Source organism: Aythya fuligula, chromosome 13 (assembly GCF_009819795.1).
Source record: "Aythya fuligula isolate bAytFul2 chromosome 13, bAytFul2.pri, whole genome shotgun sequence".
In the NCBI taxonomy this organism is placed as follows: domain Eukaryota; kingdom Metazoa; phylum Chordata; class Aves; order Anseriformes; family Anatidae; genus Aythya; species Aythya fuligula.
In genome coordinates, this window is record NC_045571.1 from 19,322,818 (window position 1) to 19,466,103 (window position 143,286).

Sequence of the window (143,286 nt, forward strand, 5' to 3'; positions counted from 1 at the left end):
ACCTTTCTTCTTTACCTTTTCTTTCTTTTCTTTCTTTTTCTGGCTATTTAAACTCTATTTAGCAACGTGAGAACTTCAGAGGACGAAGAAAACAAGGTCTATGCATCACCCAGTTAATCTGAGCTCCTGCTGCAATTTCCAGACCTGTATTAAGGTGCTGGCGAATTATGCAGAGCAGCTGAATGTCAAACACCTGACTCGTTCTCGAGAGGGCTCCTGGCACTTGGTCTGGTGCCTTGAAACATCCTGAGCAGGCTGCCAGCAGGAAGGGCTGCATCCTCGAGGTAATAGCAGGAAGAACTCTGAAACAGCACTTCACAGAAAGCCTAGTCATGCATATAGGCTATAAATGTATGCAAAAATGAATTTATTCTTAATGTTTCAACCGCATTGATTTGCTGTGATTCAGCTGTTGGTATTCGAAGCACGAAGATGAGTTGTCTTTTTTATTTATTTTTCAGTTATGACAATGCTTGTTACACTGCCAAGGCTCAGGAAACTCTAACGTTGAATGCCAGGTCTTTATGGCAGCAAAACCCAATTTGACATTAAGGAATGTTGTCCATTCACTCAGTGTTTTAGCAACTTATCTCTGAAGTGGGATAGATTTCTGAAGTTTTTTGACAGGACACTTCCTATGGAAAAGTGACTTGTTTCCCTTAGGAATATCTACAGGGGTCAATATTGTGCCTTTTTTTCTTTGGCAAGAGCACATGCCTCACCGTCACGTCTTTATTTCCTGGACAGTGGGAGGAAATGATTGTGATTAGGCTCCTAAAGCCGCCCCACGTCCTGTAACCTTGGCAGGGCTGCGTCCTCTGGGCGTTCATCCCTGTCTTTACGTGCTGAGGCGGTGACACTCTGATAACAGCGGGTGCCATGTACCAATGGCTAAAAGTTTCTATTTACGTTCCCGTTAAGCACAGAAAGGCAATTCCTGGGTATCCACAATGCATTAATTTGTTTCAAGCACCTTTATGTTTGTTGGGGGAGCTCCCGTTTGGTTCGTGCCAGCTGCACAGGAGAGCTTGTGGGCCCTGTCCCCCAACGTTTTGCCTCATGTATGGTGGATGAAATGGAGAATAAGAGAGAAAACGACTTCACAAGCCTAACTCAGGACAGTTATTTTCTTTATTTTCTTTCCTGGAGAAAAGGAGGCTCAGGGGTGACCTTATTGCTCTCTCCAGGTACCTCAAGGGAGGCTGTAGCGAGGTGGGGGTTGGTCTGTTGTCCCATGTGCCTGGTGACAGGACAAGGGGGAATGGGCTAAAGTTGCGCCAGGGCAGTTTTAGGGTGGATGTTAGGAAGAACTTCTTTACCGAAAAGGTTGTTAGACACTGGAACGGGCTGCCCAGGGAAGTGGTGGAGTCACCATCCCTGGAGGTCTTTAAAAGACGTTTAGATGTAGAGCTTAGGGATATGGTTTAGTGGGGATTGTTAGTGTTAGGTAGAGGTTGGACTCGATGATCTTCAGGTCTCTTCCAACCTAGAAACTCTGTGATTCTGTGATTTATTTTCTTTATTTTAAAATCTATATTTATTATTTTATTTTATTTTATTTTCGCCTCGCACCAACAGCCGAGCTCGCAACCCGGCTACCCGCGACCTTTCCGTTCCGGGACATCCCGGAGACCCTCGAGCCGTGCCGGGACCGTGAGGGGAGGAGGAGGAGGAGGAGGAAACCGGGAGAGCAACCGGGGGAGGAAGCGGGGGAGGAACCGCGGCCATGCCCGGTCCTCCCCTGCCCGCTTCTTCCGCCTGGGCGCTCCCCGGCTGCGGGAGGCTCCCGGCAGCGCCCCCGTGCGGCGGGCGGGGCGCCCTGCGGGCCGCTGCGCGCTGCGGGCCGGGGATCGCGGCGGGGCCGGCGGCGCTGCCATGAAGCCGGCGGGGAGCCGCGGCGGGGCGAGCGGCTCGGCCGCGCACCGGGGCTCGGCCGTAGGGGCTCGGCCGCTGTAGGAGGAGCGGCGACACCTCGGGGAGACACCCGCCGCTGCCCCTTCTCTCCCCCCACCCCCGGGCCTCCTCCTCCTCCGTCGGAGGATGGCGGCAGCGGCCGCCCCGACGCAGCTGGAAGCCGGTGGGTAGCGCTGGAGGCTTGGGGGGTGATTGGGGGGGCTCGGTGGCTGCACGGTTGCTTTGTAACCGCGTCCCTTTCTCCCTCCTTGTTCCTCCTTCTCTCAGAGCTCTACTACCTGATCGCCAGGTTCCTGCAGTCCGGGCCCTGCAAGAAATCCGCCCAGGTGAGCGCGGCCGGGCCGGGCGGGGACGGGACGGGACGGGACGGGACGGGGCAGGAGGGCAGCGGGAGGGCCGTGGGGAGGTGGGGAGGGAGGTAGGGGGGGAGAGCCGGGGTGCTGCGGGTGTCCGGCCTCACGCCCTTTGTGTGCCGCTGCCCTGTCCCCGCAGGTGCTGGTGGAGGAGCTGGAGGAGCACCAGGTAAGGGGCAGCCGGGGGCTGAGCTGTCCCGGCACGGCACAGCCCCGGTGCCCAGGATGGGATGGGATGGGATGGGATGGGGTGTGGGGGGCGAAGCACGGCCGGGAGAGCCGGGCTGAGCCTTTTTGGGGAGCTGCCCCGAGCCGTATGGGGGGGCTCGGAGCTGCCCCTCCCCCCCCCAACATCCCCAGGGAGGGGTCTGACCGCCGCCCCCGTCCCTCCCCGCAGCTGATCCCCCGGCGCCTGGACTGGCAGGGCAAGGAGCACCGGCGGAGCTTCGAGGACCTGGTGAGCCCACACCCCATAAACCCCCCCCCATACCCCCAAAAAAACCCAAAACCCTCCGGTACCGGCTCCGTGCCCCCCCCCCCCCCCCCATGTCCTCAGCCCGGGACCCCCCCACGCTGCTCTGCGCCCCACGGGGCCGTGGCTCGGATCGGGGCCAGGACGGGTGTGTGAGGGTGTAATGGGGGGGTAACGGGGGGGTAATGGGGGCACCGGGGGGGTAATGGGGGTGCCCATTGTGGGGCCGGGCGGGGTTATCTGAGGGCACGTACCGGAGCCCTGCCCGGCGAATGGCGCCGCGCCTTACAAGCCGGAGCGGGGCGGGCGGCGATGTAACGAGGCGGCTGATTGGCTGCGGGGCGGCGGAGGAACTGGTTGAGGGAGGGGTGGGGGGGGGTGGAGGTGAGGCCGGGCCGGCGGCGGCGGGGCCGAGCCTGAGGGGGGCCGGGGGAGCCCCTTGGGGGGGGGGGGGGGCGCCGCTTTCAGCCGGGCCCTGAGGGCACTGAGGGACCCGGCACGGCCACAGCCGCCGGTACCAAGCCCGTGGTCGCGGCCTGTGCCGGGCCCTGTGTGGAAAACGTGAGGAAAAAGCCCGGCGGAGCCGTGCCCGGCAGCGGGAGGTGGGAGGTCAGCCTTCGGGCTCGGCTTGGCCTCAGCGGTTGTGGTGCCGCCTGGGTTTGCTCCTCTCGGCCCCTGGGGTGTGGTAGGGAAGCCCTCAGAGCTCCCCTGGTGTGGTGGGGGTCAGTGCTGCGGCCACGCACATCTCGGTAAAATGTCCCAGATGGGAAACGGAGGCGTGAGGGGAGGCTTGGAATTGATGGGGAGCTGCTTCGTGGTGTGCAGCGCTATCAGAGCTTGGTTTTTCTTCTGTCTGAAGCTAATCGACAGCGATCCTTTCTGATGGCCTCTCTTCTAGTTTGGTTTAGCTGTTAACAAGACTTACAGCGAGGAATGGGACCGTTACAGGAATCCTTGCTGGCAGATGCTAGGTGGGGTGAGCTGAGCTGAGCTTCCTTATGGATCCTCAGACCGAACCTTTCACTGACAAGGATGTTGAAGGAAAGGCTTGTCCTCCCTTTCCTTTGGGTTTGATGTGTTTGGTTTTTGGCCCTTTGAATGCATTTGATGGTATATGAATGAACCTAAGCTGCTTGGCTTCAGTGCTAGCCAGGTGGATGGATGTAATGTGTAGGACAAGGCCTGGGCTGTGGAGAATGAATAACTCTGAGCTTCGTTTTAATGATCTCGCTCACCTCGTGAACAAAAAAATGTAATTACTGACGCTAGCGTTTGGGGATGAAGCTTTTTTTTCTACCCATTTCTCCTGTTTGACTGCTTAGAAGCAGGCAAACAAATTCAGTTCCAGTCTTTGCCGAGTGTTGCAACTGCGCTGGGCAGGCGGGCCCGAGATAATTGCATGGGAGTTTACAAACCCAGAGAAGTCAGATTTCTCGTTTGTTTGCCTTATATCCTGCTCCTGCGAATCTGACAGAGAATTTATTATTCTAATTGCTGATGTTTCAACTTTGTTTTCCGTTCTCAGTTCGGCTGTTGAGGCTGGCGTTGGTATTTCTGGGGGAATATGCTGGTAGTCCTGTTGTTGAGGATGTTGGTGCTGCTCTCAGGGCTTTTGGAAATGATAAAGATGTAACAACCAAATCGCCTACCAGGCGGCTTTTGTCTAGGAAATGTTTACTCCCCCATCCCTCAAGCTTTTAGTAAAGAACTGAAATCTCCCTGTTGAGATTTTTTTTTCTTTTTTATTTGAACTTGCTCTCTTACTTTAAATGTCAGGTACTGCAAGCCAGAAAAACACTAAGATACATTAATAAGAGTTGTGTCCAGTGAGCAAAAGCCTGCAGAGAACCTGAGCTGGTTGTGTGTTTGGGTTCCCTTTGTCTTTCTGTTTATTTCCACCTCGGAGTGCTTTTATGTGCAACATGTGGCTGCCTGTCGAGGTAAGCGCCCAGGTGTACTCCAAAGGTCTGCGTGCTCCAAGCACTTTTCACTTTGTTGCTGGCTGCTGGTGGTCGTGGGACACGAAACGAGCTCGTAAAGGGGAGGGTCCTCGCCCTCATTAGGAAGGTCTTAGGTATGTCAGACTTGCACGCAATTAGTACTTCCATTTTAAATTAACCACAGCAGTTTAATGTGTAGCCAGCTGCTGGGCAGACAAGTCGAGCTGAGCTGCCTTAGATTATCACAACAGTCTCCCCTGGACTGCTGGTCGAAATTATCTTTGTTTATTCCCGATAAAAACGACTGACCCTCGTCTGGCTTTCAAGAACTTCTCGCAGGACCGTCTGTTCTGTCCAAGCCCGTTTTGTTCTCCGTGCTGAAGATAGGCCTGGTTTCAGGGCACGCAGAAAATCAGCTGTTGTTGGACAGCGTATCTGAGCGGGGAATTTGCATCCGTGAGAGGCTGGCGTGGAACAGCTTATGGGATTTGGCTTCGAGGTTCTGCCTCGTCCGTCTGCATTGATTTAAAGCGAGCTGTGAGGCCGAGGTGCTGTTATTTATAGATATTGCCAATCCCAGCATTAGCAGCAGAGAGATGTTACAGTTTTGTCACCTCAGGAAAATGTCATCTGGTGGTGTGGTGGCTCCCAGCCACCCTCTCCAGGGAAGCTGAGTGGCTAATGGCTTTTTAAATTTGCGTGTATTTGCATATTGTTGACATCTTGTGCAAGCCCGGTGTCGGAGCTTCCTTTTGCTGAGATTCCATATTTGAGGTCTTGAGTAATTTCCTGCTCACTCAGCTGCCTCGGTCCTCTTGGTCTCCTCTGCTGCTTTTGGGTACGTTTGTCAATTGGTTCCGAACTGATTGGTGTTTTGGCAAACGGGAGAAGTGTCAGATGGTTGTATGAAGGGTAGAGATCTGCTGTGGAATTGCCTGCCCACTGAGGCCCTGGTGTGCAGGAGCTTGTGCAGGTCCGCGTTGCTCTCAGTGTTACTTCCATCAGGTTTTACATCCAAACAGCTTCTGCATCGGGTGCAGTTCCATCAGATGGAATTCCAGCTTGGCAGCAATGTTTCGTGGGGCTTCCTGGTGCCAGCCCCTGGGAACACGGGCATCTTCCTACCAGTAGTAATGGCAAAGAGTTGTCGTTTTGTTTGTTTGTTTCCTGTTTATTGAAATGTTCCCGGGAGGAGAAACTGTCAAGGCTAATACCAGGGGATTTGGTTTGTTGATCCCTGCAACAAACAAGCCTCCTGCCTGTCTCAGCTGGCCAGTGCAGACCCTTTTCTTAGCAGCCTTTGAGATGACGTTGTAGTGGTGCCAACAGCAGGAGCGCAGACAGATTTAGGGCCATGACTTGCCCCCAACCCTGCCGTGACTTTAACCTCACCGTGCCTTATTTGCTGCTGCTTGGCACTGCAGCATCCTATTTGCATTCTGCTTCCACAAGGGCATATCCACTTTACCCGATTCTTGAAAGCCTTTAGATCTGTAAGATCTACGTCCTGTGCAGTTGCTCCCATGGTGCTGTGGCGTTCCTGTGCTCTGACATTTTAACCCATCTCTCCCAAAATAAGGCAACAAAACGTGGTTTTCTTTACAATTTATCCCAGTCTTCGGAACTGGCTCTCACTTAGCCTGCTCAGCTCTTCCAAGTTATTTTAAAAGCTCTTTATTTAACACGTTTTTTGACTTGTATTACTTGTTTGTTTCCCTCTTTTTTTTTCTCATTTTCTATTTTTTTTCTAAACCAGTTTTTAATATTCTGGAGATACTTGCTAATACATACGGGGAGGTGATAATGTCCTTACCGGTATTATATTTTGCCTCATGGGGTTTGGGCTACAAGGTGTGGCTGTAACTGATGTTAAGCTTTGCTTTTTTCTGTCCTTTTAACAAGAGTCTGATCTGGGAAACTTCATTTTTCTCGCTCATACGTTTGCAGCTTTGTGTTTTGGAAAGATTCTTAAGACCTGCTTAGGGCTACCTCATGCAGAGGTGAAGGGGGAATATTTGTTTCAAGTTCTTTTGGGAACCTGCAAACAGAATTGCTGGTTTGGCTCGGGGCTGCAGTTGAAGCATTTTATTTGGAAGTTACTATGGAAAAAAAATCTCCGGGAGAACGGACTTCTCGTGCTGCCTGCCTGTGTAGCTGCTTGGTAGCAACAGCGGTGGGAACCTACAGGTCAGGGGCTGCCTCCTGGGGCTTCTCTGCCCCGTGCAAACACGTGAGTGATGGGGAGAAGAGCCCTACGGCCTTTCTTCTTCAGCCAGGTATGGTCCTGCTGGCGGGTGGCACGTCTGGTGAGCAGGGCTCGTTAATAAGGCCCATGGTCACGTTGATAGGCGCTCGGTCTGGGCGATGTGCGCCCTGTGAGAAGTTGCTCAGAGAAGTTTCCAACGTAGTAAAACCGAGCGCTGAAATCTCGCTGCTTCAGCAGCTCCCTCGTGCTGCTTGAACTCTGGCTCCACGCTGGATTTGCCAACTCTCCTGGTCTGGGCAGCGAGCAGCCAGATGTCTGGGAGCCTGAGCTGCTTAGCGCCTGGGTCGCCCAGACAAATCAGCACCAGGCAGCCGCAGACGACTGCCACATGCTCGGCGAGCCTGGAGCATCCATCTTCGACCTCTGAGCGCTGGCAGGCCTGCAGATGTGGCCGTGCTCGCCGTGATGAACTGCCTGAATGCAGAAATCTCCGTGTGTGAAGTGCCTTCCCGCTTCAGAGTAGGTGCACGGGGCTGGGCAGGGCTGCCTGTTGAACAACTCGTGCTTTTGTGTGAGGAGAGCCGTGCCCCGGCCCCAAGCAGGGTGTTTGCTGCCAAGTTTAGTTCAGCGCCTCTCGCTAGGCACTAAACAGTGGTGATGCTTCAAAACCTGCGTGTTCCTGGGCAAACAGGGAGGTGTTTCCATCCAGCACACCGAGAGAATTCTGTGGGCTTTCTGAAATGGCATATTAGTGGTGGTTTCTTTCTACCCTAAAAACAAAATGCAAGTTTTCACTGCTTCTGGATTGCTTACCATTTTTCTTCTTATCTTGTGAGCTTGAAGAATTGCTAGAACGGGCAGTTGTTGACTGAGAAACACCTTACTGATTATCAGCGACGTGAAGCAGCGTTTTGTACCCTGAAGCTGGCAAATTTCAGATTTTCTCTTCAGGACTGCCTTTGTTTCAGATCCTCCCCTTACATAGCGAAGGGAGGCTAGCACAGGATAACAAAGTTTTTTGTGTGTGTGTGTGTGGTTTTTTTTTTTTTGTCATTAAGATATTTCTAGCATTTGAGCAATGGCTAAGAGGGATGGACAAATACAGAAGTCCAGCGAATCCTTTCATCTCATTTTGCCAACCATTGCATCACGTATGGCCTTTCTTCTCAACTCACCGTTTCACTGCGTGGAAATTCCTGGAATGGGACCGTGTTAGTGCAGCCCTCAGGTTTATTTCTCCTGCAGAGGTACGATTCTTCCCTTTCCAGCAGAGCCTGGGGCTTTGGAGCAGCTCAGCTCCCACGTGGATTGTTATTGACGTGCAGCCCTTTACCAGGCAGCGACCCAGAGGCTCTACGAGTTTCCATTCGGACTGGAGGAGTTCGCTTTGGTTTAGTTAAATGACACCTTGTGTGTGCCATTAGGAAAGGCTTGGCTTTTTTGGTTAAAGTCTTCTCGGTGCTGCTGTGACTGCATCGTAACGCAGCTGACTCACCGCGCTGGGCTCCGTAGCACCACTGCTGCTGCCCAATTGGAGCGAGGGATTTCCCAACGACCTGCAGCAATCGTCTGCCTGATGCCATGGCTCAGCGAGCAGCGTTTTGGCAGCACCCCTGAGCGAAGCAGTTTCCTTTTCCTCCTTCCTGCTGCCTGCTGTTCCCCTGGTGCGCCGGGGGCTGGCGTTCCCCAGGGGATGCAGGTGACCAGGATGGCTGGGCCAGGCTGCGGGTGCTGTGCGGTTCAAAGCAGTGGTCCTCTTCCTTCCTTTCCACCAGCTCTGCCCCGTGTGAATCTGGAAGCTTTCCTGAACCTGGCAGAAATCCTTCTCCTTCTGTCGGGTGAGCGCTCTCTGAGCTGGGGAGCCGGAGCACCTTGCTCTGCACTAGCTGAGTGCCGCAGCCGGTGCTGAGAGAGATTTTTTTGAGGATTTAATCAGGCTGGGGGACACTGCAGCTGGACAGAAGCTGGCCGTGCCGTGCCAGGAGGGAACTGACAGCCTGTCACCAGCACCGGCGTGCGCCTGGATGCATCCAAAGTGGTCCTGTAGGAGAGAGGGGCGCTCATGGCCACGCGTCTGCTTTTTCTGTACAATAAACACAGCTCTGGCCCTGTCAGGTACTATTTAGTATTACCTGGCAGGGGCTTGTGGCTTGGGAAAACAGAAATCAGTGTTAGTATCGTCATGTTCTTTGTAATGCTGCGATAGATACAGCAATTATATAGCTCAAATGAAACTTTTTTATCAGTCTCCACTCACGGCTACTTTTTTTGTTCCTGTTGGTCCTCGTGAAGGAGATGGCCATGGCTCTGTGTCCTGCCTTGAAGGAGCTAAATGGGCTCTGACGCTGAGTTTTTGCTGCCAGCTAGTAAATGTAGCAGAAATCGGGCAGATGCAGGGCGTTCTGGTTAACGAGGCACAGTTTGTTTGCTGTTCGAACAGACTGGCAGGAAAAACTATTGTCTCTCTGGAGAAAGCAGCCTTTGTCTACGGGGGAAAAGGAAGAATGTTTTTCTCAGGATGACAAAGTGGAAGCTGACACGTGTGGGTGTTAGAGGTACCTATTCCTGCCTGCTAAAACTGGGGGCTGGGAGTTGCTGTAAGGATCCCGTTTAGGGTGTTTAGGCTGTGCTACGGGTGCTGCTTACAGTGATGTGACTGGGGCAAGGGCGTCTCAGCTGAGCAAGACGTAAGGCATGTGAAAAGAAGGAGTTAAAGGGCAAAACAGACTTCAGAAAAAGTCCCCAGGCAATCCTTTGTTTGATCAGAGTACTGCCCTGAGAACGCTGAGTTTTGGGGATTTTCTGTTTGGAATTGAAGGTTGTCCTAAATTATGACTGACTGTTACTGCCTTGATTTTCTAGTCTGACTCTTTCAGCACTCTCTGGCACTTTGAAAGACATCTTAGGTATAATTCATTCGGAGGTTTTTTTTCACCACTTTCATGCTAGACTTGATTTCAACAACTAACTTGAATATTCGAGTATGAGCCGGGAGAAAAATACCGGCAGAAGCAAGAATAAAACAAATTTCTGTGTTGTTTAGGTGGCTGTCAATGCACACATCCCTCCGGATTATCTTCTTCGCATCTGCGAGAGGCTGGGACCGCTCTTAGACAAGGAGATCCCCCAGAGTGTCCTAGGTGTGCAGACCTTGCTAGGCGTTGGGCGGCAGTCTCTGTTACGGGCAGCAAAAGGTAAGATTCCCCTTGCACGCGTGGCTGCGTTGGGTTTTGATGAGTAACCCCCTTTTGTTTCAATTCTTACTGCGCGATCTGTGCTTGTTTGCATGCGCCGTGGTTTATCTCATTTGCCTGTCAGCTCCTGCTTTCCTGTTGCAGTCCTGCTAAAACACAGCGGGTGCTGGTCCTGTTGCACATACCTGCTCTGGGCTGGCAACGCCACCCGAAGCAGCTCTCGGCTGTTGCTGCCTGATCTTGCTACTTGCTTCCCCTCCCCACCCTCCCTAGCACCTTGGGCCAAGGATTGTGTAAATGATGAGCTGGATTAGAGATTCGATCCATCTGAAATAGCCGTTTTCTTCGTACGCCCGAGCACGTGTGTGTCTGAAAGAAGCCAGCAGAATTTATGTTTTGCTGGGCTGTTTTTCACGCTGAGAAGTTCCATTATTTGGCTCCCTGGCCATGCATGGGTCCGTCAGGTTGAAGGGTAGGGTAGCATTTGGGGCAGCGTTTAGAGTGTTCTCTGGTGATAATTCCTGCTTGTCCTTGCTTAAAGTTAATTTGACCAAAATCCCCTGTTCCCTTCGTGAATAGAACACCAGGCCAGGCCTTTTGAAAAACCGCTCTGCTTGAGATAATGATCCTGAAAGCAGACTTTTGTGTTAGAACTGAGTGGATCTGAGAGCCATCTGCTACTGAAAGGAGCGGTTCCTCCCGTCCCTCCTCGCTACCTGCCCCTGCCACTTCTCCCCTGTAGGAGCCAGAACTTATCTGATCCTGTGACTGCTGATTCAGAGAGCTAAACTGTTGCAAAATTTATTACTGCTATTGTAGTGAATTAAATTAGCTCCTGGAAGGATCAGAGTGCCGGAGGTGACGAGAGGCAGCAGGAGCAACGTCCTGGGAGCAGGGCAGGGATGGAGAGCAGGACCTTCCAGTCCGAGTCAATTGACACACGTGGATTTTTTTTTACCCCCAGTTCTGCTTCGGTATGAAGCTCCCATTTCCCATTAGCAGTTAGTTATTTTGATCAATTTTAGGAAGTAAGTGGTGCTGTTAAGGTGCATCATTGTAACACTCCGTGGTACGTTTTGGGCTGTAATCGGAAGGTGCTCTCAGGGCTCTCTGAGTCATGTAAACTTGCAGGCATCACAGTCACAGATCTAAATGGTGATGCGCAGAGCCACCAATCTGTGGCACTATCCTTCTGTTTCAGTCCTTACTCGCTGTGGAAGCTCGTTTCTCTCCTTCCAGATGGCCAGAAATGGAAGAAGTCCAGGTCTAATTTCTGAGGCACTCTGAACAGTCTCAGAAAAATCACTATTGTTCTAGAAAGAAGGCTCTCTAAGGCCAGTTGGCAGCAGATAGCTGGAGAGCCTTTAAAGAAAACAGTCTTCATTTTAAAAACAGGGTTTTTGGGGGGTGCTGGGGTGCAGAGAAAACTCTGAAAGTAGGGCATATTGCCACCGACTGCAAAGAAACAGATGTATTGGAAAAAAAAAATCCCTTCTCCCCTTTTCCAGGAGAAAACACATGTATATGCGTGTTTATTCTCAAATGTACAGCTCATAAAGAGAGATCCTGCATGTATTGGGATTCCAGAAGGACTAAAAACACATCAGAGCTCAGCTTCATACCAAGTGCACCTACTTCTTGCATTCTCTTTCCTTCCAGCATATCAGACTCTTACCAAAGTGAAGCAAAACCAAGCTGAAGACACTTTCAGTCATATTGCTTCCTCTCACTGTTAAATTCCTGACAAACTATTTAAAAAGATCAATCTTATTCTTCCAAGAGAATGGTTGAACTTGGAGGCTGGGACGTGACCCAAAAGACGCTGGGAATGGTGCTTGATGCTGTTGATTCTAGGGAAAATTGGGCAGTTGGGCCCAGCTGGGCTGTTCGTTTCACTTACCTGCTGTTAATTTTGCCTGTGCAGACTTCAGACACACGCTATGGAAAGGATCTGCATTTGCAGCTCTCCACAGAGGCCGGCCTCCCGAACTACCTGTAAATTATGGGAAACCACCAAACGTGGGTGAGTCTTGACACGCAAACAAGGTGTTTTTTCCTTCTCTGTAGTTTTATTAATATTCCAACTTAAAGTTACCGTCTGAAACGCGAATAGGGGTTTTCCTTAATGGCTTTTTTGATATGTCACCATGAATTGCTCTAAAAAAGGGTTTTCACAATAGAATAACCCTTTTTTGCACTATTCTGGCTTGATTCTTCTGTAACGTATGCACACATGTTAAAATGTTGTGGTCATGTTCAAAAGCTTTGTGTGTCACCTTCCTCTTTGGAGGGGAAATAAGCTCGAATCTTTATGATATGCCTACATAACATGTGTGTATGCCTACGGGATTGAACAGGCACGGTTACAGGCGTGGAGGCAATCTTATTCGGGAACCTCAGCCAGAACAAAGCGCCTGGCTCCCACAGAACTTTTTTGTCTCAAGAATTCAGTTCAGTTCAGTTGTGACAGAAAACAGACTGCTTGCAACATCCCTCTCCAAAAAGGAAATAATCACCAAACCAACATTTGTACTGCTTCAGCTTCAGTTGTCCACCCCGCTAAAGAACTTGTATAAAACTCAGATGTGTGTTAGGCATTCGGCTTATACATCATCAGAGAGCTCTACTTTGCTTAAACTGGAAAGTATTTTTCTTGCACAGTCTAAACTTTCATTAACCACTTTTATAGCAAAGAAATTTGATTCTTGCAGGCATAAATATAAGTGCTGTCTGTCATGATTTGTTTTCTTCTTAGGGTGTTTTATCTGTGTTTGCCATCTGAGTGTTTGTGCAGATGTATAGGCTTCTCCTGGTGTGTTAGGGGATCCGTTCACGTAGGTTTCTCTTATCTGTTAAATGGAAATCTCTAAAGGGAAGTCTTTCTACTGAACTGCATCCAACTATCACTATTAATTTAACTTAAAAAGCAGAATATTGAAAGTACCTTGTGTAGTTTTCCTTCTGGTTACAATTCTTATTTTATCTCTGGAAATAATTTCTCTTTTTAAGGAGATTTCCATCAGCAGTTCCTCCTTTGGAGACTCAGGGATCAGAATGAGTCTCTGCTTCTGCCACGTCTGTTCCTCTGTGCTTCTGCACTTTCTCCCTGCCTCTCATTACTAAAAATTAACCTTTGTCTGACACGAAAGGGACAATGTAGAGGCTGCTTATGGATGAAATTGATAGCGCAATTTGCATAGGGTCTGTGGTGTTTTGGCAGCAGTGACAGGGTAGAAAAGTTATTATGGATCTTGTGGTCGAAAGAGAAATGGGTATTTGCCTAGACCTGGTTCATATTTAACTATTACATTAGTATTTTTCCTGCACTGTGAAACAATTTGGGTTATGTTGTGGAAATTAAAAAATAAATAACTATTTCCATATATTAGTAAGGTTACTTCTGTGCATACCTCTATTTTTATCCTTTTAGGCTGGTTCTGAAGTTACTGTACAATTAGCAGTTGGGTTGGTGGGTTGCTAATCAGCTGGATTTAGATTTACTGCACAAACTCAATTTCTGTAGAAGTTGTATTTTTGTAAGTACTCCTGCATCAACCCCATCATAAGGGGAGAACCAGACCATGTGTTTTTGGAATATGCTTTGTTATTGATGATCAGCAGTGACGGGCTGGACGTCAGCATTGGCATGCTGTCATGACAAAGGTCTGTGCTGCTTGGCTGGTGGCTGTTTGGTGACTTCACAACCAGAATGTCTTGTTGGTTTTGATGTTTTTCCACGAATTGCTATTAAGAAACACAAAAGTGTTGGTTGGAAATCTTTCTGTCATAGCCTGAAATTCATTTTTGTAAACACTGGTTTCTAGAAGAATACAGTCCTCCTTGGTGTAGCTTTCTGCTGCTGACAGGGCAGCACGGTGAACGCAGCGAGGCTGGCCTTGCAGGCTGTTTCTTTGCAGGTTTTGCTGTAGCGCTGTGTTTGGGACTCGCGTTGTCTCTTCCAGTCAGAAAACGAAAAGATTGGTCACAGAGAAGCTCAGAAATGTGATTATTCCTGGATGATAAACCTGGGTTTGAGTACTGCGTGGGGTTTGTCAGAGGCTTTTTTTGCAAGCTACACAAAGCAGATCAGAAAGAAGGATGGTTGCCCTCTGTAGCTGATTACCAGAAGTATTTTAACCCGTGTATGAGCATGTTCACACGCGTATAGCTGTATGCAGTGAAAGCAGCACCCCCAAAATTCTGGCCCAGAAACTTCGTTGCATGATGGCCGTGCCCAAGAAATTGGGCTGTACGGAGACGGACGTGGGTGGCAGCGACTTCTCAGCGAGCCCTGGCAGCATGAAACGTGGTGGCCGTGTTGTGAGGTTGTGGTGCTTGTTCCAAAAGGCAAAATATAGCGATGTGGAATCGTCACCCTTAATACTGGGGGGGAAATTTCCGAACCTAATGTTTGTACCAATATTCTGGTTTCGATTTTGGCTTGAAAAAATGGAGCGAGTCAAGGGTTTATGGAGAGAGGAGGGATTAAAGCAGCTGCGGTTAGGTGACTTTGTCCACACTGACGTGTTTTCGTTTTTTCTATAGTTGTGACTTAACTTTGAAACTTGTGATGTTTGTTTTCTGTATTTATTTTTTCCATGGCAGTGATGTTGTGGGTTTTGTTTTATCCGCCCTATGCCAGCGTTCCTGTAAGGGTTTTTACATTTGCGTTGTTACCTCTCCTAGCATGGATTGCAATTAAAGAATCACTGATTTATGCTGAATTTGCCTCTCCTACACCTCCTGCGATGCTGCTGCTGTAAGTCAGGGCTTTCCCCAGCCTGTCCCCAGGGTGGGAGCTGGCCATGCTGCTGCAGGGCCAGGTGGCGTACACCAAATGCTGCGGCAGAAAAAGCCAGCTCCTGCCCGAGCCAGCGGGCTGCCTTCCCCTCCAGCCCCTTGCAGGACTTCCCCTGAGAAGCAGGCCTGGAAAAAAATTTGCTTAATTTCTTAAAAACAAGACTTTGAATGTCAAATAACATCCATACAGTTTTGAAAGGTTTTCTTAGTAAGTAGTGAGGGGAAGGGGGTAGACTTGGCAGCTGTTACACCCAGTATGGCCCGAAGTACAGCAGCTAATTAGATAGGTTGCTAAAAGATTTTAAGGCTATTTGGCTAATTCTGTGTGGGATTCAGTAGTATCTTTTTAAATGGTTTTAAGCTTTGAGTACAGTACTGTAATTGTATTAAAAAGGAAACTTTACAGGGCTTTTCATCGTGTACATGCAATTCCCTGTTTAGATATTATGCCCGTTAATCTCCTACCAAAATGGTGAGACCTGGAAGCTGGATTTCTGTATTTTATAGGGTTTTGTTTTTTATTTGGTGGGGAAGGCAGCGTTACTTGCAGTTCCTTTGAAGGCAGTGATGATTCACCCCGTGTAGGAAGGAAAAGCTCTCAGTCGGAGCTTTGTGTGTGCTACACGTTGCTGCTACCCGAAGCGTTTTCACAGGGAGGATCAGATGCATTGAATACTTCCTACTTTTGTTCCAAGGTGCTCTTGCTTTGCTAAAGATGACAGCCCTTACAGCACAACCAGAAGTCTGTATTTCTGCAAAACAGTCAATTGAAGCATTTCATGAACAGTGTTTGTATTTTTTAGTTATCCACTGGGGACTGAGAAATGGGGAAATGGATGCACACAGAAGTGAAGTGGCTTTTACGTGCTCTGAGGCTGAACTGCCTGCAAATCGAGGAATCAACTGGAAAACACGGGTGCTGAGCACCAAGTGAAAGGCTTTGTGAGTTAGGTGCCAGGCTGTTGTTAGACCTTGTTGGAAATCCCATGGAGGAAAACCTAAAATGGGCAGGGGTAAATTTCCAGCAGGATCACCTGGGAGCGTTGTACACACAAGGTGTTGTGATTACTGGGAATACTTTGAAATGCAAGTGTGCCGTTTTGATTCACACGATTTTTTGTGTGATTAAAAATCTTCAAAGCCACGTGAAGTTGTCCAAAGGCAGGTACTCTCTTACTCTGTATTTACATGATTTAAGCCCTGCAAAGCACAGCAGAATTACCAGCTTGCCAAGTGGCTACCTCTCTGCGCTTGCTACCCACTGAGGGGGAAAGAGATGTAATGCTTTTTAAAAGTTAGGTTTTAAGCTGGCATACTTAAGCAATGTATAAAGATAACACATAGGCAGTCCTGAAGGTACCTTTGCACAGCATTTATCACTACGGGATCTCTGGATCCTCCTGCAAGAGATGGGGAAAAAAGTTAAGGATTTCATTTCTGTTCTGCTAGGGGAGGCAGTTTCCATTTAACAGTTCCTGTACAGTATGAGATATAGGCTGAACAGTAGGTAGATAGTAAATTAATTTAGTGCATTTTGCCTCTGTAGTACTGCTGATTATGTATTTTTACATGAAAAACAAATATTGACTGAGGATAAGGTCACAGCGGCAGCCTGATGATTTTTGCAAACCTGTACATCTTCCATGCAACTTTTTTTTTCTAATAGTGACATTTTAGTTACGTTGAGGGGTTAAAAATGGGCCAAATTCCAGAGCATAAAAGTGAGAAACAAAAACACTTCCTGTAAATCTGGATCAATTTGCTTTTCTTCCCTATTTCTCTGTCTGCTTGTGTGTCAATGCTTCAGTCTTACAAGTGTGCAGCAGTGTGTTACCAGTGAATAACCCTTTGAAATTGGGCTTCTTGACGTGGTGATTTTTTCTAACATCTTCCATATTTTATTTATTTTTTTTTTTATGGGCAGGCAATGATATGATGATACAATTAAGAAAATGGGTGAAGTTGTTCACGCTGCTACTAAACCAAAGGCACTGTGCTGTTAAACTAAAGGGTTGAAAGGCGTGAGAGCTTCGTGTGCTTCCTGGGAAGCCCTGCCTAGTGCAATGTGCAGGAGGCAAGATAAGGGGCTTCTTCAGGGAGCCTCCTATCGCAAGTACTCAACAAAACCACCAATGTAGCAGCATGAGATCTTTAAGTACCATTGGGAGGGAAAAAAAAAACTCGTAAAACTTTGAAATCAAAAGTGGAAGTGGTATGAATTAGGATAGGTACAATCAAGCGCCAAAAGCGATCTCAAACTACGCGTCAGATCAAAGATTAGAATCAGGATCTTCCTGTGTTCTGCAGCTACGATGAGCTGCATTCAGTGGTGTGTCCCAGCAGAGTTTTTTATTTACATATTTATTTATTTTATTTACATATTTATTTTCTCCTCTCCTTGTCTAGTGGAAAGACTCATAGTTATCACCAGGGAACCTGCGAACAGTGCTGGTTTTTACCTGATGGTTTTGTTCATTTAGATTTCAGGCTGTTTTTGTAAAGACTCCTAGGTATAGCAATAGGATGGAATTTGCTGTAGTTTTTTCTTGTGCCTGCTACTCTTCAGCTTTTTCCATTGATGCTGCATATTTCTTATTCTTAAATTACGTTGTGATTAAAATGAAATGGTATTGCTGCTGCTGCTAATAATGAGAGGTTTTGTAGGGAGCCTGTAGAAGACCATTGACCCTTACATATGATCTGGGATCCATTACTATGAAAAATATTTTCATTACAAGAAAAAAGAAAAGGCATTTAGAATAACCTTTAATTGTTGTCATCCAAAAATTATAAGGAAATTACATATTACTAATACCAAGTTTTCCAAAGCCACAGGGAATAAGTATTTCTGTTATCTGCTCGTGTTTTGAATGCTTGGAATGACTTCTGGTCATTCAACCACTTTATTTTGATTTAATATTTTTTAATACAGCAGATGTAGTGTGTGTTGTGGTAGGCATTGAAAGCATCCTTCAGGAGTGGGCTCACTTTTTGGAAGACCGTGCATGCTTTTGTGATAAGGTGGCAGAGGTTCAGATTTACAGAAGTTGTTACCAAATGTTATATTAACGTAACACTTGTTTACTTTGAGTTCTGGACAAAATCCATGTCTTAGCTTTCTTTTTGTTTTGTTTTTCCCTTCCAGTAAATATAATTTCTGCCAGGCAATTAACTGGCTGTGGACGCTTCAGCCACTTGTTCCCAACATCCACCTACCAACAGATGAAGATGCACAAGAGGATTTTGGGGCATCTATCATCTGTTTACTGCATAGCCTTTGATCGCAGTGGGAGAAGGATTTTTACAGTAAGTTTAAAAATGTTACTTTTGAGTCCCTCAACAGCCTCTTAATTACTGCTTGAGATGCAGATACAGCCTCCAGAAACTGAAGGGAATCAAAATTTTGTGACGTTATGGGCACACAACGTGTATATTATTTTATCTAATCTTTGGAAATTTTTGTGGCTTTAGGGGTCAGATGATTGCTTGGTCAAAATCTGGGCTACAGACGATGGGCGCCTGCTCTCAACGTTGCGAGGACACTCGGCTGAAATTTCTGACATGGCTGTTAACTACGAAAACACGCTGCTCGCTGCAGGCAGTTGTGATAAAATTGTCAGAGTTTGGTGTCTTCGAACCTGTGCCCCGGTCGCAGTGCTGCAGGGCCATTCAGCTTCCATTACTTCCATACAGGTAAGGAATAGTGTTTTATTTTCATAAACTGTTAAATTAAAATGGTACTAATGAATGTGGATTATGAACCGGGGATAAAACTTCTCTTTTTGTCTGTGTTTGGCAGCGTAGATTTGCCCCAGCTTGCGGGCAAATCAAGATTTGCTCTCAATTGAGAGCATCAGATGAACTAGCTGAGGCAGAGAGAAATCTGTGGTGGCAGTCCTGACGCAGCAACTGAACCAACATTCCAGCATTCCTGGAGAGTATTTGCGTTTCAGAGGAATTACTGTCAGCAAAAAATCCTTATTCCACATTACTTGTTTGCTCATTATTTTAGCCTGTACCTCAAGGGGCTGTGCTCACTGGTGTAGCATCCAGCAGCCACAGCACAGGTGAGGGTTTGTAGATAACCTCCACTTGTGCCCTTGCGGTTTCAGTTGTGCCAGTAAACAACAGTGGAGCTGCAAAAAAATGACTGAACTTCCTGCACCCAGTTCTGTAGAGATGACAGTCAGTAATGGCTGGTAATTGGCAGTTTATTTACTTTAAAAACAAAAAAATAAATTGGCTAGACAGAAACCTCCAACAAAGGAAAATTCCAGGATAAAAATAGACATTCCCTGCAATTTGGCAGGTTATGCACATCAAGGAGGGATTGAGTGAGGACATTTAGCTCAGAATACCTTTCTGCTGGAACTTTGCTGCCTTTGATTCATCATAATCTTCTCCTACACGCCAGTAGTTCTGGGGATCTCATTTCTCCCCCTCTTGCCTGTACTTTTCACTTTTCTCTGATTTTTAACTCTGTTGCAAGTTGCTTACTTTAAGGTGATTTTTTGGAGATATTTTATAATTTGGATTTGTGTTTTATGTATTTACTTAAATTAAAAAAATGTTTACATATACATACATCCCTCACAAGGTTTTTGGAAAACTCTGGTTATTTAGAAAATAGTAATTATTATTTATGGCTTTTTGAGGAAACAATGAGTGATTCCTTTATCAAATACCAGGCAGATAGAGGATTAAACAGGTATTCTCTCATCTTCTTGCCCCATTCAGAGTGTCTAAGCTTGTTTCATGTCTCCAGTTTAAGTTTTGTGTGGTAAAAACAGACTTGCTAGCCAAAAAGTGGGTATTTTCCATTTCCTTGTCATTGTTTTTGTGCAAGTTCAGATTCTGTGGTTGTTCCTAATACAGCTCTCTGTACTCCTGGGGAGAAAGCGAAGGTGCTAATGAAAAAAAATTCTTGTCAATGTCCGTTTGCAAGATTGTAGCATGTAAGGGGAGAATAAAATTATCTGATTGAACTTAAAACTTTATTTTTAGTTCTCTCCAGCAAGAAAAGGCACAACACGATACCTCACTTCTACTGGTGCTGACGGAACAATCTGTTTCTGGCAGTGGCATGCTAACACCATGAAGTTTAAGTAAGCCTGTTCAGATAATTATAATTATTTTAAAAGAAAGACAAGTTTATTCCGAATTTTAGAGCGGAGAGGAATGCTGGGATAATTCAGGGACTGTTTCTTCTCAATGAACAAGTTTCTTGGGGATATGTTCTGCCACAGACTTGCTGCTGGACCACTGTGGTGTGACTGCAGAGCGCTTTCTTGTGTGTGTTGCAGAGCCTGTGGCATTACGATCCGGAGGGGAAGCTATTATTTGGGGTTGTTGTGCGTTGGTAGGCAGTGCTGTGGAAGAACTTAATGCTTTCATGTTTAGGACCAAGTCCTTGCCTAAAATGTACAAGCAAAGTTATTTCCTTGTTTTTAATCCAACGAACACGCATCTATGGATGTCATCAAACCCACACTTAATAGGAAGTAAATGGTATTAAAGGATTGTCAGGTTCTGTTTTAAATAGATTTAAGTTGGTGAGTATCATGATAAATAAATTATTTTTTTTAATTTAGAAAATGATGGTTTTCTTACTAAACAAAGGAAAAATAAGCTGTAGCAAAATTAGGTATGAATTCTGAAATAAAGGGTTTTATGATGGACATGCGGACCTTACCTGTTAAGTTGCAGTGAAGGACTAAAGCAATGAAAAATAAAAATGTTGTCTTGTTGCATGTAGGGATCGCCCTGTAAAATTTGCAGAGAGGTCCAGGCCTGGTGTTCAGATCTCTTGTTCCTCTTTCAGTTCAGGTATGTATGCATTAGTAGGTAGCTGAAAGTATTCTGTGAACTGTAATTCCTTTGGTGGCAGGGCTTCTTTTTACTACTTTTAAATGCAAGTGGTATCAAACCTTTTTTTCAGTTAATCACAGCACTGCCAAATTGTGATTGTTGGAAACTTTCCATGCTGTCTGCCTCAAGCTGCCCTCTCGTTCCTTCCTTCTTTCCTTCCGAGCTAACGTGGCTCAACCACCTCAGAGGCAGACAGCTTTCAGCCTGTAAAGTTCTGCAATGGAAAGTTCTTATAATCTGCCAGACAGGTGGCCTCTGTTCAGAGATTACACTTTAGCCAATCCCAGATTTGGCTGTACGGTAGGAGAATCAGTTCTCCTTAATTAGAGACTTCTTTGGCCTTCAGTACTTCCCAGTATTTCTCTTGGGACACTTTTGTCTTCTGTCTTTTGCTCCGGCTACCCAGGCTGCACATGCTGCTTCGTAGCAGAACAATAGGGCCTGTACCAGGCTGGGAGCACAGCAGTGAGACTGGGTTAGTGAGCAGCTATTCACTAATCTGCTTAGTACTTCGTGCTGAACAATGAAGTATAAAATCATCTACTGAATGATCTGTAAGTGACCAGGTCCCTGTGGTCCATTGTATGTGTTTGGAAATACCAACTTGACTGGCATCCTTTGTTGCAGCACTGAATTCTCAACAACAGTGGTTTGTTGCAAGCAAAATCATGTAATTTCTCATTAATTTTCGTTATCTGAAATCAAGTGCTATTCTAGAGCCCTGTGACCCTTTTCGATGTTCCTTTCTTAAAACCATGGATCCTAAATAGCTGAAACTACTTCAATGCCATAAACTACCTATTACAATATTGCACAAAAAAAAGAATACAAAACAGAATAAAAAGCTCCCGATTCAGCAATAATTTCTCATACACTTCAAATCGATATGTTTACATATTTTGTTTGGTATTGACCAGTGAGGATATTAAATTATTCCCCTTCTGTTTTCCTACGTAGGCTGACTGAGAGCACTGTGGTACTTTCTAAGGGAAAGCAGAATAGTTTGTTGGGGAAATGCTGTAACTAGCATTTGTAAACCTTTGTGATAAAGCTGAAAATGTTGTATGCTTCATTGTTATGTTAAAGTTGATATGGTCTTAGAAAGTACAGATTAAAGCAGAAGTTGTCAAAGTTAACTTCTTTTTTCAGGACATCTGTTTTTATTACACTGAAACTTTCAGTTTAAAACCACAGTATGTGTCTTTGACAATAAAGCAGTAATAAAAATTAGTTGTTACTCGGTTGGCTTTTTTTCTCACAGAAAACATTGTCTTTCTTAGGTGGCATGTTCATTGCAACAGGTAGTACTGACCACGTGATAAGAATTTATTATTTGGGCTCGGAATCTCCAGAGAAAATGGCCGAGTTAGAATCTCACACGGTAAGAGACGAACCAGAAAGCACTTCTTTTCCCCCCTGCTTTACCTTATTTCAGGGACCTAGGTTTTGTATGCCCTATTCAACTTGTATTTTTTTATGTCCCTAGAGTTTGGTTGGCTCTCAACACTGCAGTTTTTTAGTACCTTGAGATTTATACTTATTTTTAAATTCCTCTGAGGCAGGAGATGCGTGCAAAACATTTTATGTGTATTATTCTCTCAGGAAAACCTATATTCTTCCAGGAAACTGAGGGACTCGGTGTTTTCCTGTATTCTGGAAGAAAGTCTACGAGGGAATGGGGGGATTAAAGCAGTTTTCATGCAAGATGTTATTTTTCCAATTACATTGACTCTTGATTATTTAATTATAGTTGTGACGTAAATCTGTGTAACAAAAAAAAAAAAACAAAAAAAAAAACAAACAAAACACACACAAAAATCAATTCTGGTTTTAGAGTGTACAGTCAAACTTTGGGTCATGGCAGTAATTCCATTTAGAAAGTGAAGAAGACTTGAGAGCATTCTTTCTGAGGCAACACAGAAGGATTCTCATTAAAATTGAAAAATATATTAAATATCTTTGTAATGTCCTTTAGCTTCAGAGTTCTGAGTCTTGATGGTTTCTATTAAAACCATTGAATGTCTCAATTTTATTGAAAGCTGATAAAGAAGAGCCACTAACATAGTGTCAAGCCTTTCTTCATTTCTTATTTGTTACTGACAGCAGGTGATAATAGTGTTATTTATTATGTGCGTGGTTAACAATATATCAGAAAGGGCAGCTTATAGCAACACTGATAAGGCTCTCACTGATGAGGAGTTTGGAGCATTTATATTTGAACCTTAATAGCCCAGCTGTCCACTTTAACAATATTTTATGGATTAGGGCTGAGACCTAAACTGATTCACTGAACTTCAGTGGGAGCCATGAGTCTCTGCTAGAGCTTCAAGTCAGGAAATCTAGCAAATGTTTTGCTTGCAAAAAGAACTTATTTTCCATATTCAGCAGTTCAGCTTTGGAATGAACTGAAATTCCTTTAATTTTTGAAAGTCTACTCGGTAGTGCAGACTGCTGTCAGCCTGCCCCTGAAAAAATCCTGAGCTGGACGCTTGGCTATCAGCAGCTGGAAACATCAGTGGGAGTACAGAATAGCAAGTGCGTGTAGCCAACACAAGTATTTAGCAAAATAAAAAGGCAAATCCACGTCTAAAGCTCAGTATTTGTTTCTCAACAGTTAAAAAAAGGTCAAATAAAGCCAAAATTTGCTTTTTATTTTTTGGGCAACGTGTTTTGAAGTGCTTTAATGTTATGTCTAAAAATTGCAAACCTTCTGGGATCATTTATTTGGTTTAGTTCTTTCTCCATCATTTCGAGAGCTGTGCCTACAAGGCTTTGGGAGCTCTGGAAGTATTCTTATCCCTGTTAACAGGGGAGTGTAAAAAAGGTGCAGCGTTCCCAGGCAGAGCTTACCCCGGGTTTTGTGTGGTCCCGTGGCACTGTGCAGGAAGACTGCTCAGGCAAGAACAGAGCTGCTGCAGCTTCCTCCTCCTGAACAGTGTCAGGGAGGCTGAGTCAGAAATCATTTGCATCTCTGAGCTGCTTCTGGAGTGACGTGAATTCGTTGCCTCTCTGAAGTTGTCTGTTCCAACATCTAACACGATATGCCTGCTTGGGGAAATTTTAACTTGAAATGTGACTTTTCTGCTCTTGAATTTGTAAGACCGTATGTTATAGGAGATGTATAAAAGATGTAAATTGCTAAATAGAAGCTCATCATGAACGTCTTTTTGGATGAGTGTTCCATCTTACAGAGCACTTACTGATATTTTTCCCCCCTTGTTTAGGACAAAGTAGTTGCAGTCCAGTTCTGTAACAATGGCGACAGGTGAGTGGCTGTCCTGGCATTTTTCCGTGAGAAGTACGGTATTTAATTGTCAAAATCACTTTTCAGAGAAAACTTGGTGCAACAGGAAGACTGCAAACAGGCTGTGATTAATCTTAGATGAATTATTTAAAACATATTGGAAGATGTGTGCTATATCTACAAACTTAGTCTTGCTGAGTTCTGCTGTAGGAACAAAAGCCCTCTCTGACTGTACTTTTGCTTTGCTTTTTTTTTTTTTTAACTGAGCAAATTGGAAACCATATTTTGCATCTTTTTTTCTGTAAGAGTGTCTTCTTACAGCTAGCCATGTTAAGTAGAGAATAGGTTACTTCTGAAGTACAAATATAAAATAAATAGAGTTGTGAGTGAAAGTTAGAACTGTTGCATATACACAGATCAGTTAGTTTAGGTGAATATAGTAATCCTGCAGTCGTAAAATTTATGGAATGGACCATTCCTGCCTCCAGAGCTTTTGTTTTTTAAAGCTGTGCAAAGTCAGGATGCTCGTGCTGAAAGGTGCCCGTAGGCATGTGTGCGTGTCAAGCTTCTGCAGCACAGCTGTGCTGGAGTGCAGTTTGACAAGCTTTGATTAGTGATCAACATCCTAATGTAAATGTTTTTATGCCAGCTTTTGCTCATTTTCCTTATTTTGCTTGGCAGAAGGCTGAAGGGATGTGTGCGTGCAGGAGCCATCCAAGCAAAACTGTACCTTTGCCAGTGCAACTGCACCTGTACTCAGAGATCCTTGTCATGGAAAATTATATGGGAATGTACTGGTATAATTGTACTAACAGTTCCTTCCAGATGATGTTGAGAACACTAGTCTCAATGAGGGTATTCAGTCATGTAGGCACTGAAAATTATTCTTTTATGCTATCGTGATTCTTTTAATGAAAAAGTTATAACCTCCTTTTTATCTTATTATAAAGAAATAGAAACAAAGTAAACCTGGAAAACTTCTTGCAGGCATTTTAGAACTTTTTCATCATGATGAAAAATTCAGTAAAACTGAAAAGATGGAACAACCATTTATTAAGATAAAATTGTATAGGCTTGCATCGTTTTTACATGCGATTCTACACATGAGTGGAATATATTCATAAAGGTGCTGGCTATCCAGTGAAAGCATATTACTTGAGAAGCTTTTTAAAAAAAATTCTCAACAAAAATGACTTCTAGGCGTCAATGGCCAAAGCATTATGATGTAGTTAAATGCGTCTGCCAGATGTTTGTTTATTTTTTTAACAAGAAGGATTTAAAAAAAAATGAAAATACCTGTGTAATACTTGTGTTCAGCTTCACAGACAGGGCTACCCTCTTTTATTCAACTTGGATGTTTCCCTTCTCTGTCTTCACCCTTAGTGAAAACTTCCATAAGTTAATGTATTATAATTTATGCTAGACTCCTGGCATGTAATTTCTCCTTCTTTGCTGCCACTATGAACTGCTCAAGGGATTTGCTGATGTCATTAAAAAGGGAATGTGCAGCTTGTATGAATTACGACATTGAAGTCATTCCAAGGCCATCTGCTAGCTGTAACCAAATGTAATTAATGTTGTGGGATATAAACTGTTTCGTACTGTACAAAATCTGATACGAAAATTGTAACCTCACTGTCTTTTAATTATATTCCCTAGATCAGAGATGCACAAACAATGTAAAGAATAAGTGTTGAAAAAAATATTAAAGCCATTTCTAGCTTCTGTGCTGACTTGAATGGGTGTGCTCTGGGCTTGCCAAATTTTGTAGCTGCCTTTTTTTTTCTGTGGCAGGAGTTCATGGAGATTTTATGACTAGTTAAACACGCCAGTGTGTGGGAATATATAGAGTAAGAATATATACACTAGTATGCGTTTCCAAGTACGTGTGTGTGTATGTGCAGAGTGAATGACTGTCCTCTGCCAAACCCCTAAATATTCTTGGCACAGGATTTAGCATGCCCTCAGCACACTGCTGCTGAGGATGGACAACTCCATAGGGAAGCTACTGAATAGTGAGGGCGTAAGATCCCAAGACAGACATTTGGGTATTAGACCAGAAGCAGCAGTGGTTTATACTTATTCAGAATTTCATGATTTGTTTTTGTTTGGTTGTTTTATTCCCCCTCTGTAGCTTAAGATTTGTCAGCGGAAGCAGAGATGGAACAGCAAGAATCTGGCATTACCATCAGCAAGAATGGAAGAGTATAGTCCTGGATATGGCTACTAAAATGACAGGGTAAAACTCAAACAATCACACTTCATAACATTGCTTACCCACAAAACAAAAACTTCCATCATATTTAAAGCTATTATCTACATTTTGAGCTAATTTCAGTGCATGTTTTTTGTGTATTGAAATGCCATGGCCCTATCTGTTAAGTTACACAGCTGATTAGCGTAATAATGTTGTTATTAATACATTTGTAATTCCTGACTCTAGTGGTTGGGGAACACTTAGTGTTTTATTTTTTGGTTTCTGCCATTTCTCAGAAGAGTTCTAGTAGTGACTGCCATAATCAGTTTCCTCAGGTCACTAGTGTTCATTTTATGCCAGATGCTGTGCTGTTTTATTTGTTGTGCTACAGAGTAGAGTTAAAATTATAATGAATACTAAAGGTGAACCAGAGAAAAAGGAGCACAATATTTGATATGCATGCAAATATGGACATGTTCAGCAGTTTCTATTCCAGTAAACAAATGCAGTAAAATAAATACATAAATTGGCCATTAAGGCTTATTTTACTCACCTGAGGACAAATGACAGGATGCAGAAGGTTTCTAAGAGATCTGACACAGATTCTTTTTTGTAACAACCTTCCTTTATAAACACATTTTTGGATTTCTTTTTTCATTCCAAGACAGAATTTCTTGTAATACATAAGTACACATCCAGAGTGAGCCTTAACACTGTATTTTTTCCCTAAGCTTTTAGGTAAGAGATGAGATGTGTTGATCTGGTTCTCAGGTTCAATTGGCATTTTGAGTTTTTCTTTTTGAGGTCCTCAGGTGTCATCTGTAAGTGGACTTGTAATTGAGCATGCACAGTAACAGAAAGCAGAGATGGACAAATCCATTAGGCAAAATTCCTCTTTGCAGAATTATTCGTATTTCGTATGGTTATGTTTTTAATAAGCTAACTGGTAAAGTACGATTTGGATTTATTTAGCAAGTTTTTGCTTATTACGGAGTTTACTCCCATTGATGACTGGTAAGAAAAATGTCTCGTAGGAAAAGACTACACTGAACTGAATAGCATGAATGAAAGAGTTGTGGTAGGTGAGGATTATCGATTAAAATGTGTGCTTTTTAAGGAAAGAAAACTGTAAATCTTAGTGGTACTGAGTTTCTCTTTCCGGATTTTACCCCTGCAGAAGCTATCCTTCATTCTCCTGCATTAGCCAGTAGTCACAGCGGTGGCAGCCATGCTCTCCCTAACTTCATTCTGAGTCAGTGCTGTTAAATGTTTCTGTATGTAGTTACTGATTTATTTCTTCTTTAAATTATGAATTTCCTTAGAAACAATGTAGCATCTGGGGAGGACAAGGTGACTAAGCTGAAGGTTACTATGGTGGCTTGGGATAGATATGATGCCACTGTCATCACTGCAGTCAACAATTTCCTTCTCAAAGTGTGGAACTCATCCACAGGGCAGCTTCTTCATAGCTTATCTGTGAGTAAAGTTCAAGTGAATAATCCCAAATTGTTATAAATGAACTCTGAAAATGATTTGAGGCCAAACTGCATCCTCATTCCTCCTGCTAAGCAAAGTTTGAGCCTGAAGTTTGCCATCTGTCTTGCGTTTTTTTGGGAGGAGTATATATCCCGGGGAAAGGAGCTGATGACCAAAACGCTGCTAGACCCTGCTGATTGCTGGCTGACAAGGGAGCCTTTTGGAGGCCACTGCTTCTGCCCAGATTGAAGGGCTGCAGCTGTTCTGGCTGCTGATCTCTACTTCCTCTCCCCTCTCCTCCATCTCCACTGTGTCTGAGGTACTTACCAAGCGGGCAGTGTAATAATGCCAAGCCTCTGACAGAAGTGTCAGCTTAGTACAGACACAGTTCTAGTAAACTGAGCTGGTTTAAATATCCTCACACTTAATGTTAGTGTGTTTGGAGATGTTACCTGGAGAAACATGACTTTCTTTTTCACCCTGCTTTCATTGCAGGGTCACGATGATGAAGTTTTTGTTCTGGAAGCTCATCCGTTCGACCAAAGGATCGTCCTTTCCGCAGGCCACGATGGAAATATTTTTGTTTGGGATATAGACAAAGGAACAAAAATTCGCAATTACTTTAACATGGTAAGAATGGTCAGGGAAGGGTGGTTTTTATTTTCATGTTTGCCTAAAACTGGACTTGAAACAAAAGCAGATTTCATTATATACTTACTATGACCAGTGTTACAGCAGGATTAGGGGAAAAACTACATATTAACAAGAAAACACTGTACTTTTCAGTAAGCAACACCAAAGTATATTCTTTCATGGGATCTCTTACAGAATATTATCCATGTGTATGGTCACATGAATATGATAGTGATTCCCAGGGTAGAACAATGAAAACCAGTAAGCCTGTGTGTTGTAACACAGTGCTGTGGTCTGGGAAATGGTACGGTTGCCTTTGTGCTGCGTTTATCTTAATACGCCCAGCATCAGGTCTGTTGGTTTGATTCCAGTGCTGAGCAAATGCAGCTGTGCAGCTTCAGGGCCTGAGCTAGCTTCCTGGCACTTGTGGCTGCGAAACCTGCTGGTGAGGAGCAAATACGTGTCTGAGTTCTTTCATGCAGGCTTCATGCTGTATCTTCTATTACATAAAAATTAGACTTCTAGGTAGTTGTTTCAGAACACGCATTGAAAGTTGCTCTGAAATTTCAGTGCAATTGAAGAAAGAAAAAAAAATGACTCCATTGGTCAGTGGGCTTTAATAATTAATGGAAAAATATAAGTGAGTCTCGAGTGAAATGATAATTTTCACAGAATTAGGATCTAATATTTTATGGGACACCGGTTAAATGTTCTTAATAGTCATTATAGAGAATACATGATTGTGAAAGGGATGTTCTATGCTTGTACACAGATTGAGGGCCAAGGCCATGGAGCTGTTTTTGATTGCAAGTTCTCACCAGATGGACAGCATTTTGCCTGCACAGACTCTCATGGACATCTGCTACTATTTGGTTTTGGATGCAGTAAATATTATGAAAAGGTGGGTTGAATGAATTTTAAACTCATCCATGTCTTGACCTGATTTTGTCTTAGGAGTAGTTGTGTTACAGTTTATTCCTTCCCCCTGCACCAGACTAAATAGTAATTAAATCATGGAGCAGTTGCTGTTTATCTAAACCAAAAAAATTTAGACAGGAGAGTCTCTAGACAAGGGAGCAAGGCATTAACTTCGATGTATTCACCTCCATTGGCATATTTTACTACTGAATTTTTGCATCAGGCCTTGATAATAAAACACGTTTGCAGTAGGAGTCTGTTCTCTGTCATAACATTTCTTCTGCTGATCTTAAGTGTAGGAGTTGTGGTATGTGGGTGTGGGTATGGGAGCCATTCCAGAATTGCAAGACAGCTGCAAATGGCCATTTATTTATTTACTAAATTGCTTTTCTTGCAGATTCCAGATCAGATGTTCTTCCATACAGACTACCGACCACTGATCCGTGATGCAAATAACTATGTGTTGGATGAACAGACTCAACAGGCTCCACATCTTATGCCTCCCCCATTTCTGGTGGATGTTGATGGAAATCCTCATCCCACGAGATTCCAGCGGCTGGTACCGGGGAGAGAAAATTGCAAGGATGAACAACTTATTCCTCAGCTGGGATATGTAGCTAATGGTATGCTGTCTGAAGTTTATGCATAATACATGGATTGCACAGTATTGAGTACTACTTCACAGGGGTGGTTACTGTAAGAACTTATTTATTTCAGTTGTCTTCTGTAACTGGTGGTTTACAATCAGACGAAGTAGAAGAAGAAATGGGGGGGCTTTATGGCATAAAAGAAGTGTATGCAATTAACTTGAGGCAAGATGAAGAGACTGCAGTATTCTAAAATCTGTGCGCTTCTACATATTTGTATGGCAGCATGCTTAATTGTCCCATTAATCTTGGGGTTCCTATGTACACGAGTAAGGAAGCAGGAAGTTAAGAAAGACCTTGAAAAAACTAACTTTATTTTTTAAACTTTTTTTTTCTTGTAGATAGAAACTTTTCCACAATGCTGATCTCCAGTAGAGATCTTCCGTTGTTACCTACTGAAGCATAATTCCTTTCTGCTGTTTCTAAGTGCTTGCATTTATAGTTAACAATTAGTCTGTAATTTTAGATTTTTATTTTAATATCTCTTTAAAACTTCGCTTCTATTTATTATATGAGAGCAGAAGGATAGCTTGTGATCAGATGGTAGGGCAGACAGTTAAAATTTGCACAAGTTAAAATTTGATCGTTTCTGTAGTATTTATAAATCAGAAATCAATCATTTGGTAAAGTCATGGCTTTGTTCTTGTCAAGGTGATGGTGAAGTAGTTGAACAAGTCATTGGGCAGCAAACTAATGACCAAGATGAGAGTATCCTTGATGGCATGATCAGAGAGCTGCAAAGGGAACAAGATCTAAGACTAATTAATGAAGGAGAAACTCTTCCAAACCCTCCACTCAATAGATCCCACTCTGTTAATGGAGGTAAGCATCCTCTCTTTATCCATCATTTCTTTTAGTGAAGCACAGCAAGGTACTAATGGAAAAATGTTCAAGTTGGTGTGTATTCTGGGAGTGTATCTTTGAGGATGCTTTCTCTCTTGTTCTTATGCATATTTTAACTTGTGTGGAGTGCTTGGATGTTGCTAATGATGTCTGAGGAATTAAAAGTTTAAGGTGCAGCTGATCACCTTACTAACTGGGCTGTGAGTATAATGAGCTCGATTGTGAATGTTTTCTAAAAATACATTTGAAGTTCTCTGTATTGTCTTGATGTTACTTGATCACTACGGAGATGATACGTTCTAACTGAATAATGTCAAGTTAACAGTATATAATTAGAGAATGTCAGTGGAATACAATGTTGTGACAGACTAATGGCTTCCTTGTGCAGCCCAAATGCTAGAGCTAAGCATCAGATCAGTGTTTATACAACAAACATGTCTGCTCTGTCTTAGTGTTTCCTTAGAAAGCCTGAGATTATTCTGTTGGTAAGTGTTCTGCTACTGTGACTTTCTTTTTAATATGCTAAGTGATTAAAAATTTAAAGCAAACTCAGTCAGATAGGAACAGCTGACTGTGAAGCAGCTGCTTGAGTGCAGTTGTAACAGAGCAGATGCTGTGGACTTGTGCTGCAAGTCATCTCGAGCTTTTTAAAAATTTACATTTGCTAATAAATTAGTTTTAAGTTAAATGACCAATTACACCTTTGAATCAGGTTTTCCTGGCAAAACTCATTAGGACTGCTAGACATAGAGTTTAAATTTAAGAAGGAATAAGAAAAATATTAGTGAAAAATGCTGAAAATACACTTGGATTTAAATTGGTGTAGTCGAGAAAGCGGCCTGGCAGCTAGCTTCAGTTCACAAGAGTCTTTTCTGCTTTTTGTGATAGGTTGTTGTGCTGTGCAATTCCTCGACTGTATTGTAAAATAAATAGAAATGCCCCTGTATTTGTGAGAGAGGGAACTTCCAGATATAGTGGTTTAGAAATTAACATAGTTGCATTCCAGAACTTGCACTGATCAGTGACTTTGCCACATGAACTGCTCCGTTTGTCCGAGTTAAGTAGAGTATGTATGGACTGTCTGGCATTTTAATAGCTGAATACTTTTATATAAGTTTGTGCAACCGTGAATTCGTTTTTTTTTTTTTTTCATGTTGCTAACCATATTTAAGCGTGTAGAAATTGTTGATGTGTTCCCAAATGGCAAGATAAATTAAAGGAATAGTAGTAGCAGTGATTCTGATATTACCAGCTTTATCACTTTGTTTTGCTACCTAAAGTTTCAGTCTGTTTTCTCCTGAGTATGTAGCACTGCGTTGTTGTGCCACCCAGTGAAAAGGGCAGGGAAGGAGCAGTGCCTGTGGTACAGTAGATAAACATTACAAATAGAGACCAAGTGGAGGCACAAGAGAAATGTTAAACCTTGCAGCAGCCTGTTATTTTAGGTGACAATCTCCTCTTTTCCTCCACCATAGAATTTAAAATTCAGAGCCTCTAAACAGTTAACAGGACTTTGCTTTGAGTCACTTAAATGCCTTTAAAATTTTTCTCATAGCTTATATTCTCTGCTTGCAAGAGACATCTCAAAGATATTGCAAGCTACAATATTACAGTAGTCTACACATCTCCAATAGTCCAAGGCCAATGTGTAAAACCCTTGAATTGAAGTAAAAGACAAAGCTACTTGACAGAGAATAAGTGTTATTTGTTGCCAAAAGGAAGTTCTTTGTAATCCTTAAGCTTTAAATTCCACTTTTATTGATGAGTCATAGAAGTGAAGAAGAATCTTTGTCTTCCTCAGCTCTTCGAAGTCCAAGCTTGGAGATTGCATCTCCACCGAATGTTGGTCTCCGGAGGAGTGGTCAGATTGAAGGGGTCCGGCAAATGCACCACAACGCTCCCCGGAGTCAAATGGCAACAGAGAGAGATCTCATGGCGTGGAGCAGAAGAGTAGTGGTGAATGAGCTTCCTCCAGGCATCAGCAAGTAAGTGTGATAGGAAAAGAAAATTAAATTGCATAATGTTTAGTGATTCTTCCGTGTTCCTTTTGTGGTTTTAAAAAATGACTTTCCAGAAATAAGTTTGCTTTTTCATTGTTTGTTTGGAAATGCAGGTAGTAAGATTAGAGTGGTAGCTGCTGCTGAAGGATTAAGAATAATAATTCCTTCTCCTCTCAATTATATCTTTCTTCAGTGGTTCAGAAAACACATTTTTAATTTTTGATGTGAGACTTTAAATTCTTCCCTCTTCCCAAAGCTTTATTAAAAATTTGTGTTTTGTTGGTTTGTTTTAATACATTTCAATTGCCTTGGGTTGATGTATGCTCTTAGCAGGACCTGTGGACAGATTTCTTGTGGCAAGGGAACCAGAAGTATTTTCATGTGTATGTTAGTGAGACTGTCAAGTTATATGATGATCTCATGAATAAAATGGATGTTTCCTTTGTGTAATTTAGGGTGCAGGAAGAATGTAGAGCTGCCAAAGGTGAAATCGAAATTGGTTTATACAGTGTTGAAAAGAAGAGAAAGCCATCCCACACCTTACAACGGGTGAGTTAGTTCACCAGGAGAGAGAATCTGGGTGTCAAACAGTTCTGAGCACTCAGCTTAAAAAAAAGAACACAATAATGAAATTCTATCTGTTAAATGATTTAGAAGATCAATAGTGCTAACTGTTACCTTGCTCTGTAACTTGTCTGTTTTTATACTGTAATTTGCAAGTAACTATGGTAAATCTCTATCCATGAGGCTTCAGTTGTTGGAAGGTGCTGGGAAAGGGAAAGAGCAGCAGCATGGGGAATGCTTGGTTTCTTTTGTAGAAATTAGGAGAAAGATTACAGGTGCCACACTTGCAGTGGCTATCTTATCTTATCCAGAGGCTGCAGGTATTTTTCTAAGAAAAATTGTATTTCTTCATAACCTTCCTATTAATAAGGATTTCTTCTTAAAAAAAAAAAAAAAAAAATTGATACTGAACCAAAAAAAAAAAAAAAGCAGAACCATTTGCTTGTTCACTGAAATGAACAACCACAATTCTGTAAAAGATGTCTTTTCAGTTCTAATTCTAGATTTCCTAGGTAGCATTTGTAGATGGGTAACAAAGTACAATTACTTTAATGGGGCATCTTTTAACTCCATAGTTCATTATGGAATAAGTAATCTCTTTCTGTTTGTCCCTCCTGTCCTGTGACAAAAGAATGATTACCAGCCAGGAAGTGGAAGGTCTTTGAGAAGAAACCAACGCAAACGCCAGCACGCCTACCAAACACGCTCCACGATAGAACACAGTCAGCAAGGAGCGAGTCAAAACGCACGTGCACGGGAAGAATCAGACAGCTCCTCAGAGGTCTGACACATCAAGTGATTCTTTAGATAAGTTCCCTGCTCACAAATGTTGTGGTTTGACAACAGATGTGCTGAGAGCACTGTTGCTTTCAGGGCACTGAGTTTCTCCACCTAGGAAGAAACAGTCAAACCACTAAGCTTTTTTGGATGTGTGGTGTTACTGTAGCATGTTGATCTTGGACGGAGAAGGATCCTGTACCTCAATGCCCATACAGTATTCAAAACTGGCTTAAAACAGGTTGTGTATTTTTGGAAATCTGAAACATTTTCAAGTAAATTTAATTGAGTTACATTAAACCACAGAGTATTTTGGCCAGTCACATGTAGTAGAGTTCATATTACACGTATTGTACATATATTGTAGGTCAGATTCAGTACTTTGATTTCATTTGCATCTGTAGGCTGTTGAAAGAGATCGTGTGTTGGTAGTAATCAATGATATTGTCAAGGGAAGAACTTGAAGCATACCAGATTAAATACAACTTGTTCTCATTAAGGAAGCATGCAAATTAAAAAGAGACTGAACTTTGTCATTTTGTAAATGCATGGAACATACAGAATAGCTATAAAGCTTATTTGTATTTAAGGACTGGTTTAACTTTTAACTTTTTTCCTCAAGTGAGGCAAACTATGTAACTTAGTTGCAAATAGAAATGATAGGTGTTAAGCTTTGACCCAAAATGAAACCTTCTGTTTTTAATACAGGAAGATGAGACAGTTGGCACAAGTGATGCCTCTGTGGATGATCCTGTGGCGGCGTGGCAAAGTGAAAGCAGTTCCAGGTAGAGTTAGTAGTCTCTTATTTCTTGTATTAGGTGGTTATATAATTTAAGTAAGACATTTTATATTGTGATACTATGCCAGCAAGTTCAGGAAGAAGTGTTAATGACTGGCCTCATAAACATACCAATCTGTTACACCCTATGACAGATTGAACAAATTGCTTAGTACACTTAAGTAGTTTAAAATGGTAACCAACAAAATTTGAAGTCTTAGGAACAGACAAAAACTTCTATGTATTTGAGCGATTAAGTAATTTTGGAAGCTTTGGTAACAGTACTTAAATACAGTGTGAAAAAGTCATACTTTTTGAAGACTGACTCTTTTTCCAATCCTGCTCGAAGCATTTCTATTTTATTTTCCAAAAGAAGAATAATTTTGAAAGACTATTTTATGAAAATGTCTTTTTTTTCCTAACAACTGCTTGAAAAATTGGTGCCAATTAATCATATCTAATATAAATATTGATAGAAGTTCATACGTACTTTTTGTTCATGTTTTGGTAGGTCTTAAGTTTTCTGTTGTCAATACATATTTGTGTACAAGTTCTACAGTCTCTTATCTTAATGCTATGCTTTTATAAATGCTTTTACCAATTTATAAATTCTTTTACCAAGAATTTGCAATTGATAAAATAACCTGCTGAAATAAAGAACTTACATAGCACTTAGGTAGTCTTTAAATTCACAAGAGAATGAAATTTTGCCATAGTCCTGACATCTGTTTCACATAACCAGAAAAGCAGGTTGAAGGATTGGACCTTTCATTCCATTGTGTGAAAACTGAAGTGCTGTTTTTTTCTTACAACTTTATATTATCTACAGTGATTCATCAAGTGAATATTCAGACTGGACAGCAGATGCTGGAATTAATCTTCAACCTCCAAAGAGACAAACCAGGCAGGCAGCTCGGAAAATCTGTAGTAGTTCTGAAGATGAAAATATGAAGGGAACAAAAGGAGTGGAGCAAAAACGAAGGAAACTTAAGCAGCCTAGAAAAAAGGTTGGCATTTTTCATTTTCGAGGGTCTTTTTGACTTTGTAAGTCATTCCCCCCCACCTTTTTTTGGAAGTTCTTGTGTTTTTCCTAATAAATGTTAAAGAAGACACATAGAATATTTCTATAGAAAGAAACATAATCTCTTTATTTTTGATCTTTTTGATCTTCTGCTATATTGATAACGAACATTTCTTACCACCTGTGATTTAGTTGAGGTTTTTGGAAAGTTTACATTCCAGCATTTGCTTTGCCCTTATATCTAGTTATTTTAGTTTGTGCTGTTTTACCAGTCATTTATATACTCTGCCATAGTAATTGCAGCTTGTGCTCTCAATATAATGTAATATATTTTAGAAACCAAGTGGGCTGCTTTCGATGGAAGGTGAACCCAGTGAAGAATGGCTTGCCCCCCAGTGGATCTTGGATACTATACCCCGCCGCTCACCTTTTGTCCCACAAATGGGAGATGAGGTAATAATGACCGTAGCAATATTTAAACTCCTACCTAGGCTGCTGAGATTTTAAAATTATTATCATTATTATTTATTAGGACAATTAAATCTAACAATGCTTTCAGTGAATCATGCTCAAGATAGGCTGAATTGGGATTTTTTTGGGGTGGTAGGGGGAAGAGGACTATCAGTAAAATAAAATAATAAAATAAACTTATTTTTTATAATATTTTTTTTTTTAAGATCATATACTTTAGGCAAGGCCATGAAGCTTATGTACGGGCAGTAAGGAAAGCAAAAATTTACAGTATTAACATGCAAAAACAACCATGGAACAAAATGGAACTCAGGGTGAGTTAAATGGATACTTCAAAGTGCTGAATGTCTTTGTAGACATAATCTTACAGCATGTTTTTCCAAAATAAGAGTATTCGAGATTGTTTGGGCACGTGTTAGGTTTACAAAGTTCTGTTGTTCTGTTTGAATCACTGAGTCCCATAACGCTGAAAGCACAGTGTTCCCCTATTTTGTGCTGCTTTACTCAGATTTCATATCAAGCATAGAGCAAATGTGTGCTAATATTCATATACATAGATGCCAGTGGTTCTATTAATGAAAACAATTGCTTTACTGGAAAAATACCCAGTTACTAGTGCTAGATATTGAGTGATTCCAGCTGTAGTCTTCAAAGGCATCCCCAGAATGCCTTTCAAAGGAAAAGGAAATGTTATTTCATGTAGGATAGAGATCTTAACACCTGCTCATGCTGACAGGATGTGATTGTACAAGGCTATTATTGAATTTCCACTTTAAAAGGAAGTTTCCTTTTACTGCCCTTGTATGTTGCTATGCAGGGGTGAGAGGCTCTGGGATTACTCAGGCATAACCTTTGGTGCTGTTAGTGTGATGGAAAGCATAAAGTGATGTGTTCCTCAGAATCTTCTTTAAAAGTTAAATAGGTTGTGGGTGTCATGTACACAAACATACCAAGGGAATAAGCATCTTGTACCATTTTCATTTTTCTTTTTAAGGAGATGTTTTTTTTATTGTTAGGTTTTGGTAAAGACAAATTTTATGGGTGAAATTACCTGGTCTGCAAAGTAGAAACAAATATGTTTTTTATTTATAGGTTTGGTACTTTAATGTGGATGTTCCCATTGTTAGTATGTTAAAATAATACTGTTCCATGCTTGTCAATACATAGGAACAAGAATTTGTAAAGACTGTAGGAATCAAATATGAAGTTGGGCCTCCTACACTCTGTTGCTTGAAGCTTGCATTCCTAGATCCGATCACAGGCAAAATGACAGGAGAGTCATTTTCCATAAAGTGAGTAACTGAAATTCTGATGTTCTTCAAGATGTTTTCTTGTGGTTTAGCAGCTTCCCCCTTTTTCTTTTTTTCTCTTTCTAGACATGGTGGTGGTGTTAATTCATCATTATGCCAAGCCTGAAAAGAAAATGCTTGAAATTTTGTGTTTGGAGACTGTCTGTATTGTACATGGGGAACTATGCTTGTGGGTAACAGAAGCAAATTTTTTTTCTGTTTCATGAAGGTACCACGATATGCCAGATGTTATTGACTTCCTTGTGCTGCATCAGTTTTATAATGAAGCCAAAGAAAGGAACTGGCAAATAGGTAATGACTTTTTTTCTGTTTCACATGTTTTGCAACGTTTCTACAACTATTTAATAGGTTAAAATGTGGTGGTTGTGTTTTTTTTTTTTGAGTTTGTGTGGACAGCATATATTTTAGACTTACTAGAGTGGGGAAGAGGTTCTTACAACAAATCCTGACATTTAGTTATACAATTCTGTTTCAAACATTTTTTTTTCTTAATGTAAAAGAATTTTATGATATTCCATTGTTTTAATTCATGCTAAAAATTCTAGAAGATTATAATTTTTATTTTGTAATTAACATAAGGATCTTACATTTATTACTCTCTGATATTCCTTTAATGCTGCTTCAGTCTGACTTTGCAGTCAGACTGTGTATTTGTGATTTGTGATGATATTTGTAAGATGCTGTACGTTGTATTCATAACATGATGTAAAAGCACTGTGCCACACATGTCATCATAGTAAACATTAAAAACTTTTATTTGATGTTTGCTACAAGTCCTATGGCAGAAAAAGTGAAATGAGAAATCTTGCTCAGTGCAATCTTTTTCATTACAGGGGATAGATTTCGCAGTATAATAGATGACGCTTGGTGGTTTGGAACTGTGGAGAGTCAGCAGCCTTTCCAGGCGGAATATCCTGATAGTTCCTTCCAGTGCTACAGTGTTCAGTACGTACTTACATAGCTGCAATATTTCGGGCATGTTGATATACTCTGGGTTTTCTAGGTGTTTACACACAACTCGAAAGTGTACCTCGAGAACAGGGTCCTTTTTTCCATTTAAAAATATAGTAAGGCATTATTTATTTATTTATGACCTTATTCCTAAAAGGCCTTTAGTGTAAACAGCTGTACAGTGAGTGCATAGAAGATAGAAGAGAAAAATAAGGAGTTTGAAACCAGCTAGTGATGTCTTGTTTCTAATAGACATGATCTTTTTGTTTTAAGCCCCTTAGAGGAAAAAAATGTATCATTATAGTCAGCCAAATGAAAAAGTGCTTGAATTTATGTATTTCAATGGATTTTATTTTCATTTTTAAAAGCTGGGACAACAACGAAAGAGAGAGGATGAGCCCATGGGACATGGAGCCAATTCCAGAAGGAAGTAAGTGTGTTTTGAATTCATGTCGATACGTAAATAGTTGTGCATCACTGCTAGTACTTACTGTTGTTGAATTCTTCATATTTAGCTGCTTATCCAGAGGAGGTTGGTGCTGGAGTCCCTGTGACTCCAGATGAGCTGACAGCTCTTCTCTACAAACCCCAGGAAGGAGAATGGGGGGCCCATTCCAGAGATGAAGAATGTGAACGAGTAATTCGGGGGATTGAGCAACTTCTTTCCCTTGGTATGTTTGGAGAGAAAAGGTGGAAGTATTAAGAATATCAGCATGGTGGCACATGACGGAGGGGTAGATAGGGTGGAGTATTGGGCGTTTGAAAATTGCCCAACTAAATAATTGAAAGGAGCCTTTTAAATTTCATATGATGCCCTTTTCAGTTGTGCTTTCCTGCTTCTGGGGCTTCACCTGTTCCTTTCAAGTTGATGGGGATTCTGAGTGGCTTGCATACAAATATAAATGAGTAAAACAGAATTAATCTGCCAAAAAAAACAACTGACAAATTCTTACCAACAAATACCGTGTGACTAGTTTCAGAACGTAGCTGTTTAATAGCACGAATGATTTAAATTCTGTCCTATGCATAGGACACTTCTGTATACTTAGTTATACTCAGTTTATGTTGCTTGTTGTAGTATTCCTGTTTTACATCCATAAACCATGTTACTTTTCAGCAATACAGTTGGCTGCTGACATGGAAGTCTCAGATGTGATACTTACACTTGAAAAAACATTTTTTGTTTAATTAACAGACGGTACAAGAGGTACAATCCTACCCTTTGGGTAATGACGTATCCAGCTGTAGATCTGTATTGCTTTTGCTGAATTCTTAGAAAGGAAACACGGAAACTATTAAAAGTAATTATAACTTTGCTTCTGGTATCATCTGAGGCATCTGAATGATTCTGATCTTTTGTCTTTCAGACATTTCTAATCCCTTTGCTGTTCCAGTGGACCTTAGTGCCTATCCCATGTATTGCACTGTAGTTGCTTATCCAACGGACCTCACCACAATCAGGAGGAGACTTGAAAACAGGTTTTATAGGTCGGTTTGATTTTTATTTGTTTGTAATCTACATTTACTGTAGTCTATTTGAGGAGAAAGCTTGGATGAATAACATGTAATACCACTTAGGCAACATATTTCTTTGGTTAACCAGGAGCATAAGGTGAGATTCTATTTGGCTTTGTACAAAGCAAGTCTTGCAATATAATAATTTCTTTTGTGCACATCATTAGGGTAAAAGCTGGTATATCTGGATCTGGAGGTTCGGTTGTTTGTTTTTTTTGTTTAGCATACAGAGTCTTAGTCCCTGGATGGCATTGTAGGCAGAGTGTGTTTGATTTGTATCTCTGTTGCCTTTGAACCAGATACTTGGGTTGTACTGTAGCTGTTAGACATGGGCTAAATAGTGCTGTAAACTGGAAGTCTCCGTTTTTCCAGTTAACTTGGGGATAAATAATATCTTTTCCTATCCTGCTCTTTCTTCCCTCTGGGCATCACTTTACCTGTAAGGCTTTCTACAAGTGGGAAGAGCCAGCAGTTGTCTTCTGTAGGTTTGTTTTCTCTTCTTTCTATTCATTGCCAATTTGAAGAGGGACTTTTTTCCGCCACAAAGGGGATCTCAACCTGGCACACTGGGATAGTAAGCAGTGTGTGAACAGAAACCACTTGTGTCCTTGGCAACCTGTTCTCCACATACTTGGATTACCTAATTCCTTTTTTTACTTTCAAACTCAGAAGACAAATAATATACACCTTCATCTCCATCCTTTTATGTTTTTTTTTTAGGAGAATCTCTGCACTGATGTGGGAGGTACGCTACATTGAACATAATGCCAGGACTTTCAACGAGCCAGACAGTCCTATAGTCAAAGCAGCCAAAATCGTAACAGATGTCTTACTCCGCTTCATCGGGTAGGCATGGTTTTCTTACTTCACAGATCTGACATCTTGAGTCCCTGAGAAATTTGGTTATGTATTTTGACTTTTGTTACTGCTCTGCAGGGATCAGAGTTGTACGGATATATTAGAAATATATAATAAGGTGAAAGCAGAGGACCTGAGCAGTACTGATGAAGAGGAGGAGGTAAGACCATTAAGTGTGACCATGAGAAGTTGCATTTTTAAATTCAGTACCCGGAAGAAGTTTGAGAAGATTTTTGCTGAGTTTTTATTTTATGGGTAGTTGCTTTATATTTTTGAGATAAGCCTGTTCAGGCCATTTGATCGCTCACCTAGGGCAAAAAGCTCCCTTCAGTAAGTAAAAATGGTTCTTGGAGCTTCCTGTTTTTAATCTTCTCTCAGTACGTGATATTTTGTTGTGTGAGGAAATATTAGTAAGTAGGGAGAATATGAGCTGGAGCTGTTATTCAGGCTGATGAACTAGAAGGACAGGTTCTCCTGTTGTCAGGGAAGAAGCAGACCTGGTTTTCTTACGTAATTCTCTGTCATTTCCCATTAGTTGTACAGTGGAGTGAAGTAACAGGTAAAAAACAGGGTAGATATCACTTCCCTTAACTTCTCTCTCCTTACTCTTAATCCCCTTAAACATAGTTTGTAAAGACTTTGAAGTGTGGTGTAGTTTCTGTTGCAAAGCAGTGATCTCTTATAACCCAAATTGCTTAGGTGTTGGTTTTTTTTTGTTTGTTTTTTTCAGTGTTGCTTTCTAATACGTGAACTACTCTAAGATGTAGTTATGAGGTTTCTTTGCTCCTCCAATCTTCTGACATTTTCCATTATTGCAGTATTGAAATATTAAAGTTAAACCTGATGCTGGTTGAATACCTACATGCTTGTGACTAGTGCTGTTACCTTGGATTAGTATTAAAACTTAAAATCTTGAGTATAATGCTTGGTGTCAAGGAGGAGCACTTAGATGTTCCTGGATACTTTCAAGTGCTGCACACTGACCACCAGATTTAGGATCAAGAGGAAACTTTAGCCCAAGTCAGACTGGCTGAAAACATCGGATATTTTTTTCTGGACTGGTAGGAAGCTTCATTTGGCAGTCACTGTGCTTCTGGTATCTTTTGCTCTCTTTCTGAGATGCATTGTTATTGTAGTTTTTGCATTTTACAGAAGTCTTAAATGCACTGCACAGTACTACAAATGGTTTGAGATGGTTTAAGTGGCAGAGTAGCTGCTGGCTCTGAAATAGGCCTCTCTGGCTTCATGTCTGGATTTTGGCAGCACAGGAATGGCATCGTCATGTTGGGGTCCAGTGTGTTTATCTTCTTTCCTGTTCTTTCTGATGTACTGTGTGAGAAATAAGTTGTTTTCTTTTTTTAATTTCTATTTGTTTCTTTGTTCTGTGTTCTGTTATAAAAGTTATCCTTTGTGTAGCCAAATACAAGAAGATTTGTTTTAAAATAAGAAAATACTGTGAGATTCCTCTGTAAGAGCTCTTAAGCAACCGATTCTCCCCTCAAAATATAATTAGTAGTAGAAAGTTTTGTACAAAGGAGTTGTTTCATTTCTGGATCCAGTTTCTGAAAATAGTATTATCTACACTTAATGTAAGTAAGAGACTACACAAAGTCTGAATAAACTCAGCGAACGTTTAGGAAGAGGTATACAGCTGTGCACCACTGGGAATTAACTGATTCTCAAGGACTGAAAATAAGCCATTAATATTTCTCAGATGTTTCTATGTAATTTCTATGGAAGCAAACTTAGAAAAGAGATGGAGCAGCTTATCTTTTTTCCCCCTGAAGTTCTGTAAACTTGAGTTTGAAACTAGCTTCTGTTTTGCTCGAAATATTCATTTAATTTGAATAGTTTATAATTGTGCTTGCTGTTGTTTTTCGTTTTGTTTGTTTCAGACTGTTTCCATTGCTGTGTGTGTATACAAGCATGCATGTGTAATCATTACCTTTTCCTTTAGGTGGCAGAAGTAGATGTAGATTCAGATGCTCCAGGAACTTCCTCTGGGAAAAGACGAGTGAGTAAATATTTCTAGTTGGTTTAGCTTATGAGACAGAGAGACTGGGCACTGAAACACTCGTTAGGTCTGGCACATCTTAAATTTGTCATAGCCTATAGTCTGCAGTTCCAACCATGTGAATTCAGTTGTGTATATGGGTAAGTGGTGGCAGACTAAGGATGCTGCTGTGCAGGTAAATTTAATTGCTGAAGCATCTTTTTGGTTGATTGATTTGAAAGATATCTAGAACAAATCTAATTTGCCATCAAATCTGGGAGAAAACTGACAAAAATAGCTAGCCTGGATCTGAAATACTGTGTACTTCATGTGGGTTTGAGCAATTATATATTACCAAAAAAAGGCACATTTTTGCAATTTGCATTCTGCATATCATCGTGCCTTCAGCTGTTTTAACCTTATTGCAGTTCTGTTTTTAGTTGTGGAAATCTGCTTCAAGTCAGAACACTAGTAAATTAATATGAACTTAAAGTGAAAAATCTGAATATTCTGATAGATGACAAAATCCATCTGTTTCCTTGCAGGTAAGGCGACGAATAAAAAGACAGCCCATGAAAGCAAGTCCTGATGCTTGGAAAGAGCAATGCAAACAGTTGTTAAACTTGATTTATGAAAGAGAGGACTCTGAGCCATTTAGACAGCCGGTTGATCTGTTCTCCTATCCTGTGAGTACGGCTTCGGTACTCACAATTTTAAAATCTACTGTTCATCCTTTGCTGAAGTTCTGTGCTGGACATGTTTGTAACCTTGGCATTTCTGAGCTGTAAGGGACCATGTTCAGTGCAATGATGTTTTCAGAGAATTATCTACAGTAACTCTCTAATCTCTGTCCTAGGTGGAAATAATTAGTTAAGAGCTGCTGTGGTGGATGATACCATAGATGTTTTCATGATCAGCCTCAGGTGTTGTTATCATCAGTCTTTATTATTTTTGTGCATGCTCTTACAGGATTATCGAGATATTGTTGACACTCCTATGGATTTCAGCACTGTGAAAGAAACCTTGGAAGCAGGAAACTACACTAGTCCGTTGGAATTTTACAAAGATATTCGCTTAATATTCTGCAACTCTAAAGCTTACACTCCTAATAAAAAGTCTCGAGTAAGTCATACATTTTAATTTCTTCTTTATAAAGACCATGGCCCTGCGTATTAAACCAGATGCTTTAGTGGTAACAAAATCACATCTCCAGAAGACACCATCTAGCATAGATAAGAATGTTTAAAAATTTGCCTGTAATTTTTATGTAGAAATAGAAGCATTTATAAACTATTATGAATAAAATACATACCAATTAGGATTAGGTTGCGCTGCCTTTACTTAGAGCATAAATTTCACAGACGTGTTAAATCCTACATGTTGTTATATGTGGCACCTAACGTGGTGATGCAAAGTGTTTTATTCTAGCCACTGTCTATCAGCAGGAAGAGCAGAGTGTGGCGGGGAGAGCTTTTAGTGCAAGTGTAAATGGTGCTAGGTGGGAGGCAATGGGAGATAGCATGACATTTTTCATCTCTTGAGGAGCTGAGGAGCAGTACTCCTTGCTCACCAGCAGAATAATAGCTACTGTGCTCTGTGAAAGCAGGGTGATGGCAGTAAACTTGAAGTAGGGTGGTGCTCTGGGAGAGGGGAGCTCCAGATAAGTGTGAGTGGGTGTGAGAGAAAGCACGAAACTGCTGTTACCAAAGGTGGGTTCAACTATTCTGGTGTTGTATAAAGGACAAAAGGTGGGCTGGGGTAAGCTCTGAAGATAAAGACCAATAACTTTGGCATACTTAACAGAGAGAAAGGTGGTAGAGGATTGCAAGAAGACAGGTGATTTGAGATCAGTGTATGCTTGACATCCAAGTATGCTTGGTAGTGAGTTATTTACTGCTGTGCGCTCCCTGGGAACTTCCCTGTGTATTTATAACTGAACAGCTGATGAGTCAACTCGCAAATTGCTTTAATAGAGTGGCCCGTCAATATCCATTTGCTTAAATACTGCGAAGAGCCTCAGTGGGATGATCTTTGCGGGAGGGCTGGGGCACACAGCTGGGCCTTCTGCCACAGTGGGTTCATCCACTGCCAAATGCCTGTCCGCATCCTGAGGGTTTCTAGCTTTGTTTACCATCTTTGCAACAACATCCCAAATGGAGGCAAGAAGAGCAGGATACCACATATCAAAGCTAAAGAGTCACTGCTGCAATGTAAGGGTCAGGGAACAGGAATTAAGATGTATGCATGGAAAGAAAACCGTTATCGAAGAGGTTTTGTATTCAGAAAGACCCCATGGTGTTTACACAACTTCCGTAAGACTGGATGCAGCAGAAGGGTGTGGATATGAGGAAGGAATTAAAAGCTCTGCTTTATATATACTGAGTTTAAACTACTGGTTTGTCATAAGCATAAAACATCTGAAGTAAAATCTTGAACAGAATAGTCCAAAATACAGAGAGCACTGTAAGTGCATTTGTGAATGAGGGTAGTCGGAGGTGAGGCCCAGGAAGAGGGTGAGGAAATGGCTTAAGGACATCTGGCTTCTTGAAATTGGGAACAAGGACATTTCAGCTGGCGTCTCCATGCAGCTCTGTAGGGATGAGCGTAAGGACTCATCACTAGGGAATTATAGCAAAAAACAAAGATGAGTTGACAGTGAAGTTCATTCATACTTTCCCTTGGTACTTCAATTTAACTTATGGAGTGCCTCCGTGCTATATGGAGATTAACAATGAAAGGTATATTTCAGTAATCAAAATACCAATTTTCTTTTAGCCTTGTAAATATTTTGTACTGTAAATAATTAAATCTTTGTCCAAACACACTTTCTGTCATAAGAATGCACATGCGTTTTGAAAGGAAGTTATCTGTAAAGAGCCCTGCAGTTGAATGTCACCATTAATTTTTCTTTTGCACTGCAAAGATTGTCTCTGCAGCTTTGTGACGGCTTTCTGCTGATCTTCCAGATAGCCAAGCTTTAATAATTCTGGCCACGCTTTCTCATTCCAGATATACAGCATGACACTTCGACTATCTGCCTTATTTGAAAATCATATGAAAAATATCATCTCTGAGTACAAGTCAGCAATGCAATGTCAGAAGAGGAAAAGGCCACGGTACCGAAAACGGCTAAGAAGCAGTAGCAGTTCCCCATCAACTAGCAGAGCATCTAGGTAACGTAATGATAGTCAAATGTGCTATCAGTGTCATTTGAGATATGTCAAGACAGTGGTAGGCAGACCTTTGTGAATAAGCAGTCAGTTAATGGTATTGCTCATTTCCTGACACAGTTGCTCTTTTGGGTGGTAAACTTATGAGCTCAAATCCCATCAAAACTCACTTTGTAGTTTGGGCTTAATTCTGGTAAGTGAAAGGCTGTATAATTACAAGTGTTCCCTCTGGATAAAATGAAAAAGTAAGTTTCTTTTGCCTTTGTTTAGTAATGGTTGAAAACGTGCGGAGTAATGCTTTTCTGAATTCTGTATGATATGTTAGCTGTGTAAACTGAGTAGTTCAGTTTTAAAAGGTGAGGTTAAAAGACCTCACATGCCTTGTTCTTGAAAACTCAAATGCCTTTATCAAACGGAATGGTATTGTCAATGTTTTTAGTGTTACTACTTCAGTACAGGCACTGGGGAAACAGAAATCGTTTGTGTTACAAGTCTGCTGCAAAAAAAAAACAAGGCACTGCAGGGGAAAATGTTTTTGTGTTTGAGTCCTTCGGAACTAATAACTTTATCTTTCTGGGATGCTTTGTATCGTCAGTCCAAAAGGGAAACAGAAGCAAATGAAGATTCAACCTAAAACCAACCAGAATACCTCACTGCCTTTGACTAGGACTAGCTCTTCAGTTTCATCTCACGGTGAGGAGGAATTTTCTAATATTCATCCTTTCTTTTGTAGCAACTTCTTTGTGCAGAGTGATGAAAAAGCTGGTGCATATTTAATGTTCAATTTAAATCCTATAATCGTAAGACACATGCAAAACCTACCCGTTGAACAAGCAAGTAGCAAGATCATGTAAATATGTGTTCTGTAGCTCCTGTTAGCCTGACACGGCCCTCCATCTGTTGATAAGTTATTGGTAAGGTGCAGAAAATATTGAAACTTGGTCTGGCCTTGCTAAGAATTAATATAATTACAAGAATCTGGACTTCCCATACATGGGCTTCTCTCATACAGAAACTACAAATATGTTAAGTTTACTTTGGATTACATCCTGGATGAGCCTGTCTCTTCATGACTGGAGAGGCAGCTGGGTGAAACTAACCTCCTGACTTTCAGGCCACTGACTTAGGTGATACAAAACCTCCCCAAAACGCCTTACATTTCAAACGTGCAACTAGAGAACAAAAGATACTCCGTCAAGTTAGCGGTGTCCCATCTTAAGTTTCAGATACCACAGAGGAACCTTTGGGTTCAGCCACTGGTGAAGAGTTGGAAGGTCAGCCGTCTTCCTCGGGCTCAAATGCACAGAACCGAAGTGGAAATACCATCGATCCAGGGAAAAGTAGACCGATCAGAAGTAAACTGACACCAGTGAAACAAGGTGGGAAAGAAGTATTCTGTTCTTTGGATGACTGCTTTCACTAGAAATGGAAGGTGCTGCTTCTGGCTGATGCTTATGTTTTTCTTGCCAGGGTCTAACGTTATGCTGTAGCCCCAAACCACACTGCAACTGTTTGCCACAGATTCCACAGAAATTCCCTGGCCTTTTGACAACGCATGTTTGTTAGGAAATAAGCACTACTTGCAGTGTGTTACTTTAATGTACATTTTTAGGTTTGAAGTAGATTTTGGAGGTGTTTCTGTCTTGACACGCTTGCTAGGATTTGTCTGACTAAATGTTAGATGTTTGTGTCTGAGCAAATCACTCTGGTCTCCTGGTTTTGAATGGATTTGCATTGGATTATTAGTCAAGAGAGTCAAGCAGTCAGTGCTTCAGGATAAGATGAACAGCGTTTACTTCTGTTTTGATAAATTTTCCTCTTAGGGTACCTGTTTCCCTCCACAGAACGTAAAGGTTGCCTGTGGTGACTAGCTCAGAGTTGGATCATCCCCAGGGCACATCACAAAGGCGTGAGGCGAATCCCACTTTTTGTGGCCCAGTTTGGTTCAGACACGATGATGGTAACGGGATTGTTTTGTGTTTGCTTAGATCACTCTCCTGATGGACCACTTACAAATGGTGATGGCAGAGAACCTCGGACAGGAGTCAAGAGGAAGCTAGTAAGTGCATCAGAAGATGAACATCTGGAGGAGGCAGAGGAAGAGGAAAAGAAGAAAAGAGACTTAAAGGAGAAGTCTGGTTTATCTTCATCAGAAAGTGGGGAATCAGCATCCAGTTCAAGTTCTGAAAGCAGAAGTGGCTCTGATTCAGACTCGGAATCAACATCTAGAACAGATCAGGATTACATTGATGGAGACCATGACTACAGCAAAGTTGTGCAATCCAAAAAACCCAAGAGAAAAATCAAAAGAAAAGTCACCAGTGGGAAGAGGAATTGGCAGGGCAGAGGGACAGGGAGGAGGGGTAGGTGGGGGAGGTGGGGCAGATGGAGTAGAGGGGGAAGAGGTGGAAGAGGTGGACGAGGTTGTGGCAGAGGAAGAGGTGGTGGCAGGGGAGGAAGAAGAGGCCGGGGAGGCAGAGGAGCCTCGCGAGGAGCCACCAGAGCGAAACGTGCCCGAATTACAGATGATGAATTTGAGAATCTGTTTGGAGGACAATTTGGTGAGAACGTCTTTGGAGGCCGATTCAGTAGGCCGCCTCGAATCAAAACAAGGAACGAGGGCAGGAGAACTGTCCTGTATAACGACGATTCTGATAATGACAATTTTGTGCACACCGAGGATCCTTTGAACCTTGGTACTTCCAGGTCAGGCAGGGTGCGGAAAATGACAGAAAAAGCCAGGGTCAGCCATCTCATGGGATGGAATTATTGACAGATGAAAAACTTTGGAACAATTTTAAAAGAACTTCAATGGCCTTCTACTGCAGGGATTTTACCAGAAAATCTACCAAGCAAGTTGTGCGGGGACTCCACTCATGTCTCACAGTGGTGCTTTTCCATTATGTCAGTTTGCGTTTGTTTTCAAACTTCAGATCGCCACACTTCATTGGTCAAAAGAAGCCTTATTCATTAGGCCTTAAATTACAGAAATTCTTCCCCACACACTACGAGTTCATCGCATTAAAGAGGCTTCCAGCTTCTCAATAAGAACATGATATTTTAAATCATGATTATGACTTCTCTCCCTTGTTTTGTTTTTGTATTATAGAAATAGCACCTTCTTACAGAGTTTTTATGTGGTTTCTGCCATAAATCCTTATACACAGTAATAATTATAACTTTTGCACAATACACCAATCCTAAAGGCAGCTATAAAATGTTTACAGTTTCTATATTGTAAGAAGGATCTGGATTATTTTAATCTTCCCAGGCCAAACAGTCATGAATTGTGCTGAACTGAAGTATGTCTATACTACAGTTACGGGGGTCCTGATGTGCTTTCTATCGGTTCTTTATTCGTGTAAAAAGTGACAAAGGGTTGGTGCCTTGTAAATATGTAGCAAACCTTTGATGTGGTGTGTCCTATGTGTGCATTAACTTTATTAAAAAGAGAATACTTGAGAAGTATGAATATCTAGACAAAAGGTGCCAAATGCAAAAGTTACTTGCATCTATTTTCTTTTTGTCCTCTCATATTTTTATAGTATTAATAGAGATTGTGCAGCTAAGGGGTAACTTCAACATTTGAAAGGTTCCTCCTCTTCAAAGCATAACGTGATTTTTAATAGTAGCTTGGCTACCTCTATTTACAACTACTGGAAACTTAAAAGAAAATAGATGCTATTATTCAGTATGTGTTGAAGAAGAGGCAAGCAGGAGGGCAGAGAGATGGAATTGCTCGCTGAGTTGTACAGTAACTATATCTCCATTATATCGACACGATGAAAACAAATCCAAGTAATGATCAGTTTTCAGAAGCATGATGTTTGCAGCAGGTGGTAGTTTGTGCAGGTAGGCCAACTGGCTCCCACATGGTTTTGCTGCGACTTAACTCGGTGCAAATCTGTGGTGGTTTTAATTTGTCCCCTGGAGCTGAGGGGGAAGCTGAACTGAGCTCTGGTGGCTAGCAGTGCTGGTAGCTTTCTGTTCTCGTCCTCCAGACAGACTCTTGTGTCTCAAGCTTCCAGAAGAGAATTCGTGTTGCACTGTACTTGTTATACTGAAAACTGCAAACTTGAAAACAGAACTCATTTGGGTAGGAATAGTACAGTTTGTGACAACGTGAGGGAAGTTGGTAGTGTCTTTCCCCAGCGAAAGGCAGTGGTGTCAGTGAGCAGGACCAGGGGATTTGTCGTGGGGTGAGCTGGAGCTGGGCAGCCTCTTTGCTGAGTAGGGTCTGGTTGAAATATATATGGGACTTCAGTTTTTCTCATGTTGTTGAAAAGAATCTGACAGTTCCAGCTTGGTTAAGAGAGTACGTTGGTTTACAGAGAGAACAAACGGGGAAAAAAAAAAAAAAAAAAAAAAAAGGTTAGAAATTTTTAGTGGAGTTTTTCAAGATTTCGTTTTTAAAAAATTTTTCATCCAGTATCCTTAGGTTCATCTGTGCACGGCTTGGTCAATAATTCTGGAAAACCTCAGGCAGCAAAGAGTGACCCATGTATATTCTCAGATGCAGAAGGAATTTAATTTTTGACTTTCTATATTAAGCACTAGCTATTTTATCTCGCTTTCCAAAAATTCTACTTAGATGCAAAATGACTTGAAAAAAATGCAAAGGTTTAGTTTTGTGATGGAGGAGAGTATATCCTAAATTGCTCAGAGCATTAATATGAGTTTATGGTACAGTAGAAAAATCACACTTTTCTAATAACTGTTTTGAATCAGCCATAATCCATTTCTGGACTTAATTCAGTTGTGTTTTGATGGGAATATAGTGCAGAGGCTCTCCTAGTTCTGTATTGGGCTTTAAAATATAAACACCCGTCCTATCATCTCTCATATATATATAATATATATATATATACATACATATATATTTATAAAAAAAAAAAAAAAGTGTTATTTCTTTGATTGGTCCTCCTACATACGGTAACCAGGAATAGCATGTATGCATCAGCTCATAGTCAGAATCATACCCATTTTAGATCAGTCCTGTTGAGCTAACGTAAACACTATGGTTTCTGTTCTAAAGCCTGAAAAGCTTGAAATGCAAAAGAAATGCTTTTCTTATATTTCTGACTGGCCGAAGATCCACTTCCTTATTTATTTTGTGTAAGGGTCGGGGGGAGGTAAACACGTGGATTCCAGAGAAATCCTTTTATAAGTTGTGTATTTTAGCAACAATTAGAATAATATTAAATATGTTCTCAAATGTATCTTTTCTATGTAATGAAGTACTGTGAAGATAACAGTGAAGCATCACTTTACTGTGGCGTAAGTATTAATCATACGTGTTACATGATTACGAGCTAGACAGCAGGGTGTGCTAGAACAACAGAACTATTGCTTATTGTAAAAGAAAATGTGTATTTTTTTTTTTATTATTTTTTTTTGGTGCATGAGAACCTTTTTATAAGCATGAAACAATAACTTGTTTTTAGCTACGTTCTTCTCGCTTGGTTTGGTATCTGGGTTCTTCCCCTGAGTTGGGCAGTTGGTTTCTCGTGGCCTCGTTCCGTGGCAGAACGGTAACTGTAGGAATTCGGGCGCTTTCTCTCAAACCCCAGATCCTGCTAGGAGCTGCTTATGGTTGCAGAAAGCCTGATCCCAGCCCAGCAGGTGCATCAGGAGCAGTAAGACGATGTAAGCCGGGCACTGGCAGGGTCCCCGACCCCAAAGCCGCGTGCTCGTGCCCTCGCTGAGGCGCCGGCAGGCCGCAGCGCCCCACACGCGCTCAGGGCCGCGGCCTCTCCTGCCCACAGCTCTGCTCTGTCTGTAGCACTCCCATTTCTCCTGGACCAGGGCATCCCTGACCAAGCTCGTTTTGTGGTTCCACTGTGCCATCGCATCGTTTCGTCCCCCACTTGGCCCGCCTTTAGCTTTCTGTCATGCTTTGTTTTCCTGTTCACCCGTTGCGCCCCTCGTCTGCAGCCTCCCATTCCCGCCCCGCAGGTTACCTGTGAGGCTCTGGGTGTTTTCTGACACCTTGATGAACGTTGTTTTAGCCAGACTGTTAGGGTGTAAGGCTTAATTCGTTGCCTGTTGTTTGTCAAGGAGCTGAACTGTCCCGTGACTTGCCACTTTTTGTATGTCTGCCTTACCTTGCTCTTAGCTTCTTGGCCGCCCCTCGCCCCGATGGGGCACTGTGCCCACCATGCTGTGTCTACTGAATTATTGCTCTTTTTTTTTTTTTTTTTCCCTTGCTGTATGAATTTAACGTCAAATCTGTGAAAGTTGTGGGCTTCCTGCCTCCCAGGGTATCTCTGTTGGAAGTGCCCATGGAGCTTCTCTGTTGGTGCTGGGGCTGGGGCTGTGCGGTTTTATCGCTCCTTTTGTCCTTGTTTCCTTCAAGCCGTGGTGTAGGTGTTGTGTGTGTGTGCTCCGCCTTCCCGGTGCCACATTCCTCTTCTCTCTCATCTCTCCTTGTTGCTGGTAGCCCACCCGTGCTCCTCTTGGAAGCTCCCCAGGGCAGCGGTGGCCTCAGGGGCAGCTTCCCCAGGTTCTCCACATCCCCAGCGCTTGGGAAGCTGTCCTCTTTTCCTAGCTTTCCTATCTCATCCCAAGTAGGAACACCTTCTTCGCTTTCAAACTTCCATTCCTTAACTGCAGATCACAAGTTTGGATAAAGAGAGGGCCTGGTGGGCTTGTTTAATGTAGCATCGAAAATCTTGGGTTGCTCCTCCTACTAACAGGAGCTGGCATAGGCGTAAGCAGAGGCCACCCCCATCAACTCCCCCCTGCAGGTGAACGAGCTAAACAGAATCATTAAGAAATAATAACTTCTGGAATGATTTTTGGTTGCCTAAAATAATCTTGTGTCCTTTGCGTACTTTAATTCTCCCTGACCGTGTTCTTAAATGCACACCTCAGGTGCTTCTGCGTGCGGGCTGCCGGGTTCAGAGCACTGAAAAGAGCCGACATTGGGCACGTAGTAAAAATTGTTCTGGAGTAATTTATAAAATATGGAAAAAGAAACTAAAATGTATTGCTTTTGTCAATGTTGGAGGCTCTGCTGACCTCAGAAAGCAAGATAACCTTGGCAGGCATGTAAGATACTGCTCCTGGATGGCTCTGAGCGTCTCTGACAACTTCAAAATCACACAGAACTAACCCGAGAAAATAAGTTTAAATCTCTAATTCCTGATAAGGACCCAAGATTGCTGTTCCGTCTTTAACCTGGGTGGTCAAGGACAGGGAAAACCAAATTGCTGCAGGCGTAGGGATGTCTTGTCAGCCCTGACTGGGGCGTCCTGCTACCGCTGGTCTGTGTCATCCGTTCGGTGTTCTAGAAATGTGTTTGTGCGTTTACATTTCTTGATTTATTTTTTATTTTTTAAATCATCGTGCAAAGTTTTATAAAAAGCTAATTATTTACACGATAGACTGAAGGAGCAGTTAACAATCCAAGGCTAAATCTCTATTTAGTATCGTAGGGAGCTGTCATTGTGTTCTTACAAGTATGTATTATAGAAAATTACTGCGCATGTGCGATAGATAATTTTCAATATTAGTATACCAGAGGTTTACACATTTGAAAAAAAAAAAAAAAAAAAGACAAAAAAAACTCCTTTATGTACAGTAAGTAACAGCCTGCAAAACTTAGTCTGAAAGTTGTCTTTTTTAGTATTAGAAATGCAAAGACCTGTTGGAAGCTTGTACATTTTTACTGTGTCATGTTCAGCCCACAGCAAGCGTACACAACTGTGCTCTGAATCCCTGAAAACGTTCCGGTGGAATTGCTGTCACAGCCTTAACTCTAGTGTTATAAAAATGGTGCTTAAATACATTTACGTGCGTGGATGTGGGTACCTGACCAGGCTTTGTGAGAATTTCAAGTCAAACGAAGCTGCGCTTGCGAGTTAACGCTCCTGGCTAAGAACGGCGGCCACGTGTTAGCCAATTTCCAGCCTGTGGCTGGCCGGCAAGTGGTTCAAGTCGTGGGCAACCAAGAGCAGGTTGGCTTCTTGGTGTGCTTTGGGACCTGGCCGCCCTGCTGGCTGCGGGGTCTGGCGGCCGGGGGGCTCGGGCTTCCTCGCCCCGCTGGGAATCCCAAAGGCGCCGACCCTCTTCTTCAGACGGCCTCCTGAGAGCGGGGGCTGCTCAAATCCACCCCGAGCCCCCGGGCTGGTTTTGTGTTCTCCTCCGTAGCGATACCGACACAGAGCTCTTCATTCCTCCCCGAGTCCTTAGAGCAGACGTCACTTAGAAATAGCACTTGGTGTTGGAGCAGCGACATTCACGTGATTTAGGCTCTACAGTTCATGCTCTGGATGATTTAAAATACTCCAAAAATGCACAAAGCTATTAGAATTATGTACTTTATTGATTTTTTTATTTTTTTTTCAGGTGATATTTATGCCCATATCTTCACATCCGCTATCTCAGGTCCCTTTAAATGAATACTTCAGGGATTTTGATGCCACTCGTTGGCAGACCAAATGTAATATTTATATGCAATGAGCTGTTAGTTTTTGTATTGTACAAATGTAAATTTGTAAAGATTTTTTTCTAGAGTTTTTTTGAAGTCACTTATGTAATCTAGGATGTTTCATTTTCCAGCTGTGGGATTGTCTTAATAAAAAAGATAAACTCTTCCTCTGGTTTTGCATCGCTTACTAAGGGGTTTGGGATTAAAAAGACAAAAAAAAAAAAAAAAAAAAAAAAGAACAATCGGCTTTCAACATGAAAGCACTTGGTGATTTAGCTGGATAATTCTGCACTTACGAACAAGGACACCTGTATAAGTGGATACACTTGGACAATTTCTGGAAAATTGGCTCGCTGAGGCCTTGGGGCTAGGAAAGGGGAAGCTGGGAGGTGACGGGGACACGGCAGAGCTCAAGGGGTGAAGGATGAAGACCCCCAGTGGGGTGGCCGTGGGCTGTCTCTGCTGGGCTTCTGGTGCCAGCAGGGCCTGAGGGGGGCCTGGGCTGCCCATGGAGGAGCCCCCTGGAGCATCTCCCTGTTTTACTCCTGATTTCATCACCTGTTTATACACTTCGAGCTGCAATGCATTAATTCCTGTGCACCATGAGAAAAATCCAATACTCTGTGACACTGGACTGCTCTGTTTTCCCTCTGCTGCTGAAGAGAGAAGGATAGATACTGCCCAACGAGTTTTTAAGCAAATTTCCTTGCTGGTTTCAGCGTGGCTTCTTCCTGCTGGGCATGAATGCCCCATCAGTCGTCGTGCTGTGGTTTTGTGCTCTGCTGCCACAGGGCTGCAGGAAAATACGTAAATCTCTCTTTGTGGTGATGGGAAGATGGATTTTGGGCTCCTCTGAACTTTTATTTTAATTTTATTTAATATTATATTTATTTTATTTTATTTTTTTTCCCCAGAGCCGTTGCTGCGTGCTTGCTGAGCTCCCCAGTGCAATGCAGCCATCGCCTGCTGCAAAGTCCATGCAGGAGCATTTTACTTGACTCTCATTTTCTGCTGCGTCGAACATTTCCCTTCATTTTGTGTGCTGATCTCGGCATGCAAAGCATGCTCATTTTTTTATTTATTATTGTTTTCTTGAAGGAGGTTTAGGTATAAATAAATATTTTCATAATTTGTAAGGACTCCTGTGCTTGGCGGGCAAGGTGTGGGGCTCAGCAGAGCCGGGTCCTTCACCCTTCCCTGCCCTTTTGCTTCCAAATGGGGCTTCAAAAGTTGGATATTTCTGCATTTAAAGCTGGCATGGTGCAAAAGGGACAAGAAGTTAGGGATGAAGGTGACCTGCGGCTGGTCTCCAGCAGCAAGAGCAGCAAATTGAGCGGTGTCCCATGACCTTCCACACCAGGATGGAGTAACTGGGCACCAAAATGACTTTTTTCCTTGCTATTTCACGCTCAGCTCAACCTCAAAGGGGCTACTTTCAACATCATTCGCCCAATCTTTCATGCAGAGCCTGGCAGACGGAATAACCAGGGTGAAGAATAGCAAGAATGGAGGAGCAGGGAAGATAAACAGGCTTGATAGCGCAGCACATAAGCTGCTTGTTTTGTGCTGAAACGGGAACATGCAGGCATTTTTTCCAAAAGAAGCAATTAACACTTTTTAAATAGCTATATTATGCAGTCAAAAAGAAAAAAAAAATTGCTGTGTTTACTGCAGTTGGGAATGTATTAGGTTTATTCACTGTAACAAAATGGATTTTGTTTAAGACGGGAAGAGATAAAAGACTCTCAAACCAAACTTCTGATGAAAGTTCCTGAATGCACGACTCTGAGTGAAGGAGGAAAATAGATTTGTTAGCGTGGACAGCAGCTATTAGTAAGTCTGCTACATAAATGCTCTCTGATTCTTAAAGATATTAGGTATTAGGAGCGTTTTGTGATTTCAGATACAAGAGGCTTCTTGTTTGCACCAAAGTTTCCCCAGTTCTTGTCGCAGCACCTGCAGGGCGGCTGGGATCCCCTCGGTTCTGCTCCTGCCCCGTGTGGGTGCCCCTTACCTCCCCTCTTCTTCTTCCCATCCTCCCTAACTGTGCCCTGCTTTGTTTTCACTTACAATTATTTTTTTTCCCCGATCATCTCTCTCCCAAATTCTTTTCCCCAAAACTACGCCTGTTTTTTCTATTGCTAAAGACAATTCTGCCGCAGATACAAATAAAGATGCAAAAGCACCAAAGTGTCCTACACCTCTTGGTGCAGGTGGCATTGGGTCCACTCCAACCGTGGGCAGAGCACAGAGATCTTCGAGGACAGAGACGTGGGGTGGCAGCTGGAGAAACTCAAGTGCAAGTTTGCCGCAGACGGGGCCTTGAGATGTTTCCTCTGTTTTTGCCCCATTTTCCTCTGTCTTAACCGTGCCTACTTAAAGTTTAAAACATGTAAATCGCGAGCACAGCAGATGTGCATCAATCTCCTGCGCGAGAGAGAGCTGCGGGATTGTTCCCTTTTGTCTCGGAGCTGGTGAAAAAGCGCTGGAGGAAGATGTTGAAATGGGCACCCCGTACGTACACCGCCGCACAAGGAAGCGTGCCCGCTCTCTTGTGCTGCCACATAATAGAGTTAAAAAGAAATAAGTCTGATTTCCATACTGACTCATTGCTCGCACTTTGTTTAGCGACTGTTGAATCCAATTTCGCTTCAGCTGGTTGCGAGGCAGTGACAGGTGCAGAATATCCTCTTTTTGTTCGCACGGCAGATGCAAGCAGGGGAGAGAGCGCTGTGTTTCGAGCCCAGAAAGCACCAATAGAATAACGTCAAATTAAGACTAAAACATTTTCTGATGAATAAAAGCAGAAGCATACATTTCCAGGAAGAAAATATGTCCTACAAGAAACCCAAGTTTTCAAACTTGCAAAATGGGGATTTGTTTCACCACCAGACGTTTATAATTTATTTTAATGTTCTTGGAGCTCGAGTGGCAACAGCTTTGCAAGTGGGGAAGGGGCAGGCTCCCTTTTGGAGCCATTCCTGCTCCTCTACCACCACGGCTGTCCGAGGTTCACTCCCTACTGCATATTCCTTCCCAAACCCACAGTTTCAGCGTGCCCAGCACATGGAGAGAAACCAGGTGTGGACCCAGCACGTTGGCCACAGCCCATGCGTTTCTCACCGTAGCCCGCTCTTCCAGACGCCAGCACCACAAGGTGCCTGGGCAGGAGCTGGTTTTCTCCCTCCAAGAACATTTCTATGTCTTGGGGTGTCCCTGGCCTATATCAGAAAGTTCAATAAATTTGGTTTCTTTCAAGCATTTTCCTCAAAATCTGGTATCTCACATGTAGGCTGTTGCTAAAAGCGGGGAGGGCATTTTTCTTTTTTTTTTTTTTTTTTTTTTTTCTTTAAATGGCTGATTTTCATTTAGGAAAGGCTAAAATAAAGGGAGTGGTTTCACTCGAGTTTGACCACTTCACTGCTTTTCCAGCTGGGGACCTGCAGCGGGGCAGGAGCGGCCGTGTTAGTGGCAAGCTCTGCTCCAGGCTCCGCCGGGACCCCTTCCCATCCAGCACCAGCACCAGCCCTCCGTGGATGCAATCAAGATGAGACTGGGAACGTCCCCTTCCACCCAAAAATCCCCAAGAAAACACAAGAAAACACAATTTCAGCATGTAACAGAGCAGCGAGATGAGGCACCGAAGGCAGCAGCCCATTTTGGTGCACTGATGGAGTGGGGCCTGCCGATCAACCTCACCCCAAACTGGCGTATTTCCACCAGCCTGCCGTGTAATTAAAGCCCTTTATGCATAGTAATGGTTGCGCTAATTAAATGTTGCTGTTTATTATTAAATAATGGAGCTCATTAGCATGTGCTGTGCTGCGGAGATGCTCGCAGCGCAGCGCCGGTGCCTGGCTCGACCCAGCCGAGCTGGGGATGCGCTGATCCCAAACCGGTCCCCGTTTTGTCACGTTTGTGCTGACAGCATCGAAGCATCTGGACTTGTCTGGGCAGAGGTATTTTAAATTGGGAACATTTTAATAGGCTGTGCAGTGAAACATCCATATGCATGCTGCTTGGGGTCACTTTTGATCCCTTTACAGCGTTCCATAGGCACTGGAAAAATCGGATCTCCGGCACATTCCCACGGGGAACATTTTTGCATTTGTACAAAGCTAAATTGATTGCAAGCATGCAGCCAGTACTATGGCAAATTTAAGCTTGTTGTTTTGCTGGTACATCGTATAACAATGTTTTTATGAAAGCTGTGTAGTCGCTACACAGATAATTTTCAAATTTCCTGAGCTAAGCTGAGCGGTGGCGTATTAAAGATTCATATATGTTGAAATATTCACAGTATAAAGTCTTAACACACACACCAGTAATTCAAAACACTCCAGCCTTTGGGTCAAAATACCAGCTGGGAAAATAAAAATAAAAAAAATAAATAAATAAAAAAAAAACAAACACGAGGCAGTGCTGAAACCCGACTTGTTTTTACCACTCTGTTGCCCACAGCCCCGGTGAATCAGAGTCCTGTTTGCTCCTCGTTTCGTGTAATTTATTATCAGCGGGGCCAGCTGGGACCACTGTGGTTAACGGACTGTCAGCATTCCCATTACCGGCGCTTTATAGCTCAGCCATAAAAGTTTACTCAGAACTGCGATCTTCCAGACCCTGTGCTTAGGAAGGCTTCTTCTTTTTCCCCCCAGAACTTTACTTTCAAGCGGTTTCTTTAAATAAAAGCTAATGAAAATAAGAATCTCTAAAGCTAGAGGCTTGTGATGGCTTCTTTATCCCTGGAGGGAGGCAGGGAGCTCTCGGAGGCACCTTCGTTACCTATAGCTGCAAAGCACGTGGACGCTCACCAAAATAGCTTCGTGTTAGTTCAGCAACATATGGTGGAAAACTGCAATTATTTGGAAGCGAGGTCGATCATTTACATTTTCACATAGAGTCTAAAGTGCAGAAATCCACCCCAAGCTGTAGAAGCCTTGCTCCTTACATGACACGAGAGCAGACGTCATCACCACGAGCAGTGTAAAGTCCTGGGGGAGCCGACCTCTTATCAAGCAGCCGGGAATATTTTTAGATCAGTGGAGGACTCAGGACCTTGCACCTTCGCTGGAGGCTTTCTCCTCATTGTGGCTGGTGGTGAAAAGATCCCATTAACACAAAGTTACACTCGGGATTTAATGCGGGCCCGTTCCCTGCTGCCATTATACAGTAGCCATTGTCAATAAATTAAAAAAAAAAAAAGTCTGCTTCCAGTTAATGTGTTTTTCAAAAGACTTGGCAAAAAATGAGTTTTTAAAAGATTTTCTGCACGTTGTGGTTGTGGGTCCTGGTCAAAGCTAAGCCACGCGCTGCGAGCCCTTGGGCTGTGGGTTGTTGATGCACCCAGACCTCACGGGCACCTGTAGGAGCGTAAGCCAGAAACGCCAGTTTGACAGAAAACCAAAGTCAAAACTCCTTCTGCTAATATTAGCACAGCCACCTGGAGCTAGGGAACTGTCAGGAAAAGCTTTGGGAAAGCATTGCTGCAGCACTGCTGAGCTGCTCACTCCTTCGCATCAGTCCTGCTTCACAGCACACAAACAATACCCACGAATGCATTATTTCCACCGCTATTTCCCCAAGGAGCTGGCAAGAAACTTAATTCTTTTTTCTATTTTGGTGCACAGGCAGTTTGTTGCTTCCAGCAGCCGAGCCTGGCTGTGCTGATGCCAGAAGCAAGCTCCGTGCTCAAAGCCCAGCACCCAGTGATGAGCGTCTCCATCACTCACCATTACTGCACAAAGGATTTACAAAGTATTGCTTTGTAGTAACGCATTAAAAACGGGCAATGGGGATGTGAATTGTGAAACGGGGTCCTAATCTGTTTTCTGTCCCCAGGTTTCACACCACTGTGTGCTTCTCTCTGCATCAAGGTCCTTGATGCAAGAATTAGGTCAAAAGCAGGTACTAAGGGGAGCTGAACATTCAGAAGGTGAAATGGCAGCTCCTGGTGGCTTGGGAGAAGCAATGAAGAGGCTGTTAATTGGGGAAATCCCAATTAGAGGATTTTGGAGTCAGCAAACAGATTGCAATTGCAGAGCTGATGCTGCAGTGGACCTCAGGACTAACCCTCATCCCCATGGCAGGCAGGAGGGTGCCCTGCTGGAAAAGCAGCAGCTTGTCCACAAGGGTTAGGGGCAGGGCCAGGTTATTAAATCCAGCACTAGCTGGATTGCCCTCCAGAGGCAGGGAAAAGTGTAGGCAAAATGAAAGACGCAGCTCATGAAGGTGGCTTATAAATAATTACCATTACAAGCTTTAAATAGCCTCGTGTTTCTCAGAAGGACGAGGCTCAGGGGCAGGGCTGGGCCCTTCCCATCAATGCCAGCACAGGCTGGTGGCCCTGTCGCTGCTGACAGCGGAGCAAGAAATTGTAGTTGGTGCCCGTGCTTGGAAAGGCGTGGGGAAACCTCGCGGCAGGCTGGCTGCTCCTGCACACCGGCCTCAATTCCTGCCCAGCCCGGCTGGAATTTCTCATCCCCCATCCCATCCGTCATGGTTTTGTCCCTGCAAACTTAACGGGAGTCAGATTACTTCTGAATCGATCCCCAATTCATTACCCCTGGTGAACACTGTGCAGAGCAGTGATTTTGTATTTTGTTCCCGGTACCCTGCTAATGGAAATCTTTGCCTACAGGCAGTGTATTTTGGCGGTGGTGGTGGATGAGTCTTCTGCTGCCCATAAAACCCAGAGAAACGCAGAGATATTGCCTGTGTTTTCCCATTTTCTTTCTTTTTATAGTTGTCTGCATCCAATCTATCATAACAGATGTCTTCTCCTACTTCCTTCTACATTTTTTAAAGGTCTGACTGGTGAAACACCTTAAAGAAGGCAACAGGAGCATGACTGTAAACTGGCAATTAGTGGGAAGAAACACTCACTTATGATTTTTTAATAATTTCTATGAAACATTAAGAGTCATATTGCTGAAACCCGCTTATTTGTCTTGCACTGAGAGCTCATCAGAAGCACTTATATCGCTAAATTGACCAGCAAGCCACATTTAGAGAAGTAATTTAAAATGGAAAATATCAAGTGACTTACAAAATGCAGATCCTGGGGCAGAGGCTTTTACATCTGTTAGGTCCTGATCTTCCTGCCACTGTTAAAACCAGCAACTTTAAAGGCAGCAAAGCAGAGCCCTGCAGCTTGCAAGCTTACAGCAGGCAGACCCGGTCAGTCAGAAGTGTTTGTGGTATTTTGAAGGACAAAAATAGGATTTGGCCACCACCAGCCCCTGGAAAACCAAGGGTCAAAAGTGGTCCTCAAGGAACACTCCAATTATTTGATGTAGTTTGGCCTTTCAACCTCTCCTGATTCAATTAAGCCTGTGTCAAATCAGGGTATTGCCACCATCTTAAGAGGGTTTTGATTCTTAATTAAAGGTCTTTGAAACACTTGGAAAAAAGATGTCAAAGAGCAAACCACTGATGAAAGGAGATTACTTAAGGATTAGCCAACACATCCATGTTCTGGAAGACCGGCTGAAGCCTGGGACCCCCTGGGAGAGGAGGAGATTTTCAGAGGCAGGTTTGCTGCTGCTGGACATGGGCACTGGAAACCAGCCAGCAGAGCCCTGCTCCTCACCAGGAGCCTCTGCTGGGAGCAGGACGGCAGGGCTTCACCCACCAAGTCACTTCTGTTCCCTCCCCTGTGGCTTCTGCAGTCTGGACGGGACTTCTAACACCCCGTTGGGGCAATACTGTGGTGTTTCCATTCTTTTACAATCCAGTTGTACAAAACATTCAAGATTTATAAATGTATTCTTATAGATGCTCTATTCTCCACTGGAAAGAAAAAAAGAAAAAAAAAAAAAAACAACCCGCAGTTCACAGTTTAATTGCATTTCCATTTTATTATTTCTCTACTGTTTATAGTATAAATAAGGAAGGCTGGGATTTTGGAACAGACTCCTGAAGATCTCAGTTAAAAAAGCTGTTACTTTATAAGCAATGATTGAAAATTCAGGTCCCCAGCAATGTGGTTATTTTGCTTAGCTGCTATAAATACTTTATGAAAATGTCTACCCTGTCAAAGAGAATATGAGTTTGCTGAGTGTTGAACTGAGCTGCAGGAATGCGTGTTAAAGATTCACAAACCAGACCATAGGCTTCATTCAGGAGAGCCTTTTTCCCGTGATTTTTTCAGCTGGTGGTACGCTTCGAGGACACGAGGATGTTTGTATCGTCCTTTGACTAAAAAGCTGATTTAAGGCAGAGCTTAATGGCCTTATTGAAAGAAACACAACTTTCAAAGCTGGCAATTAAGAACTCAGGGTTTTGGCAAAGGCACCACACCCCCACCACTGAAATCGTCCCCGTTTTGTGCTCGCACTGGGGTCTGCCTGGCTTGCAGGGAGCGAGCCCTGGATGTAGCTCCCAACCCGGGATGCAACACGATGGGGGCTGAGCACAACAGAACGCATCCATACTGTAATTACATCCTGAATTGCATTTGTTTATTAAATACTAAGCTATAGCTATCAGATTTTAACTTGCCTAATTTTTTTCCCTAACAAAGCACGATTTATTTGAATGGGTGCAGCAATCAATTACTCGGGGCAGCGTAGCGCGCTGCAGTCATCTGGGCTCTCCTCTGTCTTACTGCACTTATTTCTTTTCTTTCTGTTTTTTTCCAAGGAAATGTAATCTTCCACATGTATTAGCATAATTTCTTGTGAATGTGACTGTGCTAAAGTCATTGACTAATGCAGTTTGCAAACCAGAATATTTTTCAGGGAGATTACTTCCTTCTGGGGAGCTATGCAAATACAGCCTTATTTTTATTCAAATATCTTATGAATTATCAGTGGGGAATTAGTTTGTGATTGTTCCTCAATCATTACACAAGGCACCTGTACACCGACTGCCTATTAGGAGCAGCTATTTATAACACTTAATGAGTCAACTCCACCAAGGTCAGATAATATAAATGGTGCTGCTGGATTCGCACAGGCACCATTCATTAAGGATTAGCAGCTGCTGTCTAGTAGCAGAAAAACATTGAAGTTGCTGCTTTGCCTTCACTAGTTGCTTTTAGATAAACATCCCTTGGAGTTTTGCTTTGTGATATTTTATGTGTTTGTGCAATACAGATACAGGAGATAGCAAGTAGCGGCTGGGATCTGGTAAGGTCAGGCCTCTGGCTTTCAGGGAGCACCGGGGGCTGAACGGTGATGAAGTGTGAGCCCTCAGCCCTCCGGCTCTGCACAGGCTGGCAGCTGGTGGAAACCCAGGGCCAGCTGCTTCAGGTGGGCTCCTCAGCTGGGTTTGGTGGGTTTGCAGCTCCACGGCACAGCAGGACAGAGCCGGGAGGGTCCGCTGCAGAGTCAGGGGTTTTGAGTCCAATGATTATAGCAGCACAAGACCACATCATCTGCTATATGTATTTCTGTGCCACGAGGTCCTTGCTCAGTGTTCAAATTTGTCACCACAGGCGTGAAGCCAAGCACCAGGCGGCCGTACCCCAGCCAGCGTGGGGCCTCGCGCCCTCAGCGGTGACAGGGACACCAAGAGCTAGCCCTGGGCAGCAGGCCTGGAGGAGCTGGGGGCAGCTCCTCGGGGCCCCTGTCAGCCCCAGTGTCACGTCCTCACCACACTGGTGTCCCCAGGACTTCGTACCAAGCACAGAGGAAGCCACCCATGAGCTGGCTTCATTTCCCAGGCCGCCTGCCAGCCTGCGCCCACCGCCTGCCAGCAAGCTTCAGCAGTAGCAGCGCTTTCGGGAGATGCAAATGCTCCCTCTAGAGCACTCCCGGTCCCCATCCCTCATTTCTTTCATAAAAGTTCAGCAGAGCAAAGCCTCAGCTGTGGGGACAGTCTGGGGTCACTGCTGAGCCTGCATTGAGGCGCAGGAGGAGCAGCAGGCCGGGGAGCAGCCCCGCTCTGTGCAGCCACACTCGGGCACCTCACCTTTCGTCTTTTATCTACACATTAAGGAGAACCATGAGTTTTGGATCATTGTGGTTAAGCAAACGATTCTGTTTTAGAAAAGTTTGGCTGTTTTTTCAACATTTCTCTCCTCGTGGGCATGGCAAAGCCCCACGGTAAGCATCAGCCACTCAGCCTGCCTGGCCTCCAAGTAGGGGAGCCCTGACCCCACGATGATGTGATTGCACGGGACAGCAAGAACAAATCCTCCAGCAACCCCTGGAGCTCAATGGGAACCCAGATAATTATCACCCAGCCTCGTCCTGTCTCCGGGGGCAACTGTGAGGAGCGGGGTAATGCATGGCCTGATGTCGGAGCAGAGCCCGGTGAAGCCACCAGAGGAATTCTCCATCAGTGCCATTCCCATCCCCGTCCCCGCTGCTGTCGGTGCCACGCCGTGAATGGGAATGAGCAGGGGAAAGGTTGGCTCTGTGTTGGGACCCAGAGTGCTAATGAATGTTAACAGCTCGTAAAAGAGCCTGTGCTCCTCCATATTAATAATGCATCCAGCGCAGTAAGGAGTGATTGTGCAATAGAAACAATAATTGCAACGTTTAAGGGAAAAGAAGCAGATGAGCTGATGTGAAAGTTCACTTCGTTTGCACAGCATAATTTTGCTTTTTATCACGGTGTGCGAGATGACTAAATGCTGGATGACAGGGGAAACGAGGAGGTCATCTGTCTTTTGCAAGTATTAGTGCTCTGGGTATTTGGATGTTAACATTTCAACGGCCTTTCTTTGAGAGGGGGCACAAGGCAAGTGCCAGAACAAGCGTGCTATTTCCCTGATCTCTACAGATGTTCCCCAAGCCTGGCCCTTCTCCTTTCATTTGCAGAGCGCATCTGCCTGGCTGGATGGGAAATGATTCATCAGGAGCTGAGAGGTGCTGTGCATCAGTCTTATCCACATGGTTGGTTTTTTCTCTAATTCAGACTTTTTTTTTTTTTTTTTTCCAAATTTTAAGAACAGATTGCTTTTTGTTCCCAACAATGGCTGCTGCTGTGACATCTTGCTGGTTGTGGCCACCACCAGGCCCTCAGCCACAGCTCCTGCTCCGCTGCTGTAGGGGCTGGTGGGCATCTGCAGTATGGCAATGCTGAGTGTCACCTTCCTAGGGCAGGCACATCTGGGAGAATCCCAGAGCAGAGCAGGGAGTGTTTTGGCCATAGGAGCCTCCTCCTTGCCCAGCCTAAACCAAGGGATTTCAGCAGCTACTCCAGCACTGGCTGCGTCTTTTTTTTTCTGAGCAAGCAGAAGGCAGAGGTTGCTCCCTGCTCACTTCATAACTCTCAGCTGGGAAATCCCAGGGACAGGGAGCAGAAATAATTGGATAGAAAATGACAAAGCGGCATTATTACATATTATAGACTTTCTGCTGAATCGATACATGTCAGAATGCGTTTTGTAGCCCGGAGCTATCAGCTACAGAAGTTCTCCACAGCGCTCCTCCAAGTTCAGTGCTTTGGTTTTCCTTTGCACAGGCTGAGCCCACACCCATCATTACCTGGGTATTTTCCAAGCAGAAACCTGGGAAAGCACTGCTGCTTATGCACAGGTCTCCTCTCCTCAGTAAATTTCCACCCCGATTAACGAAAGGCTTTACTTAAAATAGCGTTCTTCCTCCCTGCTCCTCTCCCTCCCTGCTCATCTCCGCACCAGTTTTGCATCTAAGCACTTAATTAACCAGGGAAGCAGAGCTAATAGCTACAAGGGGCAGCACAGCCCACAACATGCTCAGCATAGTGGCCTCATCCTGCCCTTTGTCTGAGTGCTGCAGCAGAGCAGGAAAGTGGGCTCCAGTTACTGCTGGGGCAGGACAGCGGGTGCAGGAAGGCTGCTGCCAGCACCCACGAGCTGATAAACAGCTAGAGCAGGCATCGGGATTGTCTCACAACCCTTCAAATATTTCTTCCCTCTTCTCTGTGTGCTTTTCGTGGCACCAGCCCTCACCAAACTTCTGGGGGTGCAGCTTTCCGACGCAGGCCGTGTTTCTCAGCTGGAGCAGAGCAGCTCTGATTCATCGCTCGCAGCCGCCTCCCGGAGAGGGGTCACGCCTCGGCGAACCTCATTACCAGCAGGTAATGAAATGCTGCAGCCCTGTCAGTGCTACAAGAAATAAACTTTCCTCACTGCCAGCTACTGCACCAAACGTTGCCCTGGCTCCTGCAAGCACAGGTTGCTGGGCTGGACCAGGGGGAGGAGTGCTGGGTGGGTGCTGAGCACCCAACACGTGCTGTTCAGTGGGAACAGGTGACAAATGACCTGACTGCTAATTAGAAGCTGCTTATCTTCTGCCAGAAATTGCTACCAGGTGTTCCAGGCTAGCTAAAAGGAGAGGCTGGGGGTGCTGCCCTCCTCTGGAGAGCTGTTGGGGGGTAAAGGCTGTTCCTGTTCCCAAACCAGGGGATGGAGGGAAACCCTGTTTGGGGCTGGGGCACCAAAGCTGCAGGTAAGGCTAAAAGCTGCCTTTCTGCTCTTGTTAGAGGTCAAATTTGTCTGCAGGCTACAAAACCTCTCTCTGCTCTGCATCATCTGAGTGGTCAGCACCCCACAGCCTGGGCAAGGAAGGTTTTATTTGGGGGTGAGCTCAGCCCTAGGGCTCTGTGGTACAGGCAGAGAGCCCCAGGTGTCCTTGCTGGCAAGCCTTTGGCTAACAGAAGTGATGCTGGGGTTTTCCCATCCCCTCTGTTACCTCAGTAATGACAGCCCTGTGAAGGGGAACTTCATGGTGACTGTGCAAACACTGTTCCCAGCACGTGTGTGTTTAATTTTGCAAATAGAAAAGTAAAACTGAGACTACTGGGCAGAGAAGCCAACTAACTCTTTAGAGAAAGCAAACAGGTCTGCTACTTTCTGGGGTGTTCATTTGTTCATCTTATTTCCCCCTCATCACAAGTAACTATTTCTATGGTGACTGTAGATGTCAGCGCACATTATTTACTTGTAATTTCAGATGCCTTTCTGCAAGCAACAAAATAACTTAATTCTTCATTGTTCTCACTTAAAAAAACTAATCTTTTCCTTCTCTTGAGTCTGGAAACCAGAATTTATTTGCTTTTAAAATTCTGTGCATGTGGGTGTTGTTTTTTGTTTTAGTTTTTCAGTGTCTGTACTCAGTGACTGAGTACCCCCAATATTTACTGAATCACAGATGATGAGGTTGGAAAGGCCAACTTCATTTATTTAGCCTAAATCCCCAGGCAATACACACGATGGGCTGCTCTGTTGCCATTTAAATATTTATGGAGTTATTGGCTGCTTGACCCATTTCGGTCTGTATGAAGCACGTCCTATTTGCTCACTGATCAGGGCTTCTTCCATTTGTTGCAATTTAGAGCCAAATCAAGAGCATGTTAAATTCTGTGTTTTATCATGCTATTTTATTGCTGTATGCAAACTTCTAGTTCCAAATTTTTCTCACCATCTGATATGCTGTTATTCTAACAAGTGGTGCCTTTTTTGAGTTTGAACCCATCCTCTGTGCTTTCTTTGCACTGCCTTGCTTTAACAGCCTTATGGGGAAGCCTGTACGGGAAGATGAAAATTGTAATAATCTGAATTTCTTAGCCTTAATTTTAACTTATTTTTATAGCTTGTCTGTTTGGTTTTGTGTTGCTTCTTTGTGTGTTCCTTCTGTCATGTTTTACCCTGGGCTCAGCAGAGGCAGAAATGTTGTGAGTGGGGAGCAGGAGGGGTTGCTGTGGGTAGCCTGGCTTTACATGTAGCTGCTCCTTAATGCCATGAGCTGCAGATGGGATGCTGTGCTGGGTTTGGGGCTTCCAAACCTGCTTCAGCCTCTGCTGTTCTTGGCCTCCTGCCTATGTGTTTTCTGCTGTGTTGAGACCTAATGCCTAGTGAGTTGTCAGGTCATGCTTTCATTAATCCACTAGGAAAAACCGTCCCTGGCTCTGAACATTTGGGTTATTAAAGCCTTTGGTTCTGCTGGCCAGAAATTGGGCAGGAATACAGAAGCTTTTGTGTCCTCATGGGTTTTTGTTTCATTATGCAAAGGGTTGCAAAATGTGCATCCTGGGTGATAGCTGCTGTGCTGAGACTGGACACCTGTGGGCATCACTCTGCCAGCTGGTTTCTAACCTGTGTGTTACCTGCCTGCCTTTTTATGACATGGGGATGTATGAAGCTGTGAAGTTGAGGCACTGATGCAGATATAACATTCCTGACAAATTAGTGGAGCTTCATTAATTTTAGGGGTTAGGTTAGCTTACGTGGAAGAGCTTGATCCCTGCTTCTCTGAGTCTGAAAATAAGAAAATTGGTAAGTGCACACACCTATGTTCATTACACCACCATTAACTAAAAATAACCACTTTGTAACCTTCCTAATTGGACCTTGTCTGCAAAGAAATGGTAACATATACCTGTAATAAAAGTGCATTGCACTGGGCTGCCACTCAGCTGTGGCATGACTAGAGGAAATGGTTATTTTATCTCTGTTGCAGAAAATGTATGGTAGCCTGTGCCTAATGAATACTAATTCAACCTTTAAAGCTCATTTACCAAATACATACAATTAAAGGACAATGAAAGGCATTACTTACAGAGCACATTCAAGCATTACTGAAATATCCCGTTTGTTTATCACAATAATTGTAAAATGAAATACATCAATTGCAGCATATTTATAAATTCAAGAGCTATTTGGGTCTGCATGCATTCTTCCTAATGTGTAATGAAGGTTATAAAAGGAACAAGCATCTTAATGTCAAATACAAGGAAAACTCCCAAACTGCATGAAATTTGAGAAATAAGGCATTGTGAGTCAGTCATTTATTCATGTTCTTTCCCACCAAAGTACACCAGTGATGATGCAAACAGGATGTGGGTGGATTTGTGGATATTTATGAGCAGGTGCTCTTCAGCTGGATTCAATTTCAAAATAATTGACACCTGGGGGCAGAGTCTGGTGGTGGTGGGCATGGGAGAGGCTTCTGCAAAGTCTCTTTGGATTTACGCTGCCTTCAGGACCAAATTTATCTTCTAGCTCTTGGTTTTTAAAAAGGACTTGAGGAAAGGTGCTGCCTGTATTGCACGTGTACCAGCATCACTCTGGCTTGCTTAGGGTGTGTTACATGGAGAACAGCAACAACCAGGCTCTGCCAGTGTGTTTGGGACCCTCAGTCCATCCTTCCCCCAAGGCTTTGTTGTGGGAAGCTGGAGGCATTGCCACCATGCCATCCTGCCAGATGGGGTCGTGTTCCAGACCTCCCTGCCTGCTGCTGGTTTCAGCTGGGCTGGAAAGGGATGGGACCAATGTAGGAACAAGTGTCCTCAACCCCAAGCCTTGCAGTAAGAGACTTCCAGTTTGCAGGGTTGTGAAGCAGGTGGCAGAGGTGGCTGTGCCCATGTCCAAGGGGAGCTGGTCCTGCTCCTGCGGAGTGATAGGGACCGCTGAACATGGTGGGGTAAACATGAGCATCAAAAGACTAAAAAATGCCATTACATCTAAAGTATGTAGCTGAAACCCAAACCCCCAGAAGACTGATTCCTTACTGCCTTCTTTAAAATTACACTATTTGTTTTCTGTTGAAAAACATCCACAAGGCACTTGGATTTATTCTCGGTGCTTTGGGCTCAAATCCACAGCATCTGTCTCCCCACTAGTTTACATATTCTCTGTTAAAGTTTTGCTCCTGTACCAGGCCAGTCCCCAGCTGAGCTGGATATGAAGTTGATCATCTGCTAGCGAAGCAATTCATCTTCCCCAGGCCAGGGGGAACAAGAAAAGCCAATTCCCATGCTTCTGGAAAAGAATTCCTGGTGGCTGTGTGGAGCTCTCCTGGCATAGCCCACCCACCCATCCCTGTGTCTATTTTCCTGTGTTGCCCTGGGCTGCAGAGTGCTGCAGGCATCATGCTGGCTGCCAGCTCCCTTTTCACCTGTGGTCCCTTCTTGCTTTCTGCCCCAGCAACGGAAGGATATAGAGATTAAATCAGTTTTTCATTTCTATGGAAGTGATCCCTGTGCTTCACCATGGAAAGGTGCCACCTGTCTGTGTTGAGGATCAGCCTGTTGAAATGTGTGCATCGCCCCAAAACCTCTGTGTGGTTATGATGCCGTTAGACTTCGTGATGCCCCATCAACAACAAGTTGGCTCCAGGTATGTAGAGCTGAGGAGGAAATAAGAGGCATTATTATGAGCCCAGAAGAACAAAGCCACAACTTCTGCTGTGAGTACACAGCCCTGATCCCTGCCCACTGGGGCAAAGGGCATAGAGTGGAATTAAATGCAGAGGAGGTCGTTATAGCTCTCCTCATTAGAGCCTGCAAGGGCTCCCTGCCTGCAGCTGGAGGTCTCCCATGCCATGGTGAGGCATGGCTTGGAGACAGATCCTCTTCATGGTTTTCACTTTGCTTTTAGTCTGTTTTTCTTTTTCCCATTTAATCACTTGTTTTGCTTCCGTAAGTTTGAGTTGAGAGAGTTGAGAGCCTCCTTTGGAAAGGAAAGGCTGAAGTACTGCGCACAGGAGTGTCGGTGGGAAATGTTTTGGGGCAGGGTGTTTACAAAATCCAACTGAAGTCATGAGCGGTTTCTTGTCCCCCAAACAGGATTTTTTAGCAAATGCATAGCATATTGGGGAAATTATTTAAAAAATAAAATAAAATAATCCCAAGTTTTACCCCAAACTTTCTGTGAAGTGTCTTTCACTGGATTTGTAACAGCTAGGTAAAGAAATACATTCTGCCCATAAATTTAATTTTAATAAAGATGGTCCCCAAAAGAGCTGAGGCAAGCTAAAGGAGGGGAGCTCAGCTTCTTAGCTGGAGGAGGAGAGCCAAGCCTTCTGCGGACATGGAAATGCCCCATGGAGCTGCAGAGCTGTTGGAATAGCAGCTGGGATGAGCTTTGGCTCTGGGTTCCCCGACAAGCGTGCCCCTGGTGATATTGCATGGCCACGGCCAGCCACCAGGCCACCCCATGGTGCTGGAGCACCCTGTGTGTGTCCCCACTGTGGCACGGAGCGGGGTCATCCCCATGGAGATGCCGCCAGCGTTGTCCCGGGAAGGTATATGCCAGTCGTTAAGTGGCACTGACACTAATGACATAATTAGCTGTGTTAAAAGTCATGTCTGGTAGCATCTACTTTGTTTCCAGGGTGACTAAAGCACCATAAATAATGATGTCCAGCGGTGTTTCCATAGAGCCGCTGTCCCCAGCGGGAGCGGGGCGGGGGGGACCTTGTTCGTGGTCAATGGGCAGAAGACGCAAATGTCAAAAGTTTCCACTCTGCCTCCCAAATCAGCAATGCTGAAATAGCCCAATCTTGCCCTGATAAACAGAGTGTGCTGGTAGGTCTTCATCTGTGGAAACCCAACACAGAGGCTGTGGGGAGGAGTGGGAGCAGCACACGCGGTGCAGGCCTGGCCAGGTGCCTGCGGTGGAGCCAGAGCTCGCAGCAGGGCTCTGCGACCAAGTTCAGCTCTGTGGAAGCATGAATTTGGCCCTGGTTCCAGGCTGCAGTCCTTCTTGGCTGGCTTTCTGCAGATATGTGGCACAAAGATGTGCCAAGAGCTTGTCAGCAGCCTTTTCTCTCCTCAAAAACCTCAGTTCCTGCCTCCTGCCCTGCCCAGAGCTGACTGGGAGGAGGGGGAGACTCCTGTGGAAACCATGGGTTTGTCCTAAAAGGGAAGGTCCCTGGCCTGCGGGTTCAGCAGCGCAGGCCCCTGTTCACTGCCAGCAATGTGGATGTGGCTCCCAGCTCCTTGTACCTCTGTGATGTGCTCCCCCCTGGCCTAGTTTCCATTTTAAATTGCAGTTTTGTCTCAGGAGGCTGGGGATCAGCAGTTCTGGTCCCTGATCGTCCTGTTGTGGTGGATTGCTGCATGTTAAAGACAAGCATGGGTTTGGGAAGGAACCTGTCCGCCAGCAAACAGTGCTCGCACCTGCTAATTCTGCTGTATCTTGGAGGAGCTGGCATTTGCAATTTCAATTATTTTTGTTTTCTGCTGAAGCAGAGGGCTCACTTTGGTTCAGCTGCTTCGCTGCCTTCATTAGCATGGTGTCATTGTTTTTCAGCCTGATGGAGTGCTCGCCTCCCCCTTCAAATTAAGTAACACACCAAGCATGTTTGCACAAGGAGGTGAAAGCAATGGGCTGACAGCACCCTGCTGCAGAGGGATGAGATGGGACAGGCCCAGCCTGCAGGGCTGGCACAGGGCTGAGCTGCTCGTGGGGTCATCAGCGCAGGCCCTAATGAACACCCTGAGGGAGGCTCCTAATGGGAGATGGGGAGAAGGCAGGAGGAGCAGAACATACATTTGTGAATGAAATGAAGTCTTGAAATCTTCTGTTTGTGTTAAATCAGAAGCAAAAGCCCATGTGCATAGGGCTGAGCCTGATCCAAACCTCATCAATAGAGAAGGGAGGATTTCTAATGACTTCCACTGACTTAAAAAACCTGGCTTTTACAGTATCTAAGATGCAACCGTGACTGGAAAAAAAAAAAAAATCCAAGCCTGTATTTGTACGTTCCTCTTATTTTCTTGAGTCTTCTTACATATTTTTATGGAGATCTACAACTTAATTGGAGAAAAGTGATTTGAATGCACCATACTGTAAAATTGTAGTCAAGCACTGCTGGCCCAAGCCACACAAAATCCACGTGTGCCCAGCCTACAGCCCTGCGCCTCTGGCAGTGCTTGCAGCTCCCAGAGGCAGCCCGAGCTCTCCATGTGCCCCCAGGGAGCCCTTGGGCTGTGGGGGACTGCCTGCACCCCCTTCTTCATCTGGCAAGCAGGTGCCTGTGCATGGCAGCTTCACACTCCCACTTTAGCTGGAGCTATGTGGCAGAACTGATGCTTTGGGGCGAGCAAATGCCAGGATACTTCGACAGATACTGGGACATGGCATTCCAGGGGATGTGTTTTTATTTTCCTGGTGCCTTTGCACAAAGCCTAAGCACATCATGAAGGAAGTTAGCTGCACAATTATTAAATAAGAGGTAAATAACGAAATAATAATAATTAAAAGCAGCCACCTGATGGGTATTGGTAGTTGCACAGCAGTAAGGAAGCAGTTAAATTCATCACATCCCTCTGGCCCAGCCATGCCTGTGTCTGTGCTTGGTGCCCGTGTGGGCTTGGCAGAACACAGCACGAGCCCCAGGGCAGGCTCCTTCCCTTTGCTGCATGCACCCAGCTGCCAAAGTGACATTTCATTCATCAGCCTTACTCTATAAGACAAGCTGTTACCCTTCGGTTGTTTAACACAAACACATATTGACTAATATGCAGTTATACAAATCCAAATCACTGCAAAAGCCAAAATACACAGAATATTTGCGCTCTGCTGTTTATCTCTAATGGGAGAGATTGGTGATTTTTTTTTAAATTTCCCAAATGTTGAATTGCACTGTGTGTGATGTGGTTCCCTGTGGCACTGTCACTGTACCACTGCTCATTGTTTTAAGCTGTGATGACATCCCAGCACAAACGGGAACCCAGAAGGGTGGACAAAAGCAGGAAAGAAAAGGAAGTGTGGGAAGCAAACCAAGTGAGATGCAGCCAAAAACTAGTTGACTATTTTTAATCTAAAGATATTAAAAGCAAGTTTTAATAAAGGCAAATCGCTTGGTTTTGAAAACCTGAAGAACAAAACCACTTCTAATTTCATCATGTGTTTGTTTCTATTACAATTTGCTGTAGCTCTATTTTATAGTCCAACTTAATGACCTTGTTAACTCCAAGGTGAGCCAAACTTTTACCTAAAACTCGCTTTTCTCACGCATTTTCTGTGGCTTTTATTCTGTGAGCTCTTTTCCTGTGAAGACTCAGAAGAGATGGGAAGCTTTTCCCATTCCGGGTCAGACGGGCACATTGTTGTACACCCTGATGCTCTCCTGTGTGGTGTCACCGAGAGCCACAACAAACATGTTCAGGCTGCTGCGCTGGGTGGGAAAGCATCTGATGATCTTGTTTCCTATAATAAGAGTTGGGAAATTCATTGATTTATTGACATAATAAATTATTTAATGAAAGGGATAATTGAGGGATAATTCAGAGGTTAGCACTAGATTGGCTCTGTTTGCTGCATGCTGTTGAATCCTGCAACAACTCTTCTGATTGAAAACATGACTAAGTGTTGGGGCTGGAACTTGCAGTTTAATCGACTTCTAAGTGTAATGAGTTACTGGTACTTTAATAGGAGAAGTTCACAGCTCTTTGTACCAGCCTGATGGGGTATATAAACTGTTCGAGGCAGGTAATGAATCCAGACCCGTTACTGGAAAATTTCATTAGCTGGGAACTGCCAGGGATAAGCAGGCAGTATAATAAAAAGAGATGTACTTCAACATCGGGTTTTATCTTTTAGGCAAAACTACAAGCTGCAGCTTCAGCCTATTGTCTGGAAAATGTCCAGAGCCAGTACGACACCAGGGGAAGAAGTGATGGGCATCGATGGAAGGGCACTGCAGCAGCACCCGGTGGACCCAGCTGGCTTGGTGGGCTGTGGTACCACTGTGAGCCATGGAGACTCAAGGTGAGAATATTTACAGAGAAACGAAGCAGAGGATAGGGAAAAAGGACTCATAGCAGAGGGCAGTGTTTGCAAGGGACTGGGGCTGCATCTTGGTTGGGGCTCCTATTCTGTGCAGTTCTCACATATCCAGGATACCAGGAAAATATAGTAAAAAATTACATTTACGTGTCTGGAAGCACACACTTGGCCATAAACATATATGCCTGTGATCTGGATCCAGTTCTCTGGAGGATATATATTTTTTATTTTTTAATCCATAGCTGAGCGAGCGGCCTCCAAGTGTATTTATTACGCTGTTGAATTGCTTTCCATGGTAACTAATTGTGATTTCAGAAGCACAGGTTCTGCAATGGCACAAGATGAAATGGAGCTGAATATGGAAGCAGCTGGTAAGAAGAAAATCACTTGCTTATGAAATAGTATTTAATGATGGAGAGTGATGGGGAAAAAACATGGGGGGAGGCAGAGATTAGAAAATAAAGCAGCCCTCCATTTCCTTGGTGTATTACTTTAGATTTTGAACTTTTCTGAGGAACAGAAAATCCCCTCCGTGGGCTGCCTTCCCGTTTCCCCACTTACCTTTTTATTAAGAGACAGACCATTAAAAATCTGGCTGCATAAAAGAAAGCAAATGCTCAGGAAATGAAATTATGATTAAATGTCTATTTCTGGCTGAAAAAATGGGAAGGCAGAGACTTTACAAAAGTTTCTCCATTTTCCTATGAGACAAGAGGGGACAGAGCATGTTTTGAACAATACATATTAAAAAAAAAAAAAAAAAAGTTAACTGAAGCAGCATTTTTTGTTACTGCACAGTCTGTGTTCACACTCGATGGCAGTTTCCCAGCCTGGATAAATACATGTTCAGATTGATGTGAATGTGCATTCAGAGGAGGTAAATTGTATTCTTATGCACATGTAGAGTCAAATAATTTGTCAAGTTAAGTATTCATTTTATTTACCCAGCAGACAGTCATGTTTTTATTACATAAATATATAACTAGGCACTTAAAACGTGAATATTTGACACAAGCCTGTTTGGCAAACTAGTGTAGAAGCATTGAAATGTATCATAGATGTTCACAAGCATCTGATCGTTCCGTAGCCTTAAATGTCTGACAGTGCATCGGTGCTAAATTTGAGTTTGTGGTTTATTGACCCAACAAGCCATAACCGAATCTTTCACACTGCTGCAGTTATGATACTCCAGTTTGGCTGCTAGACATCTCCAGAAAGAAGTCTGCACACTCGAACTGGCATGCAGCCAGAATAACAAATGTATTATAAGCAAACCATACATTAAACAAGAAAGTTATTTTAACGATTGCTTCCCAAATACCCAAAGGCACTAGTCAACACTGTGGACTAATGACCTACAAATCTGTGTGATTAGTACACGTTTTTAGCATTACAATATTTTCTCAACAGCTTCAGATGGCACATTAAGTGAAATACTTCCTTCACCTGTAACAGCGTTGTTCCTGAATACCCTTGCATTTCTTTAGTTTCACAGGCAAACTTATCGAACAAAACCTGATCTGTAAGAATCCTGGTCATTGCGACCTGTCTAACCTCTCTGTGCTGGCCTTTCTCCAGGTAAAAGTCATTGAATACACACCTGTGAAACTCCAGATTCGCACTGAAATCACTCCTCTAACATCAAACTACACAGCTAGGTGGTAAATCAGATCTGTTATTTTCCAGGATCAGTGTAACACAACAGACAACGTAACATCTTGACCGAGGATGATTTTACATTTCTTTTATCCATTGCAAAAACCTTTGTAACATGTGGAGTATAAAGCTCACAGATTGCATTGTAAAGGAACTACCATAAAGTATATGCTTCCAATGGACCTTTTACAATATAACACAAAATTCAAATGACAGTTTTTAGGAAAGCACTTTAAACTTTCACACTTATGTCCTGACAACATTAGATTACTGTAAGCTGTAAACTGTAAGAAGTTTTATGTGATTAAATAAAATCAGCATTACAACTTCCAGGTATTGTAATTATTAAACAGATCATGACAACAAGATATAATGTAAACGTGAAGCTCAGGATACTGGTACTGAGAAAACTCGATAAAATTCTTTGTAGATTTATATTTGCACATATTAAAATAGATAACAACTGAAGAAGAGGTTACAGTATTTCATTTTACATATTGATATCAGTGTTTTGCAAGCAGCAGTCTATACAACATCATTCTCATTTTATTATTATTTTACAGAATCAATACTACTTTAAAAACCATCTCCCCGTCAAATACTGCTGCCAGGTCTCAAGACAATACATGGAAGGAAATATTTAAAAACATCAGTTTTTGATAATTGTCTGTGTATGTGTGGAAATGTGGGATTTTATATATATAAATATATATAAAATCATAAACCCCACTGAACCTTCAAAATGGAACTACCTCAAGGTAAGAAATACAAGACCTTTTTAATACACATAAAGGGTTTATTTATACCTGAGACATTTTTGCATATTGATGTCTTTGTACCTTTACCTGCAGGTACTCACAAAAGTCCTTTACTATTTTCTGGGGTCTCACACAAAACCCACCAGAGCTAGGTGGATTCTCCCCACTAACTCAGTGGAGTTTGGCAGAGCCCTTCCTTATCTAACCTGGATGTATAAACAGAGATGTAAGAGAGTGAAATATATATATTTAAATGAAGAGTTGCTGTACAAGTGGACAGGCTGGTTGATATAAATCCAGAGCTAGTTCATCATTTTCACAATGTCTGGTTCAAAAAGGAATTATAGTCCTTCATGCAGGGTGATTCAAGTTTCTACTTCTTGATTCAAACAAACAAAACCACAACAACTTCTTGAAATATTTCTCCAGGTAATGGACCACTGGGTATACACGGTATGCTGAAAATGCCCCTTTGTGGACGTTTCCTGGTTCTGGAGATCAACCCATTTCTCCACCCAGCGGGCAAGAGAACCAGGAGTGGAGGAGGAGTAAGTTGATGCAGCTACATTACATTAAGGTCACAGGTCAATGCTGATGGACTAAGGTAATCAAGCAAATTTAGGGAGACCAGGAGCCCAGTTTCTCCTGCAAATGAAGGCGTGTGGATGCCTAACTCCTGCAGATTCATCTAAAACTCCCAGCTGTGCACAATCTGGCTTGCAGCTCTTCAGCCCTGCCTGAAACTTGTGCTGAGTGTTGAAGCACAAGCGACAGCAGGGCCATGACCTAAGCAAGGCTCTTAGAGAATCTCACAGTGCTATTTATTTTGGTAAATATCAAACTAAATGTAAAGGTACCTTCTGAAATATAAACAGCTCAACTGAAAAAAATAATCCACTGTGTTTCACTCCATTTTGCTTCTGACAGGGACTTTCCTAGAAGTGCTTACATGCAAGTATCGTGCTATCATATCTGATAACATAGCAATTAGAATTGCCTATTTTAGTAAATACAGTTTAATCAATGGAAAGATTCTAGAGAAAGTGAAATAAAATGTGCTTTTAGATGTGGAATTGGACATACTTGAGACATCAGGAAAAATAATAGTAAAATAATTCATGAAAACATCACAAAATGAATCGGTTTCCAAGTAGATCAGGATACCCTCCTAATATTGCACACGCATTTCTCACACGGTAATCTGCATTATGTTTTTTGCACTGTATTTTACAGAAAAGGTTTAACTTTAGTGATGACGGTCAACACATTTGTCTTTAAACAGCTCTTTGTTCTACTGTACAGGCATAGAATGGGAAAAAGGAAAGCTACATCTCACTGCAAGTAGAACATCATAGACCTTAAGACATTCCAGAGATGTTTGATTTAAAATATTGATATGTAGCATATTTCTGTGTAAAATAAACACTCTTTTCCAAGTAGCAGAAATTTCTAAGACCTGACACTTGTTGTAAACAGATAAAATGTAGTCAATGCTTTCAGAAATGAGGAGGAGGACGTAAACTAAACCAGTAGTGAAGGCTCAGCATGACACAGTGACATGTTAAGCATCAGATGTAAGAAACTCTACTGCTTACATTTCCAGTTGACTGTTCTGATTTTACAGCCGCATCCCTTCTGTCTCCTTTTCCTTTCTATTCCTTGCTGTACCACGTTCAGCATCTAAACCGGAGGCGTTTCAGGGAGAACAACCTCAGATCTGTCTGTTCCAAACCTGCTCAAACCGAAGTCAATGGTGCAAACCTCTCTGACTTCAGAACTGCCAGCGCCTTGTAACCCATCGACGGAGTACCAAGGGCGTACATTTCACTTCTTTTCATAATTCAGGAGCTCTCTAGCATGATAGCAGACAGCATTATCACTGTCATGGAGCAACTGGCACAGGGAGGCACTTATGTGACATTTAAAACTTATCTTTGGTAAACACACACAAATTTGTAACTAATGTTTTACTTCCTGATCATAAGACAAATCTTCATTTGCTACCAGTGTGCGAGTAACGAAGCTTACACAGGACATTGCTAGTATAAAACATTTTTTTCAAATGCCACTGCCAAGGATTTGTTTATTAGTTCATTTAAAAACAACATGGTCCTGGGCTTTTTTTTTTTTTTCTTTTTTTTTTTTCCTGACTCCTTTCATTATGCATTGAAGCATCTCTGATCAATAATAAATTAGCAATAAAAAGCAAGCCCTATGTGCTCAATTTTCACCTTCTTTCTCATTCTATTACCTTGTTGTTCAGGACTACTATAATCAGAATAGTTGTATCTCTTTCATTATCTGTGAGTCAGATCCTGGGGTTCAACACTGCACTACTTCAGCGGCCAAATCTCTCGCTCAGGTCAGCGGAAATTTTGGATTTACAAAAAGGCTGATTCTGCTCTTGGTGGAGATGTTTCCTGCTAACCCCTGCTGATGAGCACTCTGGTGAGGGGAGGGACCTCATGTCTCTGGTGGGAGTCGAGAGTGACCAGACGTGAGCCTACAAGGAGGAGCTCAGTCCACCGAGAGGCAGACCATCAATGCGTATTTCCAAAAGGTGCTGCAAATAAATGTTGTTGGAACTGCGTGGGTATTATTGGTGGATGCTTTAGTTTAATGTGCCCAGAACACTGGCATTTCTAGAATTAGGCATTTCTACTGAGAGGCATCTCAGTAGAAGGCTTAAGTTTTCATTTCCACTATTTAAATTTTGCTTAAGAATTTATTAGAACCCAGACCTTAGTGCATTTTGTCTTATAAAATTAGAATAATTTATATCCTTCTCTTTTCATCCAAAAGAAAAGTACAGCCCAAACACACATGGGGGTATAAATACATCATGAATAACAATAACCATTTTACTCATTTTATGATCTGCTTAAAGGTGTTTGAGACATCGACCAACCAAACAACTTTGGCAACTTGCACAAAAATATGTCCTGAAATCAAAAGTGATGATAGAACTTGGTTTAATGAGGCGTTTATTACGGAGAGAACTGGAAAGAGAGAGGGGTCTAAGTGCTGAGGAGGTTACCGTGTTCCTAAACCATGCCGCTTTGCATTGGTATGTGAAATGGGTATGGCTGGTAGATGATAGGCGGTTGTCCATGAGCAATGTAGTAATTGCTGAAGTTTCTGTCACTGATATATGGAGCAGGCTGATAATAGCATGTTACATTAGCTGCATTTGGGATGATATTTTGTTCTCCCAGCACTTTTAAAGCAAGAATTGTAATCATATTCAGAGTTTGTCTTCGTTCGTGTCCCATGAGACAGACTGTGCTCTCATTTACAACTCCACGCAGAGTCATCAAGTAGTCATACTTGCTTTTTTCTTCCCCAATGAAGTGGTTGCGCAGATATGACTCAATTTTCCTTTGCTGCTCAGCAACATCTGGAAAATCAATGAAGAATCTGGAGCACATGTAACGTTCCAGAGATTTAATTTCAGCCTCATCTGCTGGCTTGAAGTCACGAACCAGGAGATTGCTGTACTTCAGAAGGCCGCCTCCTCTGATCTCCTCAGGGTTCCTCGTGGAGATCAGCTTGTACTTTAAATGGTCCATTGCTTCATTGAAGTCTCCATACATACTCTCTGCAATAACAGTGGGGTGAGAGTCCTCTGCTAGTTTGCAGTCTGTTTCTCTGTAAACATTTAGTATGGAGTCCAGAATGATTTGGAAGGAGTCCACGCTGAACTCGAACTGCCGTCTGAGCGAGTTGACAAACTTTAACTCTACATTCTTGCCGCTGTTGTTTGACAGTGAGATGAGACTCCAGCGGTCGTGGTCGGTAGAGACTTTGACCATTTTCTGCACGTAGGCATCTTTCATGGTCTGGGCAGTGATTTTTTCCTTATTCACACATTTCGGCAAGAAGTCCAATAGGCAATTAAGAACTGCTTCCTTAACAACCTGGAACTCGAGCTCACTTGGAAGTTCCACCCCAAAAATGATATCTAGGTCCTTATAACTAGTTCCATTCTGCTTCACTAGGATGTGGCTAGCTGTTGAACCGTTCAGGCGGATATCTCGAACAGTGATTTGCTTCTCGATGAGCTGTTCTTTCACCACACGAATTATATCCTTGGGTTTTACTTCCAGTGTTGGAAAATTCCCTCTCCCGTGAATAGGTATTACCTCCGCTAAGACTTGATCCAAGATTTTAATCTGATCCCAGGTGAGACTACTGAATCTGTGGTCTAAGTCCTCGGTCATTGTGATATCAGTTGGCTAACTACGGAGAAACAGAAATTAAAAGAAAAATGTTAGAATTTGCTCAAATAAAGATGGCCTGACATTTCACTGTTATGAGAAACATATCTTACTTCCTTGGTGCAGTGATAAAGCAGTTAATTTTACACTGAGACACAATCCGAATTAACTGTCTGACTCAACCACCGCACTTCTCGCAGGCTTTTAATTGAATTTTAATGTAGTCAGGTTTTAATCCTGCTGAGAAACCATTGTGTTATTGTATAATCCGTGACTCAAAGTCAGTGCAGTAAACCATACAGATTTAAAACTACATTTGAAACTACTCAAAGGTTAACAACATGGAATACTTGGTAGTTACAAAGAAACTCCAAACAGATTTCACTGAGCTAAAATCAACAAAAGGAGCAAACTTGATTCTTGTCCTGTCTAGACATCTCCTTTTATTTTCAGTGATTTGCACAATGAAAATACTGAAAGACTAAGTAGCTTTTTGAAAAAGCACAAATAATGCAACCCACTCGTTGTTTACCTAGCCATATGCCTTGAGTGTCCTTTGGTTTCTGTGGGTAATCTGTATGCAAGCATCCTTCAACACCATTCCAGTTTACGAATTGGATATCCAATAACTGTGCAGCTATTTCCACTATATTTCTGAAGCAAAATCTTTTTCTTCTATCCCGTTAACCATCTGACAGCAAGGATCCAGTGCTGCAAGTTTGTGTTTGCAGAATTGCTAAGAGAATCCCTTCCAGTCTGCACTGATACCCTAAAACCTCTCAAGAAAGCATGCAAAGAAGCCCTTGCAGAGACATTGGGATAAAACTCCAGCTCTGGAATGCCTCAGGTTAAAATTTTCTCATCTTCATATCATCTTATTAAGCAAGCAGATAGAGCTTAGTATAGATTATTTACTTACATTTTATAATGAGCAAACAAATGCTGCAAGCCCCAGAATATTGTTTTTTAAATGATTCTAATTGATCATATGGAAACTTTATTTTAATTAAATTTGTGTAATGGGAATTTAAAAGCTTTAAGTTTTTAATTTGATTTATGTATGCTGAGAATACAAACAGAATCATGCAATTATATAATTAGGCGTGATTACAGTGAGGAAGAAGTGCTTTTAACGAACGCCCAAAAAGGAAAATATTGCCGAGCATTAGGTGTCTAACACACACCAAAAGACGCCTGTCCTAATCTTACTGCCTCCTGATGCTGATGTCAGCACTGCAGAATGAAAACTGCTCCGAGGGCTCTTTGAACTTCCCAACTCCATGGGCATCGTTCCCTTCTTCTAGCTAAGCTTCCGCGCTTCTTTTGGGGCAGTTTGCTCAGGTGGTGAATCAAAATGTTTTTGTGCTGAACCGATTATACGATTTTTCAATGCTCTTTCATAAATCACGTGCCAACTCAGGGGTAGATACTGTGATTTCCTGCCACCTCCTCAGTCAGCCTCCGTGCGGGGCTGCTGCGACTCAGTGAGCTCAGCCTGCAGCTGGGTTTGCTGCTCTGCACAACAGGTGAAGCAATAGAAAACTTAGGGAGGCAGCGGGACCTTTCTTCACTGCTCAAAAGAGAAAAAAATCTTCAGCTCACACAGCTATTTGGGGCGTTTATCAGCCATTGATAACTCGTGGTTTTCACGTGTGATCTGAAACGGCTCCATGGTTCACGAGCCACGTGAAAGAAGTGATTTTCAGGTACCTGACAACACTGCAAATGAACTACCGAAGCACGGAGAAACGCTGCAGCTGACAGATGGCTAAAACATATTTTTTTAGCTAAAGCTCAAGAATAACAAAGAAAGTAAAATCACACTGAGTAATAACACAACTGAAAAGGGTACAGTGTTAGTTAGTAGTGACTCTCCGTGTACGTGGTCATATATTTCCTGCCTTCAGATTCCACGTACTGTACTGCAGTAACCTCAAGTCATTTGTGGACTGATAAATGGCTTGGGAACAATCCTGAGCCACATCTCACATACTTCTGGTATTGTTTCAGCTCTAAAGAAAGCTAATGAAGAACATACGTAATTTGAAGCACCTTTCTGGCCTCGTTAGAAAGAACAGAACCAACCATATGGTTGATGTTAAACACATGGCTTAAAAGTTTGCTAAATCAGGACTATTTATTTATTGCTAAATAATAGGAGTTTAATTGCCACTGAATTGTAGGTGTGAAGGTCTTGGATCAAATCCTACAATTCTGGCACAGCTGTGTTGCTCCTGACATTGTTGATGTATTAACTCCATATACACAACACAGAAATATATATATAGATTTGTTTCCATACAAACTTTCCTGCAGGAATTTAAAAATACAGCATTAGAACTGAAAGGGAGAGAAATTGCCATCCACCACAGTATCTATCTACTTTACACGACATGCTTATTCCTTCATTACCATCAGCTATTTCTTATTATGATTGCACGCTTGCTCCTTTATTACCACAAACAATTATTATGGAAAACTTCTATCCATCTTTCATAGCCCTTATGACATGCCAGTGCATTTTTATCATGTTTTTTATAATCAAAAATAGCTGTTGCAGAAAGACACTGTGAATTTCTGAAGCAGTACAACTGTGGGTGAGTGAGGAGGTTGGGAGGAGAGGGTTTTGCATAAACTCTCTTGCTGCCAAGTTTGTCGTCTGTGGTATTGACAAGTCAGGTTATGGTAGACCAGCTCTAATGATCCAGCAAACTGACCGCTGTCAGCACTGCTGCGTAAGCTGTACTGTTTTGTTGTGGGACTTGTCTGATACTGCAGCACTTTGAAAGAGCTTTTCAAGAGTGATGCTGTGACATGAAGTAACAGGCTTTGAGAAGGGAATGTTCAATCCCCTCTTTAGCAGAGGAACCCACCTGAAACACTCCTTAAATGCTGGAAGATGGAATGGAAGATGGAATCCCTAAGTAAGCTTAGAAAGCCATTCAAATCCATTCTTTTTTCTCTCTCTCTCTCTTTTTTTTTTTTTTACACATTATCAATTATTTTCAGTTTCATTGCAATATGCTAAGATTTTAAAATGGAAAGAAAAGGTAATGTCATCAGGTATTTCTTTTGCATTGAAGGGAAAGCAGATAACTTCTGTTCCTTCATTAAGAGTAGCACTTCAAAATTGTATTCCTCTCAAGTGATTTCTGGAGAATCTGGTGATGCCCTGTGAGTTCAAAGCCTTGACATGAATGTCTGAGAAATTTCTTATGACAAATACCAAGAATTCTGTGCTGAAATGATGCCTTCAGTTTTAACAAGTAAGGAAAATGTCCTTGGAAAAAAAAAACAAAAAATAGTATTAAGGCGTCAAGAATATAATTAATTTACAGATAGATGTAGATAAGTGTTTTGTTTTGTTTTGTTTTAAAATTTATCAATTTTCTTTCAGTTTGTAACCCAGTACATAACTCTGCACCTTCTTAGAAGGACTTTCTCTTGTTCTTTTCCTTAATCTTGTTAGGCAACGAGAACAATTTCCAGGCAATTTTATAGTCATTAGGAACCTTGTTTCTTAAGCAGTGGCAAATTTATTTACCGAGGTGTTCAGGCTAATGTCAGGAGTTATTAATGCAAGTAGGCCTCAGTGACAATAAATCAGCAGTAGTCCTGGGGCTATAATTAGTCACAGTGCTGTGCAAAACGGGAGATCACGGGATGAAGGGAAGGCAGTTCCCTGCAAGTGCCCCGTGTATGGACGAGGCTGAAGGCGAAGGAGCTCTGGGTTCATGGGAAAAGGGGCTGAATGGTGGCTTCCTTCTCAGCACCGCGCTGGGATTGCACGCACACATGCTAAAAGCATTTCATACACTTTACATTTGATGTTTTCCTAGCTTAAAGTCCGTACATGGACACATGGAAGGCTGCAGAAACTCTTGTGCTGTGGCAGTGAAAAGAACAAATAGCCTTTGAAATTGTATACTGAAAATTGGTGGTTGTTTTTTTTTTTTTTCCCCTACATTTTATCAGTATTTGGAACTTATTGAAACTCTCTCCTAAAGATTTTTTCACTTTTTTGTTTATGGGATTTAAAATGTTACTATGTGCTGCAATGGCCCCTGAATCCTGCCTGATTTAAGATCTTTGCCAGATAAAGGGATGAGGAAAAATAGTTTTCCGGGTACTTACTTATACTGACTAGAGAAGCACAGAATAAAAAGAATCATACCTAGTCATGTGTTGTGATATATTAATCTTATTATAAGGTTAGAAGAATATGACCCTGATTCAAGTTCCAGTTTGTCCTCAAATTGTCACTGGTGAAGTGGTTGCAATGTGGAAAAATGTTTGGGTGGTGGGAGATCATTAAACACATTTTTGTGAGCGAAACATTGAAATCAGGGTCTCTAACGTTCTTTAGCAGGGTTTGGACTAAACATCTATGAGTTTGGTTTTGCAACAATAAAAGATTTAATTAACCAGTTCTTAACATAATGCCATATACTAGCTTCATCAGAAAAAAAAAAAAAAAAAAAAAAAAGAAAGAAAAAAGAGTGGATCTGGCTTTACAACTGAATCAAGAGAATCTGCCAGGCTAATGACAGCTTTAATGTTCCACGCAGCTTTCATGGAAACAGATACTTACAGTCTAGAGGACAGTCTCATCAAATTTAGCTCATATTTTACCAATAAACCATTTAAGATTCTTTTTTTTTTATATACTCTACAATGTTGCTTCAGCGTATTTTCAAAGGCTTTGCAATGTATTGGCACTGTCAAGCAGAATACATCTGAAATAGTTTTTGTGCAGCTGTGTTAGCTCTGGTCTCTTTCCTTTGCTTTTATCTACTACCCAACTTGTCTATTTTACAACAATTATATGGAATACTTTAACGCTCCAATTGTCTTTACCTTTGTCTGCACCTGAAACCAGTTGCTAGGGGACCTTTTAGAGCTCAAGTAAAGCGTCTTGCAGCTGCTGTAGGAGCCCTGCGTTCTACCATTTGGGGATTTACCCTAGAGCTGCTCCAAGTAGGTATTGCAATTTTCCCCCTAAAGCTCCGTATTGCTTTTGCTACATACACATTAGACGCACCACAGCTGATTTCTGTGTTGTCTTGTTAAAGTTTTATGTTAATTCAAAGATACATTTCTCCCCTAAGCTGGACATTTTCAAGTGTTTTGCATACTCGCTGACTTAAGGACTGCAGCTGGCTTTAGCTCTGAAGGCAAGAATGTTGAATGTGGATTGAGTCCTGGTTATAATTTAAATGCATGTGAGAGAAGCATCTGGGGCACCCTAAATGGGAACATATTTAAACTCGATTGACAATGTTTTTCATGAGTTTTTCCTTCCATTACTGTTAATGCATGCAGTGAAGATACTGTTTATTTATCCTGTTATTGTGAGATAACGCATGATTTGCCATAAGTTTTCAGTACAGTTACCATCTAGTTACCCTGAAATAACAAATAATAACTCAAAGCCATATGCTCTTCTCTGATGAGATAAGGCTGGATGGTGTGCAAAACAGGCTTCAACAGAGAGTGGTTTGCTTGGACCGTGCCACAGAACATCACCTTCAAGGGCAAAACAAGCATGTAGAAGAGAAGCAGACACGTTACGAACTAAAATGTTTCCTACCTTTTCTCCAACCCAACCCAAGGAACAAGGAAAAACAACACAGTTGTGTACCAGCCTGCATCATCTCTTCTCCCAGACTGAATGGATTTGCAGAACAGTATAGCACAAGGGCAGCCATACTCTGCTATAGCACAAAGCTGGGAAAAGGAACTGAGCAGCCTAACTTCTGCTGAAATGTTGCAGGATATTGGCTCAGTAGCATGGCAGTTCTCAGGAGGGACCAAATAAATAAGGAGTTTACTTTGGGCAACTGATACTAATGCATAATCCATGTTACGTTATCCTGGAGATGGGTTTTTTTTTGGATGTTGAAGTTTTCCATCATGACTCACAGTACATTCATTATCAGCTGCACGTGGATCTCACAGGGTAGCATTTTCAAGGCCAGCCATGTTGTGCTTTTTTATCACTTCTCACAACATGAGGGTGCTTCTTACATGGCCTTCAGGTTCAACCTTGTAAATGGCATGGTATGAGGTATGGTCAATCTTCTATTTGTGCTAACCTTGTAATAACTTAAACAAAATTGCTGTGATATGCAATCTTTAGACTACTTTGGGCTCTGGTCATCACTGGGAAGTTACATCTTCAGGTAAATACTATTTGTACTACCGAATGAATGCTGGGGACTAATTCATGAATAATATGTCCAGAGAAAATGCAAAATCCCATGGACTTACCGTGGCAGGACAATTAGCAAGCACGTATCCCAGCAGTTTAATAGGATGAGTCACTGGATCCTTTGGTAAAAATACGAATTGTCATCTTGTCACTGATAAAAACGTGAACCACCCAGGGAAAGCTGCAGGGAAAAAAAAAAGCACAAAAACAATAACATCCTTTTTGAGATAAATGTTAACTACCAGTCACCTGCTGTACATAATAAATCATGCATTATGACTTGGCAGTCCCGCAGTCATAACAAGAGCCTTTTAAGTCAGAAATGATAAGGTAAAAGCAGTGGCAAGGCACAGAAGTGCTCATAAAGACTCTGGGTTTCAGGTCATACTTAATCCTCTGCAAGGATGTTAACAACTTGCTATTTTCTCTAAGGGATTTAAAATAAGAAGTTAATATTATTAATAGACATGCAAATTAGCAAGGACAGAGGGGAATTATACAAAAAATTAGAACTAGTAACAACTCAGCAAAATTGAATATTATAAATTGTGAAATGGTTTCTTATGCCTCCTAAAAATATGTACAGATGACAGGAAGGGCTATTTCTTGGCAGACTAGGTTGGCGGTTCATTTACAGTAAGCCCAGGATTCAGCCTGTTGCTGGAATTTCCATGCACCAAATGGCCCTTTGACAAGCTAAGCAGGAACTGTAAAAAAAAATCAGGCGCTTCTGATTATACAGGCACTACTGAGTATTTCTTCTCTCAGGGATATGCTGGCAGCCTGGCAGTCTTGGTAGGCTTTCCTTCAAAGACCCTCCTTCCAGTGCCCCATCCCACTAAGTCCTGACACCTACAGAAGGCTTTAAAGCATCCCGAGGAGCACCCTGTCTGGTGTATGACTTGATGTAGATGTGAACTTACTCCCTGCTGCAGAGTTGTGCTCCACAATCTCGTCTTTTAGGCCAAAGTATTTATACTACTGAGTAAATACAATTGTGAAAGTATGACTTGAGTGTAAATATAAGCACAATCTGTGGGAAAAGCTGAAATAATAGCCCCGTATGGTATGGACCATCATATTAATTTAATTAAGAATATTATGGTTTTGTTTTTGTTTTTCTGCCATGCTACAGCAGTCATGTCATTGTCACTGAATATGTTTTTGCTGCTGCCAAAAGCCCAATACTTGGTTTCCTCACGCTGTTCTTGCTGTGACAGGACCTCAGCAGCTCTCAGCTGCTTTCCAGCTCACGATGGGCTGCTGATTGAATGAATGGATATTCCCTGACTTGCTCCCCAGATCCGTGTGGTGACGGCTCCCGTTTGTAGCTGGGAACCCGAGGTTTAAGCCAGCAAGGGCTGAGGTTGGGCTGCGAGGGAGAAGGCAGTAATTTCTTCAGTGCAAGGAAAAGCTTCCTGGCTGCTCAGCTAAAAGAGTCCCAGCATGCAGAGTCTGGCCTTCTGGAGGGAGAGTCAGACAAATATATAGGCAGTTACTTTAAAAAAATACATCATTTGGTCTTTTTTAACAATGAACTACTGTTATTTCCTTCTGTGTGAGGGCGGAAGGTTTAATGGATATATGATAACCATTAACGGATATATCATCATGATAGAATAGATTAACACTAGAGTAGAATTAATGGCTTCCCTGGTGATATTTAGGGGAAGGAAAGAGGGACCTTTGTATTTTTTTGTGTGTGAACACCCATTATTATATAATATGTTCATAAAAGCAGCAGCTGAGATTGATGAAGTGCTTTGGCTGTTGGGACTTTATTCTCAATGGCTGCCTTTTATTGACTCAGTCATTACAGGAAGAAGTGTATCAGTTTATTGCTCCCTGCTCGTGGCTTCCAGGATTTTTTCTTCCTGGAGTAAAAATAAAAATAAAAATGACTACGTCAACAATCACATTTTATCTCAAAGATAATATCCTTCTGTTCTTGAATTCCAAATGTGAGTTGTGACGGTGCGCACTGACAAACTCGTTTCAAAGCCTCTTACCCTCGTGGTTGTGTGCACAATGAGCAAGGCACACGATGCCAGCACACGACTGCCCCTGGGCTTCCCCTCAGCACTGCTTGGGAGCCCGGTGCCAGCCGGCCGCTGCCTCTGGGTGCTGTCCTGCCCCCAAACCCCCTGGGTGCCCGCATCCCCCCTGGGTTTCAGCGCCTGTGGGGGTTGCTTGGGCACTCCCAGCTCTCCCCCCTTCCCCATGCAGTGCACGATTGCTCTCCGCAGCTCTCCAGACTAATACCAAAACCTATTTACTCGCTCAAGATACCAGTGACTCAACCTGAAGCTCACTTACCAAAAACTCTATTATTATGACTAAACTGCAGCAAAAGCCGGCAAGTTAAGGAACAAAACAACCCTCCTTTGCCATCTACCAGCCATCTTCACAGTGGTCTCTCCTCTTCAAATGCCAGAGGAGGAAGGATGAGCTGTGCAGGGTGCCACAGGCTGCTTTCTGAAGATGGAGGGCATCTCGAAGTCAAGGCTCTCCCCAGAAACAATCCGGAGGCTTCCTCCCCTCTTCTACACCAAAAGAGACCCAGCGAGGTACAGCAGTGGCAGAGCAGCCCAGGAACCTCCCTGGTGGGATGGTCCCAGTCAGGAAAGCATCAGAGGAACCCACCAGGCTTGTGGTTGTGTCCCTTTGAGGTGGCTCCAACACAACATGCACGAAAGGTTGTATGGATTTCTTCTTTTATTGAACATCCCAAAAAGCGCTGTGCCTTGCTGGAAGGTGTACTTAGTCGATTCAATCAATGAAACACTTTTTTTTTTTTTTTTTTCTGAATCAGTACTGAGCCACTGACGTACGGAGGCTGGATTTTGATAGTACGTACTGTAGTACAACGCACCTGGAGAGGCTTCCTTGGGGTGAGCCAGCGAGCTGAAGGCGATCGGCATCACGTTGCTTAAAGACCTCTCGGTACCACTCCTGCTCTGCTCTGCATATTTCATAAAGTATCTGCTGCTAAGCAGTGACCCTGTCTCACTCCAGAAGCATTTTCATTTTATGGCCGAAGACCTGAACTCCTTGAAGTCTCCGGGCTGATTTGTTAAGCAGCTTAGGATCCCTCAGAATAAAGGCTCTTGGTGACTGCTGTGGTATGTGGTGAGTTTAAGGCGAGCTGGAAGAAACTCCTGTATCCTGGACCGGGTTCTGCTGGCACCCTCCCCTGAATCTGTCTCACATAACTGATAATACGGGGAATCTGGGTCCTATTCCAAGATCACTCTGTCCCCAACTGTTTGGTTTTATTGCTATTTGTGCTTGCAATGGTAATATATAAATATAATTCATGTATTTTTGAATTCATTTCCATACTTGTATTAGAAACTTGTTCTCTGACTACACAGTACAGTAGCGGGATTTCTTTTTAATGCTGTTTTCCCAGGTTTACAAGTTACGTTGTAAAATTGGGGAACATACATGAATTATTTATTAACTTCAAGCACTTGCTGTACAAGAGTTTATTCTTAATGCTGCATCAGTAAGAGCCAACAGTCTCCTAGAAAATAGCTTTTGGTAACTGAAATGTTTTCCAGAGTTCTGTGATAAAGTAGAAGCTGCAAAACTCCATTCAAACTACATCAGGCAAAGGATTAGGGCTGCAGCACCGGCATCAGGGCACTGCTGCTCTTCCATGGTGAAGGGAGAATGAAATGCCTCTGTTGACACTCGCACTAAAACGCAGCGAGAAGATAAAGCAACGACAAACCAAAGAAAAAGGCTAGAGCCCTGCAGCAAAGATGTGTGTATTCATGACTTTTCCATCACTATCAATAATGCATAATGACCATCATATGGATGACGACACCACGTTTTGAGACAGACTGAGTCAAGCTTTCTATCACCAAACGTGAAAAAGCATTCGACATGACATTGGATGTCAAAAAGGCAGGACCTGCTAGATAAGCAAAGATCCAGTAGAAAGGGTAATGGAGAAGAAAATCAGCTGATGCTGACATAAATTGACATCTGCTGTGCCAGTTTATAGCGTTTCACGGAAGAAAACAATTTTTTGGTTAATACGTACTGAAAGAAACAGTTTTTTAGAGACACAAAAATATCTTGCTTAGAAAAAAAGACAATGTTAGTTTATCCACTTACACTCCTGCAACGTGAAGAAACCGTACTCAGTATTATGCTCAAATTTTACAGCTGTCTACGTTATTCCTTTATAGACTGCACTCTAATTCTGCATGGCAGTGGATGGTAGGTAGGTTGCCAATTCCCTGTGGTATCTCAGAGTCTGTACTGGAGCTTCGAGTAACTTTTTGCATAAAGATGATGGCAAAGGGAGAAAGCCAGACTACGACTTAGAAAAGACACATACAGATGGATAGGTAGGAAGGTAGGTACATGGATAGATAGATAGATAAATTGATAGATAATATTTAAATCCCAATGGTACAAATTCAGTTCTCACAGCAGAAATTCCCTTGGTATAAATGGGAGCAGAACTGGCCCAGTACGTGCATTTGGCTTGAGGTAAGGTAAACTCTGAGCTCTCTCCTACTCTTCTCTACGTTTGCACATCATATATGTGCCTTACATCCATAAGGCAAATACTTTCCCCCTATACAGGCGACTAACATGCTACTGGGAATTCAACAAACACTGTTGATAATCTCAAGGTGATCTGCTGTGGGGTAACTCAGCATTAATGCAGGAGGCAAAGCACTGATGGCACGGACGAAACTTGTCCCGGGACCCACATGCAAGATACCCACAGCCACAGCTCCGGATCATCAGAGCTGAGGACCATGAAGGCTGTGACACCGATCTGGATTAGAAGCATTTCAGAAATAAGGGTAGAATTTCATTCCTTCGAGCAGTGTTAATCAAAGAATTAATTTCCACTGCCAGCCTAAACGCTGTATAATTTACTCTCCAAAATAACTCAACTGAATGTGATTTCAATGTGATCTTTCAAGGAGTTTCTTCCACTTATCTGATTTATAGTGGATTCATAAATTATCGGAGCCTACTGTGTCAGCAGTTACTTCTGAACTTGAGCAGGAGCTGTTTCCACGCTCTGCAGGGCAGGAAGTTAAGTTCAGGTCTTTGCTCACAAGGGTCAGCGTTAGACGTCTCTCTTTCTGGCAGCTGAATCATTACAGGTCACATAGTTCTTAATACAGTGCTGTATGTCTGATGCCTAATGAGGCAACAAAACTGAATTTACTGTAAAGTTTTGCCTTTAATGCATAGCTGAGCAGGGATGGCGTGCAAGCAACACTACCACGAGGCCAAAGGTCTGCAGCAACAGCAAATTAGAAGAATTGTTACTGCTCACTTTAAACTCAGCTGTGGGAATGCAAGAAAGCTCAGATATAAAGGAGGAGGAGGAGGAGATAACAATCCTGGCCCTGCAGCTCTCCCCTGTGCACATCCAGCCCTCATTCCCTGCTCCTGGATGCTGCAGCCACAGCACACAGGAGGACAACAGGGCAGGGGGAGGGGGTTACGTGTCTGAGTGGGACAGACAGGAGCCACACCTGGCTCTAAGGAGAACACGAGCAGAAAGTGGGGGAGAGAGTCCCTGCTCCCGATCCACGTTCATTTATTATTCATTTCTTGGCCTTTACCAGTGATCCACATCATTATTCATACCTACCTTGTTGCTTTTTATGGGAGCCATGAGAAGAACTATTCCTGCTAATGCAGCACAGGGAACACGGCGCGTGTGGCCGTGCAGCCAGCCCTGCTCTTTCCGCTGGAACAACAAAACATGCCTAAAGATGTGCAGCGCCTCACCAGACGCACCACCGAGACGTGCCCGTGGCTCGGAGCAGGCAGCGAGCACTGAGGGTGCATTTCTGTGCCGGGAAGGCAGCACGACAAACCGCTCCTGCCGACCCCAGGCTCCGCACGCCGGCTCGGTTTGGCACAGGGCAGCGATGCCCCGTTGGCAGAGCACTTTTGGAGTTCAGCTCGGAGAATCCCAACCAGCGGGACCTCGGCTCTGACCTCCTGCTGGACGTGACCCCGGAGGCCTGAGGGATGGCGCGGGGGGCTGCAGGGTGCAGGGTGCTGGGTGCCCCCTGCACCTCAGCACCCCACTGAGCATGAGGCTGCTGCTGCTGCCATCCCACCCCAAACTCAACAACTTTACAGGATTCACACCAAACCACCACCACCACCACCACCACGGCGAGCCCCCCGTAATTCACGAATACATCAAGAAATAATAAAGAAAGAAGCGGATTTACCCCACACGCTCTTACCAAAAGCCGACAAAACTCGCCGTGTCCTCGCTGCCGGCTCTCACCGAGGCCCCACTCCGGGCTCCGAGCTCCCAAAGTTTCCCAGCGCCGGTACCGCCCGGAGGAGCCCCCCCCGGGTACCCTCCGGTACCCCCCGGTACCCCTCGTTCTCCGGGGCCGTGCTGCCGGGCGGTATCGGGGCTGAAAACCGGGACCGGGACTGACCGCGAGGGCTCCCCCCCCCACCTCCCGGAGCCGGGTTGGAGCAGGGCCCCGGCGCCGCAGCCGCGCAGCCCTCAGCGGGAGAGGCGCCGCCGAGCCGGGGCCGCTGCTGTCCGCGGCCGCCCTGGTGCTGAAGCGGCCCCGCCCGCCGCCCGCCCCCGCCGGGCCTTGTAGCGTAAACGGGGTGGCCATGGCAACCCGCGTCACGCAGCCCGAGGTGGGGCTGCCTGTCCACCCCCCCACCTTGTATCTCGTCCTCCTTCCAGCCCTGCCCCTGCCTCCATTCGGGCCTGAGGCGAGGAAGGGCCGAGGAAGGTGGCCGGGGATGTGCTGACCCCACCAGGGCTGCCCCTGGTCCCTTGGCACTCACCTCCCCCCATGCCACGGGGCCCAGGGAAAGGAAAGTCCCACTGCGCGGAGCTCCTGCTGCCCGCTTCTTGGCTTGTACTCCCAGAGCGGTGTCAAAACAAAACTGCCTTGGTTTCGAGATAACTTCCTGCACAAGCTTCGTTCTCTGTGTTTGCAGGAGCGCAAAGAAGACCCAGTTGAGGCCAGCCCCTCGCCTGGTGGTTACCCGGTAGCTGGGTGCTCACAGAGCAGCCAGGGAATCACACCCAGGGCTGCAGAGTAGAGGGACTGTGGTGATTTAGCCAAACTCGTTCACAAAATCCCCGATGTAAGCACAAGGACCAGCAGGTTGGTCACTTGAAACCCTACCTGCTGGTTAGCTGCAACGAGAACAGCGCCCGGCTCTTGGGAGAGGATCTGGCCCCACAGAGGCTTTGCCGGGTTAAGGTCCCTCTCTGCAGACTCCATACGCTCCTCAGCAAGTGCTGTCACCAACTCAGTTCTAGTTTGTTTCTAGTATATTTAGAAAGCCGGTCTTTCCATCTGTAGGCTTCTAAAACTGGATGGAATAAATCACCTCATGGAATCAGCTTATAGCATTTGGGTCTTTTCTTTGTCATTTCTATTCTGCTGTAGTACTAAATACCTTCTATTTGCTGTGCAGCGTCTAAGTTTGCTTTTGCCACTACACATAAGTACAATGAAAGATAATTTACTTTAATGTTCTGAGAAATTCTGCCAAATGGGTAAGCCATGATTATTTTTGAAAAAGTGCAGATTTAGTACTACTGTGACTCATAACAGTGAGCATACCCTGATCAAAAAAAAAAAAAAAAAAGGCTATGTAAGTATTTTAAGCTAATTTTTTTTTTTTATAAGCAAATATATTTAATAACCCGAAAGAGACACATTTTTACTTTAACATACAGCACCCAGATACTTCTAGGCTGGCTCTTGGGTATTACACAAAATCAAGATTTTAGCCTTTTATCTCGAAAGAACTCAGCGCAATGCAATCTGACCCTTGTTAAATATAAAAATCCCCAAACCAGCTGTTATACTTTAGGGCCCTTAAAAACATCTTCAATGTCTCTTTCCTCTTGAGAACAGTTTTACGAATGCAGCGATAAAGTGCTGCTGCAGCAATTACACAGCACTTAGTAATTAAAAAAAAGCTGCTTATGAACCGACTTCATTTTATGCCATAAACGCCAAGCACTCCGCATTAGTTTATATTCCTGGCTGTCAAACTGTAGAAACAAATCAGGGATGAGATTTTCATAACTTGCAAGCCCTCGTAAACACAAAACGCAAACCAATTCTCAGCTCCAACAATTTCATTTCCCGGCACGCTGTCTCCCAGCCCATCCAGCCAGGAGCCCCCAGGCAGCGAGCTGCAGGACAGAGGAACGGGCCACGAGTCACCACGAGGTGCCAGGATGAAGCCCATGGCTGTACCCAACACTTGTATGTAGCTGTTGAGTGATTGATTGGGCAGATTAATTAGTTAATGGCTCTACTGCACTACAAAAACAGTAAGAGCTAAGTATTTCTTCTCCTTTTTTTTTTTTTTTTTTTTTTTTTTCAGTCAATATCACCAGATAATTTCCATCTTACACCATACCTGGGTAAAAGAATAGTGTTTAATACACAGAGAAAAGCTTATGGTCAATGGTTGATGAACCTACTTTGATGTCAGGCAGGGAGAGCTGGATTTTCTTGGAACTGTGCCTTTACCTCTTTGCGCATTTTCGGGGAGGTGGATGTAAATCTGTGCCATCGTGATGTCACCGTGCTCGTATGAATGGCCATAGGCAGTGAGGCCAGAGAAATGATCGCAGAGCTTGCAGCAATATATTTTTCTGCAAGTAGAAAAGTGACAGAAGGTGTTGAATGAAGGAGAAGGCCATCTGCGTGATGAACTCCTGGGTTCAATGAGGTTGATGGAACTCTTGCTGCTGAGTTCAGTGACGCTGGGATTTCACCCGGAGCACTTTGTTTGTTTTGGAAATGAGGATTTTAAAAGTAACATCCAAGGCCAGGTCTCCTCTGCGGATGTGATGTACAAGAAAGGCTCTCTAAAGCCTGGGCTCTTGCTGCCTCCTCCTACTTTGGCCCTAATTCAAGAAAGCACTTAACACATACATAAATACATTTCTCATCAGCAAAGCTTTTCAGCAAACACCTAGTTTAAGGATTTTCTTATCTCTAATTCGTTGCTTAAGAAGTAAGGTATTACTCAATAGGAGTAAAAGTGGGATAATCTAGCAGTAAATCCTTATCATTTATATCATTTATTACCAGAGCTTAGTCATCTTTTGACCAATGACGCACAGCACTGATTTCTTGCTGAATAAAATTTTAGAAGCACAGCCAATTTTTCACAGAGGCTTGGAACCGTGCCCTTTATCTGTTTTTATGAATGCACAGCTCCAAGTCCATAGCATGCAGTAGAAAACCTAACGCAAGGTCATGATTTGCTAGAATAACAGCACCGAAATCCTCAACTGCAACAGTGGGGTCCAGCCCTACCTTCAAATTTTATCAAATTTCATAGGGATTTTGGTGTGCAGAGCAAGTTCAAACTGTGATAACAATAAAGGCAGTTTCAAAATGATGAAGATTACCCAGCTTGGAATTGTAAAGGTCAGATCCTGATCTACACTTCCCCAATTCTCACGTGTATTTAGATCTGAGATAGCCTGTGCATTTAGCTCTCCACTCTGCAGCTCAATAGAGGGGAAGAAAATAGTTTTTACCTTTGGAAAATTCCATCACAGTACTACATTTTCACTCCAAAAGTACCGAATTTCATGTCATGAATGATGCATATTCTGTCTCAAAGGGAATCATTTGAGAAAAAAAATAAATAAAAATCCCTGTGGCCTTAATTTTAAAGTTCTGTTTCTGAGACAACTTGGGGGGTGGGGTGGAGGGTAGGGGGTGGGGAGTGCACTTTCCAGGTTAACTAGGCATTCACTTTGCTTTTGCACACAAAAAAAGAAAGACAACTGCAGGAAATTTTCCTTTCCAGACTGCCAGAGTGAAAGCAGCAGCCTGCACACATGACTGTCAGAGCAGCGCAAGCTCTTCCTCTTGTCACAGGGCGCCTTGCAGCAAGTGCTCGGCCAGATTTCAGGAAGGAATTTATACTGCCCGTGTCTGTTTTTACAATCCAGTAGCCGTAGCGTGCCAATCAGGACTTACTGAATAAAAGAGGCTTCTTGAGAACTACTTGATGTGCAAATTTCTCTTCGGGGAAGTGGAAGGAGAAAAGTCTGAGTTTTTATAGCTCCTTCTACCTTTTAGTGAGTTTTATTCTTAAGTAGGAAGAGACTTGTTGTGTTTATTTATTGCATGAGCCTAGAAGTGGCGAATGTTTTCATTCACCCAGAGCAGGTCTCTTTGAAGGCAGAATGCAATTCCTGTTTTCTTCTGCCATTGATGCTTGGAATGAAAGCAAATCAAAACAATCAAAACCATGAGATTAGTCAGAATTAGCTCTTTTCCTGTACTGATGCTCAAGCTCTGCTCTGTATGAAATAATTTTCCAACCTTTGGCCAGAGAGGAAAAAATTGAAAAGCTCAAAATAAGCTATAAAAATAACCATTTAAAATTTCCTCAGGAAATCTGTTGAAATACGGATGCAATTTTCTGCAGTAACTACTTCAATTTGAAGTCGCTTCTTTAACTGTGGGAAACTAGAAAGGCACTGCCAGCACCGTACGGAGATCAAAGCTCGCCGGTAGGGTGGCAGACAGACTGCGAGACAAACGAGAGGGCTCATGCATGAGCTAGGTGCCACGTGAAGGGGATGTGAACCAGGTCTAGCAGGCAGAAGGCTGCTCCAGGATGAATGAACCACCCGGGGAGCTCCTGGAACATTCAGCCAACTTTGCTGTAGCTGTCAGATTTTGGAGAAGCCCACACACGCGGTGATCTCAAACGGAGATTTGATGGTCCAGCAGGTGAGAGGCTGCAGAAAATCCACTTTGCATCGTGACTGTGGAATAGAGTGAAGAAGAGGCTTCTAATTCCAGACACAGAGTGGTGAGTGTTGGTTTGTTGGGAAGCCAGGGGAAATGGGAGAAAATGTGGCCTCGTAAATCCGGTTATGCTTCCAGAAATATACCATAGGAACATTAGATGCTACTGGGAACACACATAGTAGAGCTAAGTGCTCAGCAAAGCATGCTAACCTAATTTCATGATTACATGAAAGGAGAAAATCCTGACTCATATTTTATTAAAATTGTTATGGTGAATCAGCAAATTACTCTGTTTATCTCCTTCAACGTCAGCACAGTGAAGTCTGGAGCAACTTGAACTAATCTCCCTGCCCTTGTAAATAGAATATATTCAGACCAGCTGAAGCTGGGCTAGATGGAAACATGCAGTAATTCGTCATTGACGGACAGCTGGGAAGCTCAGAAAAAATGCTATTTCCTGACTGTCCTGCCAGAAGGAAAGACACGCTCTGCCTGTGCCTTTCATCTCTGACTCCTTTATCATGCCAGATCCCAAATTAAACATTTACACTCAAAAATTTTGTGGGCATTATAGCAAGATCTCCCCATATGGCAAATGCTGGTCTTTTATACACACGCCCTTTAATATATATCCCTGTGGTGGCAGGGAAGAAAATAAAACTGCACAGAAATGTATAACTTGATCTGGCTTGTTTAGCCGCTGATCCAATCTTCTCTCTTAGTAAAGCTCAAATAATCTGATTTTTTGTGGGGGGCGTTCTGGAGCACCTGAGGGAAGAGAATGAAATCCTGCCTTCCTACTGTAGGCTATCAGAGAAGCTTCTGAAATGCCATCCTGCATTGGTTCTCAGAGCATGTAGTGAAATTTCCACCTGTCACCCTCTCAGACCAGCAATGTCCCGTTGCAGAGCTTTTCCAGCCCTCCTGGAAACTTTTCTAGTTAGGCAAAGATGTAGGCACGTGCACATCTGCGTATATGCATCTGCACCTGAATACGTGCACACCTGCATATACTCCAGGGGCTGCATCTCCAGGGGTAACTCCTGCTAATTACAAGATGAAATCCCTCATGAATTGATCACACTGAATGAATGTGAATGAGCTCATCGTTTGGGTGAAAATACCTAAGTGTATAGCACGGTTATTCTGGTTTAAAAAAAAAGAAAAACGAAAAAAATCAATCCTGCTCGGAAATCATAGAACTATGAAGCCAGATACAATTTTGGCAGGTCAGTCCTAGTCCGCAGTCTTTTAAAGATGTAACCTTCCTCTGCCACCTGCTATTGTCTCTTGCCTGACTGAGAAGTCAGCCTGGACTTTCTCTTGCTTCTAATGAATTGATAGCACATTCATTTTCTTTCTCTCTTTTTATATTCCCTGTCCACTGTGCAGCAACTCACTTTGTGCCTCAGCTTTCACCATAGGGCTGGTGGGATTTCTCAGGTAACTGCTCACTGTGTTCTCACAAAGGAAGCTCCTGTGCACACACCGCAAATCCAAGCTCTCCTGCAGCCTGGTGGGAACTCCTGACTGTGGTCAAGCACCCTCCTAAACTTCTCCTTCCACAGGAGGGACAGAGAGGGAGAACCTGAGCAAAGAGGGAGCAGCAGAAGCAGGCAGGGAGTACAGAAAGGTATGAAAAGAAGTTTGGGGGAGTGAACGATGAGCAAGGAGGGATCTGCTGGTTTAGAGGACGACCTGGAGCAACATCTGCTGCTATCTGAATAATGCATGTGCTAGCTGCCACTTTGCATGGAAAGGGGAAGAAGAGTGGAGGCAGCCCTGCTGCACCCTCAGACCTCACTGCTCATCTGCCACTGCAGCAGCAGTGCGAGGAACAACGCTCGTGGCTCCCACGTTTCCAAAGGGGAAAAGGCTTACGTTGGAGTTCAGGGTGTTTCTAACAGAGAAATGGCTTAGGGAAGCATCAAGGCTCCTTAGTATTATTCATGTGCTACACAGAAGCATTTCATGAGCTTTGAATGAAAAGAGCTGTAGTGGAGCTTGATATTATTATTACTTATTATGTTGTGTAATCAAAATGAACGATGAATGCAGAGCAAAAGAGATTCCTTCAGAGAATAAACCGTTCTGACAAATACTGTACAGAAAGTAAAGATTTGTTCTGATTTCCATTCTGAGGACATCCTTTAAATGCTCAGTAAGGCACAGGCTGGCCTGGCAGCAAAACTCTTTTAATTTCTGGAGCAAGGGAGCAGTCACGCAGGCTTCTTGGTGGTTCCCTGCCACTCGTCCTTACCTGGGAGCTGCCCCTGCTGCAGGACCAGCACCAGCTATGGGGCTTCCCACTCCCCAAGGCCTCCAAACTGGAGATGAAGCTCTCCATTGCCTCGCCACTCCAGAACTCAGAAGGGAACCCAACAGGCTGCTAGTGGCACCTGAGCGAGGCAGTTCAGCATTTCTCTGTTCTGAGAGTGAACAAAATGCTCAGGTGCTCTAACACCTCACTGGAAGAATTCCTCTATGGTTTCTGAGACAGATCACACAGCGATTGCTTTATAGGGAGCTGGCACATTGTTTTAGGATGTTCTCATTTAATTCAGCCGTAAAGATTCATGCTTTTCATCGATCCCCACCAGTGGCTGTCTGCACACCAGACGCATTTGCAGCTCCCTTTAATGAGCACAAGGATCCTTTGGAGAGGCGGCAGCAGGATTGTGGGACCAGCTGAAAAATGCTTCACTGGCTGCTAAGCATCGATGCTCAGTTCTAGCTGAAAGGCTGGTCATAAAAACAAAGCTGTAGCACCATCTGCAAGGAGTTTTAAGAGGTGCTGGCACGGAGGTTGGCCTGGGCAGGTCCACCACACGCAGGTTGTGTCCAGCATCACTGATCGGATGGAGTCGTGCACTGCCATGCACCCCGAGCAGTTCCTGAGCGATGTTTTGTGTTCTGGTGGGCGCAGAGGAGTATTCATTTGTTCTTCTGTTGCTTTCGTGCCTATGTTTTCAGAAACCATTGTGAAAAAACAAACTCCTTTGGAGAAAAATTGCTTTCAGCAAAGGAGCTGGTGGTAGTTGCTGTTTGACTTCTGAAAATAGCAGTTTTAGTAGCTCTGGGAGTCCAAACAACCTCCCAGAGCTCAGGAGGCACGGTTGTAGCACAAGCTTTCTAATAATACAACAACATACTGCTCAGACCCCTGAGAAATGGTGTGATCGTGTTTTCTTAGTTACACTTGCTAGAGAGCTTGCATCAGAGGACTCCTACCTTTCTAAAGCCTGTTCTTGCATTTATCTCACCAGTCACAACCACGCAACATCTCCGTGATATCCACCAGAGGAGGCAAAGTAATAATCTACTGAATGTATTTTTTATCTTTTGATACAGCCTTCCAGCAAGAAACCAGATTACCACCAGCAAATGCTTCACAGACAGCTGAAGTGCATGAAGTATTGTTTAGGAACCAGTTGAAATTAGGGTCCTAAAAGCTGTTCTTCAAATACTAGTAGCAAGCAGCATCTGGTGCATAACTTTATGCATAGACATTAATGTATTGGGTTTTATTCCCACTAGGTAATGCTTTTCACCTGTAGAGCAATCAAACACAAAATTTGCTTAAGACAACCCCAAAGACTCCAACTAAGTGGTGCTGTTTGTCATAAACCTGCAAAAAGAAGGCTTGGGGTTACAGGCTTACGTATGGTGAGAAATCTCCAGCATGTTTTTCCAACCACTCAGCATGCGATTATGCAGGGATGAAGCACTGATGTTAACACCGGTTGCTCTGACATTGTCACAGTACACTCTGTTTTTTCATACAGATGTTTTCTTCCATCAGGGAGCTCAAAACGGAAAGGCTGATGAAAGCGAGGATCAAAAGCTTATGCAAGCTGGATCGTGTTGGTTTGTTCTTTCCATTACCGTGACATCAAGGATGCCTCAGGGATGGAGAGGCACTGAGCACAGCTGTGAGCAGAGGGCTCTAGCCCCGTGCTTACCACCCAGATTTGTGATGGTGAAGTTGGGGAGATTGCTTGATAAACAGCCTACAAATGGTGCTCTCCTTCCCATGCTCAGGGGGTCACATCTGTTGAGGATGGGATGGAGAGGAGTCTTATCCCACCTGGGTCACCGTGCAGGGGATGAGGCCTGGCAGGTCTGGCCCTGGATGTGCAGCAGGTCCTGTAGCACACCCTGCTTGCATGTAAAAAATATGCTATTTCGGATAAAAACATGTGCCTCCTGCTGTCTCTGGGAGCCTCGGCAAGTCCCTGTCCTCCTCTAAGGCAGAGGACTTAACCCCAGCTACACAGCCTGTTAAGCTGGTATGGCCATTCCTGTGCCTACACACCCCCTTGGGATTAATTTATTAAAGAAAAGGGCATTTGTTTCTAAAAAATAAATAAATGCATGTATTTATTTGTTTTCAGATTCTCCTAACCGGCATGCAACTCCTATAGTCCTTTTCCAGGAGAAAAATCACTTCCCTGTCACATTAATTGAGTTTCGTTTTCTTCTTAAATCTATCCCAAGCTTCTCATCTGCTCAGTGGCTGACAGAGTATTTTCAAAGTCTGAACATTAATCTCTAAGAAAAGAAATGAAGCATTTTCTGAAAAAATAAACTTTCAGATCTTCTTCAGCATGACCAATCTATTTTCTTCAAACTGTTTTTGATTTGGGTGAAACCCCATATCCTTATTTTAAATTGACTACCAACATCCCATTACGGAACATGACCATTACAGCTCAGCAGCTGGCTGTGTCAGGCTTACTGGGAGAGATAAGCTGGAAATGAACATCAGCAAATTAATGGTAATTGAACATGGAAAAAGCTTTCCAAAAATTCACCCTAGTGATGTGGGGTCCCTTGGTTTTTACTCTACCATTGACTGTCAAAAAGGTCTAGCTTAAACTGGCAGCGCTTTGTCTGAAAATGCCACAATCTGGGATCATGAGAAGTCTTGATGGCCTTTATGGTGAGAACACACACACACGTTCCACATGGAAGCACAGTTTTTTGTTGTGTTTCTGTGACCCACAGGCAAAGTCCTGCAGCCAGGAGGAGCCGTGGCTCTAGCAGGCACCTCTGGGGACCCGTGAACAGATCCCAAGGGGCTGAGCATCCTTCTCCAGTGCTAGCACGGGTGCTGTTCCCCGATAAACCCATCTTCCATTCTATTTTGCCTTATTTGTTACTTGAAAAGACTGACCTGTTTTCATTTTAAAATCAAGTGTATTGCTCTGGTGGACCTCAGAGGTACAGAATCAGATAATTAATGACAGTACTGGAGAGTTAAATGGCTTTATTGAACTGATGCTTTTATGCCCTCCAGCTGCCTGCTTTTCAGATCCTGGCAGGTTGGCTCTGAGTACCTAGACAGTGTGTCCAGCTAAGGAGGTTTCACATTCCTGCTTTCCTTCCTTGCTCTCCAAAGAGATGGGAGAAAATCCTGTGCTACTTCATCTAAATAATGCCCATATTGTTGGTTTTGTGTAAATTACAGGTCAGAACATGAAGGTACTTACAGCATGGCACGTATAAGAAAAGCTATTTGTTGTCATCACACCTGTCAACAGCACCCTGGTCTTCTAGCAGAACTATTAAATTGCAGTTCTGCTCTGTCGCCCTCTTCATCCATGCATGGCCGAAGGAAGGGAAGCCAGCTGGATGCAGGCACTTTCCTTCACGTTGCTTTGTGTTCTCCTCAGCAAGAAAGTCTATAATGTGTGGCGAGCATGAAGAATAACAGAAAATTAGGCTTTTTTTTTTTTTTAAGAAGGAAAAAAACACAACATGAATCGTTGGACTCTTCTGTCCACAGAAAATTTCACAATTTCTGGTACTCATTGCAAATGAGAGCAATTTTTGCTGAATTTTCTATGGAAGCGAAACTCTTAGCTTTGACCACTTCAATGGCATCTGCTAAGCCGAAATATTGCAGAAGTATCTTTATGAAAGAAGAACCAGTAGGAACGCTTCAGGACTGAATGAATCAATGCTGGCATTAAATCACCAGCTCCAGCAATCAGCCCGTCTCCTCCTGTTGCCGTATGCTAGCAGTGATTGTATTGAATGATGGAAATGCTTATGTTGTGATTTACAATCACACAGCTTGTGGTGCAAGCATTTGCCTCCAGTTACAAGCCTTGTGACATCCACTGGGACATGCTCCCTATAGCCAGAGCATCCACCTTTACCTGAGTACAAAAGTGGGCAGATCTATCTATATTTTGCCATCATCTTTCCACGTTGAACTGATTCTACATTGCACCTCATCGTTAACGCTCTGAACTTGGCTTGCTGCAGCTGCCAACCCTTTGCGATGGGAATCTGGTGTCTCGCCGACATTTCTGGCCTTTAGCAAACCTCCCTTGCAACAGAAACTGTTCCAGAGTCCATCTGCCGTAATGAACATTGCTGCGAGTAAAAGAGCAAAGTCGGAAGTGGGCAAAGGTTGCAGGCTCCTGTGCCAGGGCTCCTGCATTAGGAAAGCCTGGGGAGGCCAAGCTGCCTGGCTCGCTCCAAGGGCTAACACAATTCAGCTTTCCATAGCCAGCTGGTTTTGCTTCAGAGACGCAGAAAGGTATTGGTTAACAAATATCCTATATTCCCTAATATCTTTATCACTTTAATTTCTTTGTGCTATAAATATAGACTTTAAATACAACGTGGATCAAATCCTTATATTGCTTTTACTTGGCATCTGGTAGGAAAATTGCTTTTTAGTTATGGCAGCATTCTCCACAACCTTAAAGCTTTCAGTTGCGTTTGTAGGATACCCACATTTACGTCTAATGTTCTGTCCCCTGAACTTTTTAACATTTACTTTCTTTTGCACACCAGGCGTGACTGGTGTTACGAATGACTAATTGTACAGATCAATTACTGTGATTAAAATCGATCCTCCCAGCAACGTCCTCCTGGCGTCACAGTTCACAAACCAACGCACATGAGCTCACTTGGCTTGGTCTTGCACCAATTACACATTGTGAGGATTTCACTGAATATAGTAGGACTATTCCTCTGTCCAAATTACGGCATTGGATCATCAGGAGAATAAAGTGCATGTGGTGTTTATGTACTTTATACCTAATTGTAAAGTCGTATTGGGTTTTAAATGCATTCTAGAAATGAGCTATTTTATAGCAAGAGCCAGTCTGGAGGTTTTATGCAATACGGGACCTCAGGTAAATGTAAAATGTGCCTTTGTTTCTCCTTACAAAACGTGAAGGATAACACAGGTTTCTACAGGCTTAGCTGAAAGGCATCAAACGAATACTATTTGTAACACTTTGTTGGGCATGGATAAACCCACCATCAACAACCAACCTGTGACAAGAATTATATTTCTCTATGTCTGCAGGTAATGTTAAAGCATGTAGGAAAGGGGAAGAAGAGACGGGAAAAGTGGCTGCTGAAGGAAGTATAAAAACAAAACTCTGTGCTGAAAAACCACAGAGAAGGAGAATTTTATTTCCTTAATGAATGCTTTAAACCTCACTGCCTCATTCCTGTCCTAAAAGCCATCACCACCTCTAAGTGTATGCATTAAAATAGCAAATCCATACACCTCCATCATGTTTGGAAATTGAATTCTACTGTAGTTCTTCAGCACTCTCATTTAATAATTCTGGTATTTTTTTTTCCTTATTTTCAGTTTACTTCTTTCTTCTGGCTCATCCTCTTGTGCAGCTGAGTTTGTCAGTTTTATTTCTCCAAAGTGCTACGGAGGGCGCAACGTGCAATTCACAACTCAATAAAATTTGAAGAAAAATAAATGTTTGCTGCATCATAGATGAGATGGAAATTGTGGAGGAGGGAAGGTGAGGGGAGGAAGTAGGAGGCAGACTTTAACTAAATTGCTCCTTTTGGAAGAGGTTTGAGAATTGAGAGTAGGTAACTCAACAGAGCACAAATGTTCTAAAATGGACTTATCAAGAATTAAAATGCAAAGAGCGGAGGAAAGCATTCAGAAATAGTGGCTGTGCAGGGTGATTTCAGCCTAATGAGAAGTTAGCAGTCGGTACTGGAAATCTAAATCATGATGGGTTTGAAGTAAGGATTAAATTGTTTGAAATTGCATTGGCTGGAAAGAGTCAACAACTGCATCTTCATCTTTCAGAAAGACAGGACACGGCACACTCCTCCTCATTTCGGAGAGGCAGAAAGGCTGTACCGATAGTTCAGAGATTGGTCAACAGCTTTATTCATTTCAGAGAGGAAGTCGTTCAGATAGCAAATAACAGTGACTCAGATGTCAAAATTACCAACGCTCCTTTTCCTAGATGAGACACGATCAAGGGTCTTAGCACAGCCTGAGTGGCTGTAAGTGATGCCTCATTCTGCCCCAAAACACAGCTTCTGGCCAGCTGAGGAGACCCTGACAAACAGTTCTTACTGGAGAAGGGATGAGGCAGCAGGATTTAACAGGGGCTGTCTGTCGTAGAAAGCAATGAAGAGCTGTGCTGCCCTCCTGGAAATCCCTGCCTTTGGGCCTTTTGAGTGCAGAACTGCAGTGGTTCAAACCCTGCCTCTTCCACGATGCTTTATAGCCTCCTGCAGGAGTGCTGGCTGGGGCTGGGGCTGTAATTAGCCCCACGCTCCTCTAATGGCACTGGGCTGTGTGTCTGCAGCTCTCCCCGTGCCGTGGGATCAGCATTTTAACAAAGCTCCATGAATGCAGTTTGCCCTGCCAGATTTATTCCCTTCTCTGTGAAATAGTAAATTTCAAATGAAAACTTGCAGAGAACATGCGATTTATGTATTTTAATGTACTTTCAGTATGTTACTCTAATGAAAATGCTTACAAATATATGAAATGTGTAAGCTTCTTTGCTATTTACTAACTTCTTGGTGTGTCTATAACTTCCCCCACAGTAGGCAAGATATTTAATTCAGGTTGCTGAAGATAAGCGCCAGGTAATATGTATCTTCAAAATTTTTTATGTTCTTTTTAGTCATTAAAATTCAATGGTATATGTCTGTTAAAAAAAATGAAATTATAACCTGTATTTCCCTAGTAATGCTGCTTGCCTCTTAATCACTGCAGCACTGATAGGATTTGATCATTAACTGGTCAATAGTCCTTAAAATCTTCTCTACAGGTTAATCTTCTTAAAGGTGACAGGACTGCAGAGAATAAGCCATGCCATCTGCAGATAAGCTGAAGAATACTTGGTTTATGGGAGGGTGGAAACCACTCGGTGTTCACTTCTGTGGTTGAATGCTGTACTCAAGCACAGCTCTCCTTAAACAACCCGGTGCTTGGGGTGAAATCCATCTCCCATCGAGCCAACAGAAATCCTAGTGCTTCACATACTCGATACTGATATTAGCCTTCCAAGTAATTGCAAGGCAATAAAATCCCTTTTTCTTGTGGTGCAACTGCAACCACAACGTTGCCATGGCAATGATTAAGACTCATTGGCAATATTTCCCTTACAATCTTCCAGCCATTTAAAGGTGTGTAGGATTTCCCCCCAATCCCCCCCCCCAAAAAAAAAAAAAAAGAAAAGAAGAAACCCACCATAATAAATGACAGTGTGAGTCAAAAGAAAATAAAATAAAAGAAAAAAAGGCTAATTTCTCATTTTTCTAGGTATTATTAGTGTAAAATTAGAAAGCAATAATTAACAAGTTTTTGTTAATTATTAAGGGTATTTCTTCGCAGGCCACAGGGGAAGAGGGATGTTGGCTGGTGGCGTATGCCCTGAGCAGCCTGGTTGGCTCCCTCCTGTGTCAGCTGTGTGAAGGTGATCAACCCTTTTTCAGGTTTGATTGAGGTAAGCTCCTATTTCTGAGCAGTTCTTGCTTCTTTGTTCTCTGATATTGTTGTGTATAATTAGGCCATCTTTACTTCTCTTTGACATCACTGAAATGAATCATTTTTTTTTCCAAGTAGATGATCACTCTAATAGTTCCTATCTAATGTTGCTTCCACCTCCAAACCATGTCCTAATTAATGAGTTCCAGTAATAATATGAAAAAAAAAAAAAAAAAAGAAAAAAAAAAAAAAAAGAGTGGATATTCAGTGATCTAGTGTCTGTTTCTGACCCTGGAAAACCTTATTCGTTTAAGTAAGTATTATACATGAGGATTATTGTGTAAGTTTCTAGGAGGTTGATTATAGTTGGGCTGTTCACTCCAGAGTAGTCTGCTCGCAGTTAGTTCTCCATTAAATGTGTTCTCTATTAAATCACTCCTACAGCTCTCCAAAGACTTGGTTTTAAAACCACAGACAATAATACTTGCTTCTGTGAAAGTGATATTGAGAATTATCTACCGATGCGAATTGGATCCAGAAAATCGTACCCCATAATTGTGTCTCTTCCCATCTCCTGAAAAGGTACTTTATATACACGTCTCCTGCTAAAACACAGAGCAGTGCAGCTGCTGGTCACCGCGTGTCTGTCACAGGTAGGCATTACAAAGCTTTTACAGTCAGGATTCAGCAATCTTTATCATTATGAATTCAGACTCCCGAGACACAAGCGAGAATAATTACTGTTACTAGCTTTGCTCAAAAGTGCCTGCTGCCACACTTATTATGGCTCATTTGCTATAAGTACTCCTACATTATTACCATATCTACAAGCTATTCATATATTAATTTTGGATAGCGGAGGCAAATGAGGAAGCTGTCGGTTCAGATGCATCACTTTTCCTGGCAGGTTTTTGCCGGAGATGCTTCAGCAGCCATGCAGCAAGCAAGCTCCCAGCCCTGCTGCTGCTCGGTCTGGGAGCAGCCTGAGGGGTCCTTGCTCCTTCACTGCCCCCTGAAGGGAGGGCAGGTATCTCCTCGGGACTGCTCGACCCAACCTCACACTTCCAGAGGAGTTGGAGAAGCCCCATGCGCTATCTCAAGAATATAAAAGGCCAATACTGATAAAAACTTTATACTAATAAATACAGACTTGAATTACTATAAAGCAGCATTAATCTCCTGTTCCAACACCTTTTTCTGGACACCTTATTTATGAAGCACATAGATTTATAGGGCCGTGAGATATGTTCATTCATGTAAAGAGAAAACATGAACTCATGTTTGAAAGCTTAGCTAGCTAAAAACAATAACTCAGCATTTTTTTTCCTAAAAATTCTGCTGTCTGAAGGAAACCTCCTGTGATGAAAGACAAGCAGTGAGGATGAATGTTTTCTCCCAAATTAGCCTTGACTGATTTCCTCTGCTTCTCACAGCTTCCAGCTACCAGCCAGAACACATTACCAGACTACAGTCAGTTTGGTCTTTTCCATCATGTATTTGAAGAGAAAATCAGTCTTACTATTTATTAGTGCAACAAATAGCTGACTTTAAAGGACTACTGTAGAGTATGAAGAGTATGAAGTCTAGTTATGTTTACATCAAGCTAGAAAGATTCATTAAAGAAAAAAAGCCTTAATGTGATAGTTTATTTCATCTAAAATAAATGATAAATGAAAAATAAAACCCTCCATGGAAGACTGGGTCTTCAAGAGAAAAATATCTCATCCTAAGCCTGACCGCAAACTCCTCTAAAATGTGGTGCAATTAACTCTTAAAGCCATTGTTACATTTACCTTGTAGCAAGGAAAGTCTGACCGTGAAAAAGTTCAGGCTTGAACTCCGGGAGCAGAACATGTTCTGTATGTGTGACAAAACTTCTGCCTTTCGCCTTGAGTAGCTGTCAGTGCTGCATTAACAGTCAAGTGCTATCAGAAATTAAGCTTATGACACTTCTCAGATGGGGGATGTCACGGCTGTATCACTTCGGATCACCAGATGGCTGATTTTCTCCCATTCGCTACTGCCAAACTAGATGAGAGTCAAACAGTGGAGATGGCAACTGTGCTTTGGGGAATGACACTGAGAGGATTCGTAATTCCCCCGAGTTCTTCTGGGATGGTGACAGACAGGCAGATTTACTTTATGGTTAGCTGCAAGTTAATAAATTAGTGACAAGAGGACTTTTAGCATCAGAACAGATTAGAGCCAAAATGTTGGTTGCTGTACATGGCTCCTACGCTGCTTGGAACTTCTTCAGGTGAAGCTTTAGCCACAGTTTTCAAAGGAATGAAGATTAAAGGGAAATTAAATAAAAATATTACATTTCCTTCTCATTATGTACTTTGTATTTAACTAGGATGTATAGCTTTTTATCAAGCACTTTAATCACTTCATCCTGCAAAAAATATGTATTTAATTAAAAGCTGGAGCACACTCTCTTCAAGTGATTTAAAGGGTGAAAAAAGTCCTTCAGCTAATGACATGCTTGTGAACTTTATTTCGGAAAGTTCTGTTCCAATAACTTTGTTCTGTCTCACAGTAAATTCAATGGCATAAGTTCTTATTTTTTCACTCCTTTCTGGGTGTTGAATGCTTTATTAGATATGATGCAGGCTACTGTCATTTTGTTATTTCTTTTTTTGGATAGTCTGGATTTAGATGGGGGTCTTTGTTGTAGAAAAAGTCTCTACAAATAGTTATGCTCTTGTTAACATACAATGCAAGAAATGAGAGTCCTCCTTGGTTGTTTCAAAGTTATTGGTTCAGGCTCTCAGCCTTTTAATAATTAGACACCAGAGCACTTACTTTAACAGCTTCTGTCTGAAAGATATAATATCAGGGAAAAAAATCACATCTCAAGCTATCAGAGTGACTCAGCAAGGTGACTCAAGAAAATAATTTAACTTTCTGGAGGAATTACCACTTAATAAGGCAGACTGTCACGAGCTTATAAAATGACACCTCCAGCAACTCAACAGTGAACACAACTCACGTTTGCTCTTTGTGTTCAGGTTGATCCAAAGAGAAATGCTGCACACTTAGTCAAGGATCTTTTACTTATGCATACTGAAATACGTGCAATAAATGGAAAAATTTGGGAACATGATAAAATTACTGTTTGGTATCAAATGCTTGTACTAGTGGCTGCTTAGTGCTATGAAGATTAAGGTCTCGTTGCTCACGTGAATATTTGTACTAAATACAAGTCAGTGAAAGTTGTTCTAGTAATGTCAGTGGGTGTTAAATCTGTATCTTTTTTTTTTTTTTTTTCCCAGTTTATTTATCTTTTTCTCCGTATACTCAAATTCTGCAATATAGTCAAATTCTATTCTTTTCAATCTCAGAGGGAAGACCAGAGATGGCACCATCCCAGAATAGCCTACAGGTAGGACATGCTGCAGGGAATTCAGGTGAGGGACACAAAATGTGTAGAAAAATTGAATCGGAGTCACAGATCATTTAATTAGCTCTGTGCAATAGCATTCTGCTTCCTTTGAAAAGTAGTTCCGCTAGTTTCCATAGATATTGGAGGACAAGAAACAATAGCAATAGAAACATCTGATATTACAGTTTTTCAACATTTCCCCAGTGTATCAGAATTTTATGTTCTTTGCTTGTCAAATTAAAAAAATATTATTAGTTAAAAAAGCATTACAGTGTATTAATATTACCTTTCAATATTTCCCAAGTGAAACACCATATCCTGAGAGGGCATACTATTAAAAAAGAAACATAGCTTTTTTATGAAAGTATAAATAAATGATAGGTAACACAAATATGTAGTCTGTTACACTTGCCCTACATATATAAAGCTCTCACGTATGCGTATGCATGTCCATATACAAATATATACATATTATACATTCTACAATAATCTAGTTTTAGTCAAAGGTATGATAATTAACATGAGCTATAGCACTAAAAAACAACAGAGCACATATATTTTCTGTGTGTGGCAACACAGAAAAAAATATTGGTGTAATGTGCTTCCCTGTCTACTTGGTATGGTTGCATACGTTGTTTCTTTTATATTTCTGTAGTCAAAACAAATCCATTTTATGTTCATACCTTTTAATGTAAATAAAAATATTCTGATCTATTCTGTAACCTGGCGTATAGCATTTTTGTATCAGAATCTAATAAGAAACATCAAATTGGCATGTTTTAGCTATTTTATTTTATTTTATTTTATTTTATTTTACTTTATTTTATTTTATTTTATTTTATTTTATTTTATTTTATTTTATTTTATTTTATATTTATCTATTTCGGGCAGAAATGATTACAAATCTAGTCAACTTTTTCATCCCGTACAGAACAAATAAATATAAATATTTAAATTGATATTTAAACTGAGGCAGCAAACTTTGCTCAGGTTGGCACATTCTTGGTGGGAAGACGAGAGTTGGTCATGAAGAACTGCAGGTAGCCAGTTTTGACTGGCCAAAAAATGACAGATGAAATTCAGTGCAAATATACGTAAAGCAATGCACCAAGAGAAAAAAAAAAAAAAAAATATATATATATATATAAATATATATATACCATTATATGTATATACATTATATATACAAGTATATTTATGTGTGTGTGTGTATATATATACATACACAATTTTTCAAATATAATGAAAGTTCTGAGCTGACTTTTATTATTCAAGGATATGTGCTGGGTTGTGCTGAAACTAAACAGACTGTTGGGAACCTCCACAAAGGAATGGAGAGCGGAAATTAAAATTGCCATTATCAACAAAAACAATTTTATATGAAACCAGTTCTTTGCAAGAAATGAAGTTCAAAAAATGCTTGAAATGAAGCAAGACTGATGAAAAAAAAAAGGCTAACGGTGTTTATTATTTTATTTCTGTGGAACTGTGTCAGAGTGCCAAGGGAACGGCTGTTTACTGCCCCTTGTGATCGCATTGTGATGTAATAAAACAAGCCAAGAGGAAGCTGAGAACTGAGGCACTTCGCGGAATGCCCTGCGTGTATCTAATGGGAGGATATTTCGGATTCTGGAACTTTTCATGAATCCGGGTCCTGGGTGCGAAATGCAGCCGCACCTTTGTGGCTGGGTGCCTGGAGAGACCTGGGGCCAACGCCACTGGTGCTGCCCAGGCCTCGTACCGCACTCAGGGTGCCTGCTGTCAGCCCTGGGCCTTGCTTTGCCTTTGTGTACTAGTTCTGATGCTCCCAGGAGACAAATTGCCACACGAATGTACACGGAAGCTGTTGAAACTTATTTAATAAGCGTCCCGATCTCAGATCCTGAGCAGCTGCCACCAAACCCGCCTTGCCATTCTCCCTCAGCCCGCTGTCTCTTTGTGTTCAGTATGCCCCATTTCAGTCCCAGAGCTGCTCCAGAAGCAGCCCAGGTTCCACACAGCTCAGCCCGCAAATCTCGGCTCTTTTTTTTTAAGCAGAGAGGGGCCGAGACAGAGACAGCAGCGGGACAAAATCCCAAGCGCTCCATCCACCAGCACCCCAGCCCAGCCCCGCTGCCACCGCAGCCTTCACCCATCCCACACCGGGACCCGGACAGGGACCGGGATTGGGACCAGGGCCAAAAAAAAAAAAACCCACGGATCCCTCTAAAAGCAGCCGGGCGGGGCAGGCCGGGCCCAAGGAGGGTGTCTGAGGCCGTCTGAGGCCCGCAGCCATGCGCGGTCCCGCCCCGGCGCGGCTGCGCGGAGGGGAGCGGGGCCGGGCCCGGAGGCAGCAGCACAGCGCCGGCAGAGGGGAAGGGGACGAGAGCGGCCGCAGCCAGCCCTGCCCTGCCCTGTCCTGCCCTGTCTGGGGCTGCCGAGGCCGCCGAGGCCGGCATGGAGAGTATCCGAGGGGATTCCGCGGCTGGGGGCTGAGGGGGAGCGGGAGGGAAGCCGGGGGAGGAAGGGGCGGGCGGTGCGGGGTCGGGGAGCTGGGTGTTCCTGCTGCCTGAAACCGTCTTGATACACACACAAAAAAAAAAGGTGTAAAAACTGACGGAGGTGGGAGTAACCGAAGGGTGGTGATGGGGTTTGGCCCTGCTGGGGGTTGTGGTAGGGGCTGGGGGGTGGCTGTGGGGTGGCAGCTCCTCTGTGGGGCAGGGGGTGAGGGGACGCTTCTCCAAAGCTTCAGGATCCCAGGAGGCCCAAACTAAATGTCTACGCAGATAACCAAGGAAATTATTCTGGAATAAGCTGCTCTGAATGTTCCTTCCCTGTGTGATGGGTGTAAGCGGTGAGCTCACGCTGTGCCTGGTTGCTCTGGTCTCTGACCTGGCGTGTGCCTGGGCGAACGCCCCTGAGGTATTTTCCTGCTTGGGAAATTACCCAGGCAGTGACTCAGTGCTATATGTGTACTGCTGCGGAAAGGGGTGCTGGCCTAGGTTTGAAAACAGCAAAATATAAATACAAGCGGAGATTTTGGTTTTACCTCTGTAGTTACCTTGGTAGGTGCATAAGGTGTATAGGCACAGCTGTCACTTTTTTTTGTAACCTACTTGTGATTATTGGGCAAGGTAACAAACATCAACAGACTTCTTAACCTCATCAAGTTGCTATTGGAGATCTAAGATGTGTGGCTGGACTGGAGGAACAATGGCTGTGGAATAACTTAAACGTTTAAAATATTAAACCTCATAATGATTAGCTTTGTGTTTTCAATTAACTATTAGGCATCTTAGTATTTGCTACATTTTTCTCTGGGGGCGTCAAAAGGTGGCATGACAAAAATATAAAAGATCTATAAACCTTTATGCTGCTTTTTTTTTGTTTGAGAAAGCTCCAAAACAATATCAGTCTTTCATCAACAGTGCTTTAAAAATGTGTCATTGTAAGAAACATTTTGTGACACATACTTTATTGTCCCATGATAGTTTAATGTGAATCACTTAAATCACTGTGAGAGGCGATTTTGCTGTCTTAGAGCTTTCATCTTAAGCAGAAGTTGAGAATTAAGAAAGTTTCTCTTCCAGACTTAAGCATTCTTCCCCAAACTGTCAGGTGACAACCATCAGAGACCCAGAAGTGCTCACATGACCCGGGGATGTGAGGCTGCATGAGCAATTCCAACCCGGGATGGTGTTGTGGCTGGGAAGGACAGCCCTGCCCCGCACCTGGGTGCGGTCAGCCAAGCCAGTTTGCTCTTACCCTATAAATTATTCTGTTGTACTGGGGCGGATCCAGGCCAGCAAACTGCACTTCCATTTGCTGTGCTCTTCTGTATCACTGAGAGCCAATGAGTCTGGGTGTGTGAGCGAAAGCTGGCAAGAGTACGGCTTTCATTTTCGCTTGGGGTTTGTTTTGTTTTATCCATCTGTCAGAACTAGGTTTGCTGTGAAATGGAGCCAGTTGGGACCTGAGCTTGTTCCTTAAGGCCCGTGATTTTAAAACCTGTATGATGTGTCCATATAAGTTATAAACAGCTTGATAGGTCTCCCTGTTGTGTGAATTTCAAGGGCTTAGTTAAACTACGTTCTCCAGGTTTTGATATCATTAATGGTATAATTCTGGGTTGGTAGCACTTTAAACAGGAGAGCAAAAATACTACAGTGTGAGGGTTGATCATGTTCTTGGACCCTTAACTTACACTGCAGAGCATCTGTTTAATTTGAAGTTTGCTGCAAAGGAGCTCAACAGAAACTCAAAAAAATGCGACAAAGAAGAAAAGGCTGAGAAAGCAAAAATTAAGAAGGTAAGCACTGACTCTGAAACTTGCTCTTTAGGTCTTTTGTTCACATATTATAGCTGAAAAACTTCTAGTGTTTTGTTACCATTTTCTTGGTATGCATGCTGATAATACTGATAGATGCTTGTGATTTAAATTATATAACTATAAATCTTCCCATATTAATAAGTGTAAGGATTCATTTATTAAGAACTTGTAACATTTACTTACTAAGAAAATTGTCTTAAATGTGTTCTGCTAGGGGCTTATTCTCAAATTTAAAAATATATGATTTTTTCAGCTTGTATTAAAAGGGTTTATGAAGAGGTTCTTGAAACTAGTTTGTGAGTCCATGAAGTAGTAAAGAGAGACCATAAATTCATTTGGCTATATTTTTGTCATGAAATACAGCCACGCCAGCTGTATCTGTATTTGGGTCTTAAGGCTGAAAAAGTTTTAGGGAAGAGAAACTTCCTGTAGTTTTGTAAAAACCTCTACTTGAAACACATGCTGGATGCTTTAGTGGGGAAAGTTAGTGGGTTCGCATTTCAAAAAAAGTTTCAGAACTATTGTTTTGTTTGTGTTTTCTCCTTGCCTTTTTTTTTTTTTTTTAAAAAAAAAAAGTATTGCGATGAATCAATACTTATTTCAAAAATGAAATAGGATATTTGGAAATTGTGTTCACAAAGATCAAGAAAAGCTAAAATGCCTTTTTTTCCCACATTTTTAAACAGGCAATCCAGAAGGGTAACATGGAAGTTGCACGAATACATGCAGAAAATGCAATCCGACAGAAGAATCAAGCAATTAATTTCTTGCGCATGAGTGCCAGAGTAGATGCAGTAGCAGCAAGAGTTCAGACTGCAGTGACGATGGGCAAAGTAAGTCAATTTTAACAAATCCGTTGAAAGAATGAAACCTCTGATCCTCTTAGAAGTGACTTAAGTCTGCCTATAATGAGTTGAAAAGTTTGAGCTTTTCAGATGTAGCCATTAGTAAATCAGGTACTGGAATTCCCCTGGCAGTTTTCCTTTAGAAATAATGTAGCTATCCTCCATGTTTGTAGCTTGTAACTCCTTTTGTGTGTTGTTATTTATGCTCCTAAGGAGATCTTGTTCCCTTTCCAAATACATACAGTCCTACATGTGTAGAGCTAAAAAGATCTCTGGAATCACTAGTTCAGGCAGTCTTTTAAGGTACACTGCTGTATTGCTCTTCAGCCAGAGAGACTGTTCTGCCATATGATTTGTGTACCAATTATATCCCTTACCATTTGACAGGTTTTGGGACCCTCAAAAGTTAATGCCACGTAGATCTTAGTTTGTAGTGAGTTTCTGTTCAGAATGCGTATTTCAAGCAAATGAGTGAACTTATAAAACGTCAAATGATAGGAGCCTTAACCAAGTGATATGTGAGACGGCAGTAATGTGTGCCCTGCTATTTGGTACTGTAGAAACTGGACAGAAATAAGAGAACTTGGTAAGGAACTATTTATTTTTCTCTCTCTGTAATACATTTCTTTTACCTCATTTCAGGTAACAAAGTCGATGGCAGGGGTAGTTAAGTCCATGGATGCCACTTTGAAGAGCATGAACTTGGAAAAGGTAAATAGAAACTTTTCATGGAGATGTGCATCAAAATCAGAAAGGGAAATGTACACAAGTTTTTAAAAAGGGGAGTTTTAAATTAAAAGGTTTTACAGTGAATGTGGTAGACCTGGGTACAGGCTGCCCAAGACAGTATGGTTTTCAAGTCCCAGTACGGGGTAGGTGGAACTTGACTGGATGGGGCTCTTACCAGCCTAGAGCTGCAGGGGTAGGTCAGCTTCAGAGTCCCTCCTGTGTGAGGGGTGGGCAGAGCTGGGGGGGTCAAAAAGCTGCTTGCAGCCTTACAGTGTGGTTCTAGTTTTACCAGTTGAAATGTATTTCTTTTATGTTAATCTGCAGATCAGTGATTTAGTTCATGTTTTTGTTTTTGTTTTTTTTTTTTTTTTTTTTTAAGATATCTGCACTAATGGATAAATTTGAGCATCAGTTTGAAACACTGGATGTTCAGACACAGCAGATGGAAGACACAATGAGCAACACTACTACGCTAACAACGCCACAAGTAAGAAGAATAATTTTTTTTAAAAAAGTGATCTTTAAAATTCCAATTGTCTAAACTGTCTGCTTCTGTTCATTCTGCCTGTTTTGAGGCACCAGGAACTGGAGCATTTTCACTTAGTTTCTTTATGATGAAGAGACAAGTTCAAGTTACAGTCACAAGTGTCGAGGATCACATGTATTTTACTCAATTTCACTTTTATCAGGCTTTATTTTATATTACATATTGAACTATCTAACTCTGCTATTGACCAAGTAGTATTTCAACATGTTCTTAGTAAACTTCTTAGCCAGATGTTTTAGCATTATTTAAGAAAAACAAAATATACTGCAAGAAAATCAAGTTTTAATTCACTGATACTAACAAAATGACATTAGTTACCACCAAATTAGCGTATGTGTAATGAAAATGTTGATCAATACCTTTATATATATTTACTAAAATTCTTAAACAATATTTGAGATAGTTAAGAATACCGGGATAGTTAGCACCCATCCCCTTGTGCTGTTCCACAAGATGCAAAGAGCTATTTCATCAGAAATTTCGTCAGATTTTTTTTTTGGAGATAATGCTTTGTAAATAAAACAGGAAATAAACCTAAACCCAAATCCAGTAAACCAAATGTATTGAAGATAGGCTTTATTCCATGTTGTGCGAAGCAGTGTTTTAGTAATTCATAATCAGCAGTTGATAGCACTTACCGTATTCAGGTGTATGTTTAATTTTTTACAGATAAGTTTAATTCTTTGGAAACGGTTATTTTTTGTTCTGTGTTTTTTTCAGAAGCTAAAGTTCAATGGGCTTTTAACAGACTTAGCTCTGCTGCTCCTTTTGAGTTCATACAGGGCCCTCTGGTGGTTAAAAGCACTAATATGTTCTGTAAAGGACATTTCCCTTTAAATCAGTTTAGTTAAAAATTTGTTCTCTCAGGATTGAACAGAACTTGTTATAAACTATGGTGATACAACTGAATGGATTTTGTTTTCCTTTCTCTAGAACCAAGTGGACATGCTTCTACAGGAAATGGCAGATGAAGCAGGGTAGGTAAAATGTTTGACTATTTTTTGGGTAGGTCTGTTGGTTCCACCAGCCCTTCCAGGTAAACAAAAAGATCAGATACCAATGCTTTAAATGTGTCTGTCTCAAAAGCAGCCAAGGATCACTATTTTCCTTTCACCTCTGGGCATCACTAATATATTGTTTAGTTGCCAATATTTCATTCTTTTTTCACTCAAAGCTACTATGAATGCTGATAAAGCAGATGGTTGGGCAAAAGCCTAAAATCAAATTATGTCACTTGTCATGTCAGAATTGTGTTATTTGCTTGGATTGCTTTAGCATTAGCAATCCTTACATTGTTTTTCCACACTTTTCCCCTTTTTTTTGTCCTTGTTACCACATTAGAACTTCCTGTAGTTCTGTTCTTACTGGTTAAAGAAATATTTCGGAGAATTTTGCTTTCCTTCTTGGTGACACTTAAGTTGGAAGTGCCACTCGGTTGTCTTAAGGACTCATTTTTAGTAAAAGTTGTCTAGGCTTTCTATCTTTATCTCACTCCTATGTATACTGTGTCCAATGCATCTTTGCTAAACTGAAATCTTGGTCAGTCCTGATTGCTGGTTGTAATACACGACTTGTGTTCTTGGTGATGGAGCTAGTTTCCTGGTCAAGCTGCCTAATGACCAGAATTGTGGTGATTGTGGGATACTAGTGACCTCACACTATTGCTCACAGTATTGCTCAACTTGGTGATTATTGTACTTACACCTGTGTTTTATTTTCCCATTAACTATAGTCTTGATCTGAACATGGAACTACCTCAAGGACAGACAGGTTCTGTTGGTACAAGTGTTGCCTCAGCAGAACAGGTAAGTTCGTTTTAACAGAAATCAATGTTTTGTAGAGAAGTGTGGAACAAGAATTAATGCTTCACTTGGTCGAAACAAGCTTGCTAAGTTGTAATTAGATGTTAGCTGTCCAAAAGCAATATTGTGTAGTTAAGGCAGTCATATAAGCAAAACAACTTTAACAATGTGTTTGTCTATTTAGCGTATCCAGTAAGTTCAGATGTTTTTGGATGGTTATTTTAGACTTCCAAAAAGCTGACTCCATTAACATGTGCAAGGCAGGGAGCCTCCTGTTGACTAATTTATGTAAGAGAAGCTGTAAATATTCCCAATTATTTTTAGGTTCAGTTTCACCTTGCATGTGACCCCCCAAAAATTTAGGGCTATGACTTAATCAAGGCTGCATCCAAGAATGCAATTCTGTAAAAGCTGACTTAAACTTGCAAAGATCATACATAGAAATTTATCCTTATGTGTTATGTTCTGAAACTCCTTTCTCTGCTAGAGATCAGAGAGCTATACTGATCTCTGGTCTAATCTGCTATAGCTGCTCTGAAGTAAATCTTGTTCAGATGGTGTGAAATTATCTCATATGAAGTCATAACAAGAGATTACTCGACCATTGCAGAACTTTCCAAAAGTTAATTTTCATATTGCTGATAATTGGTTTCTTTGTTTTACGCTTCTGCAGGATGAGCTGTCACAGAGACTGGCCCGCCTTCGTGATCAAGTTTAAGTTAAACAAAGCTGCAGTCTGTGTACATGCTTTCAAAAAATCCTTTCTGTGACTAACCCTTCACTACAAACGTGGCTTAGGTGTTTAATATTTGTAATATAGGGTACTGCACTCAAAGCTTGCTCTTCTTTCTAAATACATCGAGTAATCCAAAAGTATCAGCTCTCTAATGTCTTTTTCTGTACATTTTGAAGTTGATATATTTTTTGCAAGCTTTTTTCACAAAATCAAGTTGATATTCTAAGTCAGCTAGCAATGTTGGCACATTCTAGCTGAAAGAAAAGCAGAGTGTCATTGATATATATTTTAAATTATGAAGTGATTTTTTTTTTTTTAAATTATGGAACTGTTTATGGTTGGAGAACTAATGTATTCAGTTCCAATGATTGTACTAGCCAACTTTCTTACGCAGCCAAACTCCTGGAACACAGAGGTGGACAGTGTGGACTTCATGAAAATACGCTTGTTAAAAAAAAATGAGTGGACTTCAGCCTGTGGTGGTTTTAGTATTTTAAAGATACAGTAATTGTACTGAAGTTAATGGTTCGGCTCAAAAGTGAGTTACCAAAAGCTATTTTAATATAATCGGGAACTTGTACGGTTTCATCACTTTAGTACAGGAGGAATAAAATATATTTTTCAACTCTTTGTCAGTTCTGTCAGCTTGCTTGTTTAAGGTTGAGTGCTCTAGCTTCTATTTGCTTTCTTCTCGGTATCCTGAGGTGCAGCCAGTAATGCCACTCTCACCTCTATTTTGACCAACATAGTATCTTGCTCCTGCTGATAAGGAGCTCATGCTATTCATTCTTTTTAGGTTCAAGCTGAGAAACCATATGTGTAACTGAAGCCTGCTTTTCTTCATTCTTTGTCATGTTGGCTTTTCATTTGGTCACTTCTTAATATGCAAGAAAAAAATTGGTGACTGTAATATGGCAGAAGGCTGAAATATGGAATAAGAAATATAAAAGTGCTTTTCCTCAAGGTCACATCTTCACAGTCCTTCATCAGTCACAGTCCCAACCCTGGCTGCTGTAACCAGGGCACTCACCCAGATCAGCCTTTTCTCTGGTCTGGTGTTGGGGAGAGAGGTGAGAAGTGGAAGGGTAAGGTAGGGCAGCTCTGCCTCAAAGGGGCAGGCTGCTGGGTGTGTGCATCAGTTACGTTGGATTAGGAGCAGCCACTTCATTTTGTAAGATGTGGTATTGCTGTCTGCAGGTGGAGTAATGTGATTTGGAATATTGCAGTCACGTCTGGAGAGGCTAGTTTGTTTTAGTTATCCCTTCACATGTCTGCACAGGAAGAGAATCTGCTTTCAGTAGCTTCAAGCTCTTGCTGCAGTTGTGAAGTAAAGAAATGGTTGTAGACATTTGTAGCAGAAACCACTTGTGATGTGTTGTGATAAACAGTGGTGTTAAAAATCTATTTCTGACCCTTTGGGCTCGGTTTGTTTTATATTTGTAGGGATGAGAAAGGTGTATAGCACTAGGCTTAGAATTAGTTCTTGATTCACTGGTTTTCAGGACCACATGGGTTTTTCAGTGTTGGGGAAATATGGGTTAAAAAACAACTCAGCTTTTTTAGTCGAGATTTTTTCAGTGCATGCAAAAATGAGGAAACATTTCAGAGCTGTTTCAAACTGTTCTTGATGCATTACTCTGGTCACCTTGCAGGTCTAGCAGGCTGCTACATACTGAGGTATTCAAGGCTACTGTAAAAATAAGATACAGAAAATAAGAGAGACAATTCCACAACATTTCAGGTTGTTTTCTCTCTTAAACCAGCAGCCTAGATTAAAGTGGTCTGTTTAAAATGCTCTCTTTTCCCATGTTTACACTTCTTTTCAATGCAGCATTATTTTAAACACCCTTGAGTGTTCCTCCTGTAATTAGGGGAAACTGGAAGGTGTTTTAGAAACCATGTACTCACAACTGTAGTCTAGGTACAATCCTGTAAAATGATTAGTAAACATCTTAAGAAAGAGACCATGTAGTACACTTTTCTCGCTAGCTACTCCTGAATAGTGTGACAGAAACATAATGGTGTATCTATGCAACCAAGTTACCCATGCCTGTGGAAGCTGCTTGTGTGTGCCTTTGCCTTAGTGAACTTTTTTTGATGTTTGCTTACTTTACATCTTATGGCAGCACTATTGTGTAATAATTCCTCATCTGAATTTATTTTGCAGTTGCTTGTTGTTAAAACTGTACCATAAAGTACCAAGGCTTTCAGTGTCTGATAATTAGACAACTCCAGCTATCTTCTCTGGCTTATTTTGTGTTTTTTTTTTTTTTTTTTTTTTTTTATGTTAATCAATATGCTGCTTTGGGACTGTTCTTGGTCTTTATTTGAGGGGGTAGGCAGCTATTCTCAGGCCTCATGTATTTGATTTTCTGAGTATGTTGCCTTGCCTTGAACCTTGGGGCTTTGGAGGAATTTCAAAACAGAAGGACATGAGACTGATTAACTTGCTGCAAGAGGAATATTAAGTAAGCTTCGTTATCTTACTGGCTATAAGCAGCCTGTTTCATAGTTTGATCTCCCACAGGTCCCAAGCTGAACTCTGGTACCAGAGTAGTTTTTTGGATCTTTTTAGGGATTAGCAAGTAACCTAGTGGCTTGATTGACGTAATCAGTGTAACCTCTGCAAGACTAGGATGCAAAGTAGTAGGCAGGCGTAGCTGACTCGAGGAAAAAACGTTGGAAACAAAACTTTTGCCCTGCTGCTTTCACTCAGCATTGCTGTGCGTTTGAATGTTGCTGGGATTTTGTACCACTCACTTCTGCATGTAGATCTGCCCTCTCCTGGGGAAGGAGCACTTCTGTATGAGAGCTGGCGTTCACAGAGATTTAATACTTACACTTTTAATGTATGTATCTTTCTCCAGTCTTTTGGAAAATGCTTAAAACTGGAAGTTATTACTCTTAAAGCAATATTTGACTTTTGTATCGTTCTTCCATTCAGGTTCTCCTTGAAACATCTGCTCTTTTCTGAACAACTCTGGCTCCTCACTTTTACTTTTCTAGTGTTTCTTGGAAGTTGACTGTCTGTTTGTAGAAGCCCATCTCACAGTAAATAAATTGTACAACTCCTATGTAACCTCATTACCAAGTAAGAGTTCAATATTTGTATTTATGAGCAGACACATCTAAAGTGAAACATTGCTTGAAATGCTTCAGGATGGTTTTTCTTGACACTTTTTTTTCCTGGTTTACTGAAAAACAGCGGTATTTTTGCATTGTATTTCCATCTGCTAGTATAATGGTAGTCTTCGTTCTTTTGAATTTGAAAACTGAAAGCCATGAAAAGCTTCAGATGAGAGGAGGGGAGAGAAAAGTAATCTGTCTTTCTCAGTTGCGTTGGGATGAAATCATCACCTTGCCTTTGTGGACATCCTCAGAGCCAAAAAATAGTGAAATTTCGTCACATGGTCAGCAACTATGTACAGAAATAAATTCTGAAGTTGGTGACGTGTATAGAGAAGAGTAATTTTTGTAGCTCTGATAGTGTTTATCTTGAAAACTGCATAACTTGTACGGGACAATTTGTAAATGTAACTGCAAATCGTAAATAAAAATTGTACAGCCGAATGATTTCAGGTGTCTTCCTAGGTTGTGTGGCTACCTACTGGCACATCTCAGTACATGGGCAGACAAGTGGATGCCATCAAGGTTTTCCTGGGAGAAATAACCAGAAAATTAAACCTTTAGAGAGAAATAAGGTGAAAGTGAAGTGAGTGCTATCAAGAAAGACTTGGAACAACTTTTGGGGGAGTAATTATAATCAAGTATAAGAACATAAAATACAAGTAATTTAAATTTAATAATGACGTTTATAAATGTTTAGTCTGGTTTGGGACTAAAGCTCGTCCCTCGGGGTTAAGCATCTGAGGGGCTTTTTTGTCCTTAACCTATACAAGAAGGGAAAACGGGTGGGAGTTGGTGAGTGTTGGAGTTTGTCCTCCACAAAGCTAAAAATAAATAAAAATAACTTCCACTTCTATTTTCCCCTTCCATTGTTGTTTAGTAACCAGCAGAGGGAGCCTCAAGCTTTGTTTTTACAGAGGTTCTGCAGAAATGATTTTTGAGTTTTTAAAACAAAGGGGGTTTCCCAGTCACTACCAACTTGTTGCAGCAACTGTTGGTCTCTGGTGGCCCCTTTTTGTTTCTGGGCAGTGTCCAACCTCACCGGGAAGCGCCTGTGGCAGGGCATTCATCCTTGCCTGGCTCCTGCCCCATTTGCTGCCCAAAATGCAAACTGGAAAGGAGTCTGGTAGAGCCATCAGCTAATTCGTGTCAACATCCAACCATCACTGCTAAACACACCAGGACTTTGCTGTCCTTGGGCATTCATTTGGGTCCTGGAGACCCACTGCTAGGAATGCAGTAGTGCCTAATTTTGTTTAAAAGTTGTTTTAAGTTCCTTAATTTTTAGTTCCTTTTTTTTTTTTTTTTTTTTTTTGACAGTTGTGTGGTTCTGGTTTTGCCCTGTGATAATTATATTTTATATAGAAGAAAACACTGTATGCAGATGGAAAATAGGTTTTAATGGAAACTTTCATTTTCTCATTAGAAGTGCTGTCTGCGTCAGGATTTTATTTGATGAAGCATATGCTTACTTTGATTTTGGGACTCTCTGTGTAGTGTATTGTATCTTATTTTTATTTTTTGGTTTTAGTGTTGGCACTTACTCCGTTGCAAAGGCCTGGTTTGAAGTGGCTGCAGCATAGTGCTCAGTGCTTTCTCTTTTGTCAAACAGTATTTTTTCAATGAAATCACAAGAAGGGTCAGTGGCCTTGCTTGTATCGGAAGCAGCTCTCTTCGTTCCCATTCGGATAAGGGAAAAGACCGATGTGAACAATCTGCAACTAATTTTGAGTGCCAATTGAGCCTTTTTAACTTGGAAGAAGATGCAGTAAGTGAGTCTTACAGGCTTTCGCTTGACCTTTACTACTCTTTATTAAGAAAGTCATGCTGAATCAGCTGTGATATACGGTTTGAGATAGGAAATCGATGGGCTGTAGGATCTGAGCGCTTTCCAGCTCTTTGGGAAGCTTTGCAGGGTCTTCCAGCAGTGTGGGGCTTAAAGAAGAGAGGCTGCTTTCAGGCTGTTACTTACAAAGGGGTGATTTCAGAGTGTAAAACAGCTTAAGCCTCATGTTTTTAAACCAAAATGGTTTACTGTTCAGACAGGCTGCGTGTATTGGTGAGAATGGTCAAAAATGGTTAACTCCAAATGAAGCAATTATTTCACAAAAGTCTAAAGTAATAAACGTTGCACAGTAACAAACATATCTGAGGAGATAATAATCAGCTTAATTTAATTTCCATGCTATCTGATTCCTAATACTTCATTATAATCAATTTCTGTCAGAAAGAGCTGTCAGAGGAAAACATTTCAAAACTTCATTTAAAGATATTCGATATTCTTTTTTGTGCTTTTATTGTTCACTTTTCAGATCTGTCATTTTTTTCAAAGATTACTTCAGAAAGCTTTAACGTAGCTTTGTAGCTTTTATAAGGGAGATTTCACTTGGTGCCTAGAGAAGTCAGGACTTCACTTTTTGTCTCTTGCTGGGAAAGGGGCTAACGCCGGAGCCACTCAGTGCTCTTGCTGGTGATTTTGCAGTTCCAGGTACCCGCACAGAGCCCCAGCGTGGGACTCGAAGCTTGCAGGCATGGCAGGCAGGCCCGCTCCGAGTGTTGTAAATTAGTTCCAGTCTCCCTGAGACTGCTGTAACTAATTGATATGACCTGGAAGTGGATAAAGTCCATAACAGTAAGATCGACTTTTCCTCCAGTAATTTGACAAACAGAATCTTTTTTTTTTTTTTTTTTTTTTTTTTTAAAGCCCTGAGTAGATGACATCCCCCATTTGTTCACTGGTGATGGACGTTGTTTCCGCATGGAAGTGATAATGATTTTCCAGATTTCTGCTGATTTGTATAGCAGGTGCCTTAATTTATTAATGCCAGAAGAAGGGAAGGATTCAATAGCAACAACAAAAAAAGGATTCCTGGCAGCAACCGTATATCAAAGCCTTTGCTGATCCAGTTACGTTGCTGCGAGCGTTTTGCTGCTTAAAAGCTTGATATCTCTATACAAAGCGTGTGGTTGTAGCAGTTTCTTCTGCAGAGAGATTTCTATTTGTAAAGATAGAATTATTAATGTAATTTACCTAGTGGTAATTATTACATTTAACTATGTCACTGCTTTTTTAAACAGATATTTTAAGTATGTATTTTTATAAAATATATTTTTAATTACACGTTAATGGACAGGCTAATGCTGGAAGGTTTATTGTGATGCCTGGGAAATCTGGATGTTTTCTCAGGATGCTGTTTACAGAATAGCACAAATATTCTGCCTCCTGCTCTACAAACAGCCACGTAGGAAGGCTGCTGGGCTGTCGCTGGAGCTCACTGACCATTTTTAGCTCGTGGAAATTGGGAAACCTCAGTGTTTGTATGGGGTTGGACTCACAGGGCGCAAGCTGATGAAACGGGACCTGTGTAATGGAAGCTATTAGGTGCTCAGCATTTCAGTGCCTCATTCATTTTAAAATGAATAATTTTAGGATGTCACACACAGGAAAGCACAGGGGTTTCTGTGGTTTGGGGAATCTCTTGGCATGCCCTCAGCCCCCCAGCAGCTCCAGCCGCCCCTTCACTAGGGCTGGTGGGACGTGAACCTTGCTCTCCAGGGGTGAAAGGTTAGGGGACGTGTGTCTTGTTTACCTGCGCTTTTCAGATAAAGTTTTCGTTTAATCTGTTAAGCAGACACACCATTTTGTCCCGTGGCGTACAACGGGATCACTAACGATGCGCTTAATTACCACCAAACCCCAAATGAGTGACCGATGCCAACAGACAAGTGTCAAAACAGTTTGTCAGCCCGGAGGAATTCAGCGAGGCTTCTCTCCCCCCTCTCCCCTGTCTTTAATAGAAACATCTTTAGACAAGCGCTCTAGTGTCTGCCTGATTTACAAACAGCTTCAGCCGTGGGATTAAATCCTGTCGGGTGGCATTTGTAGGAACCTCGACTAATGACGAAGGGAGAAAATAGGTATTTAAGAGTAGGAATGAATGAGAGAATTAATTTGATTCTTGGGAAGGTTATTAAAGCAACAACACAAAACTGCACAAAACTACAGCTGCAAAGATTTAATTCAACCATTTTATCCACTGCTGACTTTCAGCACTTTTGAGGCTTTTTTCCTTGCTGGAACTATGACGTTTCAACATTTGCATGTCGTTGCATACTGAAGAAGGCATTTGGACTTAATTTTTGGCCCTGCTGCCGAGCTGTTGTGTACATTAATCAGCCAAGGTACGGCTCGGTCGCATGCTGCGCCTGGGCTGCTCTGCAGACACAATAGGATGGAGAAGATACAGCAACACAGCTGCTAAGCATATTTAGCATCGAATAGTTAGTCACACTTCTGGCTTTTAATTGAATTACCTTTGACAGTGAACAGCAAACCTGGTGGGTGATCTACTAAATTAAACTGATGAATGGGCTCCCTAAAATCAATTAGCATCGAGGGCTGCGAGCATGAACACATCCTGCTGCTCTGCAGGGACCCGAGCGGGGTTAGAATGACAGCAGCAAATGTGAGACAAAGTGAAAGCATGCATCTCCTCCTGCTGCTGACCTCTGCTACTGACATGAAAGCAAAACAGGGGGCTAACAGGAGCTGAAAGAATCCGCCAGTAAATCATTTAAGCTCTGGTTTGCAGAGCCGATACAGGATGCTTCCAACCCGTTTGATTAATGCCGGGCAGTATATTAGAAGCAAGACGTGGTGGAGCAGGGAGGATGCTGCGAAGCACCGGCCCTGGTGCACCGAGCTGCAAGAAATTGCAGCCGGCTGCCCTGTGTGCTTCAGGTGCTCAAGGCAGAGGGTAGCCAGGAGGAACTGGCTACCTGCCTTTATTCTGCTGGAGTGAGAGGGTCCTGGTGGTCGGCACGGAGCAGCGTTTGCTCTTTTGGCAGGCTGGTGTTGCTGCCTCGTGGCACAGCCGGGCTGGAGGCTGCTCTGACCTCTGCCTCCGCGCAACCTGACTCCGCGCACCGCTCAGCCCGAGCATGTAATGAGCTGCAGATGCTGCAGATAGGATAATTAAATACACTGAAATATTCGAGGGGCTCTCAGGTTGTGACAAAGCGATAGAGGCAGCAAACTTGCTGGGGGATGCTGTCCTCCTTGCTGGGGGGGAGGCGTTGGAGCAAGCAGCGCCCTGGCCCGGGTGTCCAGGTGGGCACTGCCGTGGGACAGAGCCCGTGATAAAGCTCAATTTATTTGGTTTGAGTATTGAAGAAGACTCACTTTGGACTATAAGCAGGTGAATCCCCCTTCCCTGCAGGTTCCTGCCCCACACCCCCCTTCCCATGGGTACCACCCTATGGGCTGTTCTCGGGTCCGTGGAGGGCACAGCAGGGCTTTGCTCCTTACCTTTGTGAGAGGCAAGCATGGCAATGCCTCCTCCAGATTTTTTTTCTAGGTGAAATGTTATAAAATAGTGTTTCCTAAGGAAAATATCTCAGGGAAGCCCCTCCTGGGAGCTCTGAGGTGAGCACAGCGTGGTGCACACCAGGTTGCTGCCCCTTCCCTCCAGGCTGGCATCGCCTTGTGGCCCTGGCACGCTGCTCCAGGACAAAGCCACGAGGTGTCACTTCGTGCTTCCCATGGGCATGCCATCAGGAGGACACAGTTGTGCCTGGAAGCCATCCCAGACAGACCTGGGTATGGGTTTCAAGCTGGCTGTGGTGGTGTGGGGAGAGCTGGAGGAACCTCAGTCAGGAGCCGAGAGGAGCCAGGACGAGCAGCCTTCCCCGTCCAAACGCAGCTCCTGGGGCCCATCCAAGTATTTGGCTTAAAAGGGATAAATGGGAGCACGGAGCCGAGCAGCGGGATCAGCCCCTCAATAGGATTTCATGCGTTTTCGAGTGATATCTGCCTTGATTCGGAAAACAAAAAGCAACGAAAAGACAACAACCGAAAACCTTCGCGGTGCACAAAGTGAGAAATGTGGCTTTAATTTGGGCAACTAATCGCTTCCAGCTGAACCAGCCATTAAAAACAGTTGAAGAATTACAATGTAAATAGATTAATGCAGACAAAGCAACATGTGCACTATTCCATGTCTTCTTGTTACCTACAAAATACTTCAGCAGTGACACACTGTTAGTCTAAGCCACTTGTTAGGTTCTGTGCTAATCAGCTAAAATTAAATAAACATGACTGATAAAAACGAATGTTGTGTTTGAAAATTGATGCACCAACAGAATTTACTCCAGGAGATAATTACAGATGATTAAGTAACAAAGAAATAATTCCCCCAGCAAAGGGGAGAACCCTGCAGTGCAGCCAAGGGCCGCGTCTGCGTGCGCCTTTCCTTTTTTCCGAGGGATGACCCCGAGCAGGAAGCCCTGTGGGCAGGCAGTGGGGTGTGGGACATCAATTTCCAAAGCAGAGCCGCAGTCAAACGCTTTGGATGCTCTTCACTGGATTCTCGACCATCACTTGCTTTGCTTATTGCTGCCTCCTTGACGTGCTGGAGCTTTGTAGACCTTGGTGTTCACCTGCATATGGCTTGCTTGCAATCTGTTCATTAAATTTTGTCCTTTTAAATTCTTGGCGTTGCATAGAAGTGAACACAGGTGAATCAGGTGAGAAATACGGCATCTTTCTAAATAACAGTGTTAATTTTAAAAATAAAGCCAATTTCCTTTGTCTTCAGAAGAAGAGCAGATTAAGGTTGGTCTTCCAAAAGGGAAAATATTCTTCAGGCACTTTTTTTAAGCATTCATTCTTAAAGCAGTTTATTTTTAACACAATAATATTGACTGGATGTTTAAGAAAGGGCATATTTTCCAAATTAAGGAATGAACTCTTTTTTTGTTTGTTTTCCATTTTTTTTGCAATTTTTTTCCTCCCCACAAGGTGCCTTGGCAGTAGCTCGGTGGTGAGAGAGATATCCAAACGGTTGTCAGGCTGACAGAAAGAAATAAATGCAAGCCGTCATTTGCAAAGCCCGGGCCCTTAATTAATTGAACGAAAAGGCCCTCATTAGTCACAAGTGAACTTTATCATCGCCTCCCAGACGAGCAGCTCGTCCCGGGAATGGTAACGGGACACCCACCCAGGCTGGGGTCTGTAGAGGTGCCGTGATGTGACCGAACTGATGGCAGCTGCACGCTTTGCTCTCCCCTTGTCCCTCACCAGGGGCCAGGGGTCAGCTCCTCTCCCAGCAGCGAGGGTGGGATGCTTACGGCCACCTCTGTGCAGCATCACCGATCTGCACGTTTGGGTTTGGCCCAGCTCCGCGGGGACACCGAGGAGCTTTGGTCACTCGAAGCAACCTCGATGTCTTCTCAAAGCTTGGCTCCGACCACGTGCTGACTATTTTGCTTAGGCTGCACATAAAAATATACATTATTTGCTGCTGTAGTGCCCTAACATGTATGTGAAGAAGATAAAAACCCTGTCTACTATCAGTCTTTAAGAAGATAAAAACCCTGTTATAATTTTTTTTGGTGCATTTTGGATACCGACCCCACTGAGGAGTCCCTTGAGATGCCCCCAGGCACTTGTCCAGGAGAGGGGGTGAGGAACCAAGCCCCTGGCAAAGGGAGGTGTGAGCTGGGCACGTGCTGAGCACGTCAGTGTTTGCAGGGCTGGTGCAGCTGAACACGTGCTGGATCCGAGGGCAGGGAGTGGTTCCAGCTGCCGTGAGTGCCGCAGACACCAAGAAGGGTTTTTCACACATTTCACTGTGTTAAGTGAGATGTTTTGTCACAGCTCCCTGCTGCATTAAATCAGCTCCCTCGCAGAGCTTAACGCAGGCATTTCTGTGTCACTTCTCTGCTGTATTTTCTTTAGCACATTCATATCATTTAGTTTAGCACCAAAACTCATGTCCGTGTTGAGTTCAGCTCCCATCAAATGAAAATCACTTGGGGTGCAGAGGGGGAAGTGGAATATTATTCTTCACCCTGAATGGAAATGCTGGAAGCTGACTTCTGAGTTATACTTTGGGTTACTGAGGTATAAATGAGATTGAAACTGGCCCACCATTCCTGGAGCAGCCCGGAAAGGCTCATTCCTGTGGGACCCATCCCTGCCTGTGCCGAGGAACTCCCCAGCCACCCCAAATCCCGCCTGCCCCTGTAGGGCAGCGGGCAGGGAGCGGGGCCGGGCGGCGGGAGCAGCACGAGGGGCTCTCCCTGAGTGCTGATTGACGTGCGGGGTCAGGATGTGGAAAGCATTTGTTGGACCCTGTCAGATCCCAGGGAGCTGCTGACAGCTCGCGCCGCCGCTCGCTTCCTTCCCTCGCCGGCGAGATTTACGCCGCGATCGGCGGGCGCTAATTAAGCTCTGCTTCGCAGGGATAAGCACCCCCTCCAAACCCGCAATTGCACATTTAATTCTGGCCTTTTATTCTGCAGAGGCTGGACGGTCGGACCTCTGGGGGGGAGCACTGCTCTGTAATGATTTGAAATATTAAAGCAAATCCGACGTGACGTGCTGTGAGTGTGCACGCCTGGAGCCAGCGTCGTGCAGCGGCACTCAGCGCTCCTCTGCGGACCATTAGCAATTAGCAATCAGCCCGGGATCGCCACGGATTGCCCATGACAGACGATATTAGGGGACATCTGATGCGAGGTGGGTCTCGTGCAGCTCCCGGGCTGGCCGAGGCAGAGCTGCGGGGAGAGGTTTTCGTGGTTTCTTGTCCAAGTGCAATTCAGAGCGTGCCAAAAACCCGTCAGCCGTGCCTGCGGACAGCGGGATGCCTGTGTGCTGCGGTGGGAAGGACGGGAGAGCTGCCCAAAATGGTGGGTTCACGGCTAATTTGGGCTGCTCCCTTTTCACTTGATCACGGCCGAGGTTAAAATCCATTTTAGGAGGTGGTGGTGCCAGGTAGGTTGGGGAGGGGGGATGCTGCTGCTGCTCCAGCTCAGATGGAGGCACCCGAGCTGCAAACTCATCCCATGGCATGGGGACATTTTGTCACGGGGACGCTTTGGGCCCATGCAACAGCACCCATGGGTGCACTGACAGTGGTGTTAGCCAAATGCTGCAGTCCCAAAAGCTACAGTGCAATGCAGAGCATGGCAGGAGGCATTTCCCATGGCAGGATCAGTCCCTTCCCTTTGCCAAGAGCTTGGGGCCAGGCACGGTGGGCAGCCAAAAACAGGCTCTGAGCCCTCGCGTGGCTCGGGTCTGCCCTGGCTGCCTTTCACCCTCACCTCGATGCTGGGACTGCTGCTCATCTTGCAGAATGCCTCCAAATCTGCAGATGCCTCAAACTCTGCAGAGTTTCTCTGTGAAAAACAGAGCTTCTCTGTAAATCAGAGAAGCATTTACGTCTGTATTTCTGTGCCAGGGAAGGTAAAGTTCCTCTATGAAAAATCAATGCTGAAAGCTCGAATCAATATACTCCAAGCCTGTATTTCCAAGCTGCTCCTGCTTTAACAAATAAGTTGGTTTTATCTTTCATTTGCTAGCACTGTGGATAGATGTTATTTTAACAAAATCGGTGCAAAAGAGCCTCTTAATAATAAACTGCTGCTTTTATTTCAGTGGACAGCGGCTTTAATGCTGTGTGCTGGGGGAGAGAGAATGGGACAGAGAGCTGCCAACAGAAGTGCTGGGGGCAGGCAGGACTTGCAGACACCATTCCTCACCCTTCTGATGTCCTGGCACGTGGGGGTGCCAGGTAGACAGGGGGCAGGTGCACACCCTGGGAGAATTACCAGCCTTAATTAATTTGACAGAGCTCAATTTATCGATCGGTGCAAACGAGGAAAAAATGTGTTGGGCTGAGATGATTGAATGCGATGGGGTCCTTTTTTTTTTTTTTGGAAGCGGTGAAAAATAGCAAAGGCATGACCAACGAATTAATATGCAGCTCATAAACACGCTGCGGGGAAAAGCCAAGGGGAAGCAAACAAAAACCGAAATAGATTTATCAGAAAATGTTCCGTGAAGCCAAGGAATCTGCTGATGTAAACACAGTAATTGAAACTGGCCACATGAAACAAAGCCTCGCTTTCAGTGGCACCTGGGAATGGTGAGATGGAAGTAATTCCTCTTTAATGAAGATATTGTTATGTGTTTGAGGCTTTCGACAGAGCAGCAATCTCCGCTGCCTGGGAAAAGCGTGGATTAAGTTACAGCGCAGTCCTGCTGGAGGAGGAACTCGCTGCTTTAAGCAAAACCTTAGCTTGCATTATCTGTTTAATGTGTTGCACGCCATTTGTGGCATAAACATTTCCAGTTCATTTTAATTTCATATCATAGGAGAATAATAAAGACAGCGGAGTTATTGGTCACAGCTGCGTGAATGTGGCAAATGTAACTTGAAGAATTGTTCTGTCAAAGAGACAGAGCCAGATATTATTGTTTTTTTTCCCCTTACAGTCTTGCCAGCAGTTAAATGTGGGATTTTATTAAAAATATTTATGTAATTAAAATCTATATTCTTGAAAGTCTTTATAGCAACTGGAGTTAAACCAAAATAACACATTTACATTCAGATGTTGTCGGCTTGTAACAATATGACTCTGGTTTCGGTTTAGAAAGCAAAAGAAGAGCTTTTTAGCTGAAGTCTGAAGGTTAATATATAGGTAGCTTTGAAATGTGCAGCGGTTCAAGCAGCTTGGAAGGATGGCTTTTCTAGGAAACGCTGAGTTTGGTTACAGAAAGCCGTGTCATTTGTGATCTTAGGCACGGTGCTCAAAAAATGAGTTTTATCCAATGCCCATGGAGCTTAAAAACAAACAACCAAGATCTCATCCGCTGTCTGTCAGCACGATGCGTCGCCCTTTGGGCAGCCTGGTCCTTCCTTCCCTACCTCAAATTTTTTATTTATTTTTTATTATTTTTTTTTTTACCTCTAATTTTGGGGAAGGCGGCGGCCGGACCCTCCCCGCCTTCGCTGAAGCCGAAACAGGGAATTCTGCGCCGCTCCCAAAAGTGAAGGAAATTCCCCTGGCAAAAAAGCAGACTCAACAGCGATCCAGAGCCACGTTCTTCTTTCTTTTCTTTTCTTCTTCTTTTTTTTTTTTTTTTTTTCTTGAAGCTTTGTCCAGTAATAAACAACTGTTTCAATCTGCTGCTCTGATCAAAAGAAATGTTTTAATCAGTCCCAGGCAAAATATCATGCTATTATGTTATCACTGGAGCAAATCATCAAAAATACAAAACAAAAATATCAGTTTAATATGCTCCAGATCAGGAATGTCTTGAAGAAACTCGCCTTCCTTGCAGGTGTGTCCTATTTTAAGAAAAAAGCCAGCAGAATTAGAGCGTGCGGGCTGGCTTTGGGGTGAGCGTGGCTGTCAAAGCAGAAACTGCGAGATCAAAACTGACCAAGCACAATTACTGGAAATAAAGCGCTCAGAGTGCTTCCCCCTGTCCCGTGTATGTTTTGATTATTTTTTTAAACTGACAAATTGTCTTAAAATCACCCATCCGTGTTTTCACCTGCTGCACAGCAAATCCTCCTCGTGGCGAGGCCTCTAATTTTCTTTCCTGCCATTAGACAACGAATTGCTATTCCCGGGCTCGTTCTGCCTGTCAAGGGGAAAACGTTTCCGTGCTCTTTGGCGTTTAATCCTCCTGCTGATGCGCTACCAGGGGGTTCCTGATGCCAGCAGGAGGGAGGGGAAAGCTGCGGGCGAGCACCGGCTTCGTGCTGCCAGCTTTGGGGTCGGTTTCACCCCACGAGGGGCAAACCCACCCCCGTTTTTGGGAGCCATCCCTGCCACCGAGCTCGAGCAGAGCTGCAGCTCGTTTTCCTTTATGGGCTGTTCTGCGTCCAGGAGACCTACCCGGTGAAATTCCTCCTTTTTATGGCCCATGACTCCAGCTGCACGGGTGATACTCAAAAACAATTTAGCAGTACGTTATATTTCTATCACTGGGGGAGCGCTGGCTTGGAGCAGCCTCTCGCATGTGTCTTCACTGCCGGGGAGCTGGCAAGGCCCGTTTTTGGGATCGGCAGCTAACGGGAAGGCTTTCGGGGGCTCACATCGTGCTGAAGGGCTCCTGACTCCTCTCGGGTCTTCCCCACACAGGGAGGCGCAGCCCTCCAGCACCACACAGCATGGCTTGACCCAAAACCACTTTAGAAAGTTAGAGTATCAGCCTGGGGAGGAGAAACCGCCGAGGCGCCACAGCTCTAGCCAAACCAACCCTTCCCCATCCTCCTTCTGAAATATCTCGTGGCAACGTCTTCTCATCCGCAGTTCTGCCGAAAAAAACACCCAAACCAACACGAGGAGAGTCAGCAGTTCAGAGCATGAAGGCCCTGGAGATGTTGGGTTTTGGGTTGAGATGAAGTCTCGGGCCTCGCTTTGCTTTAATTTGCCTTAATCTGGAAAATCTTCAGCAAATAGAGCTCTGCTTCTAACAGCCCGCCGCTCACCCAAGTACTGGTAGTGCTGAGCACTGAAGCAGAGGGGGCTGAATAGCCCCGATAGAGACATTAGCCCGTTTTTATGAAAGCCAAAGGCCAAATTCATATTTATCTGAGCTGCAGCAAAACCTGGCTTATATCCTGGACATTACAACATACTGTTTCAATCTATGTTTTTATTAGCAATATTGATAATGCTGGAAGAAATACGATACAGGAAACGGCTTATCAACTTCACTTAATTTTATGGTTAAGACTTTTAATGAAGATAAAGGAAGAATTTGGTAAAGCTCTGAGTCTAGAAGCGTTGTCAGTGCACAGAGAAGGAGGGGGATGCTGAGAGCAATGCTGAGCGGTACCTGCATGTCCCGGAGCAGGCAGCTGAATATTCATGACAGTTTTTACCTGATGGAAGAAAATTGGTTGGTGGTCAATACTTATAAGACCATTAGTTATCCACTTGAAGATTGCCAAGGTTTTACTAGGGGTGTACGCGATGATTTACTGGAAGACTGTGGGAATCAAGGTATTTGTGTGAGCCTGAATAAAAACTGTATGGTGTGGGGGAATTTGTACCTGGGGCTTGTATCTGTGCCTGTAATGCCCTGGGGAAATGTTCACAGGGGAGCATTTTTTATTCCCTCACAGGGTAATTTTTTTATTTGTATTTATGAATGATTTATACCTTTTTTTTTAAGAGCCTGCATGGAGGGTTTGTGGTGCCGGTGGCGGATAAATCAGCCCAGCCACCTGGATTGCTCCCTTTTGTCCTGCTATCGAAAACACCCACAAAACACAATCCCACCCTCAGATTTAGCAAACCGCCATAAATACGCGGGGCCTTTTCTGCAACACATTTTACATCTGTCAGGGGCCGGGCCTCCAAGGCATTTAAAGTAACATATGATGGAAGCTGATGCTTCCAGCTGCTGAGCGCTTGGGGTGAGGTGGGTACGGCCAGGGCAGCACCCAAACAGGTATCGTGGTCCCTCTCTCAGCAACACTTCTGATGTTTAATGTCACATCTCTTTGACAGTATTTCACACCTTCCTGGTGAGTGCAAAAGCAGCAAGCACATCTTTCCAAATCTAAATAAAATAGTGAGTTTCTGCTGGCTTTAGGTCGCAGGTCTGTGGTGAAGGGGTAGGGCAGTGACCATCCCCAGAGCATCAGCTGAGCAACAACATGGGTATCTGCAAGCAACCCCACAGCTCCGTTGCTCTTTCCTCCCCTTTGGAGCCGAGGCCCCGTTTTGTTTGCAGCCTGACTGGAAGCAGATGGACCTGTCAGGGATCGCTCAGGCAGGTGAGCCGAATTGGGCTGATTAGCTGCTAAGTGCTCCCAGCTGCCCGCCGCGCACGGAGGAAATTGTTGGAGCTGGGACCCTGCTCCGAGAGGAGATCTGGAGCCAACGCCAAGAAGGAAAAAGTGGATTTCACTGAAAAGCTGCTCTCTCAAAATCTGAAGGAGTGAAGCTTTTATGATAACAGAACATGTCTGAAAACCTCTTTAGTGCATCCAATATATCTTCAGACTTCAGAGAGGCAGAAACCATCCCAAACCCCTGCCCCTGTCTCTGGCTTTGTTCAGGAACTGCCTCTTCAGGCAGCAAATATTACTTTTACCTGGGGTTTTCCCTTAATGTCAGTGTTTTCCTCTCCAGAAACGTCTTGAATTTTACTTTCTGGTTTGTGTCATTTGATTTATAAGCTCAAAGGGTCCCTCGCGAAACCTGGAATACTTCTTCTGCTTAATTGCCACAATAAACTCCAAGGTCGGTGCTTTCGGAGAAGCAATCTGCTCCGTGCGGAAGGAAACTGTTTGATGTAAGGAAGCAGACGGTAGGTTCTCCTCATGAATGTCACCGGAGGGACACGGAGGAGAAGTGGATTTATAAATAACCATAAAATTCAGAAACTACACAAGCTCAGAGAAAGCGAAGCTCTAGTAAGCGTGAGCAGCTTGCAGCGTAATACCCAACATCTGCAGGCGCCCTTGCAGCCAGGATGGATCCCAGCAGCTCCGAGGGCTGCATCCAGGCTGCCCAGCACCGCTGTAACTCCTCCAGGGCCAGGAGGCTGCAAGTTGCATGACCCAGCCACATACGGGACAGGGTGCTTGGGGTCTGCAACCTAAATCACAAATCGTGGGGTGGCAAAAGGTGGCTAACATGTCACGGACTTGTGTACGGATAGCAAGGGAGGTGTTTTTTCTCATCTGCTGCAAAGTGACTTCACACAAACTAGCTGCCGGGCTGGTGATTTCAAAATGTTCAGCTTTGTTATCCCCATTTTACAGGAGTCGCTGCGCATTTTGTGCGTTCAGTGCACACAGATCTAGGAAGAAAGGACACACAAATACTGCGGAGTCATCTGTTTCCTATAGTGTGTGTTTACATATTAATGTGCAATACAAATTTGTAAACATGAACATTTGAAACTTTCGTAGGAACCGATACTGGCCTTTTCCCTTTCTGTAACTTTATTGGAACAACATGTCCAATGTGGCCTGAGCCACACATGTAAATAGTTTTAATACTGGATACATTTCAAATGTTCCGTGTGCTTATTTGTTCTGGTCTATATTGCTAGCCAATCCTCGTTTGTTTTGCATAATTGTGATACAAATTATCATCTAATTACAGAGCAAACCTCAAAAGATCAAATGTAAACTAAGGCACTTCTATCAGTGCGGCTCCATCCAACGCTCCCTCTGTGCGTTTGGCCAACTTTAAACTTCTCCGGTGTGTCCACGAAATTTTGGTGAGGCTGGACAGTAAACCGCCCGTTGATTAAAAACACAATTGTTGTGTTTTTTTCTGTCTCCGTGGTTTTTAGATCAGCCTCTTGCTGTTTGAACACCAAGCCCATCCCACGTCCCAGTGCGGAGGACAAATGCGGCGCCTCTAGCGCTGCCGGTTTCATTTGCCGAGTGCTGTAAATGTGATCAGCGATTTGTGAGTAACTTCAGGCTTCTCTTGGGAAAGGTCAGGTGGCTAATAGCTGGGGTTGTTGAGCAAGTTCAGTCTTTCAGAAAAACTTTTCCTTTTTTCTCCCTGTTCCCATTAAAACAATAGCACAGTAACACTGGGTTTATGTTCTCAATCACCCCCTACCTCCAGAAAGCTGAGAACTATTGCAATTGTCTCCAAATCACATTTAGCAGGAGGAAGCACAAAGCAGCACATAACATATGTGCATTTACAGGCACGTGGTCTCACCTGAAATGCTGACCTCGATTTCCCCAGTTTCACATCTAATAAATAGCGATTTATTATACCGATGGTGATGGCAACGTGCCCAACTTCCCTGCTAGAAAGTTCGCCACTAGAAAGTGCCATGCAGGCTACTTTGGGCATGGTTTGTCTCACATAAGCAGAACCATTACGGCACGGTATGAACAAATCCAGCGAATTAATTTCCACTGAGAGCATCGCTGCCTCCTCCCAAAACCTCCCCGGGTCCCCGGGCTCCTGCAGGACCTGCCCCGAGCAGCGCCGCCGTGGGTCCCACCGAGTGGGAATTTGCTCAGCTGCAGTAGATGGGATTTATCTGATCTGAATTCAAACAGCTATTGTTATAAGATTGTCTGTCCCGAAAATAGCTATCCATCATCGGTCGAGTCTTCGGCTAGACAAACACGGGTCTGTTGGATCGGCAGCTCGTGGCCAGCATCTCTGGAATATTTTACGCAACTGCAGCTCTTTGGAAAATTGGACATTGCCCCCTGCATCCACCCACAAATCCGTAACTGATCGGGAAGAGCCTCCCAGCAAGCACGACCACGAGCAGAGCGCCCAGCCCCGGGGATCGCCCCGCATTTTGCAGGATCCGTCCCAGCCTCCGCTGCGGGCTCGCCCACCAGCAGTGAGTGACGGCTTGGAAATAAGGACTCCCAGAGGAAAAAAACATTTCATTTTTTTTAATAAAAACAGTGAGATAAACTGCTAAGGAACAGCATGAGAAAGCAGGTTTGCACAGACTGTTTAGCAGGGCTGGCGTGGCTTATGGCTGCATACTGCTATCACCCGGGGCTCTGGCTGCTCCAAGCATGCTGGGGGAAGAAGTGCTGGCTGATTTTAGCAAAGACTCATGAAAGTAAAAGTGTGACTTTTTGTTATTTGAACCATTTGTTCTGTTCTTAATTTGATGTCTGCCGTGGATGAAAATAAAACCAGGACTCTGATACCGGTTTTGGTTCTTAAACCTACGTTTAATCCCTATATATTGCTGTGTTATGTTTGTAAATACAGGATTCTCTTATCTTAATCCCCAAATATGGCTGGCCCCACTCAAGCACTTTTTTTCAAAACTCTGTCATATATTGAGTGATAAAACTGGCTTCAGATACGGACTGAGCACTGATCAAACAAAAAATATAATCTGTGCCCCGATTTATTGAGAGTTACTTTGCGCCCCTGGGACTAGAGATTATTTACAAGAATAACAAGAATATCCACAGGTTATAATAAAATAAACAGGACTTTTGGAAGGGATTTCCAGTCTCGTGCTTCGGGGCTGGTCGAGCTGCAGCTCTCCAGAAAGGACCCACGTTCTCCAGCAGCTTCAGGAGGCGTTTTTCCCTGCTGAGGTCTCTGAGCCAAGCCCCCTGGTGTGAACCAGACCAGGTGGCACACAGCAGAGGGGCTCCAGGCTCCGTGCCACAGCCCCTGGTCACTTGTCCTGTCCTCCTTCACCTCGGCAGCAGGGCCTTGGCTTCTTGTTCCTGCTCGGAGAGCTGATTTTCCCTGGTCCTGGAGCATTGAGGCACTTCCACGTGGTTAATTGGGGCTCAAGGCAGCAGGAGAGCACACCCGAGCGCCTGGCCACGCGCGGCACCTCGAGGCCTCAGGCAGCCCCTCTGGGTTTAGTGGAAAATCTCCAGCGGGATGAGCTCACAGGGCTTTGGGCTAACTAAAGGAAAGCTAGATAGTTTCAGGAAAACATACTTGTGGGAGTGTATACGGCTACGTTCCCGCTTCAGAGTGCAAATATGAAAAAGGTGACTGTACAGCTCGCTCTTAAACCTACAACCGCGACATAAATACCACCAACAGGTATCGCCTTGCTGGGGATCATCGCAAATCCTCGCTCCCAGATCCTCCACACTCCCGGCGATACGACACCTTTGCCCACCAAAAACGAACCGCTCCTGCCCCGTGCAGTATTTCGTACTCGGAAATTAGCAAGCCCCTGGGTACGGCTGAAGAACGGGCTCGCTTTACACGCCCATGCTTAGCGATAGTACAAAATCCCACTAAAGGCAATGGTTAATTGTCGAGTGCCAGTTAGGGTGATTGCATCTGCCATCTCTCAAAGAAGCTGGAATGCTGTCACTCACTTTGAAATGGCTTGCTGCATTCATCAGTCTAGATGGCACAGAGAAGTTATAGCCGTACAAGCCATATGGAGGATGTAAAGAACAATTAAGTGCTTCCCGAGCAATGGGACTTGATGGGAAAATGTTTCCAGATGCATGTAATCCATACAGCATTTGACTAGCAGAACCGGGTACTTGAAGGCACTGCCCGTTTAAGTCTTCGGATTTACCATTTTTCAGGCTCGTTATGCCGAGGGCAGAGAGTTTTGGCATATCCACCATGAAGTGGGGCAAAGCTGGCGGGCTGGCGCCTCCCAGTTTCTCGTGGCTGGGGAAGACGAGGGACTGCTGCCTCAGGAAGCTCGCGGGGCAGATCTTGTAGTAGAGGGGCAGGCTGAGGCTGTGCAGGTAGGTCTCGGGGCACGGCACGCCGATGTTGCTCGCTGAGAGATGGAAGGCAGGCGGGGAGCACGACGGGGAAAGCAGCGGGTTGAGAGGAGAGGGCGTCCCACCGCTGGAGGTCACTGGAGAAGAGCTGGAGCTCCCACCTGAAAACAGGAACAGAAATCACCCACAGTGATGGCCGCAAACGCGGAGCCCTTGGTGGACTCCTGCTCCCACCGCATCTCCCCACTGCTGTGCTCCATCCCAACACAAAGCAGCCCCAAAGCCAGCTCCTGGAAAATGGGAAGACCTCTCCAAAGTTACACGTTGCTGTTACTTGGTGCTCGTCTAAGGAATATTCAGACCCGTCCAATGCCATTAATTTGGGTGGGATAATGATGAGGTTCAGTTCCACGCCAACAGGTTCCTGCTGGGTCTGCGCCTCGCTGCACGACCGATAACCTCCTGTTAGACACACACACTTGCCATTTTCAGTTCCCTACTTTTTGTACAAATTATAGGCAGCTTTTCCCCACGTATATAAGAACAAAAAAATGTATTCAGCCTGATGGAGAATTTTTTTGTACCTTCCTGCTCACAGGAATTGACTAATTTTGCTTGGCTTCCCATGCAATTTGAAACACACACTCGACTCCTCTCGGTGTCTGCCGGAGCCTTAAACGCACATGTCATTTTGACATTCTCTTCTCCGAAACGAATCAATGGACACTTTCATAATTTGGTCGAAAAGCGACACCAGTTTACTTCACACGTGGCGAGCGCTCTCGAGGCTGCTCGTGTGTGTAACACCACTGTTCGGCACCGCGCCTCCAAGCAGCACCCAGAGCGGCAGCTTCACGTTCATCACCACGCTCTTTCAGAGGCTTTTCCCCCCACTTCTTTTCGTTTCTTACCAAAGTCAGCTAGTATATGAAATCTAACAGAAAAAAAAAAAAAAAGTAAAAAAAAAAAGTAAAAAAATACCCACCAACAAGAGCAAAACAAAACAAAACAAAACAAAAAAATACCAAACCAAACCAAACAAACAAACAAACAAACAAACAAGAAAAAAAAAAAAAAAAAAAAAAAACACACACACACAGATTGAAGACTTAATTGAAGACAAATTAATTTTTGCCAGCTTGCAGAGGATCCTCCAGGTCTGGTAAGCACCATCAGCACCTCTTCGCAATAGCCCTGGAATGCTCGATTTTAGTGTCTCGCCCCTTCACCACTGATGTCAGCGGCTGCTTGCGGACTGACATCGGTGGGAGAGGACGCAGGGAGCTGGGCTCCTCCTGGTGCACGCATCCTGACAGCCTCCCAGGATTTGTGGGCTTTCAGACATGTAAAAGGGTGCAACGAAGCCAATATTTGTGAGCATGAGGCAGCATATGAGTCCCTGTGAAGCTAGCTAGAGCACGGCATTCTTGCTCTAGGCAGTACTGACTTCAAGGTATCCTAAGCAGTAGCATCC

General features: G+C 43.3%; 4 protein-coding genes across 5 annotated transcripts in view; 2 read left to right on the plus strand and 2 right to left on the minus strand.

The window, feature by feature from the left end:
* The first annotated feature begins 1,947 nt into the window (after positions 1-1,947).
* Positions 1,948-50,457, plus strand: BRWD3 (bromodomain and WD repeat domain containing 3). The gene is made up of 40 exons (XM_032196156.1): positions 1,948-2,077; positions 2,182-2,240; positions 2,407-2,436; positions 2,665-2,724; positions 9,929-10,079; positions 12,004-12,102; positions 18,025-18,185; positions 18,351-18,572; positions 19,884-19,984; positions 20,635-20,705; positions 22,028-22,128; positions 23,972-24,012; positions 26,126-26,230; positions 27,511-27,664; positions 28,160-28,294; positions 29,070-29,198; positions 29,613-29,838; positions 30,514-30,684; positions 32,507-32,690; positions 33,161-33,254; positions 33,901-34,050; positions 34,755-34,831; positions 35,654-35,831; positions 36,182-36,298; positions 36,523-36,630; positions 37,484-37,608; positions 37,835-37,917; positions 38,460-38,571; positions 38,946-39,007; positions 39,093-39,248; positions 39,945-40,065; positions 40,813-40,938; positions 41,029-41,110; positions 42,908-42,964; positions 43,489-43,629; positions 43,913-44,065; positions 45,953-46,116; positions 46,709-46,806; positions 47,334-47,492; positions 48,102-50,457. Exons 1-40 carry the CDS (start codon positions 2,041-2,043, stop codon positions 48,884-48,886), a joined length of 5,385 nt encoding a protein of 1,794 aa, XP_032052047.1. The 5' UTR covers positions 1,948-2,040; the 3' UTR covers positions 48,887-50,457.
* Positions 50,458-76,231: 25,774 nt separating this feature from the next.
* TENT5D (terminal nucleotidyltransferase 5D) lies at positions 76,232-94,165 on the minus strand. The gene is made up of 3 exons (XM_032196569.1): positions 94,081-94,165; positions 87,892-88,013; positions 76,232-81,643 (listed from the first exon to the last, which is right to left on the minus strand). Exon 3 carries the CDS (start codon positions 81,622-81,624, stop codon positions 80,449-80,451), a length of 1,176 nt encoding a protein of 391 aa, XP_032052460.1. The 5' UTR covers positions 81,625-81,643; positions 87,892-88,013; positions 94,081-94,165; the 3' UTR covers positions 76,232-80,448.
* Positions 94,166-114,086: 19,921 nt separating this feature from the next.
* CHMP1B (charged multivesicular body protein 1B) lies at positions 114,087-124,272 on the plus strand. The gene is made up of 8 exons (XM_032196188.1): positions 114,087-114,177; positions 115,925-116,022; positions 116,730-116,876; positions 117,531-117,599; positions 117,997-118,104; positions 119,098-119,141; positions 119,897-119,969; positions 120,640-124,272. Exons 1-8 carry the CDS (start codon positions 114,171-114,173, stop codon positions 120,682-120,684), a joined length of 591 nt encoding a protein of 196 aa, XP_032052079.1. The 5' UTR covers positions 114,087-114,170; the 3' UTR covers positions 120,685-124,272.
* A 17,090-nt stretch (positions 124,273-141,362) lies between these two features.
* Positions 141,363-143,286, minus strand: part of TBX22 (T-box transcription factor 22) — a 4,712-nt gene continuing 2,788 nt past the window's right edge. For both annotated transcript variants that reach the window (XM_032196512.1, XM_032196513.1), the window contains exon 8: positions 141,363-141,973. In XM_032196512.1, the coding sequence (XP_032052403.1) occupies positions 141,363-141,973 (611 nt within the window). The remainder of the gene's footprint in view (positions 141,974-143,286) is intronic.

Bases quoted from the DNA above. Each gene is read 5' to 3' on its own strand.
- TENT5D (XM_032196569.1), bottom strand. From the start codon at position 81,624: ATGACCGAGGACTTAGACCACAGATTCAGTAGTCTCACCTGGGATCAG.
- BRWD3 (XM_032196156.1), top strand. From the start codon at position 2,041: ATGGCGGCAGCGGCCGCCCCGACGCAGCTGGAAGCCG. The intron at 33,255-33,900 runs GTGAGTTAGTTC...CTGTGACAAAAG, and splicing joins CATCCCACACCTTACAACGG to AATGATTACCAGCCAGGAAG. The intron at 44,066-45,952 runs GTAAGTCATACA...TTCTCATTCCAG, and splicing joins CTCCTAATAAAAAGTCTCGA to ATATACAGCATGACACTTCG.
- CHMP1B (XM_032196188.1), top strand. The intron at 116,023-116,729 runs GTAAGCACTGAC...ATTTTTAAACAG, and splicing joins AGAAAGCAAAAATTAAGAAG to GCAATCCAGAAGGGTAACAT. The intron at 117,600-117,996 runs GTAAATAGAAAC...TTTTTTTTTAAG, and splicing joins AGAGCATGAACTTGGAAAAG to ATATCTGCACTAATGGATAA.